This window comes from Anarhichas minor, unplaced genomic scaffold (genome assembly GCF_050575085.1).
Source record: "Anarhichas minor isolate MPS153535 unplaced genomic scaffold, ASM5057508v1 ptg000011l, whole genome shotgun sequence".
Taxonomy (NCBI): Eukaryota; Metazoa; Chordata; class Actinopteri; order Perciformes; family Anarhichadidae; genus Anarhichas; species Anarhichas minor.
Genome location: NW_027466457.1, coordinates 14,526,714 through 14,648,609, shown reverse-complemented (window position 1 = coordinate 14,648,609; position 121,896 = coordinate 14,526,714). Strand labels below are relative to the sequence as shown.

At 41.5% G+C, this 121,896-nt stretch overlaps 7 protein-coding genes across 13 annotated transcripts; 5 read left to right on the top strand and 2 right to left on the bottom strand.

Annotated features, from left to right (window-relative positions):
• Positions 1-7,509: 7,509 nt before the first annotated feature.
• Positions 7,510-14,795, top strand: cpa4 (carboxypeptidase A4). The gene is made up of 11 exons (XM_076089600.1): positions 7,510-7,666; positions 8,397-8,478; positions 9,364-9,498; positions 9,590-9,688; positions 10,203-10,304; positions 10,391-10,492; positions 11,162-11,272; positions 11,484-11,574; positions 12,412-12,611; positions 13,520-13,604; positions 14,535-14,795. Exons 1-11 carry the CDS (start codon positions 7,542-7,544, stop codon positions 14,720-14,722), a joined length of 1,320 nt encoding a protein of 439 aa, XP_075945715.1. The 5' UTR covers positions 7,510-7,541; the 3' UTR covers positions 14,723-14,795.
• A 2,076-nt stretch (positions 14,796-16,871) lies between these two features.
• Positions 16,872-29,805, top strand: smc1b (structural maintenance of chromosomes 1B). The gene is made up of 25 exons (XM_076089799.1): positions 16,872-16,980; positions 17,569-17,757; positions 18,201-18,313; positions 18,748-18,951; positions 19,401-19,639; positions 19,827-20,085; positions 21,150-21,290; positions 21,567-21,649; positions 21,806-22,013; positions 23,052-23,237; positions 23,316-23,507; positions 23,661-23,807; positions 23,999-24,136; positions 24,610-24,726; positions 25,063-25,169; positions 25,548-25,689; positions 25,909-26,054; positions 26,448-26,601; positions 26,834-26,932; positions 27,037-27,193; positions 27,385-27,539; positions 27,875-28,026; positions 28,841-28,910; positions 29,472-29,582; positions 29,677-29,805. Exons 1-25 carry the CDS (start codon positions 16,872-16,874, stop codon positions 29,803-29,805), a joined length of 3,747 nt encoding a protein of 1,248 aa, XP_075945914.1.
• Positions 29,806-30,650: 845 nt separating this feature from the next.
• On the top strand, positions 30,651-35,206 carry borcs5 (BLOC-1 related complex subunit 5). The gene is made up of 4 exons (XM_076089596.1): positions 30,651-31,116; positions 31,700-31,843; positions 32,696-32,853; positions 33,349-35,206. Exons 1-4 carry the CDS (start codon positions 31,059-31,061, stop codon positions 33,580-33,582), a joined length of 594 nt encoding a protein of 197 aa, XP_075945711.1. The 5' UTR covers positions 30,651-31,058; the 3' UTR covers positions 33,583-35,206.
• LOC142947776 (alpha-1,3-mannosyl-glycoprotein 4-beta-N-acetylglucosaminyltransferase C-like) lies at positions 33,619-80,541 on the top strand. 3 transcript variants are annotated; one of them, XM_076089595.1, is made up of 6 exons: positions 33,619-33,636; positions 42,585-42,686; positions 54,970-55,057; positions 78,392-78,525; positions 78,919-79,066; positions 79,150-80,541. In XM_076089595.1, the coding sequence occupies exons 4-6, from the start codon at positions 78,400-78,402 to the stop codon at positions 80,313-80,315; spliced, it is 1,440 nt and encodes a 479-aa protein (XP_075945710.1). In that variant the 5' UTR covers positions 33,619-33,636; positions 42,585-42,686; positions 54,970-55,057; positions 78,392-78,399; the 3' UTR covers positions 80,316-80,541. The 3 variants fall into 3 exon arrangements, with proteins under 3 accessions (XP_075945710.1, XP_075945708.1, XP_075945709.1); XM_076089594.1 differs by lacking the exons at positions 33,619-33,636; positions 42,585-42,686 and adding exons at positions 47,160-47,267; positions 52,308-52,399; XM_076089593.1 differs by lacking the exons at positions 33,619-33,636; positions 42,585-42,686 and adding an exon at positions 46,597-46,696.
• Positions 80,542-82,481: 1,940 nt separating this feature from the next.
• On the top strand, positions 82,482-88,208 carry rnf141 (ring finger protein 141). Of its 4 annotated transcripts, XR_012953421.1 has the most exons (8): positions 82,482-82,619; positions 83,919-84,125; positions 84,455-84,563; positions 84,989-85,170; positions 86,032-86,139; positions 86,235-86,559; positions 86,833-86,876; positions 87,096-88,208. XR_012953421.1 is itself a non-coding variant. In XM_076089592.1 (6 exons), the coding sequence occupies exons 2-6, from the start codon at positions 83,989-83,991 to the stop codon at positions 86,383-86,385; spliced, it is 687 nt and encodes a 228-aa protein (XP_075945707.1). In that variant the 5' UTR covers positions 82,482-82,619; positions 83,919-83,988; the 3' UTR covers positions 86,386-88,208. The 4 variants fall into 4 exon arrangements, 1 of the variants encoding a protein (XP_075945707.1); XR_012953419.1 differs by having other exon boundaries at positions 86,833-88,208; XR_012953420.1 differs by having other exon boundaries at positions 86,235-86,876.
• A 1,891-nt stretch (positions 88,209-90,099) lies between these two features.
• ampd3b (adenosine monophosphate deaminase 3b) lies at positions 90,100-110,147 on the bottom strand. Of its 2 annotated transcripts, XM_076089590.1 has the most exons (16): positions 109,960-110,147; positions 102,536-102,599; positions 98,330-98,552; positions 98,023-98,191; positions 97,619-97,784; positions 96,527-96,746; positions 96,255-96,384; positions 95,805-95,999; positions 95,285-95,416; positions 94,240-94,403; positions 93,680-93,806; positions 93,201-93,364; positions 92,847-92,967; positions 92,520-92,693; positions 91,824-91,934; positions 90,100-90,918 (listed from the first exon to the last, which is right to left on the bottom strand). In XM_076089590.1, the coding sequence occupies exons 2-16, from the start codon at positions 102,591-102,593 to the stop codon at positions 90,742-90,744; spliced, it is 2,331 nt and encodes a 776-aa protein (XP_075945705.1). In that variant the 5' UTR covers positions 102,594-102,599; positions 109,960-110,147; the 3' UTR covers positions 90,100-90,741. The 2 variants fall into 2 exon arrangements, with proteins under 2 accessions (XP_075945705.1, XP_075945706.1); XM_076089591.1 differs by lacking the exons at positions 102,536-102,599; positions 109,960-110,147 and adding an exon at positions 99,306-102,494.
• A 2,598-nt stretch (positions 110,148-112,745) lies between these two features.
• admb (adrenomedullin b) lies at positions 112,746-114,618 on the bottom strand. The gene is made up of 4 exons (XM_076089798.1): positions 114,515-114,618; positions 113,705-113,839; positions 113,155-113,390; positions 112,746-112,813 (listed from the first exon to the last, which is right to left on the bottom strand). Exons 1-4 carry the CDS (start codon positions 114,616-114,618, stop codon positions 112,746-112,748), a joined length of 543 nt encoding a protein of 180 aa, XP_075945913.1.
• Positions 114,619-121,896: the final 7,278 nt, after the last annotated feature.

The following is a 121,896-nucleotide window of genomic DNA, read 5'->3' as shown; positions in this document are numbered from 1 at the left end:
CATCAAGAGAGTGACAAAGAAAGCAGAAATAACAGAACGTCATGGGAGCGTCTGCTTTGTGGTGCAGGAAATCAAACCTCCAGAAAGATGCACGAAAGCATCACACGTGAATCTTTTATTTTGTGCGTCACATTTAATTCAATCAGTGGTTTTGCTGAACTGACCTCCCAGTCAGAGATGCAGAGGCAGTGTTGAGTGAGTGTATTAGCCTCCTGTCTTCATAGAGACACAATCCAACGGTTCTTTATGACACTTGAGGTTTTTCTTCTTTCACGCTTTCAGAACAGAAGCTTAACAATCGGCTGACGCTGTTGGGAAGTGATCTGACTTGCTAACAGCGTGGGCTGCTTTTGTAAAGAAGTGGCAGTGTGCTAATTACAGCCAGTAGACTTTTCTCTCTTCCTCGTCGTTCCAGTCCTGTCCAAGATTTTAATGAGGTCTCATTGCTATCTGCTCTGTGTGTTTAGGTGCATGTGATTTTTTAACTTCATGTTTAATTATTATATTAGTACGGTCGCCTCCCACTTGAGGCTACAATCGGAAACTTTAATTGGCACTCTAAACCGCACACACACACACCAAAAACATGGTGGGTTTATGTTTTATCAAAAAATCACAACCAAAGTCAGCATCTGTTGTATTTGCTGCTAGGGATGCTAAAATGGCTTTCTGACAATAACCAAGTTTGTTTAGCACCTTTTGATAAGAATAACACATGCAATTAAAAAATCATAGAAAATATGTGTGCTCTTCTATGTTGGTAACATAAAAAAAACAATGACAGGATATAAGCATCATTAAAACAGCTGCAAAACAAAAGAATATACGAAATAAAATGTGTATACAGTAAATACTGCTGTATAAAAACATCTAACAATAAGAGAGAAAACCTATTAGTTGTGAAGGAAAGCTATTCTATAAAATGGGTTTCAAGACGAGATTTGAAAGCAGAGGCACCTGGACGACCATGAGTCTGTACATCAAAACAATCATAGTTTTTAACTTGGACTCGGGCACAGATCAAAGTCTGGGAGGCCTGTTTGGACACGAAGGGGTCAGAAGTTAAGTTATATACTCTGGCGTCGGGCCATGTAAGGTCTTGTATGTGATTAAAAGTAGTTCAAAATGATTTTGGCAGTCAATGAAATTAAGCCAAAATTGGGTGATGTGTGAAAAAGAGTATTTCTTCAGGTCAGTGGTCTGGCAGCTGCATTTCACTGTTGTACAATTTGTTGGGGAGCTCGACTGTAAGAAAGGCATCACAGTAATCGAGGCGTGAGGGTATAAAAGCACGTCGTCCTCTCTGGTCCAAAATGACAGTATTGATCTAATTTCCTTCTAATTTACAATATTCCTCAGTTGATAAAACACGACTGGACTAATGTGTTCACGGACGATGATCAGAGCCTATGTTTTGTCAGAATTCGATTTTTAAAAATGATGGCACATCCAATCGTTTACATCATCTAAGCAGCTACGCAGTCAAGCCAACTTGCAACGGTCTGTAGGTTTGACTTGACTGGTTGGCTGAGGCGTACAGCCGCAAGGCGCTTATTCTAGTTTTACTTTGGAAGGCTCTTTCCCCTTTTGCTTTCCTGTCTTTATGCTAAGCTAAGCTAATCATCTCTTCCCTCCAGCGTGATCATTACCGGACAGATGAGAGAGTATTAGTATTGATCTTTTCATCTTATCTCTAAGCAACGAGGTGAATAAGCATATTTCCCAAAAGCCCAACTATGCCTTTAATGAGAACAGTGTGATCGATGGTAACAACCGCTGCACTTAAAACAACAGTAACACAAGCAGTGAACAGTAAAACCACAATCTATGCACTAAAACCATTACCACATAAAAGCAAATCTATAAAAGTGTCTTTATTTTGTAGAGGATACTGATTTAGCTAATCTAATCTAATCTTGTATATTTGTGGAACTAAATAAAGGCAGACATTATCCTTCTACGTAGCTTCTCATAAAACAGATCAATTAATTTTGCACAGCTCCATCAGACTCTGCAGACTCTCTTCATCTCATCTGACCACAAAAAAACAAGTATTTTTAGAATGCACCTCCCAGGGAATCACGCGTCCCAGCTTCTCTCTCTACGGTGACCGCCTGCATCGAGCACCAAGACTCTAAAGCAATAAAGCAGACGTGAACAAGCTCAGCATGATTCTAATACCACTTGAGCCGATACGGGGAGCTACTTGAGTCTCCGAGCTGCCGTTTCGCCCAGTTTTATTTCCCTCGCTCCCCCTTACGAGCTCATCAAATACGAGATGCCTGAGCACTAAAATAGGCGGAGATGAGTAATGGAATAAGGAATAGTGTGTAAAATTTTGATGACATGCACCTCAAAAATGCCCGCAGCTGGCACACAAACATACACCAACCTTTGCAGAAGGCAGCGTCTGTCCACTCGAATCAGAAAGTACAGGGATGGAAACATTCTGGCGAGTGCAAGGCAATAGTCTTAGGATGAAAATGAAAATATCTCCCCTGCTATTCTTGGCAGTGGACGGGAGCGTGTTGCTAAATATAACCGGATCGCTTTGTGCCTGCCATTCTATTTTTACACGAGCTGAGGCCTTCCTGGGCTGTTCTGGTCTTTTCTTAGACTTTTACGTCATAAATAAATCTCAAGGCATGACGCAATAATGCAGCGTCAGACCCCAAATGAATTATTCCATCATCCAGTCATGTGCTATGATGGAAAAAGAAAGAAAAAAAGGATAAGAGAGGCTGTGTTGAAGGGCTTTCTGTGAGGCAGTTTGGCTGTTTTTGCAAAAACAAGACTGATGTGTGCTGGAGTCTTGACGGGGTTTAACAGCCCAAAGGACAGTTTGTCAGCTCGCTGTTAGCGCTGATGGTTGACAAGGGAGGGAAAGGTAATGAGTTAGTCTTCGGGGAGACATGTCATCTTGAGTCTGCAGAAGTAACAATATTAAAGAGGATAAAATGTGGATTTTATTAAGAAATATCTGCCTGCACTGCTCGTTCTCATGTAGTGAGAATCAAGCCTGTCCGGTCTCTGCTTCTGTGACATCGCACAGACGTTCGGCTCCGTCAAGACTGAATTGGCAAACATGGAGAATGCAAATGTGACAGCCCCATGGAGGATTTTCTGGAGACGTGACTCTGTTTCAGAGCTTATATCATCTTCATACAGATCAGTGTAAACGCCTGAATGCATATTTTTAACAAACCCTTTTTTTCATACATTCGACAGTAGTTTTCTGATGTTTACATTTTTTAAATACATATTCACAAGGATTAAAAAATGACTGTACTGTGAAAGGAGTCACTATTAGAGTTCTGCGTGGGCCTGAAACCTTCAACTGTTGGCCTCTTTAACCTTATTGTTTTAGTGACAAGCTCATGAGAAAGTTGAACACATAAAGACAAAGTTAAAGCTTTGGTAGAGACCAAACAGAGCAGAGGGAACATTAGACTAACGTGTATGTATTTGCCTGAATCATGGCTTCAAATAGGTACGCAATGATTAATGAGTAAAGTGAAAGGCATGTAAATACTGCCAGATCAACTGAGAATTAAAAACCGAACATTTCACTTCAACACAGCTTTTAGGATGTTTTAGCCCGGACACAGACTGTACAGTTGAATCTCACTTCTCTCATCACCAACATCCCGATATAACGCCACAGACAACTGTTTGCATTAAACAACCTCATCCTCTCAACCTGTCAGAGCCACCATGGAGCCCACACTGTCACTAACTGCACTCCCTGAATATATATCAAATATTTGTGAAAACTAAAAAGCAATTTCAGAAAGAAGTAAACTGAATAGTCTACAATATGCGTTTGAAGGATATATCCAGGATGTCAAACTGATTCAGCAGTGAAAACAGGTTAAGAAGATCAAGATAGAAGCTAAAGTCTACACATCACAGTGTTAAAGTCAACCACCACATCACCTGGTGATCGAGACAGAAGACAATGAAATTAAGGAAAAACACTGTTCCTGTAAAGCCGAGTAGGTCTTTATTCACTGTTACAATCATCAGAAAGCCAATGCAGCATGTGTATACATTCAGTATACCTTCAGCAGCTAGCGTAGCATAGACATGCTCACGCTAGTTAATTATGTGCTAATGTACTCTAGCTGTTAAAGTTAGCGCCACAGGTTTTTACGTAGAAACGTAACGTTTTGAGTAACGAGTATCACTATTACACAATGTTTAGCTGTGTCGAGTTCCAAATCCAAAACCAGCCTGAAACTGGTTTTGTGGGCTCGAGGGGCGGGACTTAGCGAAACTTCAATTACGTTACCTTCCCAGCACCAAACGATGAAGAGACAAAAGACCTAAAAGTAAATATGTGGCTGGTGGAGAAGAAAACAGAGACAGGTATCAGCCTCAGGACCAACACAGAGCCAGAACTTATTTGTTATAATGTTTTAAACTCTGGTAACAATAATCTAAAACATCAACAACCCTCAGAGTCAAAGAGCATCTTTGTAGCCTCAACAGCGTCAGCCAATATTTAGTATTCAGCACAAGAGGCAGGTGACTAAATAGATGAGAAAGTTCAGCCGCACATCTCGATGCATTTTAAATCAAGTCTGACTTTCACTTTATTCACCAGCGAGAGAAAATGTCACATCCCCACTCTCACCCTGCTCTCGTTATGTCTTGTTCACACCGGCTTTTGAAAGTTATTCTCAGGACAAAGGAAAGTTGGTGCATTAAACAATGCCATAAAATGCCATAAAATGAACACACACACACACACACACACACACACACACACGCACACAAAGGTGAATCATAAGCTGATATCTAACAGTGTAATTGAATCAGAGGAGAGATCCTTACAAAGAAAGAAAGTCACACTGACTTCTCCTCGCCTCTGTCGTCTGACCACCAGACTGGACAGAATCACACGTGTGAGACATGGCAGCTCATACAAAAACTCCATCACTCACCGTCAAATCATCTTCTCTCTCTCATACGGCGTTTTAATTATGGACATAATCTACAAATTTAAAAAAGGCTTGACTGTGTTGCGGCAAATGCGTTGTAATATCAAAGCGTGTATGTGCAAAATGAGATGAACAAGTGAGCAATAAATGATTAATGGTCAATTTACTGGTGGGCCTCTGAAATATTGAGAGAGAGCTCAGCCATGAAATGCAATGTAAATGGATCTATTTATAGTGTAGCAGAGGAAGTCATGTGGAACCAGCTAGTCGGGGGTTGCCTTGTTCATATAGCTTTTAGAGGCAAATGACAGGGGGGGAGGAGGGCAAAAAGCGCTCTACAACACCCACATTTGCATGTAAAGCCACTTTTCATGGCGTTATTAAACTTTTAGACAAACACAGCAGGAATTGCAATAAATAATTTCCACGTTGAGAAAGACGGAAAGCCCCGGCTCAACTCCCACGCCCTCCTCCCCCACCCCACCCTCCCCACTTCGTCTCACGGGATTGTTTGGGAGTGAAAAGGAAGGGAAGTGACATGTTTAAAACTCCTCTTTTTATTAATTCTGAGAGAGGCGGGGGGTTTTGGCGGGGTGTCACAGCAGCTGACGGGAGCCGTGAGACTGTTGTGATGCACATTCGGGTATCAGCCGGCGGATATCAGGACGAATGACTTCACACAAAACCCCCAAAATCCTCTGCAGTCATGAAATATGGTTGTGTTTGCACCAGTCGGGGGTTGACTGTAGATCCGGTCCTCATCACTCTCCCTTTTATGACATCATCAAGGACCAGGAGTTGGTGCAAAGGTCACTTGTTTGCAAATCGGATAATACATTTAAACAAGAACCACGTGATATATTGATACATACACTACGCATATGTGGATGACTGGGTGTTCAAGTAACTCTAAATCATTTGTATTATAAAAAAAACATACTTTAGTACTGTAATTAAATTGTACCAGCAAATGTTTGATATTTGTGATTGAAACGTGACTCAAAAAGGTTTTCAATGATTTCAGCCCTAGTCTTATGATGTGTATTTCTGTAAGCGCCTCCCCACTCACTCATACTCACTGACTCTAATAAAACCTCGCTGGCTGATCAATAATTTAGGGTTCAGGGTAATTCCAGCATGCTCTCGTCTGATGTCACTCACTGTACCATAAACGGGCTGTGATATCGTCACCGCGTGGTTAAAGAAGTTTGGTGGTGCACTGCCATCTGCTGGCCACGGTGCCCACGTTCAAGTGTTTCTTGAATCTCTGGGTGATTAACTCCATAAAAACACTGTTTGTGTGAGTGTTGAACATCTCAGTTCAACATCATGGGCCTTAATCTGCTGCTGTGACGTCCTCCACTCTTCTGCTTTCAGGCTTTGCACCAGATGTTGGTACTTGGCTGCAGAGGTTTGCATCCATTGAGCCACGAGAGCATCAGTGAGATCAGCTGCAGGGGTCAGATCTGGCTCACAGGTGGATCAGGTGTTGGATGTGGTTTTAGGCCAGTCGACTATACAACTATTTCTTTAAGGACCTGGTGTTGCCGCATACAAACAGAGAAACGTCTTCCCCAAACTGTTGGCACAAAGTAGGACGTGCACTATTGTTTGAAACATCTTTGTGTCTCGTAACCAGGGATCAGCGACCTTAAGACCCGCACTACTCGGCCTCTGATTGGCTAGGAAAAAGTTAGCTGACTCCTGTTTTAAACTGAACCACTCATCTAATCTGAACCAGTGTCGGGCAAGTGTCGGGCAAGTGTAATAAGTTACTTTACTCTTTTAAAAAGTAACGGTATGACGTCACTTAGTTACGTTACTTGTTATATCACTGAACTGATATTATTGACCGACTCATATCATGACACCCAAACGGTTTCTAGTGTAGTGGAGAGTCAACCGTAGATGTATCACCCACATTAAAAGCTCTGTCAGCATTTTAAACAGGCAGAGTTTATATGTTTAAATTTTAACCATCTTCTTACTTCATTAAATCTCAAAGGAATATTTGTCTGAGAGCTTTAGTTACTTTTCAGATTACAGATTTTCATCCATTTCCTGCCCACTGAAATCTACAAGCGAAGGTGTTCCTTTATGTGCTGAGAAAATCCCCCTACTTCTTGACCTAATAAACTCTTGCTGAAACAAACACATGATCATCTTATAGAACATGATGCATTGATATAGATTAAACTAGCCAACAGGATATAAAGGAGTTCAAATTAAACATACACATTAATGCAGCAGTAATATTAATGCAGAAACATCAGATGTGGTAGTAAAACACTGACAGGGAACATTTCACAGCACAATGAGTTATTTTACTTTTACTGTTGTTAAAGACTACTTTGACAGCATGGTATTAGTGATTTTACTGAAGTATTCTTCCACCACTTGTAACTTCTTCACATAAAGTCAGGAGAGAATCAAGGGAAACCACCACTATCTGCAGCTGAGCGCCGCACAGATAAAACAAAGCTGAATCAGCAGGTTTGTCACTCAAAATAACTTGTTTTTTTCCAGACAGGGATGCTTGTGTGCTTATCGGCAGAGTGAGGCAACTCTCCTGTGTGGGAACAGACCACCTGTCAGCTGATGGTTTTTAACAGACGGGAGACGCTGAGGACAAACTCACAGTCCGGACGTTCAGACGAGATGAGAGGCCTCTGGCTGCTGCTGGTGCTCGTGGCTGCGGCCAACGCTGAGAGACTCTTTATTGGGTGAGAAGAGACGTCCGCTGTGGTTTTCATCTGTTTTCTTAGCTTTCATATTGAAATGCATATCTCTGTGTGAACTGTGACTGGCACAGAAGTCATTAAAGTTCTTCATTTATATCGACTTAATTTCTATAATATTTAAAGCCAGCCAGGGGCGTCAATACTACATATTTTCTCTTTCTTTATTGAAGGGAAAAGGGAATCTGATTGAGGTGACGGGTGTTTGTGGATTCATAAAGTACATTTTCTCACAAAAATAATGAACCTTCATACCAGAATAAAATACATTTGGACATTACATTTTCAAGCATCTACTTCTAGAGTCCATTAACTCTGTTCCGTTTATTTTATTAAGAGAATATGCAGTCTTTGTCATTTAATTTAAGTATTTAGAGACTTGATTATGTGTGTTTTTTCCTCCCTTGGGTGCTTTATAATCAGCAAGTCAAATAACTATCCAAGTTGAAAAAGTACATTTGTATTCAATGGGCAGAAAATGCCTGAGCTTTTTGTTTCGAGAAAGATTAAATCCTAATTACGGTCGTATTAAAGGGAGCGGAGTGGGAGTCACGGGTCTGGGTACTAGCTGTTCTGCACCATTAACTGCTTTTCATTTTGCTCAGCAGTGAATTTAATCTTCCTCCGCTGCTGAACTCACTCTGCACGTAGACCGCCTAAAAACCTAAAATATAAGTAATGATGCTCAGACTCTGAAATGAATTTGTCCTTCCAGAGATCAGGTCATCAGGGTCAATGTGCAGTCTGAGGAACAGCTGCAACTCCTGCAGGCTCTGGAGAATCAACAGGAGTGGGAGGTACACACACACACACACACACACACACACACTGTGCAAACACCTACGTACCTCAAGTTTTCTCAGCTGCTTGTGCCAAAGAGTTTCGCATGAACCTTCCAGAAATACAGAAGGCAAATCAAGCTCAACCTTAAATAATCCACTTGAGAGTTTTCAGTGGGTTGAAGTTTAACAGAGTCAGAAAGTCAGAAACTCTCAGAGGCCCGGCTGATGTTTTGTGCTGCACGCTTTAATACAGAAAGAAACATATCCAGAGAGGAACCTTTCCTCTTATTTGATTCTGTTTGTTAAATATTCTCTGCCCCTCCAAGTCATTCATTAATGCAGATTTAGAAACAAGCAAGTACGGTAAAAAAATGTCTTTAATAGATTTTACAACAACAGATTAGAATTTAAGATGTTTTAGTTGACTTAGATTCATACCGGGACATTTTCTTGTGATTTAATACTCTGTAATATCTCAAAATGGGTTTTGGAGATTTGAGTTCTGTGATAAAGATAATGCAATAGGATGAACAAGTTCATGTGACTGTATTTGTATTTGCACAGGTACACAGTACAAGCACTTTTCTCTCAGTCAGAAAAAACACAAAGATGGTGTGAGGAAGTAACGAGTAGCTAAAAAGAAACACAGAGGATCACATCTGGGTGTTTACAAGAAATCTGGTTGTCATCTTTATTTATACTTAGCAAGCTGACAAAGTGCATCACAATGTGCAGCAGCTTGGTACATGCAATAGCTTTATGAACAATAAACGTTTAGCTCAGTTCTAATGAAGGGCACTTAAAACTGGAGTGATGTGTTCTCTGGATCTCTTCTGAGGAGACGAGACACTGAGAAAGTATCAAAGTGCAGTCTGTGATTTCTAACCTGTCGGATCCCAGCTGGACTTCTGGCTCCACCCGGTCTCCACTGAGCTCCCCGTCGACATCCGAGTCCCTCGCTCCAGTGTGAGCTCTGTGACGGAGTACCTCACCGCCCACGGCATCCCCTACTCCGTCATCATCGACAACCTGCAGGTTCGTAATCTGAAGTCTCCCTGATTGTATTTAACTCTAAAGAAATCTGAGGACTATACTGAATCTGAGGTCTCCTGCATGTCACATTCAGGAGCTCCTGGATGAGGAGAAAGCCGAGATGGTGGAGAACCAGATGAAGGAGCGCAGCAGCAAGACCTTCAAATTCGCAGCTTATCATCGTCTGGAGGCGGTGAGGTTTTTAAGTTACTCATGACTCTACAGAGTACGAGAGAACACCTTATTACCACTGCATATCAAACACAGATGAGTTACCAGAATATTGATTGATGACAAATACGCAGTGGTGGAAGAAGATTATTTAAGTCGCAAAAGTGTGGAAATACTCTCTTACTGATGAAAAAGTACAAAAGTATAAGCCTCTAAAAATGACTACTTTACATACTGCTGGGTACGGAAGAGATTGAAGTCAGATCATCAAGGCACCAGATACAAATTAAAATTAAAATAAATCTTGGAATTTGTCAAGTCGTCGGGAAACTAAACTTGAGGATAAAAGAATTACGAATTAGACCAGAAGTATTTTCTTTTTAATAAATATTGTTATTGGGAAGTGCAGTGATGTAAATGTGAATACAGTCCTTTCTTGAACTCCTTAACTAACTGTTGATTAGTCAACCTTGTGAACACCTGAAGTATTTCTGTTTTTTATCACTCATTTGAATGATAACGTGTCTCCCGTTCAGATCTACAGCTGGATGGACACTCTGGTGGCTGAGCACCCGAAACTCGTCACCAAGCAGGAGATCGGGAGGTCGTATGAGGACAGGCCCATGTATGTGCTCAAGGTGGGACTCATACACATCCTCGCCTGTACGACTGATATATCTTTTCATCCATTCTTTTATAACGGGATGATTCTGTTGTCTTATAGTTCAGCACTGGAGGAAACAATCGTCCTGCCATCTGGATGGACACTGGTATCCACTCCAGAGAATGGGTGTCTCCGGCCACCGGAGTGTGGACAGCCAACAAGGTAACAACATGTCCACCAGATTAGAAAGATAGAGTGGAATGCGTTAGATATCTAAAATAAGATCTTAGAGGTGCATTTGAAAGAAGTTTCTCGATGATAAATAGAGCTGAAAGGACTTTTAAACCCTTAAAGGTGCTTTTCCTGCTCATATTTCATTGTAAATTAAATATCTTTGGGTTTTTAAACTGTTCGTTGGACAAAACAACGAATCTAAAAAAACTATGAATCTTTAAAAAATGAATCAGCAGGTTAATAAATAATGAAAATAATCTTTAGCGACAGCCCTGATAATATATATTCCTTATAATGATGTGTAAATTGACAAGAAATGAATATATACATTTTTTTCCCAGAAAGGGACTCAACAAATTGTGTTGCTTCTTTCTGTACATGTCAATTTTAATTAATTGAAGGAAAGCCCCTTAAGATGTAGCTTCTCATTTTCGAGGGTGTCCGATAGACACAAATACAAACACAGACTAACAAAAACAGCATCACACAACATCACATAAAGCACACAACATATACACAGCTACAGACAGCTGGCTTACCCTAAAGACAGATATTATTAACTCTGGATAGAAACTGTCACCTGCATGAGACCGTTAAGATTGCTTTCCTTTATTGAGAATGTCATTTCTACATAATTAAAGCCTTGTTCTTGCTTAGATTGCCATTAATTACGGTACCGACGCCTCCCTGACGTCCCTCCTGGACACCATGGACATTTACATGCTGCTCCTGGCCAACCCTGACGGCTACGCTTACACCCACTCCAACGTACGTCACCGTCACTCATGTTGGAGCTGCCACTTCTTTCATTTTATTTCCTGTTTTTAGTGTTGAGATTTTTTCTGTACATGTAAGGTGGATTATTTGAGAGGACGATGCGGTTGATACGAGCCAGTTTTTACAGTTTAGATCCTAAGAAAAAGATGAAAATACCTGCAGTTATGTGCTTAACTGACTGAGTCTGTGTACTGACGTGCAGGACCGGATGTGGCGTAAGACCCGCTCCAAGAACTCCGGCTCCGTGTGCCGCGGAGTCGATCCCAACAGGAACTGGGACGCAGGCTTTGGTGGTCAGTATAGAAAAAAAGAAATGGGTTTTTTCTCAGACTCTGATCCAGAAATCTCCACTTCAGTAGCTCTATTTTCAATGGCAAAAATGTATTTTCTGATTAACGGAGTGATAAATAGAAACAAATCTTTGACTCAAATATGTCAACACAATGAAAGAACGTTCTGTTTCTGTTCTGGAAATGAATGCAAATTAGCACGTATTTGATAAGATAATGCATTATTTGCAAATTTAAACATACATTTTTGGAAAACTGTATTTTCCTAATGTAGGTAAACAATTGAGGAAGTTTCATGGCGATATATATCTATTGGTTAAAATGTGTACCCTCTTCATCTGAAGTTTCTGCCCCTTAACACTTGTCTGTTTCTATGCAAGAACATGTATTGAAAATAAATATGATGAAATATCTAAGTGATTTTTAAGGTATAATTTTCAGTGATAAAAAAATTGTCTTGGGTGAAACAAAATGTTAGTTTTGACATGTCTCACACTATGTGAATATACACTGAATTGTCAATTTATTAAGTACACCTAATGCACTCTAATAGCATGTGGAGCTGTTGAATTGTAATGCCTTATACCGTGAAATGTTTCCAATATTTTGTCCACCCCTTGTTCAGAATAGAAAAGGTGGAAATATTAGAAACACCTCGACTACAATCTACAGCCTCCCGAATGACCATGAGCTCTTTCTGTCATTAAAATGCATCAGTTTCAGCTGGTTGCCCCTAATAAACTGTCAGCTGACTCACTGCACTGTAGATTTCTGTGAGCCCTCTTAAGTATTGTGTTATGATGTCCATTTTGTTCTTTTCTCTTTGTCTCCTGCCCCCAGGCCCCGGGGCCAGCAGGAACCCCTGCTCCGAGTCCTACCACGGCCCCTCGGCTCACTCTGAGATTGAGGTGAAGAACGTGGTGAACCTGATCCAGAGCCACGGCAACTTCAAGGCCTTCATCTCCGTCCACGCCTACTCCCAGCTGCTCATGTACCCCTACGGGTACACCTGCAAGAACGCCTTCCATCAGGCTGAGCTGGTAAGGAGGGAAAAACATAAAGAGTCAGTCATGAGGAAGCACAATACATCTGACAGCTGTGAACTAAAACAGAGAGGCAGCTGAATTGTATTATAACCTAATTTGAGAACTTCTGCCTCTGGTATCCTTCAATAAGTTTAATGATTATTAACAAAAAGCAATTTCACTACTTTGAAAGTCTTAGCTGTACAACTTGAGGTTACAATGCCTCGTCTAATTAAAGTTTTATTGCTGAAAATTCAAACTATTTGCTCCCAGATTGATGAATTTGCCAATTATAAACTCATCCCTACTACAGATGACAAATGAACAAATGATCTCTCTTTACTCAGACAGGAATCCTCCATAATAATAAAAATGTTTTTGTGAATATTAACATTGAGAAACTGCCTAAACAGTCCTCATATGATTGTATCAAAGCCCTCTAAGGCAAGTGCAAATTAGAGGTATCCTCCTACTTTTTAAGATAAATAAACTCTTTAAAAAGCCTCTTTGATCAGCTATGAAATGCTGTTTTTCTATGTAGAGATACGAGGTTCTCACAGGACAGCAACACTACAAACACATGATGATCTTATAGAATATGATGCAGTTAAAATGAGCTCAACCATAAACAGCTACAGCAGTGAACATTGATGCAGCAGTAATGTTAATTCAGAAACATCACATATGGAAGTAAAACACTGACAGGGAACATTTGAATGCACAATGAGTACTTTTATTTTTCATATTTTCAGTACATTTTGCTGACACATTCTTCTAAGGTTTTATATGTAGTATTTTACTTGTAGTGGAGTATTTTCACGGTGTGGCACTGCTACTTTTACTTAATTAAAGGATCCAAATACTTCTCCCACCACTGACTGTACCTCACTACAGTATTATGTTCCTTTTTGTGTTCCTAATAGGACTCTCTGGGCAGAGCCGCAGCGTATGAACTCAAGTCCTTCTATGGCACCAGCTACAAGGTTGGAAGCATCTGCAACATCATCTGTGAGTTACTTTTCTTTTTGTCTTTGCAACTTCACAGCACCTTTAATTAGGGCTGGACCATTATGGCCGAAATGATAATCACGATTATTTTCTTATTTTATAAGAAAATAAGGGTCGTCTTCACCTGAATTCAGTGTCTCCTTGTTTTGGAAACAGGTTATAAACAGTAAACTACTCCAAAACATCTGGATCGCGCCCCGCTGGATGGCTGTTAGTTCTGAAAGCGCTTCATTTGATATACAGAACACGCATTTTAATCATCAATATCTCAGTCAATTATGTTCATTGAATTGCGGAAAGCCAAAATCATGATTACTAATAATATTTGATTAAATGTGCCGCCCTACCTCAAATTCAAAAGGCAAAGTTACACAGCTGCAATTATGACAAATAATAATAAACAAATACAGCTACAAGTGGGCACGATAAATAAATATACTTTAAAGAGAAATTATAAATTGCAATTCCTCTAAAATACCAGTAATATTAGATTAGATTATAGATTAGATTAGATTAGAAAACTTTATTAATCCCCAGTGGGGAATCATACAGCAACGGTTCCTGATTCTAGCCACTCGTACCGATACATAAGACATATTGGTTTATTATTGCAGATAAATAAACACATGGGCCAATAAGTAACAAGAAATCAGAGGACAGATGTACCAAAGACATGTTTTAGATCATTTACATACACCAGAGAGCACTGACGAGTTCATTTTCCAACTATAAAAGTCCCGTTTAGTATATTTGTGATCATAATTCTTTGACAAATTCAAGGAGTCATTTTCATTTGATGTGTTAATGCAAATCTTTGAATATCAGTTGATATATTATCCGATTTTTAAAACTCAAATGTTGACAAAAAGCCGTGGTTAGTAGATCTGCTAGCATCACGTCTTCACCTCTTCCTCCTCCTCTTCCTCTCAGATCAAGCCAGCGGCGGCAGCATCGACTGGTCCTACGACAACGGCATCAAGTACTCCTTCGCCTTCGAGCTGAGGGACACCGGCCGCTTTGGTTTCCTCCTGCCAGCCAATCAGATCGTCCCCACCGCCTCTGAGACGTGGCTGGCTCTGAAGCACATCATGGTGTACGTCCGTGACCATCCTTACTGATCGCTGTGACCTGTGGAAAGAGGCTGAACTTTGAACTGACACAGAACAACTTTCTCATCTTTCTGTGCTGATGTTTGACACGTGACTTCAATATTGACCAATAAAGTCGTGAATGTTTCGTGTGTCCGTGTTTCAGCGCTTCTTTTTATTCTTTCTGAATTCAATTGACTTGATACATGTAGTGAATCATTGTATTCAGTGTGGCTGTGGCGCAACAAAGCATTCTTTTTTATATGTTTAGCTACGACTGCTGGATAAAACCAGCCTGAAGTGTGACTCGTTTGTCACTCAGTAGACTTCCTGTGAAGATGGAGGTTTATTTTGAAAAGAATCTGAATCAGCTTTATTGGCCATGTATGCGTACACATACAAGGAATTTGACCCGTTTTTTACGTTGCTCTCAATGTAAATACATAGAATATACAAATTAACAAAAAAATATTTTAAAAAGACACTATAAAGTCACATTTTCTTACTTCCTTTGTTCTCCATTTCCCTACAACTCCTGCTTTTCTGTCCTCCGCTACCTTGAGGTCTTCCAGCTGACTCTCTTTGTCTCTGTTTATGTTGTGTGTCTCTCCCCTCCCTGTTCTGTTGCTGTCTCTCTCTCTCTCTCTGCTTCTCAGCATTATCAATAGTTGTTGGTTTTAAAGTGTTTGAAGTCAGTCAGTAATAGATTAAAACAGAGAGGTGTACAGCACAAAAAGTTATCGAACTGTAGAGTCAGATCTGCTCAGTTTAGCTCTCCAGTGCATCCACAGTGCTCTGTGTGTGTGTGTGTGTGTCTGCTTTTGCCTAAAACACATGTTTGTAAAAAGAAAAATAGTAGAAAAACACACTACATTTTTGATTATTTTTTTTAATTTATTTTGCTATTTTCACCATCAGTTCATAAAAACTCACCTGTAATCACCTCAGGCTGTGATTACAGAGGGAGATATCATCAAATGTTTGCTTTTAAACATAGAAAAGAGTTGCAAATCAATTTGAAGTGCAAAGAAATTATATAAAAACTGAAATATAGATTATATTATATGTGTTTCTATGGGGCAATAGCTGCTCTCAAGTTCAAGGCTGTCCAACACAAATACCAGATTCAATCCAACAGTATGAATCTCAAACACAGAAATTATAGAAGCGATATCTCAAATCAACCTCAATGATACATCTTACTACTGGTAATATTGGTGTATATATATATATATATTGCAACGTCTTCAGGCAGTAGCAGCCACACTGTCAAAATTTCTTGCGAACTTTTCCAGCCAAATACTTAATGTTGGTTGTAATTACTTGGAACTTTTTTGATTTCTAACTAATTACTCCATTACATTATGCTAAAGCTAACAATATAATTGGCTGTTATTAAAGGAGTACTCAGATCTTTTACTTTTACAAGTACCAAAAGTAAAAGTACTCATTATGCAAAATGGCTCATTTCAGAATAATATATATTATATCACAGTGAGTAAAAATCAATAATCCAAATCTGCAAAGTAACTAATGTTGTCAAGTTATTGTAGTTGTGTAAAATGTATAGTGGCATAAAATTAAAAATTAAAAACTCAAGTAAAGTACAAGTACCTCAAAATTGTACCTAAATACAGCACTTGAGTAAATGTGCTTAGTTACTCCACAACTTTTCAGAGGGAAATATTGTACTTTTTACTGCACATTTAATTTAACTTTGTAGATCAAAATGATTAATACAAAGTATAATCAAATCTAGATTTAGAGTTCTTATTATGGATGAAAGTACAAACATATTAGACCATGAATTATTATAATTCACTACTATCATGTATGTTATTCTGAAATGAGCCATTCTGCATCATGAGTATTTTTTACTTTTAGTACTTGAAGTATATTTTGATGCTAATACTTTTACTTAAGTAAATGTTTTACTTGTAACTGAGTACTCCTATACAGTGGTATTCCTTAATTACAACACCATCAAAATTAGAGTAAGGATTACATTATGTTAGCTGTTTTATGTTTGGCCATGGATAAATATATTAATGTTACATTGACTGATCTGGAATATGCTAAAAAAACAACTGAAAAGTAGTTCTTCCCGCCTCTCACTGTCCTCCCTACTTTGACTAACATTAGTTAGCTGCTTGATTTGCTGCAGCAAAGTGGGATTACAATGGGGTTTCTAAAACAAATTGATATTGAAAACTTCAAGTCATGGCGAGGGAAAACCGTCATCGGTCCGTTCATGCGATTCAATTGTATAATTGGCACGAACGGCTCTGGTAAGTGAACTCTTTACAGTCAATGTAGCTGTTAGCTCTCTGGCTAGCTAACGTTAGCTGGCGATGCTACAATGGTACTTAACGAACTTGGCCTATTCTCTAAAGTTTGGAATATGACTATTTTTAGGATGACATAAATCAGTGAATATAATGTTGGAGTTAATTAATACAACTAGAGCATAATGTGTCTACATGTATTTGTGTTAACACGAATGCTTCTTAAATAAAGGCTAGCGTAGCAAACGTAGCTAGCTAACGTTAGCTGTCGATGCTACTAGCATGTTAGCCTAGCTGAATTAATATTAAAGTTGTTAGCTAGCTAAAGTACAATGGTACTTAGCGAACTTGGCCTATTCTCTAAAGTTTGGAATATTACTCTTTTTAGGATAACATAAATCAGTGAATATAATGTTGGAGTTAATAAAAAAAAATAGCTAGCCTTAATGAATACCTCTTACATTAAGGCTAAATTAAGCAAACGTAGCTAGCTAGCTTTAATGGTAGCTTAACCATTAAAGTCAACGACTAAAACCATTAGCTTTACGTTATTCAGAGATATGCTAATGATTTTTAAAAATCACACTATAGGCAAGTCCAACGTGATGGACGCTCTTAGCTTCGCCATGGCGGAGCGGGTCGCCTCTCTCCGGGTGAAGCACCTCAGGGACCTGATCCACGGAGCCCATGTGGGCCGGCCGGTCCTCGAGCCTGCCCGTGTGGCCTTGCGGTACTGTGACGACGAGGACCAGGAGACCGTCTTCTGCCGGAGCATCTCAGGTCAGTTTAATGAGTTTAGCTTAGCGAGTATTTACATATTATTTGTAGTTTTGTATTCTGCCTCGTGCATAACAGGTTCACTATCGAGGAAGCTTCTAGTGTTTGAATGGAGAGCAGGCTAAAGGCAATACAGTTGTCTAGAAAAGCGACCTATATGTAATATACTCATATTTAGCGTTAAATGACACAAGCACACGTGTGTATAAAGTTACTCAATATATGTATTGTTTTTCGGCTATGTTTGGTAGATTACTACCTAACATGCTGCACAATTGCTTTTATTTTAATTCTACTTCGCATTAAACAGATCTTACACAGATCTTACAGTTGCAAAAGAATGAAAAGCATATTTTCCCAATTGTATCAAGTAGAGATAAGGACAGTAGTTTTACTGCCAAAGTTTTGATCTATGTTATAACTGCCTGTTATTGTGTGTTTTTTAGGTGACTCCTCTGAGTATCGCATCAATGGTATTCATGTCACACTGGCCAAATACATTGAGGAGTTGGAGAAGATCGGCATTGTGACCAAAGCCCGAAACTGTCTGGTGTTCCAGGTAAATACTGTTATAAACATTGGTGTACATACACTTGAAAACATGCTGTTGTGTACTCACTAATACAATATACTCATTATATTCATGCTTCTCTGCCCAGACAAGTTTCATTCATTGTGGGTACTGTAGCTGAATGACTGTAAAGGGATGTGAATACTTGATATGGGCACTAAAACACACAAATACATTATTGAAAGATAACGAGACAGAATACAAGACAGCACAATACATAGTACATTACTATATTTTGGAGAATATATACAGTATTGTCCCTATTTAAAGTTAAATGATGTAACTTATTAACCCTGTAGGGTCGATCCCAAACACTCATTTCTGTTACAGAGTTATGTAGGGGCTTACCGTCGAGCCATTATAATGGCCGGTAGTAATAATGCCTTACAAACAAGTCTGTTACTCATTATTCTTCTCACCAGGGGGCAGTGGAGTCCATAGCTCTGAAGGACCCAAAGGAGAGGACCAAGATGTTTGAGTGCATCAGTCAGTCGAGAGAGTTTGCTGCAGAGTATGACATGAAGAAAAAGGCCCTGCTGAAGGCTAAAGAGGACACACAGTTTCACTTCAACAAGAAGAAATCTGCTACTGTCGAGAGGAAGCAGGTGTCCCAGGAGAAGATAGAGGTAAAGTCACACACCCAAATCCCCAAAGTCAACACACACTTGCAGTTATTTTAACAGCCAGCTACATTGATAAGCACTCACAGACAAATGAAGAGTGTGGCTGAGAGCCGGTAGCTTTTATTAATTTTTCAATCTGGAGGACACAGTGCTATTTAATGCTTTAACTTTCTCCCTGAAAACAACAAAAAGGGCATCAACAAACATCAAAACTCCTCATGGAATGACTTGTTTTCAGTTCACTAGAGGTACTCACAAAACACGCTAGTTCGTCCGAGCATGAATCAAGGCAAAAGAGTCTGTAGCTGTTTTGACATACTAAGGTGGGGTGACAAACCTGCTCTCATATCGGGGGATGATCATTCCTCAAAGGCTTTCATCGTGTTGGACTCGCTTCTACATACAAAAGGTGACACCATGACCTAACCCTAACCCACCCCCCACTTTTCCAGGCCCAGAAGTACCAGGAGCTGGTGGACAACCTTCACCAAAACCGCCTGCAGCTGAGCCTGTCTGAGCTCTACTGGAATGAGAAGGGCATCAATGTTCTCAGCGACACCCTGGGGGAGAAACAGCTGGCTGCAGCTGCTAAGAACAACATACTGGTGAAGGAAGAGCAGACATTCAAAACCGACAAGAAGGAACATGGACGTCTCACCAGAGAGCAGCAGCACATAGAGAAGGAGATCCGGTACGTGTGTGTGGATTTGAAAATTATTAACCAGTATATCAGAAAATATCCTAAAGTAAGTTGAAGGATACATTTAATTTGACCCTCACCAGCTGTTTTGTTTCCACATGTAGGGATGTATTAAAGACAAGCTGTCAATGTTTAACTTAATAAATTAACTTAGGTCCTCTCTCACTCTGTCGGTCAGCGCCCAGGAGCATGTCCTGTCTCAGTCTCGATCCCAGTACATCAAAGCCAAAGTTAACACCTCCCATCACATGAAGAAGGCGGAGGAGGTCCATGAAGCACTGAGGAAGAGTCAGAAGCTGATTGCTATTAAAGAGCAGGAGCTAGCAGAGGAAAGGCAGGAGATCTCTGAGCTGGAGAGGACCTGGAGGATCTATGAGAAGCAGCAGAAGAAGAAGGGCGCCTCCATGGAGAGAGACATCGTGCTGGATGACGATCAGGTGAGTCTGTGTCAGAAAACTCCTTTCCTGTCCGTTAACATGATGTTGAATATCAGAGGATAAAGGTCAGGGTTGTAAATGTTTTGTTTTGTGCAGCATATATTCTCAAAATAATAATAAACTCAGTGGACTGTAGGTGCAAATATTCAATGCGTTACTTATATACACTGTCTACAGTACAGAGGAGACTTACACATAATGAGTTTGGATAACATCATTCAACTCCATGGCAGAGATGCACTGATAGGTCACATTTTAAGGCCACACTTTAGTTCAGATTATATATATTATAATATTATATATACATCAGACATTTGGGGGTTTTGTTCTGATTAGTTTATCTTGAATAGAATGTTGAATATCCACAACATATATATGATTTAATCTAATCTAACCACCAATGCTTATCTTGCAAATGAATGCATATTAAACAGCCATGAATCAGAAATTGTAAATCAGTGTTTTTTTCCTATGTTTTGGTTAATAACAATTAACCAATACTGTTAGATCCCAATGACAGTGTCATAACTGCCTCACTGTATTTTAGCATAGATGTCTGCTAGAGATGTCTCATTACCAAGTCAGTTCTGAAAAGGAACCGTAGCTACAGAGGATCAGGGCTCAAGACTAATGGCGTCCCATCGGCCTGGGGACGATAGCTACTGTTCCTGATAATGCTACATTGTGAACAACAGATCCGTGTTGAAATCAGCAGGAGGTGAGCTAGTGAAGTACTGCTTGGCTAAATACAGGAGCTAACAGTTAACGTAGGGGGTTTGCATCGTGTTACTTGATGCTTTCAAGTGCTATTCAGTAAAAATGAGTATTGGGCACTGGTAAATTATAATGTTATTATTGTGTTTAAATGTAATCTTGTAAAATTCTGTTTTTGGCAAGAAACGTCAGGCATATCATCAGGGATTATTAATAAGTTCCCAAAAACAGTATGCAAGCGGTAATAAAGGAGTGCATGTTGAAGAACATTCATTGTTTTGTTTCGTACAAGAATTGTGGAAATTCACAAATCTCAAGAATCGTGACTTTCTCTTTATTTTCTGCGACAGCTCGAGCGATACAAAGAGCTGAAGGAGCTGACCCAAAAGCAGGGGGCTGTCCTCAGCCAGCAGGCAGATAAACTTTACTGGGAGGTGAGAGCGGACAACGAGAAGATGGCTTTCGACCAGCGCCGTAAGAAGGAAGTGGAGGTACTGTCAGTGCCACATGTTAATGACCTGGGATTAAACAGCTGTAAATCCAATAATCACTCTCTTTTAGCTCTGTTTTTGGTCTCCTCGGGGAAATATCTGGCTTTTTTTGCTACTAAATTCTCCACTATGTTCCCCAGCTAGTTTTGCTAACTTTGTCTGTCTACCGTTTGGTGCAGAGCAGGTTGTTACACAGCACAAGAGCAGTGAGAGTGAATCAAAACATTAAAATAATTACAGTTGCTTTAATTTCTCTTTGAACGTCATCTGTTGTAGGTCGCCATCAGGAACAACCAGACTCAGCTGGAAGATTTGTTACGCAGAGCAGAGACGCTGGAGGAGTACACCAAGTCCTGCAAGTACGACATGTGCTCGCCTTAATAATGACTGTCAGGGTGCTGTTGATTGAACTGCATGGTTATTTATCAATGACAAATTATATATTTCCTGAAATGACGATGTAACAATCGCAGATGGAATCCCGGCAAACTTCATAGAATATCTGCATGTTTCAGGTCGTCCCTTGAAAAGTGCCGTGAGCTGGAGGAGAGCCTCAGTGCGGAGCTGCAGCGAGGCCGCCAGCGCAGCGAGGAGCTGAAGCAGGAGCTGGGCGAGGTCCTGGAGGAGCTGGGGAATGCACATCTGGACAGCCAGGAGAGCCGATCCCAGCAGCGGCGCAAAGAGCTGCTGGAGAAGCTCCACAGACTCTTCCCTGAAACAGTGGTAAGAGACGGACGAGCACAACGAGCAGAGCTAAGAGAGTACGGGTCTGCAGTGAGAGGCAGGAGACTGAAGATGCATTAAAGGAATTATTTGTCATGGAAAAATAAAAAGCACGAAACCAAAAACGTCTATCTAACTAAATTCACTTGGCAACCGTCCAACTTATGGCGCTAAAAACAATAAAGAGAACTTTTGTTTGGTATATGCACTCATGAAAAACTAAAACACTGAAAGTGATATACAACATCCACTAGATGGCAGGAGGGTATTTTACAACAAGAGCTTGAGTTTATCAGAGTCTACGAGGTACACCTGAATGCACCATGAAGCAGAAAGTCCCTGCTTTACTTTACAAAGCAGTGAATAGCAGTTTGTTCAGCGCTGTTTTGTTTGCTACTGGAGGGCGGCTCCACTGCTGCTGCCTCTAAATCTTCTCCAGCTGACAAACTAGTTTTTTTCTGTCAATGAAGCGCTCGTTGTTCACGTAACTCACCAGGAAGGCGAAATGTTGCCTCTCAGTTACGGTGAGTTATTGGCTGGAAGTTCCTGCTCCCAGCAGCAGGATCAGCACCTTGGAGAGCGCTGCAGTGCACAGCGCTGACAGTAAGATCGGTCAACTCCTTGATCTCAAACACCCCTCATGTCCAATTCACTTTCCTGGAAGATGATGATGAAACCCTCCATATTATCCCTATGAATCAAAAGACATTTTTCCTTCAAGCATCTTTAAAATATATAGTAGCGATAAACCACTTTAGTGGGAGGTCATTCGTCATTTAGAATTTAATCATTTCAAGTCCCTCGTCTGTCTTCATACTCACTGTGGGCTTTTTTTATGTGCCACTCATAATGTCTGGTTGCTTCTTTAGAGAGGGATATATATACAGATATATATATATATATATACATATTTAAACCTTGTGAACCAGATAATTATTTATAAATATCAGTCATTACTCGCTATTTTTGAGGTTCACAAACCCTTTTCTGAAACCATTTATTTCGTCATATTTTCTATACTTCTCATTCCTGTCCCAGTTTGGTCGTCTGTCTGACTTGTGCAGCCCGATCCATAAGAAGTACCAGCTGGCTATCATCAAGGTGTTTGGCCGCTTCATGAACGCCATCGTCGTGTCCTCAGAGAAAGTGGCCCGTGACTGTATCAGTTTCATCAAGGAGGAGGGAGCCGAACGCGAGACCTTCCTGCCCATCGACTACTTGGATGTGAGTACTTTTTGGATGGTTGAAGATCAGAGTAGCACACAAACATATGTGATAACCATCTCCACCGTGTGTTCCCAGGTGAGTCCTCTGAATGAGCGGCTGAGGGAGATCTCCGGTGCCAAGATGGTGGTCGATGTTGTGCAGGTTAACAATAACACAGGTGCCGGCCAGCTTAGGAAAGTGGTGCAGTTTGTCTGCGGCAACGCTCTGGTGTGTGAGACCATCAAGGAAGCCAGGAGTGTGGCCTTTGACGGACCAGTGCGCATTAAGGTAAGGGTTGAGGACATAGAGTTGTTTACTTTTATATAACAATCCACACATGCTCCTCTAATATTACCACCTGCAGCCCTGAACCTGCTCACTTGCTTACTGCCTGAAATGTGTGGCTGCCAGCAGACGTGTGATCAGATGTGTTCCCTGTAGACAGTGGCTCTGGACGGGACGCTGTTTACGAAGGCAGGCGTGATCTCTGGAGGCTCCAGCTACCTGCGGATCAAAGCTCAATGCTGGGACGAGAAGGATATGATGCGGCTGAAGACACGCAAGGACAAGCTGACAGCAGAGATGCGCGTGAGTCAAACACACAGAATATCAGGACGGGGGAGGAGGAGGGAGAGCTGTGACGTGCTGCAAATTATCCCAAGGCTGGAATCGAACCCGGGACTTTTGTGGTTATACGACATGCGCTGTGACCACAAATGCCACATATTTTTGAAAATCGTACCATGTAAACTTCACTGTGTGTTTTGGCCCTCTGACAGGATTTGATGAAGCTGAAGCGGAAGGACTCGGACCTGAAACAGACAGTTGCTCAGGCTCAGGGCACTCAGACCCGCCTCAAATACTCCAAAGCAGAACTGGAAAACATTCAGAAGAAAAACATCCCAAAATGCCAAGCGGTAAGGGCCACAGAGCTGTGACTTAATCAAATGTTAGCATGATTGAGACAGTGTTCTTTATAGTGGTGTAACGGACGGGTTTAACGTTAACCATCACAGTGTGAAATAAAGTTTTACTGATGATCGTTATCCGCCAATATTCAGGAAAATATGTGATCAGGACATCGGTATAAATGCATTTCTAGTCGCAACAACATAAATAGATATTAGGGGTGAATTATTTGGTCCCTTTTTTCTTTTGTGCTCATCAGTGACTCTGATCCGTGATACGATCCGAACCGCGAGTTTTATGATCCATCGCACCACCAGTTCTTTATCATGGCTTGACTGCATGTGTACACGTAATCAGAGCCCCTGGTGTTTCTTCATCACTCTTCCAATCCCAAATCATGTGAGATGTTCATGGATTTATTGTGTGGTGGCGACACAGGAAGCGGAGGTGAGTTGACAGTAAATCTGCTGATTTCTTTCAGGAGATTTCTCGTATGGAGAGCGAAGTAGCAAACCTGGACTCTCAGATTCAGATGCAGCAGGAGAGCGTGGAGGTAAAGGAAGCAGAGATGAAGAAGATCAGAGACCAGATCGAACAGGTACTGCATCATTCTCAGTCACGTATTGCATATCATAAGGTGGCGTTTTGTTTTGTTTTGGGTCTTGACCACGGGATAACAACAGAATGCTATAATACCAAATAGGGTTTTCACTGACATCTCATACTGTAATTTGACGATGTTGGTTTATTCTGTGCACACGGCATCCATTGCTCATCCGTTCGTCCAGAGAGAGGAATCCCTCCTCTGGTGTTTTGCTCTGTTTCTTCCATTCCTTTTCCCTGTTGAAAGTTTTTGGGGGTTTAAGAACAGAGGGTGTCTTATGCTGTTCAGATTGCGAGGCCCCTTTTGTGATTCGTGATATTGGGCATTCAGATGGAGGACATGGTGTTTTCTGACTTCTGTGCTGAGATCGATGTGGACAACATCAGAGATTACGAACAGGAGAACCTGAAACAGCAGACAGAGCTCGACAGGAAGCGGTAGGACAAACCACACAGATATAGTACTATATACTGTATATATTATACTGTATGTGCTGAGCTTTAAGAGCCAAATCCCCGATGAACATGATAAACCTGGAATAAAAAATAATTGTTTTCCATTATTATGATTTTGTGTAAGACAATCCGTGATTTTTGATCACCAAGAAATGGCTTTTTTTATACAATCACACGGTAGAGGCTTTGATGCGTTCAGGTCAGCCTTAATATTCTACTTACTACTAATACTGTAATGTAACTTCAGGTTCAAAATACACTGGTTGTGTTTACTTACATGATTTGTGCTTGTATTACATTGATTGGTTTTTATAATTAGAGTTTTACAACATGAACACTTGGACATGTCTCTCCTCTCAGGCTGGAGTTTGAGAGTCAGTGCACCCGCTTGAATGCTCGGCTGGAGTACGAACAAGACCAACTGGAGCAGCAGGAAAAAAAGCTCCAGAAAATGGAGGAAACCATCCACAAGGACGAGAGAACCATGGCCGAGCAGAGGGAGGTAGAGACTCAGGCATTCATTCTGGTTTCTCATCGTCAAACTGTTAAATGGGTGAAATGTGTCCAGAATGACAGGTTGAATTAATCCTCCTGGATTATCCATTTCCTCTAAATGAGATTTAAGAAGTCTTGAGTTTAGGGATGTTTCAGTGGCTGGTGTGAAATAAAACAGCTCAGCAGACTTTTCCAGCCTGATGTTTCCACCCCTCACCCTCTCAAGGAGGAGAAGAAGCTGCTGGCGGCGGTGGAGGACGGTCAGAACAAACAGCTGGAGCTGAACAACCAGCTGCTGTCTCAGAGGAGCCAGGTGGCCGCTGCCAAAGCTGAGCTGGACCAGAAAACCCAGAGCCTCAAAGAGATCAACAAGTAACACTAATGCATACGTTCTGTGCTGTAGGGCGGCCACTAACGTCTCCTTTTCTATCCGTTAATCTATATATTCTGACAAACTGTATATCATTGCATAATGCAGAACTCAACTGGAGGTTTAAATTGTAAAAATAAATAAAAACAGGCTTATTTTTTAAGTCAGTAGTTCAGTTCTAAAATAAATCAAATGTTCTATTTAAGCCTTTAACAAAGTAGAAAAGTAAGTTCTGCATGAACAAAGTGAAACATGTTTAGACTGTAAGATGGTCTCCAGCTAAAAGTCATGTTACATCACAAAAACGTCTGTTGGACTCGTCTGTTGTAAAGCGGCCAGATAATATTCCAATCCACTTTGACTTTTGAGTTTCTTCTTCCCAACCTTTGTCACAGTGAGCTGGTGAAGCTTCAGCGGGAGGTGATGTGTGCAGAGACGGCCTTGGAGCAGAAACGCTTGGCCAGACACAACATGCTGCTGGCCTGCAAGATCCAGAGTCTGCCCATCACGCTGCTGTCGGGGAGCCTGGACGAAATCAGTGAGGTGCAGGTAAGACGGAGAGAATGAACCCTTCTTTGTCTCTTTTCAATAACCGTTACGACATCCGCACAGTTATGGAAAAGTACTGGATGTTCATTTTTAAAAAAGGGGAATGTAATAATAGAAGCTGTAGAATCCTCCTCACATTAAAGTAATACATCTATGAAACCCTGCTGGCTTTTGAGAAACTAAAAAAGTAATAAAACGACGTCTTACCTGATGTCTGACTTCCTCTCTACAGCTGGACACCGAATCTGAAAGCACTTCAACCACCTTGAACATCTATGAGAGAGAGGCACAACTAGTCATCGACTACTCCGGCCTGGACGCAGAACTCAGGGTCGAGACATCGAGCCTCATCTTTGTCCCAATCTTCTCTCAGTGCTGTTTATTCCTACGACCAGAAACGCACCTATAACATGCGTTGAATTTGTGTGCGTACAGATTCTGCAGACAGAGGAGGAGGTGGAGGCCTTCATGGAGAGGCTGAAAGAGTCGGTCTCCTCCGTAGAGGGAGTGCTGCATCGCACCACGACCCCGAACCTGAAAGCTCTGGCCAAGATGAGGGAGGTTAGGGACAAGTTACAGGAAGTGACGGACGGTATGTTGTTCAATGCATATTCAAATGTAAAGTCTTGATATTAGTGAATGTTTATATGTTAAACATCTCATCCACAAGATTTGTATTCATGTTCTGTTACTAATAACTGTGTAAGACTAGGCGGTTGTCGTACGATAACTGAAGTACCTGGACTGCCGAGTCGACTTTGTTTTCCCCGTCCCCTCGCTCAGCGTTTCAGGCCAGCACCAAAGCGGCCAGAAAATGCAGTCAGGAGTTCGAGCGAGTCAAAGCCCAACGCATGAACCACTTCAGCCGGTGCTTCGAACACGTGTGTGTCGTAATTGATCAGATCTACAAGCGAATATGCAGGAACAGCAGCGCCCAGGTGACGCACCAAAACCTCAACCACAGAAACACGCTCTCAAGTTTCTCTGTTTTTATTGTGTTCATCTGCATCCCTCCCTCACATTCATGTTTGTAAAAAACACTCTTAACTTGAGCTTTACTTGAATATACTCCGTCATCACCAACCAGTAGGGTTTGTGTGCACTTTAGATGTGATGTACTCGACAATATAGTGTCAAAAGTGGGGGTATATACACATCTACACTTAAGAGTTCCTCACCTGACACTTTTCAAGTGTAAACTACACATAATTCTCATCAACACTGGGCTTTGCAGAAGGTGTTAAATGACAAGTTCCTGCCATTTGTGCTGCAGGCCATCCTGAGTGCAGAGAATCCAGACGAGCCGTATCTCGGAGGCATCAACTACAACTGCATAGCGCCGGGGAAACGCTTCATGTCCATGGACAATCTGTCTGGTGGAGAGAAGGCCATCGCTGCCCTCGCCCTGGTGTTTGCCATCCACAGGTAACACTCCAACACATCACACAGACCAGATAACAATATATTAAACAAGAGATTATGTCTTTCCTTTTCCGATCCAAGGGTCCAAGAACAGAGGATGTTGTGTGATGTACAGATTGTAAAGCCCTCTGAGGCTTATTTATGATTTGTTGTGTTGGGCGACAAGAATACATTGAATTTAAATTAAATTATAATAGAGGAAACTGGAAAATTGTGGTTAGTGTAAAAGCATCAACTCAAGATACAAAGATTGCACAAAAAAGCACAAAATAACAAGTTGAATAAACAGATTAATAAATCTGTAATGACAGATTGATTTACCAACATCCTATTTCCCCAAAATCATTTAACATAATCTGTGTGAGTTGGACAGCTGCTTAATTACTCCCCACAGCTATAAAAACAAAGCAAAATAAAGGAATAAACACAGCTGTTGACACACCACGAAACATCTTTCAGAAACTTTTTGGGGGAAAGCCAGTCGACTTTGGGTACTTTACTTGTAATGACTCAGAGTTTTTAAACTGATGAATGGACTATTAAAGTGAAGGCTCTGTCATTTGGAGAGCCTGTTGATCCTCTCCTCTTTCACACCATTAACTCTCTTCTAGAGAGACACTTGACATCTCCCTGCTGCTACTTCTGTTCTTTTGTACTAAAAACCTTCTTAAATTCAAGACTTTACCACCTCTTTTGAAGCACTTGTTCCATCTTATCTAATACTCGGTATATCAGTTTTTAATGGCTGCTGATCAAACATTTGAACCACGTCGCTGGTTCACTGACTGTTTGACTCTGTTTGTGTTTTGTCCTTCAGCTTCCGTCCTGCTCCCTTCTTCATCTTGGACGAGGTGGATGCAGCGCTGGACAACACCAACGTAGGCAAGGTACGATCCCAGCTGCGTCCAGGGTTCACAGTTAATATCCACAGTAGTGCTGAAACAATGAATCAAACAAGCTATTTACTATTTAAGTGATCTATCATTAAGACATTTGAAAAGGCTTTGATTCCCTGCTCTCCAATGTGAGGATTTGCTTTGTCTATTTGACTGAATATCTTTGAATGTGGACCGTTTGACGGATAATACAGAACATTTTAAGGTTGAGTTGAGAAAAATACAGCTCTCCCCTCTCTGTCCTAAGCTCCTCCCACCAGACGAGCTCGAGCATATGTAAGCGCTTCATACAGTAACTTGTACGAGTACTAGTCAGAATGAACCAGAATGAACTTACCCGCAGACAGAAGACTTGAAAATTAGTTGAAAAGAGTTTTTCTATCAACTTTAGCTTGTGCTGCACACAGCATTAAGAACATATAAAACAACCAGAGTAATGTCATACATCACGTGTTACATCGTGTAATCATGACGTTTGACTGTGTTCAACTGTGCTCTTTTACCTTATTTTTATGAATTATATCCGTGCACACCTTGTGTGTTTGTGTCCAGGTGACCAGTTTCATCAGAGAGGAGTCCAGAGAGAACATGCAGATCATTGTCATCTCCCTGAAGGAGGAATTTTTCTCCAGGGCCGACGCTTTGCTGGGAGTCTACTCAGATGTAACAAACCTTTCATAACAAGAAGAAGAAGAAGAACTCATTCATTTCTGCGTGGTGTGACAATACAGTGACTACGGTATTCTCTTCTTTACAGTTTGAAGAATGCATGTTCAGCCGCATTCTGACCCTGGACCTGCGACCCTACCCTCTGGTTGAAGAGGACATCGGGAGTCAGGCGGACCCGAGAAGACCGGACTCATGTAGCCTGGACTCGCCTGCATGAAGCCCCTTGTATGTATGGCTCTTTCACTTTCCTTCTTCGACCATACCAACGCTTCTGTGTTCTCAGTCAAAGTAGTTATCTTATTATTAGATGGATAGTTATGTTCAATTTCAGGCTGTGTTACTAAATAGATTTTTGTACGTTTATGAGCCTGTTTTGTGTTTATATCTGTTGTCAATAACGAGACACAAAGACATAAATGCAGCAGTTTTACTCCTACAGGTTACCACATTCAAATGGTTTGATTCCCAATACAACAGCGTTAAAAAAACTCTGTTCATGTTCCTAAAATGTTGTTTGTGTCTAAGTTTATTCCACAGTGATACATGTTGGTGTATTACTTGTTTTTCTACTTGTTAATGTTACTTGAAGTGTTTTGTGTTCCAGTTGTGCTTTTAAGCACGACTTTTGTCCTGTTCATTAAATCCACAGAGTTAAAGATGTCTTTGTTTTATTATGTGGAGGTCTGAACACTGGCGCACAATTACACTAAAACGTGTTGATTAAATATTACGGTCTTTTACTTCAGTAAAAAATGTACATAAACTGTATATTTTCATACATATGCACACACATACATTTAGTATACATTTTATTTTCTCCATTGTGTAAATATTGTAAACTATAACACGCCACTAACAATACCCTCAACAAGTATTTATCTCGCTTTGCACACCGAAGCTCTTAGATACATTTTGGTAAAATTAAAAGATGCGAATACTTCCTCCACCTCTGACAATAATTTGGAACATTATAGGTTGTCTTGTTTATTTTGGGCCTCACCAGCAGCAGTCGGGGTGGTAACATTTTATGGACACGCGCAGCAGGAAGACCACGTGATCAATATTTACGGAAGTAGTGCCTCGTATTCAACCGTCATTTCTGTCGCGTCGTGTCACGTAAACATTGGTAAAAATATATATCGGTATCACTCACCGACAAGATAGAAGGCCGCTTCTCTCTCACTTAGCTTCAAATGAAGGACTGCTAACATGTTAGCTAGTACATGTTAGCATGAGCAGCTGACGTTAGCTAACATAGCTAGCTAGCCTGAAACCTCCGAGCTAACAACAACAACCCTGTCATTCAGTTGCCCCTCCTGTGGGATATGGTCGTCTCGTTGTGAGTCCGGAGGTCCTGTGAAGTCTTTACAGATACGTTTAATTAAATAAACGTTATCGCGTTTCTGGAAACGTTGACTACTGAACACAGCATTAAACTAACCGCTAGCTTGCTAGCCAAACGCTAGCATCATGGGAGCCGAACAGAGTGGAGACGCGGAGCACAAGCACTCCGATTACAGCTCCTCGGGTAAGATAACTTCTGTGACATTAAAGAGAACATATGATTTAGTCATTTGCATATGTTTTTACAGAAGTGAACTAAGGTAGAGCAGTTTAATAGCTTGATGGAAAGTAATATAAATTAATTAATGTGACTAAATTCACTTAAGTAATCCCATTTTATGGTTTATACTTTTATTCCACATCTCGTAGTGATTATTAGTATTTCTTCCTGCACTTTTTACTTGACAACTACCCATAACAGTTGGGTTAGGGCCACACATCCTTTATGAGTACTTTCACTTTTGATACCTTTGCATGATTTGCTGATGTTACTATAAGTCAAATAATGGATATAGTTCTTTTAATGGTGTATTTTTACATTGTGATATTACTTATGTTACACCAGGAAAGGATATGAGTACGTCTTTGTCCACTGTCCAAAATGACAAAGCAAATATTTGTTTGAAATCTACTTATATGGATCAATGTAGTACCTTTCTACTAAAAACATTCTCATATTTACTAACTAGTGATCTGACTGCAACACGATGGGGTGATGTGAAGTAACTACTGCCTGTCGCTGTTAACAGGATTTTTTGTCATTGCAGTGGTTCCCTCCCCAGCAAAGCAAAAAGCCAAGATGGATGATATCGTTGTGGTGGCTCAGGGGACCCAGTCAATGCGAAATATCCACAACGACCCAGATGTCATCAAACTCCAGGAGATACCCACCTTTCAGCCACTTTTAAAAGGTACGGATCCCATTTTCTCTGACAGATATTCTATGACTTTTGAGAATTTATGAAGAAATGCATATTTATAAAGCATGAAACCTAATTTGGTGCATGAGACACTATAAGTAATGGTAAATGGCAAATGGGCTCGTTCTTGTATTGCGCCCTTCTAGTCTCCACTCAAAGTGCTTTAACACTCATTCAATCATTCACACACTGATGGCTGGAGGCTACCATGCAAGGTGCCACCTGCCCATCAGGACTAACTAACACACTCACGCAACATTAACACACCGTAGGCACAGCTTACAGGAGCAATTTGGGGTAAAACGACTTGCGGAGCGGGAACCGCCGATCTTGTGATTGAAGGACGACCTGCTCTGTCTCTGAGCCACAGTCGTGCCACTGAGTACCATCAGACAAGCTTTAGTGCACAAATATAAATGAACTAAAATCACTTTTACAGGTGCTAAATTCTAAAACAAGTTGCACTGATAGCGTCTAATAAATTCAGTATAATTTCACAATGTTTTGAATAGTGTTGATGTCTGTCAAACATTATCTTTATAATGAAATGTTGCTCTGTGAAATGACTTATATTTGGAGCTGTCAGTAGATTGTGCAGATCTTTTTTTCTGACTTCTACCATTTGAGGGTTTCATGTTATTTTCAACAAGTTCCCACCAGCTCATTCTGAACGCTAATAGCTGCTGCAGCCCATTAGCACTGTGTTAGAAGGTGTATAATGAGCCTGTGTGGGCACACTGCGGGTACATTCTGTAGCTAAATTACAATAATTGAGTGTCACGCTGTTTGTCTAGTGTTCCAACGTGTCTGTGTAAGTCCTTTTGCTTTTTTTGCTCTCCACAGGAGTGCTGAGTGGCCAGACGTCGCCCAGCAGTGTGTGTCTGGAAAGGCTGGAGGCTGCTCAGGTTCTGCAGCTCTGCATCCGCTACCAGGACCACCTGCACCAGTGTGCCGAGGCCGTGGCCTTCGACCAGAACGCCCTGGTCAAGAGGATCAAAGAGGTGAGGCTGCAAACTATTTTATTGATTTTCAAAGGGTTTTATACAACAAGAGTGAAAGATTTAACATGTTCTTTTGACTTCAATTCTCCTACTCATCCCCCGCATACAAAGAAAAAAGATTATTATATATATATATATATATATATATATATATATATATATATATATATATATATATATATATATATATAAATAAAACAAGCAAATGTGAAATATCTCACACAGTCTGAAGTTACAGTGACTAACAATTTATTATATGTGAATTTCAAGGAAATGTTATTTTGAAACTACACATTTATCAGACGCCTGGTATCGTTAGGATTTCACCTCTTAACACGTCTTATTCTTTAAATTTAAGTTATACTACTGAGAGATGCTTGCACTGTGTGTTTTCGTATTACATTAATCATATTCATGCATTCGGTGTTGCTGATGTAGAAGTTGTTTTTAAGATGATTCGTCAAGTCTCTCTCTCTCCTGACTGTTTCCTTCCAGATGGACTTGTCGGTGGAAACCTTGTTCAGCATAATGCAGGAGCGCCAGAAGCGCTATGCCAAGTACGCCGAGCAGATCCAGAAGGTCAACGAGATGTCCATGATCCTGAGACGCATCCAGATGGGCATCGACCAGACGGTGCCGCTGATGGAGCGCCTCAACAACATGCTGCCCGAGAGCGAGCGCCTGGAATCCTTCAGCATGAGGCCCGACGGGGACTCTGCCAACAAGTAGCCTCCTTAAAGCCGACACAGCTGCATCCGGTCCTCCGGCCAGGAGGAAGTGCAGGTGTGTCCAGCTGTAGGGAAAACCTTGTGATGTTCTTTGTTTGCATACTAGAGGTACAGCTACGGTGTCAATGTGTCCGGCTGCTCTCGTCATTTCTTTTGCTTAGTTTTGCTGAACACACACACACACACACACACACACACACACACACACGCGTTCATAGCCAACACAACCCTCTGCTACTGGCCGCTGAGCAGTTGCCAACTTATGAAGTGCTGCAAATCAAATGTGCCCCTCACTGCAGAGGGCGTGGAGATTATTACCTCTCCTCCTCCCTGCAGGGACTCAAACTGGCGATCTTCCAGGCACACACACTTTCCTCACACACTTTTGATTGAGTCAGAATGAACTCCATATGCTCGAAAACGTGTCCTGCAGACGCCTTCCAGGTTTTTGAGACTGAAATGGGTGTGTGAGCGGTGTAAAAGCAATTTTTTTCCTGCTGCTTTGGAGAGAGATTATGTGGAACATCAGAGCCGCTCCCCTCTGTAAGTGCAGTGGATTGATTTTGGATCTTCACATTACAAATATTAGTGTTTTTGTGATCCTGATGCTCATCTCGCTCCCTCGCCGTATGTTTGGAGATCCCTTCCATGAACTGCCTGCATGCAGATCGACTTCTTTTACTTTTTCTGAACAATATCGTTGCATCATTTTTGGAATATTATGACGAAGAGACTTTCGGGGAGAACCGAGACGGATTATTGCCGTTGGATTACACGAGGAGCCTGGATGTACAGAAGGACAGTTTCAATATTCTTATGAACTTGTGTTTTGTGCTGAGAGAACTTGACTGTTAATTTATTGGGATACTTTTGCTATTTGCATGTAAAACGAAGATGGATACCGATGTGGAGAGAAACCGTTCTACAGTAACAAGTTCCGCAGCGTAAACTGTGTGTTCGTTAGCTTTGTCATCACACATGCCAAAGATTCACAATAATAAATGGTCCAGTCGGTCTTCATCTGCTGAACATTTGTTTCTGTATCGTGAGTTAAAGGGTCAGTTCATCCAAATAGAGCCCGAGAGGTTTCCGTCTGTCCATGCAGATAGTTTTGGTTTTATTCATCCACGATTCTGACTGAAATCTTATCACACAGAAATAAATAATTACATGAATCAACCGAAACATCTTTGGAGAAATAAATCACCGTGACAAAACACACTATCCAGACAAATAACATGTACCGTTATTCTACCGAGTTCTGACTTTAAGAAACAAAACATCCGTGTTTGTACACGTACACTTGTGCATAAGAGGAGTCATCAACATTTGTAATGTAGACTTTTTCTTTGGTAGAAGAGTAACTCGGACATTGTTTCTTAAAGACGTGCTGGGAGCACCACACACTTCACAAACTTAATTTAATTCTCCGTTGTTGTATTTGGCGACAGCAGAAATCTGTAAACCAGATAAACTTAAACTATTTGCGTGATTAAACCCCTCTGACTACATGAGAACAGGCCTTTGCTTTACTAATTTGGGTGAACACACTTAAACTACCCAATCATTGGTCAGTTAGCAATGTGTCAATACAAAATAAAAAAAGGAGACATTTGATTTATGAATGCAGAAGTGTTTTGAGTATGTTTGTGTAAAACCACCAGGTGGTGTCAGAGAGAACTCGACACTCTGTGGCTTCTTGAAACATATTTTAAGTTTTAAGTTTGCCATGCCATTTTGGGAATGACTCCTTTATCAAACTGAGTTTCTCTGTGAATACCGGTCTGCGTTTCTTGTGATTTGTGACAGGCAACCACGTGTACGTCTCCTCTGAAGGATCACAGGATGTATGAATCAAACAAACCCTAAACACCAAATCACTGTGAGGCATGAAGGGGTTCTGACTGCTAATGACTGGCGGCTCCTCTCTGGAGTCAGCGGAGGACTGATTAGAATTGTTGTGAACGCTGAACTCGGTCACACCTACAGAAGGATCCTCCTCCTCCTCCGGCTCGCTCTGAGGAACAGAATGAGCTCAGTTCGTTGATGTAAGGGACGTAAAACAGAAACAAGTTTTCTTCTGAAGCAGAAACTCCTTTGATACGTTATCGTCTTTCATGTGTAAATTAAAACGGGGAGAAAAAGCGTCTTAAGCGGCCTTGGGGGTATTGTTTGAACATCGGAACAGAAATGGAAATCATGGTTGCGTTGTGCGGCGAGGAGGTGTAGAGAAGTTCCTCTTTGTAATGAAGAAACGCTCCCGATGCTCCGAGCTGGATATTAACGCCAGCAGATGATACAATGCGATCTGCCGCCAGGAAATTCATTCTCTGAAATGAAAGAGAAATCCAATTTCCCCCTGTATACTTCTCATTTGAATATATATCAAAAGCTGGTTTGCTTTCCTTCCTGTTTTTTGCCCACTCAAAATTGGAAACATGAAAGTAACCCTGAGCCGCTTATCCTCGTCATCTTTTAGGGTGAAACTCAAACCTACGCTGGTTGTTTTGCTGCGATAAGAGTCACATTCTGAGTTTCCAGACAACACATCACTGAGATGTGAAAAGCAATGTAATTACTTCTTAGTCGCATGATTCAGAGGTTTGAATTGTACTTCTCACCCCGTCTGAGGTCATTTATGAGAGACAATAAGGGACATCAAACATGTCGTAGCTCCAGCTTCTCTTTTGTGGTGATTTATTTTATCTTATGTGATTTTAATTTTAATCAACAGCAATATAATAATCGATTTATCAATTCTTTAATATTGAAGCTAAAACAGTCCATCTTCTCCAAAGTGAGGATTGGCCCTTTTTTTATACGATAGTAAACTGAATATCTGAGTTTTTTTTAAAGAAATAGTTTGACATTTTGGGGGAATTTGTTTTCCTTCTGAGACTTCAGCGAGACGGCTGTTGCCTCTTTCATGTTTGTACGCTAAATGCAGAGCTACAGCCGGTTTAGCTTAGCTTAGCATAGAGAATATAATAGAACCAAACCAAACCGACAGACGGGCGGGACTCAGAGTATAAGTCTCAATTATAAATCTGTCTGCTACTTCAGCACCACGGACAGCGCCATGGATTCATCAACACAGTTGGGCTGGTGATGTTTCAGAGCTGTGGGCGGGGCTGTAGAGTCTAGCTCTGTCATTTACAAACCTCAGTCACATTAAGGATCAATGAGACTCCTCCCCTCTCAAATGGCCTGCTGGTTATATCGAGTTTGTTTAATCTGTAAAAGAATACTAGAGGTGTGTGTTTGCAGGAAGCAGCAGAGACTCCAAGAAGTTCCTCAAACAGAAGCTATCAGACTGGTTCAGGTCCCGGATTGATGTCTTCTAAGTGGGTTGACTTTGAAGCCCAAATAAATAGTCTGCCTCTTTAAAAAAAGTACTTTTAAATGTGTTTTAAATTCACTTAACTAACAAAGAATGTTTAAATCATACAGAACATAACTGTTTTCCAGCACAGAAATAGATAAAATGTCGTATATATAGATATTTTAAAATGCCATCCCTCTTCCTTCTAAGCGTCTGTCCCAGGACGGCTGTGAATACAGTAGCAGTGAGCGTCCCTTAGATGATTGCCTGTATCGACTTTCATCCTGTAAAATTACCCAGCACTGCTTTTTTTATTTGACACCCAGTCACCTCCAGTGATGAATACCCGGTGGACCCCCCCACCACCACCACCACACACTTGAGCTGCAGCCAAACATCATCCCTTTCACTGGAGACATGAATTCTACCTCACAGCAGAGATCTATCAGGGGACGTCTAACAACGCACTTTGTTGCTTCAGTGCACCGTCGTGCCTACAAGGACACGGGGCTAGTAGTGTTCATGGGGGGGGGGCGGCATCAGTATATCAGCTGCCTGCTAGAACATCTGTAACAAACAAATTCAGCCGGATGCTGTCACGTGTGTACAGTGTGATGAGAGATACTTAAGATGTAGGATTTCACCAGGAGGACCAGCTGTCTGTAACCTTGGCTGAAATGTCTCTTATTGTTGAGTTTGGTTTTTCTTTAAAGAATCCGGTCGGGCAGCAAACATCTTAATAAAGGGCAGACAGGTCTGTTAGCTAGTCTCAGTATTAAATGCTTTTAAAGGGACAAGTATACTTTAAAGTATACAGCTTGTCATGGTTGGATCAGCTTCAGAAAGCTTCTCCCTTCACACCTTTCCGTCCTCAGATTTGGGACGCTGTGTCTGACCATTTTCTGTAACTTTCCTAAACTGACACTTCACACTGAATGCCCAGATGTGTGGAGATGAGTGTTTGAACTTCTCATTTTAGCCGTCTTTTTTTCATCCGGCTTCACTCTCATCTAATTCATGTGAACAACCGTGTGCAACACTATGAATGTCCTCCAGGAGAGACCGAGATGCCGTTATCTCCATATTTGGAGTCCCTCTGTCTGTCTGTGACGGACATTTTTCCACCCCGCCTTCGAGTGTGGCCTTCGGATCAGATATAAACATTTGATTTCCAACATGTTTGAACAACACGTTGTTTGCTTGTATCTAAAGCTATACTCTCCGTACCTCCAATGTGTCCTCGTGACCACAGTCTGCATGTGTGGAACGCGTCCTCTACGTGTCCGTGGTGTCCGCAGCGCACCGTGAACACGTCCGTTTGGGATTGTAACGGACGCTTAAATCCTCAGGAGAGACGGATAGGAACAAGTCAGCATGCCGTGACCTAAACGCTGATTAAAAGAACACACAATTGTTGTTTATTTGCCAAATAAAGAAGGTTGTAAGAGGATCTTTGAACTTCTCTGTACTCGGTAACAGGAAAAGACACGGAAGCTGCTCTTGAGACATAAATATACTCAGTTACTCAATGTAAACAATCATTGAAGCGCATCTAAGCTGTAAGAGACCAGCCTCACCTTTCAGATGGACTAGTTGAGCTGTTTACCACTCAGGTGTACTGAGGTACGGTGCTCTGTCCTCACCAATTGGAGCCGAGCTGTGTGGGCGGCAGAGAGTACATCTGAAATACCGGATGTCACAACAAAGAAGCTTTTTGCCAGAACACAAAAAAACAAACAGGAGGTAGTCGTGTTGTTCCAGGGAAGAGTTGTTTGCTGGTATTTTTACTGGTTGCAACCCTAAACGTGGCTCTTTTAGCACATTAAACTCTCAGTTAACTGAAGCGCTGCAGGCAATCTGGAGTGTCAAAAGCTATTAAAAACATGTGTGCCCTTGAGCATGGCACTTTGCCCCCCCCCCCCCCCCCCCAAACCACCCAGCAAAGTGGCCAGCAGCACATAATCATTGCAGATGCAGCTATTGCAATATGAATAATGTGCAACACATCCTCCCCCACAGGAGCCGTCTGTGTAAATACGAAGATGTTCTGGATAAATAAAGGTTTAACAGCAGTAAATATAAAGAAGAAGAAGAAGAAATAAAGCCGCGCGTGCGTTGCCATACATTGTTGAATGTCTCTTTACGTCTCAGTGGTCACAGAGTCAAACCAAGGGTACTTGAACTTTGGATGCACTTTGCTTTTTGAGTGTCGGATGAAGTCTTCCTCTTGTGAGAAGCAGTCTGTGTGTTTAGAGATGATGGAGACTCGCTAACAGTCTCCAAGAAGCCGCTCTTCAAACCATCGCAGCGGCCGAGTGCTGTGTTATTTCTCCACCATCTGTCCTTCTGTTTCATTGAGCCAGAGGATGAACCCCTTGAGAGGCACCGTCCTGTTTTCAAAGGGGATTCTCAGGCAGTGGAACATTTAAGCACAAATAATAATAACGCGAGTAATTTAAACAATTCAACAGCACAAAATAATCGCTGACACACACACGTGGTCTTTAAAATAGTTCTTTATTGATTTTCTGACAAGCGAGTCATCGGCTGACTGTAACAATGAGCTCAGGTGTTTTATTATGTTCTTCACAGCAGTCGATGTCATCGCTGAAATAGATCTGATATTTATATCTGACATCAATATTTTAGGATTCTGTAAAACCTGTTTTTTTCACAGCTAATGGCAACATTTAAAAGATATTTTCTTTCTTCAGTATCTGCGCATGTCGACTACCTTTTGGTTAACGTTCAGGAATCATTGTGATCACAGCTATGAGATGGTTAGGGTTAGGCAGAGACCGTGGGTCCGGTTGATGATGGTGAACATGGCTCTCACTTCAGGACAGTCTGGTGTTGAAGGCTTTCATGGTTGTAGACACTAAAGTAAAGTAAAGAGACCTCTTTCACTGATTAACATGTAAAAACAAAGGTGAGCAGGTTGCAGGCTCCTGGTATTGTGTCATTGCTCTCTGGGACACTTGTTGGAACGGAGATAAAGTTAACTTCGGTTTTATTTTACTAACGCGTCAAAAATGTCTGCCGTGTAAAAAGGGTTGAGATCCCGTCTCCTCCCTCCCCCCCCAAACACACGACGGTTAGATGTTTTTCAGATTCACTTCTTCCGATTCCACTGTTTGAAAGTTGGTTTGAGACATTTACACTACGGTGATGTGTTTAAAAAGACAAAGTTTTTCTCTGAACAACCTTTTTTCTTTTGGGTGAAGACTAAATATTTCATCCATAATTCATAAAGGAGTACGTGGAGGGATCCCGGTGAGACGGGAGCGACGTCCATCACTGCTCTGTTATGTTTCACTCGCTCAGATGAGTCAGACAAGCCGCTGGGAGTCGCTCTCGCTCTCTCTGCAACAGCTCCTTGATGTAGCACAATGGTGATGCCTCTCAAGACAATGAGATGCCTCTCAAGACCTCTCTCTCTCTCTCTCTCTCTCTCTCTCTCTCTCTCTGCAACAGCTCCTTGATGTAGCACAATGGTGATGCCTCTCAAGACAATAGACACTTTTCATTGTGGCTTCAATCAAGAGGGAACACGTGTTCCGCTTCACTTCAAACAATAACAACTGGGAGGAATTCATTATGCGCTGTTATTCATATGCAAATCCAAACTTATCCTCTACAAGAACACCCTCCACTTTGTGTGCGCGCTCGAGTCTATGGGAGGAACATCATGACATCCTATATCAATTATGTGGAGTGGTCTCTTCACATTGATTAGCAGATAAGAGGTTGAGCCAAATGCTTTGTTCCAGAGACACACAGTGGGCTGATGAGTCGGTGGAAAAGGTTTTGGAGGACCCTCGAGGTTTGATGAGAACAGAACTCTGTGAGCGTTGGCCCGAAGTGGAACCTCCTCGTGTTTCCTAAACTACACCACGTTATCTGTAGCTTCTGGTTTTTCTGTTGCAGCTGTTTTACGCCAAACTTCACCGGACAGCGTTGTGACTTCTGCTCCTCGTTTGAACGAGGATCAGAGAGAGTTTGTCCGTCCGGGACGCTTTCAGTGTGTGTTTTTCCACATTGTAGCGTAGTTACAATGGAGGATATGTCTGGCAGGCAGGGGACGATTTATCATGATTATCCTGTCACGATATTATCCAGATAATCATTAAAGATGTAATTGCACTACATGGAATCTGCACTACATATCTTACATTTAACAAACGCATATTTTCGTAAATAAACATACAAACATGAATCATAAGGTCCCGCCCGCATAAATACAAGACAGTGACAGTCTTACCCTTTAAACTATTATAATAATGAATGATTTCTGTGTTTATTCTGATGACTCAGGTGTGTAATCGGCAGTTCATTTGCGTTTCCTTTTACATTTTTCCTGTCATTTACTGGAAATATGTTTTGAGTCGTGAAGACGTGTAGAAAGTCAGTTTGAACCAAAGCTCAAGAAAAAAAAAAATGAAAATGTAAATGTACGTCTGTGGAACAAATCAAAATCTTCCTTTTCAGACATTTCCAAATGAAAACCTTGAGTGAAGGAACAGTTAACATCACGACGACACTGTTAAATACTCTCCCGATGTATGGTGCAGTAATGATGGTGGACGTTTAGGCTGGTTAGAAAGTCTGTGCTGTATTATTCATTATTATTAGAAGTTCACAGTGATGGCTGCTGGAAAGAAGGGAACCGATTTAAAAATGAGAGACTTGTAGTAAAAGGGATAAAACATACAAAGAAGTGGGAAGAACAATGTATAATCATCAATAATGCATCAAATTAAGCTGTGATGTGCCGGTGAAGGCATGTTGAGTGTGAATTCATCAGCAGCCAGTTTCACTTTGTCGTCTTCAAACACACGAGTCAGTCGACGGAGACGGAGCCCAGACGTTTCTGTTTGATTCCGGTCATTGCTCTGAAGTATGACTGGACTGTCGGAGGCTCCATGAGCATTTCTGAATCATCTTTAAAGCTTTCATGCAGCTGTGCAAGGTTACAGACTGATGGATACTTCAAGGGCACTTTTTAAAGTCACATGACTGTGGTTTAGACAGAAGTCTGTTATTTTAGGTTTGGTTGTTTTAGAAGAAGCTCACACTGATGGGAATTCATGTGTTCAGAGCTGAGATTAAAATGTATATGTTAACTTTATTTCATTCAAACGTTTAAACATTTCACACTATGGAAGTACTCCGTTACAAGTAACAGTCACAGATTCAAAACTTAAGTACTCATTGGGCGGTTAAATGTTTTACTATTATATATGATGTTTATTTATTCACCAGGGATGGTGCACGTTAATTAACATCCGTTTCCACCTCAATGTGAATGTGCCACCTGTGGTCAATAAAACACAGCTGTCTCATTACTCCATCTTCATTTAATAGATATACAAACGTCAATTAGAAGGTGACCTGCACGAGAAATACAGAAAAACTATTTGGTTACAGTAATCATCCGTTCATAGTGATCAGCGTGACCTGGACCGACTTCATCACTATAAAAGGTTGTTTTTGTTCTCCGCTGTACATCTGTGATCTGTGTGGAAGTGTTTTAAATGAAGCCAATAAATCAACCTTCTTCCAACCTGTCCTCGTATGAAGTGCACCTTGAGGTCCCTCGATGGTATAATGTTGACCACTGCTATTAACATCAGCTAAAGATGTTTTAAATTCATTACTGAACATTATTTATGTCTTTTCAGACCGATCTGACCCTGAGAACCGTCACAGAGGGAGAGGGGAGTCCTGGCCCGGAGCCTCCAGGTGGAGAGGAGCCTTTCATCCCGTTCCACCGGGTTAAACATGTGAGTTACAGTTCACTGAATCTTTAGTCCCGCTGGGAGCTCCTGCGACCCTTAAAATGATCCGTAATGAAATATTCAGACCTCATCTCCGAGGGAACGGAGCAGGAGCGCAGCGGGAGCGCAGCGGGAGCGCAGCGGGAGCTCCGACAGCTGATTGGGTGACGGGAGTTTCTCTTCAGCTCGTGTTATAACTCTGCATTCACCTTTTTACGCTGACACGGCGGACATTAATGGCTACCCTTCCCGCCTTTCAAGCATGTAATTACTGGGCAGGCGGTTAGAAACTGTGCGTTATTACAGTTATTACCTGGGATAAAAATAACAGTGAAAGAATTGGGAGCTTGACATCGCGGTCTTATTCTGAGCTTTTCAATCAAAATGGACTTATTCACAATGTTTATGATTATCTTATCTGTTTTGAAAAGCAACTTTCTGGGTTTGAGTATTTAAAAAACACAAATAAAGTAAACAGAGTCACAGTTATGCGAGCTGGTACGCACATCTTAGATGCTCAACATTTCATATCTGCCTCCTACGCAGAAAAACCTTCCAAGTCCAGGCTTTGGTGATCTGTAATGAAACATGCAAACAGCAGTTTAATCGACCAAATTCTTTGAAATGTTCTTAATTCAATTTAGCCCCCAGGAACAAAACTACCTTAAAAATACCTTCAGTACCAACACACAATCCTGAACAGCCCTGAAACTGTGGTGTGATTTTCACATTGAGTTAGACTCTCTGCACCAACCTCAGATCATACGTTTGAGAGGGGAAAATATTTCAAAGTCAAAGTCGACGCTTCCCAAAACTTTGGCCCTGTTTTTGTAACCCGTCATCGCCGGAACGCATTGTTCTCGGTCATCCATTGATCAGTCAAGGACTCACAGGGAGTTTGTTAGGATACCTGCAGCGGCATTGTCTGCAGACATCATTCATCCAGGATCATTCACTCCTCTTCCTCCTCCTCCTCCTCTGCGGTGCTGCTGAACTGCGTCGCCCACTTCACCTCCGTGACATCGTCCTTGTTTGCTTTTGTGCCAGTCTCTCTCCCTCTCAGATCGCACCACTGTTTCACACTCTTAGCGTGAGATATTAAAGCTCATCGTCCTCTATTTGCTGCCACTCGTAGCCCCCCCCCCCCCATATGACATAATCCATCGTAGTGAACATGTAACTGCAGTGTCTGGTTTAGGTATTTTCTGAGTGTCACACCAATAACACCAAACACATTGTGAATCAGTTTTGGGGGAAATGGAAAACACACTCACTTAATCACAGATGTGTCACTTAATCACACAGATGTGTCACTTAATCACACACCTTTGTCTGAATTCTAATTCTGCTCCCAAAAAAAAAATCTAACCGAACACGAAAGCACGGACTCCGTCGTCACAGCGATAAATAATCGGGACAGATGAATAATTACGGCGAGGGGAATCAATTCCAATTCAAAAGTTTGTGACAGGTTAATGGATCGGAGCTCGGGCTGGGCCGTCGTGGCGCTGATGTAAAGAGCCGCCGGCCGCCGGAGATGAAGGCAAAATCTCAACTGCTGCCATGATCCACGACGTTCCCTCTGTGATTGGAAATCTGGTGATGTATGGAGGAGATGAGGGAAAGTATTGACTTCTTTTTTCTTTTTACCGAGCACAATCACTGCTCTCATCGCATGCCTCAAGGTCTCGTATTAATCATTCATCGCCTCGGGAATTAATGATATTTTCAGAGGTGGAAGCGGTACTCGAGTCCTTTACTTCACAAAGTAAAAATACTCCATTACAAGTAAAGGTCTACGTCAGCACTTTAGTAGTATCTTAAAAGTGAAGATACTCACTCTGCAAAACAAACGGCCCTAGTAAGTGATCTATTACTTTATATTGCATGAGTAGAGTGTTAATACTGATGCAACAATGTGTAAGCAGCACATTTACTGTTGTAGCTGGTCAACTGTTGAGCTAGTTTCAACCTTTTCATAATTAAGTCGGTGGTTTCCCAACATCGGGGTCCAAAGATCACAAGATTATTCTGTTTTCATTCTCTTTACCTCTTCGGGGCCTCAAATAGTTCTTTAAATTATAACCTCTGAGGCATCTAGATGTTACATGCTGCTGCTGCTGCATGTAACATCTCAGACTGTAGCAGACACAGCCTGATACCTCGTTTAATCTTTAACAATGTGTTTCATACGGTTAACAGAAACGTAACCAGTAACTTTACTAAGTGGAGTAAAAAGTATAAAGTAGCATTAAAAGGAAATACCAGAACAGTAGTTGAATAAATGCACTCAGTTATATAAAGGAAAAAAAGGTTTAAAAACACAAAATCAATGAAAACATTAGATTGTGGCTGTTGCACCAAGTTATAGTCACAGTCCTAACTTTGTTTGGCAGTTAAATATGATGAGGATCTTCCTTCTAATGCGCTCCAGATGGAGGAAATAGTCATTTGCATCCGTTATCAGCGGGATAAAACTCAATCTCTCCCCATCTCCCCCTCCTCACCCGTCTCCTGTATCCACGATGGTCTAAAGTGTCGTCTGTCGACCTCAAATTGCTCCCGGAGCAACTTGAACTTTTAAAACAGTTAATTAAGACTTGTTCTGACACTTCAACGCCGATTTCTCAGGCAGGAAATCCATATTCATATCTCAGAGAAGAAGGTCATGCAGCGCAACGCCGAGAGACCAGTCACCCGTGGATGTCTTTGAGCAGGACTTTGCGTCGCCTCATCAATTTTTAAATTGATTTATTCATCTATTCATGAATTAGCTTAGCTTGTCTCTAAAGCACACACGGGTATCTAAAGTACACAGCAGCCCCCTGATGTATTATTGCGTTCCCTCGGTGGCTCGATAGTCAGCTGACTGTCACTCATCATCATGGCGGCTGATGGTTCCGGGCGATGTGCCGCGAGGAGGAGCTGACGGGTGAACTTTTGCCTTTAATGAAGTCGTTCCCAAAAGAAGATTGTTAAAAATTGGAATCAACAGCTGAGTTCCCGAGACAAAATGCAGTAAACGATGGCTTTAATCAGGCGTGTGGAGAGTATCGAGGCGGCGATGCGTCTGCTGAAGCCTGTTTTCTGTTTGACTGGACTGAACATTGACAGTTGCTTGAGGCGCCTGATATAATCACCGTGTTAACTCCTGCTGCATCATTTCCCCCACAGCGGTGTTAGTGCTTAACACCGAGCAGCGCTGCCTGAATGAAAGGGATTATTTCACCTGCATCCGTGGCTGTCGCAGGACTGTAATGAGAGAAACCTGACTACCTGCATGCACTCTGACCGTGCACCCTCACTGTGCACCCTCACTGTGTACTCTGACTGTGCACCCTCACCGTCTTCCACAAGCTGCTGGCTCATGTGAACACTAACAGTTGCCACGTTCAGTGTGTCCTTAATTGCGTCACCGAGGGCAGGTTAACTAAAACTGAGTCGTGAAACTGAGTACTGGAAATTAATAGAAACAACAAGTGGCTGCTTAGAAGGTAGGAACTATTCTAACATGTAAAAACACGATTGTGTGACGTCCAACTTTAATTAAAAATGTAATGAAAACAAAAACATGATAAAATTGCTCACAAGGTTCATAGATAACATCGGATCACAGTTTAATAATGTGTTTAAGGGCCATAAAGTGGTTTTGCACATTAACTACAGATTGCGTTCACGTTACATTGCTGCTGGCATCTTTCCATACCGAACCTTTGCTCATTGATGGTTTTACCACTGCACAGGTTTCAGCTGAAACAAGTGAACAAGATTCAGATGTTGACAAATGTGCTTTAGATACATAATCCATCTCATCATCCATCTTTTCTGATATTTAAGTTGATTCTTTCATGTGGTAAACGTCAGAATGTACACTGATTTTCACAGCATCTACAATCTCTAATTATTTCTCTTCAAGGTTTTTGATTTGGTAACGCTGCAGCCGATGAATGCAGGTGACTCAAATGTCAGCTGGCAGCGTGTCCTTGAATGCATCACCAAGGACAGTTCAACTAAAAGTGAGTCTGAAAAACTGGAAATTAATAAAAAACAAGAAGTGGCTGCTTGGATGGTAGGAAATAAATCTAACAACAGGGTGTTCTATGGAAGGAAAAAACATGATGAATGTGATCGTTAAAATGTGCAACAGCACCTCCGCCATCTTTGTTCAATTTGCCCAACGACCTCATTCATCACCGGAACTATGTGCTTTTAGGAAGATGAAAATATATGAATCTTCTGCTAGAAGTCAATAATAATTGCACAATAATGGTTTTTATTACAACATCTACAAAGGACCAGCTTCCTCTGAGACTGAAAATGTTTGTTTGATATCTGATATCTTTCCTCCATGAATAAATGCATCTCATGACTAAATAAATACAGATAATTTAATGCTACGAATTCCAGCTCTAACTCTTGATCTCCACCGGGGAAATCTTGGCACCAAATCTCAACCGGGTTTAATTGTGTTTTCTTGAGGCTGATGAACAGACGAGCAGACAGAGCGTCGTATAAAACCCCACAAATAACAGCTAACGAGGCGGACGACAAGACGGCTCCTGATTACCACACGCACTCCAGCTCCCAGTAAGAGCAGAACACATGTTCCGGCGTTCCTCTCTGATTTCCTGTTAATTTCCAAAGCTGCTGCACTTGAATTAAGCCAACGCTTTGCAGGAGTATAGTCACAGCGGGGACTCTGTGTCGGTGTGCCATGTTACACGGTGTGATCTGAATGATTTAGGGGACACTTGCATTTGAAAACAGCTGCAGCACATTTTCAAACATGACAACACCGAGAGCACTTCAAGCCTCCCGACTCCTGCACATCTCTGTTTTTCATGCCGAATTAGAACAAACATCACATGAGCACACGGCAGCATGGATAATATATGTAATCTACATTTTAAGGGGCTTGAAGGCTAATTATAATTGCAAATTGGCAGCTTGACTCCTGGCCCTCTCTCGGCCCAGTCCCAGTTTGAACTGATCATTTCAGGCTACATCCTCTCAGTGAGGGCAGCTTGGTGTTCTACTCTATCTTTTATTTTGATTCTGCATCTCACACGGCGCTGTGCGATTTCACAGCTTTACATCATCTACTTTAAAAAGATAAATAAATGTCTTTAATTATAGATGCACAACAAGCAGTTTTATTTTGTTATGGAGATATTAGACAAAAACATGTTGAAAGGGTGCAGACCTTTAGAATCCGTATTCTGTTTGAGATGTGAGCGCCGGTCCGGTTTTAAACACCTAATTCAATTTACTTAATGGCTGCCACTGGTGGGATTTGTAACAAGTCATTGAATTTCCCTCAGAAATGAAGAGCTCCTCTAAAGCACATTTTAGGATTAAATCTTCCTTCTAACGACGAGGCCATTGTGCCTGCTTCCAGAGTTAAGGACGGTGTATAATTGAAACAAACTATAACGAGTCTTCCGATCACGTCCGAAGATGAAATTGGCCACAAGAAAAGCCGCTGTCATAGAGAAGGGCTAGGACATAAAAAGTGTACAAAGAGCATGTTAGCACACACATCAAAGTTCTGGTGTTACACTCGGCTGTGCAGAAGAAGAAGTTCAAATCCCGCCTACTCTCTACACCTTAGCAATCGCAGCGTAAAGTCACAATACGTTTCTGTTGCAGGCGTCCCAAAACTGACATCTAAGCACACTGATCCCTTAAACCGGAGGTTTTCACACTCCAGAGTGGGTGAATCTGAAAAAAAGTTTGGCTCGGGGAAACTGAACTTTGGGGAAAATAATGACATGTGCATGCTCATATACACAGTTGGGAGCAACTTTCTCTTGCCTTTAACCTGGTCACGCATAGGTGATTGCTGTGTCAGCGCTAAAGAAAGGTCTGCCTTTAAATCAATCACAATCTTCTTGGGCGGTGCTAAGCAGTGATGGTAACCTTTGCAAAATAAGAAAGCACAGACAGCGAAAGGAGAGGAGAACACCAGCTGGAATAGACGGCCGATGTTTGGCTTCCACCCACAGTCTACATCCGGGGAGTCGATGTTGTGATCATGAAATATGAATCGGTACTCTTATCCTGTGTCACGGTCGTGTCTAGATGGTAACCCCCGATGATTGAGGAGAGGCCTTGACCTCGAGTGGTTGAAGATATAAAATGCAACCAAATGCAACCATTTCCATGTGGGGGTGTTCTCATTCCCAGGTCAAACACGGCACCTTCCCACGGGTTTGTGAGGAGGTGTGGTTATGTTTATTTGTGCTTTAGAATATAAACGCTGTGAATCGATCAGAAAATAACATTTATAACGCCGGCTGCTCTCTCTCTCTCTCTCTCTCTCTCTCTCTCTCTCTCTCTCTCTCTCTCTCTGTCTCTCTCTCTCGCTCACTCTCTCTCTTTCTCTCTCTCTCTCTCTCTCGTCTCTCGTTCACTCGATGAACAGGGGAGGAGAGGAGAATGTAAGGTGAGGTGTTGCCTAAAATGGTTAAATTTAGGAAAGGTCGTCTCACGAGAGTTTTCGCACGTTTTCTAAAATCTAGGTAACTATCTGGACACAACCCTGTTTCACAAGAGTACATTATATAGAAGTTCTGCTTACACACAGATGTTGGAACCGTTTCCCAAATGATAATCACTTGTAAATTTGCATCCTCATGTATCAGTTGCAGATATGACGTTGGTTATCCAGATGTTTGCTGGGACTGGTAGAGGGAAGAACAGATTGAGCCATTTTCCTTTTTGTTTAGGAGTTTTAGTGCAGACAGAGCTTTACGATATAGGACCTGAAAACACGGTTTATGTGTTGCCGGTTTTTAAAAATCTAGTGTGGATGAGTTGTGCAGCTGTGGCGTGATGCATTGCCTCTTTAAACCAAATAGAGGAGAGAGAGAGAGAGAGAGAGAGAGAGAGAGAGGTGGTGAGGAGGGGAGTGTTGGAGAAGAAAGAAGTGAGAGCCAATAAGAGGCAGTGGGTGCAGACACACTCTGTTTGTGACACCTTGTGGTGGAGAGTGAGGGGGTGGCAGAGATGGAGAGAGAGGGGGGCACCACTGGATAGAGAGAGAGAGAGAGAGAGAGATCAAAGCATAGGAAGAGACCGAGGAGGAGGAACGAGGATGAGAGATAGCAGCGCTGCAGCGAGCGCCCTGCCTGCCTTCTTTGTGCGACGAGTGTTGACTCCACTTTTCCTGAGAGCCGGTTATCTTCCCTCTGCGTGAGTCCTGGGAGTGATTTTAGTGAGCGGAGCGGCAGCAACAGAAGAAGAAAAGCCACAGACCCGTTGGTGCGTCTGCGCCGTGGGCAGGTGAGCTCTCTCTCTCTCGCTCTCTCTCTCTGGGTGTACATTTCACAGTTTTTATCTGCTTTTTCTCTCCCGTCTTCTGCGAAGAGGAGCGAAGAACTTCTGCAGAGTTTGGGTCTTGTTGAGACCCAATACACCCCTTTAATACTCTTCTATTTGCTGGTAGTCTGTGCTCATGCAGGCTGTGCAGCAGGGTCTGGGTAAAGTGTGAACGTGGTGCTGCAGCTTCTCCCTGACAGTCTGAGCAGCGTTCAGCGTCTCAGTATTGACAGTTGGGCTCAGAGGGGCTGAGAGTCGGAGGATGAGGAAGGGAGATGAGTCAAATCTCTGCTTGAGGGACCAGGAGGGTAACAGCATCAGCTGATGATGATCCGGATCTGTACGAGAGCAGAGATAAGAAGAAAAATATAATAATCCTGCACAAATAAGCCTTGGCTGCTTGTCAGATTTCACACTGCGTTATTTATTATTCAGTTTGGTTTCATAACACAGCAGAGGTAAAAACGTGGGCACCTGGAATACCGACATTAGCATAAAGAGCTGGATCTTTTCCCCCTGGGCGTCCCTTCACGTCCACGCTGAGTTTTTTTTTGGGAGGTTTAGAAGGCAGGTGATGAGAGCTGTGTGGCTCAGCCCTCCTGAGTGACGGCTGAGCTCTATCACAGCTTTCATCGTGACTCAAGCTGGTAAACTGCAGCTCAGCTTGTGACACAAATCCCCGTCCCCCTCGGCGATGTGGGAATAAACCCGCCTTCATCTCACGCCTGGATTAGAGTGATTTACTGCCGCTCCCCGTCAGCCCGAGTGTGTTTGCGTGGGGTTTGACCTATAATGGCACCTAATGGCATCATACGTTATTTTTCAAGAGGACACTGTCTAAGCGGGGCGCTGTTGCTGGCCACATCCAGTCGTAATAAGGCGGTTGTTATTAATGCTAGCTCTCCTCCTGACCCCCCATCAAAACTACTCCTGGCAGAGGTGCTGGACAAGAATTAATGGACCCTTTGAAATTAGAAATTACATTTATTGTGGGCTGGATTTACCGCCAGCGAGCACCTCCATCACTCTCTCTCTCTCTCTCTCTCTCTCTCTCTCTCTCTCTCCGTAAAGGACAACTCCAGAGGATATTTGTGTCTTTGTTGGCTGGCCCACAAAATAGTCCCCAACACAGGCCTCGATTGAATGTAGAATATATTCGGTTTATCTCTCTCGTGTAGATCTTCAGCCCCTCCTTCTCCACATCCCTGTTAGAAATCCTTGTCATTGATTTGTCGGCTTCTCTTTACCTGCATCCCCTCTGCTGTGATTGGTATGGACTTGATGCAGGGAATCAATAAAGGAGACTGGCTGTTACCTAGATTGACCTCAGAGAGAGATGTTTTTTAGATGTTTTTTTCTTGCTGCCTTGGCCTCAGAAACCTTAATCACCTTCCTTTAAATTGGAGAGATCATATTAAAGTTTCAGTGCTGCAGCTGGGGGAAATATCTCACACTGGAGGATCGATAAACAAGCAGAAACAATGTGAGGAGGGAAAACGACACAGCTAGTAAACACATTTAACAACTTGTGCAGCAGCGGGTCGGCTGGCGAATCAGTGTCGTTTTGTTAATGTCGAAACTATCGAGCAAGCACAAATTAAATTGGAAAAATAAAGATTTCACTGCATGAAGGGACAAAAACACTCTCTCAGTGTTTTCGCCACAGACCACGAAACTTATATGATTGTGAGGAAAAGAAGCCAGATTACTCAAAATCTGCTTTGTGAACGGGAATTTAAAGATTTGTTTTGTGTTTCTAGATCTTTTCCCCGTGTGTTGGCACCGTATCCACAACGTGACCAATCCACATTTAATAAAGCTTCTGTCATTATGCAATTATGTTTCTGCTATCAGTTACAGAAATTCAGTCACAACTCGTTTTATAGCACCACGCATATCTCCGCCCTCATGTTACCTAAAATATAACACACAGGGAGGTGTACAGACTTGAGGTCTACTAATACCATGATTTTAGGTATTATTATCAGTATAGGGAGAGAAAAAACTGCATCATTACATTTTTATATAGAAGTAATTTGCAACGGCGGAAACATTTTGAGAGACATTCAGTGTCGTCTTTATCAACATCATAAGAAAAGCTTTTTAATGAACAAGTAGTCACTAAACATACCTGAATAATGACATTGTACTATTTATTTTCCTATCAAATTGTACAACTAAAGTACTATTAACATTTGTATGTGGTATTAATACATTCTAATACATTTCTTAGTGAGAAACAACATTAAAACAGGTTTCGCGGTCGGCACTACGTCGCCCCGTTAACAGTTTTGTGGTCATGTTTAGGGACTCACACAGCGGTGATGTCACGTGTACTGAGACACCCTGGAGTACACTTCTACATCAGTGCAGCAAGCTGAGGAGTTAAACCACTGGAGGTCAGCAAAAACAATATTTTCAGTCGATGTTAAAGGGGAATTACGCCCACTTTCAAAACTCGTACATGTTACTCCTACAGTAAAAATATTAGTAAACAGATTGGATTTGCGAAAGCAGCCAAAAGCTGTTATAGGTGACACTTAGAGCACCCAGGTGAATGTTCTGAGTATCCAGATACATGTTCTGTTAATGAACTGAGAACGCTACAATAGATAATACAATAAAGCTCATTTGGGTGTAAAAAAGACAAAAAACATTCTGTGGATCAGTCTCCCTTTCATTGTCTGTGGATCAGCTCCAGGCTTTATACTCGATGACGTCACAAGTTTGAGACTTACTGGGAATCCCCACTGGAAGCGAGACGGGAGCGGTGGGTAAGCGTCCTCTCATCCGACTCCGTCTTCAGTAAACGTCTCTGCACGTCTGCCGTCACCCGGCTGACTGACGGCAGACATTTTCTGAACCAAAATAGTTTTCGTGTCGGCTCCGGGGAAGAAATCCACCGTGGTTTTAGGCCTGTGATTCAAACAGTTGTCTGTGCAGATTACGCTTCACTAAAAGCGACGTGACTTGAAGCGTAACCAAAACGCAGGGGGGGCTCTCTGTCAGAGGCGTCGGTGTGCAATGATACGTTTAATAAAATGGAAGCGTATCTTTTCCGTGAGACGTCGAAAAGGCTTCTCAAAAAACGCTTTGGCTGTTACTCCTCCGGTTTCTGAATAACTCAGGTTCACAAATATTGATTCAACTTTTCTCGGCCATAAAAACATCATGACACAGATTCTTACTTTAGGTGGTGTTCCCCTTTAAGTGGCTCTTTAAAGTGAAAACTGAACTTGGAGCACGAGGCAGGACGAGTTATATACTATATACATTTAACCACTATCACAATCTTTTCCAAACCTAACCGTCCTCAACAAAAGTGTTGTTGTTGCCTAAAGCTGACCACAGACTAGACTCAGGACCTGAACCCAGCATCCACCTCGACTACAGCTCTCTACAGCTTCTGTTCTGTAAAATGTTGCACAAACATCACCAGTAAACAAACCTCGGGCCGCAGTTATGCTTCTTTAGCAAAAACAAATGAGCTATATATGTTGTTATTTTCAAGGAGAGCAGAGTTGCACATTCAGAGCTGTTCAATGTTGTTAGTAAACCTCCAGACAAATCATGCTCTCGGAGATTCAGGTCTCAGTCATTTCGGTACCGACACACTTACCTTCCATCTGGCAAAAACAAAATTGATGTTTCTCATCACTAACAAAACACACAGAAAAACATTGAAAGGTCGTTTTCAATTTGGCATTTTGGAACAATGGAGAGTGTGTCTTCCTATTTTTTCGGCCTTGAGAAGTCTGTCTCCCTTTCAGCTTTTCCCTCATAAAGTGTGAGATATTCGGAAAGTGGGTGGACTGCCTACTTTTAAACAAGCGAGCAAAGTCTACGCGGCCATCTGCTCGCTCCAGAATATATATTTTTTTAATCAAGGCTGCAGCCTCGAAACAACCAGACTCTCTCTCACTCCTGCAATTAAGCGTCTCATACCGAGAGCGACCGGCACACACAGCATAACATGTTAGTTACATCTAATCTGACCTGAAAACCAAAGCAGATGCTGCTTCCAACAAATTAGTTTGAGATTTGCCACTAGTCGCTCGGGGGTTGACGCCTCCTGAGCGACTCGTTATTTCCTCTTTTATTTTGCGAATTTCTCCAACTTGGTTAGAAAAAGGAGAATTCGACACACTTTGCGGGGCGGCCTTATTGAACCACTGCTCTCCTTGTCAGTCACGTGTTTAAGTGAATTACCCGTGTGTGTGTGCTCACTTTACTGTGCAGCTGTTTTTCCTATGCACTGCAGTGAAAGAGAGATCATATAGTGCTATTTATGTTAAAAAAATTAAAACTTTGTCCTCAAAATGACGTATATTACAGTATGACTAAAGGACAATGCTTTACGGAGCCAAACTAAATTATATTATTTATCAAATGCAATTAGTAAATGCAGGGTAGCATAGATTTGAGACTAACAAGGCTAGTAATCAAATAAATATTACTATAAATATGAATAATAGAAATAATACTCTTTCTAATTAGAGTTAGAAAAATATATAAATATATAAATGTATAAAGATGAAAAGATATGAGTATTGGTATCATATACAGTATGTAACCCTGGTGTTTAGGTACATTTCTCTGTATGTAATGTAAAATGTATTTATGCTATTGTCATAAGGAACACTATAGTAAAACATGTTGTGCACGCTGGAGTGCAGATGCAGAGATGTGCATGTTTGTCTTCAGATGATGGAAAGTAGCTCAGATTTGCAATAAACAAGACAACACTTTTCTTCAGAGATGGACGATAATGATGCCGTTTTCCTTCTGTCTGAACACAGATGTAGTGTTTGTGAGAGTCTGACTGAACATGCAGTCCTCTGTCTCCAATGACCAGACAGTTCATTAGAGGATGTGTGGGTGAAAAGGCATTACAGTCTTTTGAGTTACACAACAAAATGCGTCACCGTAAAGTGTTTTGTCTTTCTGTTTTTTCTTCCTTTCTTTCCAGGCTCATTTTGTCGTTACGGATCTATTCCAGTCCTCCGACCGAGCAGAAGAAACCCGGACAGCAACCTCACCACTTCATCAGCAAACGGGTACGAGTTCAAGGCTGTCATGGTCTCTTTTCCGGGACTGTTTTTACAATAGAAGCGCCGCTTATCAGTCTGCGTCATCATTTCATCCAAATGTGTCATTTCTCGGTTTCAGTCCACAATCACACTTTGTGTTGAAATGGTGATTTAGGTATGACAGCGGCATACATTAATTTATTCATTCGACTGATTCATAGAAGCTCTGTTGTACTTTCTTTTACTTTTGATATGATTCTGATCAAACTGAAGTAAAAGGAGTAAACGTTTTTTTTAGATAGAAAAACCTTTTGCTTATTTATCAGTTCCCAAAAGGAAAGTTACAGAGAACTCAGTGGAAATAACATCTTACGGTGAGACGGCTCAGATGAATATAAAGAATTAACGAATAGATATCGCCTTGAAACTCACCCAGTGTGTTACTTACATCAAGACAATTATTTTTTGTTTTAAAAGTTTTCTGAAAATGTATGTTTAGATATGCAAATGAGGCATTATCTTATTGATTATGTGTAAATTTGTATACATTTCCAGAGCAGAAATCTGAACATTGGATAAAGCCAGTAAAGCCAAGAGTCAAAGGTTTTTGAAGAGGGGGTTTTGGAAATCTGTTTTTATTACGACATGAATCACAAAATATTATCAACAACCATTAAAAAAATAAAATAAAATTCACCATATTTTAGGAATTAAATGTTCTGTAAATCAGGCCATGCATAATATATGAACAAACTGTAAAAACCTTCAGAATATACGTAGATAGGAAGGATGTAAGAGCTACTGAAGTAGAGATTTCTGGCTCAGAGTCTGAGAAAAAACACATTTTGAGAAAACTTCTACTACATACGAAAATGCACAACAAAAACAACAACTATATTATAGGTTGGAGGATGAGTCTCACAGCCTGAGGAAACAAACAACTTCCTCTGTTGATTACTTACATAAGCAAAAGACAGTTTTCAACAATGCAACAATTTAGCAATTATCAAAATAGTTTTTGATACATTTTCTGCAATTGAGTAATGAATGAATTGACCAATAAATGGTCACTTAGGTACTAAACTCAATTTCTTAAATGTATTTCAGCATCAAACTCTAATGTGGTTCCTTTTAGTTGCACATTTGTAAACTTGTTTCCCTGCGTTTGAGTGGACTCTCATCTCGAAGTGCAAGATGAGTCAAAGGAAAAACATCTCCAACAATACGTCTATTGTCTCTGCTAGATTAGCGTTTCGAAGGCGTTTGATCTGCCTCCCTCCAACTTTTGACAACTTAGAAGAGGAAAGCCTACAACAGTCCCTCAAGGCTTAATTATCCCTCAGACTAGATAACAACCCGGTGAGAGGGGAGGGCTGGAAGACAACGGCAACCAAGAGGAGATGGAGCTGCTGGTATTAATGGAGATAGTCTGATATTACCTGGCTTCTCATCAAAAGACTGTGTTGGCAGGCGGAGCACATAATCCCTTCCACTTCTCGTGTCGGTGCCAAAAAAACTGCTTGTGCCGTGTAGCTCAATGGGCAGAGCAAGACATCACTGACCGGCCTGTTACCGACGGGAGCACTCATTATCCTGCAAATACACATATCTGAGTGCATGACTCGCATTAAAGCTTTCATCAAATGCCACCGGTCAGGGTGATAAACTCACAGGTCTGCAGCAGTGTTGTCTTATTTTAAAGCTTTTTGTTGCGTTTTAATAACCACGTCCGTCTTTACATCTTGCTCAGTTTTAGTCGTATTCTCTGCGGATGTTTTACGTCCATAGAGACGCATCTTCTGCTTTTATCAGAATCTTATTTTTCTCCTCTGAAGTGCATCGCGGCTGCAATAAGCCTCCTCAAAGTCTGCAGAATTGTTATTAGGATTTTTGCTCAAGGACATTTTAACAATTTGTGTCAAAGGGAGAGATAAGAGCGAGGTGCTCCGAAGACAAAGCTGGGCCAGAGATTACAGAGATTCTGTGAGCGTATTAAGATTTCTTTCATGTCATTTTGTCATTATTGAGGCTTTTTTTCCTTTGAAAGAAAAAACTTGTTTATTGTAGTAAAACATCACATGATTTCTTAGGGTACGAAATGAATTGTTGTTTGATCTGATCAGTGTTTATCTCAGCAAGGTTGCTCACTTGTAGTTCGATGATTGTTTTGAGAGAAAAGCAAAAAGTAAAACAACATAAAAACAGTAGAAAATCACACAAAAGAGACAGCAGACTGCAGTGAATTCATTCATTCAATTCATCTTGATTTAGTGCTAAAATGACCCTTAATCATTATGATATAATCTAGTTTAAAATGTCTCTGCAGCTCACAACAAGGTGAGGGTCCAATGATGTTAAAAGTGCTTTCACCAAAAAAGGCACGGCTTCAACAACAGACGTACACAATGTGTCCGCGTGATCGGAGGTTACAGCTGCTGATAGTTTAAGACGTCGGTGGAGAACATAGATAAGGAGGCGGTTCATATAATGTGACCTTGTATCAATGTACTAATCATTAATTCTATGGTTGTACAAGAAAACACTTCTCCTATAAACTGCAATGATGTGAGACAAATCACAATGCAGCAGGATACCCTTCAAACAGGATGAACCTGCATGCATGTATAAAACATCACCGTGATGAATTGCTGATAAAGCATTGCTTGAATTGCTTGCAGCAAAATAAAACTTCACTTCAAATGAATTTGTAAGACACTCGATGTGATTGTGTCCTGGCAGAGAAACCCAGGTGTTCATATGTTTATTTGTTTCCTCGTGTCACCAGAAGGGATGAATAGAAAAGAGACGGCGGTGAATAGAAAAGAGATGGCGGTGTTAAAGGCGTTTGTATCTGCAGAGAGGAACAGGTCAGTGTCTCTAAGTGGAAACTGGAAGAGGGAACTCTTTCAGTTTTCATTTAGAGGACACTCAAACCTTGTGAAAGCGTGGAGCTAAAATCACTGTGCTGCAGCTCCTCGCTCTAATAAAAACAGTTGAATGGAGCAAATCAAAAGCAACGCCTTCAAAGCTCACAATAAATCCTGCTCTTAAAAAATGGAAACCTCACCGTGCAATCGGACATGTCTTTATGTCCTCTATCGGGGAAAAAAGATCACAAACTCTGCTCGCTATCATCTCTTATTCAGTGTTTTTATTTATTATTTTTTGCAGAATTGTCTGGCGCTGGCAGAGATGTAGCCAAGAATAGTCAAGTCAATAAAATCAGATCGAAGCTGTGGTTTGAAACCCTCTTCTTATGGGTAGAAGCTATATATTTAGGGAGCTTCCAGCTTCCTGTAAAACAACATTTATCCTCTTTTTTTTTTAGGACCTAAAAGACATTTGACTGTTTAAACCCAGTGAGGAGCTACAGCAGAGTGACTTCAGCTTTGTGCAGATTTATGAACCGGCAAAAAAAACACATCATTTCTACAAAACAGCAACTTCATCCTTCAACAGAGATGTCATAATGCTAAGCTGCTTAACATTCAGATTTGGGCTTGCACTTGAAGGCACTAATCTGGTCCCAAAAATAAATCTACTTATAATTGTGGGATATTATGAAAAAAGAAGATAATCTTCAGTTCATTAGTGTCATAATTGATATTCCTGAATGTTTGGACAAATGTTGAATGGGTTCATCTCCTCCTCCACAGTGAAGGTTAAACTTTTATGGACAATATCAAACGATGATATACGATCGCATCAGATATGAGGAGAAGTGAGCGTTCGTGTCTAATCATTCAAATCTCCGCTCTCACCTCTGTTGGCGAAAAGTAATTATGACAAAGTCATGTGTGTCTGCAAGAGGACGGGAAGTACCGACGTCAGAGAACTTAGTGAATAGAAGACGATCAGAGGCCCAAACTCAAGTCCCCGTTGTGTTCAGACACTAGAGGAGATTGTCTTTATTGCTAGTCTTTTATTTGCTTATTTTATTTTATTAGTGATGTTCAAAGTCAGATTGAAATGGTGTTTTAGAGCTTCCAGACGGTTGAAACAGGATGTCGGGCTTTAATAGCTTAAACTAGAGGGATGTTTGTAAATTAGGGGAAAGCTGTTTAATGAGCAGAGAGGATTGTTCAATATTCTGCAACGTTTTATTGAATATTCGTTCATTATTGTCCCGCATTCTTCTTGGTGTATCGCAGTTGGAAAGATTAGAGTCCCAGTATCACTTCAACATAACTGGCAACCCACTAATACCACAGTATCACTTCAACATAACTGGCAACCCACTAATACCACAGTATCACTTCAACATAACTGGCAACCCACTAATACCACAGTATCACTTCAACATAACTGGCAACCCACTAATACCACAGTATCACTTCAACATAACTGGCAACCCACTGATACCACAGTATCACTTCAACATAACTGGCAACCCACTGATACCACAGTATCACTTCAACATAACTGGCAACCTACTGATACCACAGTATCACTTCAACATAACTGGCAACCCACTGATACCACAGTATCACTTCAACATAACTGGCAACCCACTGATACCACAGTATCACTTCAACATAACTGGCAACCCACTGATACCACAGTATCACTTCAACATAACTGGCAACCCACTGATACCACAGTATCACTTCAACATAACTGGCAACCCACTGATACCACAGTATCACTTCAACATAACTGGCAACCCACTGATACCACAGTATCACTTCAACATAACTGGCAACCCACTGATACCACAGTATCACTTCAACATAACTGGCAACCCACTGATACCACAGTATCACTTCAACATAACTGGCAACCCACTAATACCACAGTATCACTTCAACATAACTGGCAACCCACTGATACCACAGTATCACTTCAACATAACTGGCAACCCACTGATACCACAGTATCACTTCAACATAACTGGCAACCCACTGATACCACAGTATCACTTCAACATAACTGGCAACCCACTGATACCACAGTATCACTTCAACATAACTGGCAACCCACTAATACCACAGTATCACTTCAACATAACTGGCAACCCACTGATACCACAGTATCACTTCAACATAACTGGCAACCCACTGATACCACAGTATCACTTCAACATAACTGGCAACCCACTGATACCACAGTATCACTTCAACATAACTGGCAACCCACTAATACCACAGTATCACTTCAACATAACTGGCAACCCACTGATACCACAGTATCACTTCAACATAACTGGCAACCCACTAATACCACAGTATCACTTCAACATAACTGGCAACCCACTAATACCACAGTATCACTTCAACATAACTGGCAACCCACTAATACCACAGTATCACTTCAACATAACTGGCAACCCACTAATACCACAGTATCACTTCAACATAACTGGCAACCCACTGATACCACAGTATCACTTCAACATAACTGGCAACCCACTGATACCACAGTATCACTTCAACATAACTGGCAACCTACTGATACCACAGTATCACTTCAACATAACTGGCAACCCACTGATACCACAGTATCACTTCAACATAACTGGCAACCCACTGATACCACAGTATCACTTCAACATAACTGGCAACCCACTGATACCACAGTATCACTTCAACATAACTGGCAACCCACTGATACCACAGTATCACTTCAACATAACTGGCAACCCACTGATACCACAGTATCACTTCAACATAACTGGCAACCCACTGATACCACAGTATCACTTCAACATAACTGGCAACCCACTGATACCACAGTATCACTTCAACATAACTGGCAACCCACTAATACCACAGTATCACTTCAACATAACTGGCAACCCACTGATACCACAGTATCACTTCAACATAACTGGCAACCCACTGATACCACAGTATCACTTCAACATAACTGGCAACCCACTGATACCACAGTATCACTTTAACATAACTGGCAACCCACTGATACCACAGTATCACTTCAACATAACTGGCAACCCACTGATACCACAGTATCACTTCAACATAACTGGCAACCCACTGATACCACAGTATCACTTCAACATAACTGGCAACCCACTAATACCACAGTATCACTTCAACATAACTGGCAACCCACTGATACCACAGTATCACTTCAACATAACTGGCAACCCACTGATACCACAGTATCACGTCACTATAACTGGCAACCCACTGATACCACAGTATCACTTCAACATAACTGGCAACCCACTAATACCACAGTATCACTTCAACATAACTGGCAACCCACTGATACCACAGCAACACTGTTAGTCAGCGGGAGAAGAAATATTCAGCGTTTTATTTAAAACCTTTTACCACCCACTGTCCTTCTGCGGACGCTTGCACTTTGTAAAACTTTCATGGAATGCTGGTTGAAAATGACAAGTGACATGAAATGTGTATCAGTACTCATGCTCATTTTCAAAAATAAGTTAATAAAAGTAATTTGGGGACAATGCACAGCAGAGAATGGATGAGCATTGCATTCAACAAAAGAAAGAAGAATAATTGGACACCTTATCTCAGAATTCTGACTTCATTCAGACTTTAAACGATAATGAGGTACAGAAGTCCTGATTTCATGATACGGTTTTGAACATTTGTGGAATGAAAAAGCAGAGTGTGAAATGGAAACTTTAAAGATATTGTCTCTCTCTACCTTTGCAGCTAAACTTGGAAGTCCAACAATGAAATAAATCTTTGCCAGAGGAGGTTGAGAAGAGTTTCTTTATTCTCATTTATTCAGCTGACAAAGGGGTTACGTTGCAATATCACAAAGTAAAAGCACCGTATTTATTAATCCTGTATTAATGTAGCTACTAATAGTCCCTGTCAGTTGTATATAATAAATTCTGGATAAATATAAATTGTTGCATTACTGTGTGAGCAGCATCTTAATGTTGGTTGGTCAACATGAAGCTACTACTTAACATACTGTTCGGTGATTAAATCAATAACAATGCATTATATTTCATCAGATGATTACGTTATGTATGTAAAATCTTAATCTGTAATATAATTAGTAAGTACAGATGCAGTAGTAACTGTCGTACAAAGTACAATATTTTCCTCTGAAATGTAGTGAAGTAGAGGTATAAAGTACTAGAAAATGTAAGTACTGAAGTAACATAATGAAGTACATAACTTAAGTAAAGTACTTGGGTTGCACCACTGCTGCTGCTAATCATTTTAACATTAATACTACAACTACCAATAGCAACACAACTAATATTCATCATCGTCTTAATATCATTCAAGAAGACGTACAAAGAATCCCCACAGAACAATGCAACAGTCAAACCCCACCAACACAGATTCATCTAAATATAAACACTCAGCAGTGACACTAACCAATGAGCAAGAACCAAATCAGCCACTTAACAGTTCAGTAATCACTGAGCCTGTCATCAATTTGGAGCCAGAAGGACAATCAGATGGGAGCTTATCAATCCTGCTCATTTATATCAGCAACCTGGTGAACTGTGAAGAGCGCACAAATTAAATTCCCAGCACATGCGATTCAGATCAGGGATTATTTCACTAATTAGGGGGAATATGCTCCTCTTCTTTGACACAAACTGAAGCCCGTCACTGATTGGACCAGATAAGCATTTGACATTCAACGCTCGCTCTTTCCTTGTTTTTTTTTTGCGAATCCCAGAGAGGATTTCGTCACGGACTTCCTGCCCGCCGAAAGTTGAGTTGAGCTCTCGACTTCAGTTTTCTTCTTTTCTACGTCTCTCCCCCTGCAGTTGTGCTGCGCTGGGTTGTGGTACAGTGTCGTCATCCTTTTTGTTTTTGCACTGGAATACTAAGTAGATACTCGTGGCTTGCTCGTAATAATGTGAGCAGCTGTAGGTAGCTGGTGTGAGAGACCTCCAACCGTCTACGAAGCCAGAGTTGCTCGTCCACGTGAAAACAGATGGCCGTGGCCGGGCGAGCTAACTTGGTAGCCAGCCCTGTTGGCCACTCGTATCCAAACGCACATCTCCTCCTGTCTCTCCGTATCGCTCTGTTGGCTACTACAATCCACAAAAGGTGAAGTGCGGTTTACATGACAGGTGTGCATAGCTTGTAGCCAATAGTATTTGAGTGCAGTATGAAATATTTTAAAAAGTGTTTTGCAGGAAGAGAAAAGACAGCGATTTGATGAAGATATTGATCCAGATTTTTTGACATATATTCGGCATATAACAGATAAATGACCAATGAACACAGTGACAAAGGATTAAAACTGGGAAAATGTATTGCTCATTTAACAGTTGTCCATCCTGTGTTGCTTCAGGGCCACTTCCTGCTTATAGATTTAGAAATGTCTGACGTTACACGTGTATGAAGAGCGCCTGAATGCACCTTCAGTTTAGCTGTCTTTGAGGCCGTTTCATGTGGCCTTCAGGTTCCACGAAGGAAAAATACCTTCTGAGGATTTAGTCTCAGCTGTAGCCTTCAGTAAACTGCACACAGCATCAACCACGTTCATACAGCCAGTGTGTGTTTTTACCAGAGAGAGAGAGAAAAGGGTCAAAGGGTGAAACTTTCTCTGGATTGAGTGCTCACTCTTTGGAGATAATTTGCTTTTCACTTTGCAGTTTCAAGCAGATGTAGGAGTCAATATCCCGTCAGTGACTTTACCTGACTCCATGATTTCATTCGGGCAAACTACTGTGTGAGTAGGAGGGACAATCTGCATTAATTCAGATCCACTTTGTGATTCAGACACTTAACAGACAGCAGCTGAACTCAACAAAACTGTACAAAACAGGTAAAAATCGGTTTCAAACCGACATATTACAGCAGCAGACAGTTTTCCTCTGTCGGCTTTGTCAGGAATGCATAACTTAAAGTAGATTTCGTATTAAATTGACAGGACTGTAGGTTAGGTAATGTGTTTGGTAATGTTTTGTTCAACATCTGTTTGAGTTTCCGTGCATTAGATGAAGTGCAGCATTGAGCATTGAAAGGGTGCCAGCAGGCAGCTACATACAGTGCAGCTCCTCAAGTCTTAATAAGCTGAGCTCGTCTCCTCTGAAGGTGGCAGGCTTGCCAGTCGTCCGCACCTTCGGAGGACCCAGTTTCTCAGTTTCCTGACGGAAAACTTTTGATCATCGCGGATGGCGGCGACAAAAAGCATCAGTATTTTTTTTCTAGCAGCACAGAGTCTCTCCGGCTCACCTCGTTCTTGGAACAACTTGAATGTGAAAGAATTGAAACTCACAACAGACTTTAAGGAGATAACGATGAGTATTATACTTTAAAACTCTTCTTCTTCTGTCTGTTGGAGGAGATCCAGTTGTCTGTAAGTCAAGGTCCCCGAGGAACGGAACAAAGAAAATGTTTACATGTAACAATCCAAACAATGTTTTAACACCAAAACCAGATAAAAGATAGTAAATATTATGGTTAAAAAAAATACTTTACAACAAACAAAACAACCCTTATTTCTGAATTATGTTTGTGAATGTGTTTAAGAAGTATTTACTCTGACGTAATAATATCCCATTGTACTTCAACTGGTATTTGTTTCTTTAGTGTTGACTCGAAATTCAGTATCTCAGTTACTCAGGAAGTCTAATCAGTAACTTTGTACTTATTTCCTGAAAAAAGTAATACTATTACAATATATTACTTTGTATCAAGTGTAATTTGTAATTGAATTAAATACAACCCACAATTGGCAACACTAATGGGCACTAATGTAGCGTCTTCATTACGGTGTTGGTCGTCCTCCACGTCTCTGATTTGTGGAGTAGTACAGGCTTAATGTTGGTGCTGAGGAGTCTGAACTTTGTCCGCCGGCTTATTTCTTTGGCGCTCTAAATGTTCTTCAGCTGGGTGAGTGATATGAGTCAGCCTCTCCTTATTCTTCCAGGCAAGCACACGATCCTCAGATTGGAAACGAGAGTGACTTCAGACGGCTTAAACGTCTCAACTGATGCCGCTGAGGTCGGTGTGGAAGTCCTTCACCTTCCTCCCGTTCTCTTCTGAACAAAACAGCTTCTCAGTAAATAAAAACAGTCGTGGAGAGAACTGCTGCTGCGTTCAGCCAAGAGAGAAATTCAACAAACGGAACAAAAAACATTTTCTTTCAGCACATCCACAACTCCACTTTATAGGCTGAGCACCGTCCTCAGCTAATCTTTTTTTAACAACACACAAAAAAAAACTAAAATCCCATCCAGAAAAAAAGCCCTTCTTTAATGCCATACATGACATTAGTTTTCTGGAGCGTGGAGGCTTACAGCAGCTAATAATGTATTAACTCAAAGATAATGGAATAAGTTAAAATGTTCCTCTTAATAGGTCGGTGCAGTGTTAATACAGTACGTTCCAGATAATTAAATACCACCTCAGTATTGATACGGTATCAATTAATTGCTGATCTTTTACATTTTACAGATATTAAATTCTAAGTTTCTACAGCCAGACTGGTGGCTCTGTTAAGACGCACCGAAGCACAGCGGCGCTTTGAGCTAAATGCTAACACAAATAATGCTACAATGCTAATGTTAAGCAGGAAAAATGTTTAGCTTGATCACCATCTTAGTTCAGTGTGTTAGCATGCTAACTTTGTCACTTTGTTGTTTTGGTCTTTTTGTAGTTATTATTTTAGCTGTGATTGTTTTACCCCTTTTGTAGTTGTTTTTGCGTCTCTTTGTAGTCATTTTTTTATCTTCTTGTTGTTTCTTTGTGGTCATTGTGAGTTACTTCCTGGTTGGTATGGGCCTCTTTGTTTGACATTTTTTAGGTGAAGGCCATAGACACTTCTGGCCGCTGTGGCTGTTCCCTGAAGACCCGTTCAGTAATCTATCCATTCTAAAGCCACGCTGCTCGTGTGGCCCAAAACTGCATGAAAGTCACCCACTAAAGACGAACAACAACAACAGCACTGAAACCTCTCGGGCACAACAACACCAAACAGGATGAGACGGGAGCAAACAGACAGTGACAAGTTGGAGGCAAGAAGTGATGCCAGTCTGAGCAACAGTGAAGCGGTAAAAGATTGCGGCATTACTCATCAAATGACGGTTATTCACATCAAACTGAGACATTAGAGACAAACACCGGTGTGGGTTGTACACGAGGCGAAGCTGTGCTGAAACACAACGCCATCCAAGAGCAACACAGCTTCCCGCTCGTCTGATTGATGAGCATTCTGGGAAACATCATTCTGAACTCCCGCTGATCTCCAGAGGATTTATTAGCATCCTATTATGTTCATCTTATAGTAGCAGCTTCTCGGGTACACTGTTGGCAGCCACCTGAGTAATGATGATTTTGTTGCTCTGCACTCTCAGGTTGCATTCACAACATGGGCTTTCGGGCTCGGCTCCAAATCTCTTGACTCCTTGTCTGATTTTTTTTGGATCCCTGTTCACGTCTCTGCTTGGCTGTAATAAATATCTGATATCAATATGAGCCGACAGCGATGTCAGGCAGCGCTCAGAGGGCAAGAAAAGCCTCCGCGCCTCCACTGCCGCCAAATTTACACCGAAGCTGGTGATAAGCAGAAGGATGAATAACGGAGTGAAATGGACATGAACTCTGGACTGCAGACTGCAATATTTTGGGCAAATTACATGAAAATTGTGTTCTTCCAGCAGGAAAGGCTGGTTCCAATCACCTATAGCTTTAAAGTGTTATCAAACACCAAAATATAATAATGCACAGGTGTTTCTGTCAAAGGCCGGAGGTCTAGTCGTTTGTTAACCACGCGTTCGTGTCTTGATAATTACCGAAGACATTAAAAAACAACACTCCAATATGGATACGTGAGGCAGCGTCGTGTCAACGTGTGGTTGAAAGCAAGTTTTTTTTCTGGCCAACAATGTGCAATAGAGGATTATATAGTAATACATTTAATACATTTTGTGTGTTCACTTTGTTTTACCATCAGATAAAGTAGTTTAGATAATAAAGCTGAACCGTTGGCTCTTTTACAACCTTTGTGTTTTCTGTCTCTTACTTCTTGTAACAATGTCAATCAGTCAATGTTGGTTTCTTTTAACGTTGATCTTTCCCAAACCGTAACACCTAGTACGTTATATTAGGGATGCAGAACAAGTACTTACTTTTGAGTACTTAATAAATACCATTACAGAAAACATGTTTTATTTTCATCACATGTTGCTCACTTTGTGACTGTAACAAATTAAATATTACTTAATTTTCTTTCTGCATATTGAGCACATACGTCAAGAGAGAATCATTTTCTTTTGACCAAACTTGTACATTCTGTTTTCCTCATTTGAACGCGTGGACGACATCCTCTATCGTCATGCCGTTCACAAGTTGTCTCAATCCCTCCCCCTCTCTAACACCCTCACAAGTGGAGGAAGGAAGATGTGAATTGGGACACGGCTCAGCTGTGGTGTGAATCCAGCTCCACGTTCCTTAATTAGCATATCTCTGCATCACCGACTCATGGAGAGAAAAAAAATAAAAAATCGTGAGGATGTTAGCGACCGAGTGAGCTTCAGAGACTCTCTCTCTCTCTCTCTCTCTCTCTCTCTGTCTGTCTCACTCTCACTCTCTCTCTCTGTCTCTGTCTATGTCTCTCTCTCTCCGTCTGTCTCTGTCTGTCTCTCAATTCAATTCAAGGTGGCTTTATTGGCATGAAAGTTTAAAAACAGTTTTGCCAAAGCATCAAAAAATAAACATACAATAACATAAACACTTAACATTAATACACAATAACATTTATATATAACGTCAAGATTGATTATTCATTTTATATATATATATACAGTATATCGTGTGTGTATGTCTCTCTCGCTCATCTCTCTCTCTCTCTCCTTCTGTCGCTCTCTGTGTCTCTCACTCGCTCTCTCTCTCTCTCTGTCAATTCAATTCAATTTGCTTTATTGGCATGAAAGTTTAGAAACAGTATTGCCAAAGCATCTCTCTCTTTCTCTCTCTCGCTCCCTCTCTCTCTCTCTCTCTCTCTCTCTCTCTCTGAGCTGTAAGATGATTTTTTTACAGCGAGTGTTATCGTTTCATAGTCACAAAGATTCTGGGCGTCTCAAAGCCGACTAATGTTTCCATTAAACACTTGTCGCCATGGAGACCAGCATCCTCTTCCCTCATATTCCGTTGCGTCTCTCCATCTGATCTGTTTCACACGCATGCACCTCTCCTCCTGTTCCTGCAGAGCTGAGAGGAAGTGATGGGCTTTGAGAATGCTTAATGACGTCTGTATTTCCCTCTCAGGCAGTTTCATTTCAGATGTGAAGCATCTGCCCCCCCCCCCCCGCACATATTTTTGCATTTATCTAACACACATTGCATCCAGAGTGACAAATGGCACGCGTCTCACCTTGGGGCATTGTTGACTCCTCACAGGAGGGCTGTTTGTTATTGAAAATGTGGCTCAGACCGGGTTGACACCCCCCCCCCCCCCCCCCCGGTGCTCTCTCGCTGATGGAATTTTATTATTGGCAAGTCCTGGGTGATATCACATCCCTTTCGCCCTATTGCCCCACAGCAAGTGAGAGGCAATAACAGGAGAATAGATTATATGTGCGGACCACAGAGCAGCACTCACAGAATGTGTTTACTGTAGTCTCGCTGATGTCTAAACGCCGAGAATCGTCTCTCAGCAGACGCTCCTCTGCCCGATGAATGATTAATGAGTCAGAGTGCTTCCATCGCCGGCCTCACAAACTAATTTCCTCCCAGGTAGATCCGCAGCGTGTCAATCCTTTGGCGGGGCAAAGGGAAATGCAGGAACTTGTGTTGACAGGATTAGGTCTGAAAAAGCAGGAAGGTTGCTGGTTTAAAGCTCTGTGATTGGGTGATTTGATAACCGCTGAGCTTTACAGTTGTACTACCAGGCCACGACATACCTGCTGCCTTCCCCTACCTTTGATAATGCCACATTGCCACCATTAAGGTTTGACGTGTGAAATGATGAAGTAGGGATGTTAACGGTTAACTACAGAGAGTATTTTTGAACCGTTACACATGCCGGCCTGAAGGTTAATTTGCAGTCTGCAGGTTAATTAAACATGTGCGCTGAAAGGAGGTTTCGGCACACATGTTAACCAATTAGGCTGCTGAGACAAGACGAACCGTGACGAGCTCCTCATTACCAGCCCGGTGCTCTCAGAGGCAACTTAAATAGCAGGAAAATCATTAACAAAGCGTTTTTAATTCAGAATCAATGCGTCATCTGATAACCTCGTCTGATCGGCCTTTATAGAGACGACCAATCAAACTATTTAGAAACTCATAACTCTTAAAACTCATAAAAGGCCGAACTGCTCAAACTTCAGACGTCTTGTCTCGTCAGAATGCAGGTTATTTTTAACGAGACTCCCGTCTGGATGAGCAGCCGCGTTTACCCGCTCACACTCTCACTACATGTTTAAACAGATTCTGTTCTTAAAGGTATCTGAGTATTTAAGGAGGCTTTTACTTCATTACATTCACTCCACCACTGTATCTGATTGCTGTGTCTAATAGTTTGATTTAACATGAGAGAAGCTTAAATAGTCCCTAAAATATTAATTATGTTTCTTCCATATGTTCTGTACTGACTCATTTCCTTCATCTTTCCAGTTTTTTTCCTTATTTATTTCCTGTTTTTATTTTAAACATTTCTCCCTCTCATGCCTCCCTATCTCCAGTTATTGATGTTTTTTGTATTTTATTGCACCATCAACATATTAATGCGACAATGATCCACCACTCTGACGGGACACTTCACTATCATTCATTCATTATCCAAACCGCTTATCCTGTTGAGGGTCGCTGGAGCCGATTCCAGCTGACACCACCGGTGACAGTGCTAGCCACTACACCACCGTGCAGCCCAACACTTCACTATCAGTACGTTTATTTTTGACGTTGGCACACAGAAACAGGACTTCTGATAAGTAAAGGATTTGAGTTCTTCTTCCTCTCACATGCAGTGTGTCTCCAATGAATAAACAACCTTTTACTGTCTGTCAGAGTGAAGCCGAGTGAAGCCGACGCCAGTAAAACTTAATGGAGCTCAAACCTGTGAGTGAAGCAGCAGAGAGAAATGTGACAAAATGAAACACAGAAACTAATATTTTACCTTTTATCTTTGGCAGCGTTGTAATGTTCTCACGTGCCTTTGAGCAAAGCGCCTTTAGTTGCTTTAGCTCCCAGAATATGTTTGCCTGGATAAACTAACACAAGAAGAAGATATTATCCAAGTTATCGACGTCTATAATCGTCTCCAAAGTGACCATGTTTCCTAAAATGACCCTCTTTACTGAACACACCACCACCCACCTCCTGTCCACCGCCTTTCCCCCAAATCTGTCATTCTTACACCATTCAGTTTCGGCTTTGACGTCACAGAAAGCTGAAAAAACAGCTGCGTTAGTCATCGCGGCCCATCGCCGATCCTCAACACTACATGATCATCAGACGAGCTGTTTGCCTCGAATAGACGGAGTGATTCATGAAGTCAGAACCTGTGACAATCAAACCACTTCCTGTTCAGCACCGTACACGCACAGAAACATACCAGGAGTCACGGTAGTGAACGTGAAGTTTCTGTTGCTCTTCACTTTAATTTGAATTGATTCAATACTTTTAATCTCTACTACAGTAAACGGTCTTCTGCATATATATTATGTGTAAAGAAGTAAAGTTAAAACAGGTAGAAATGACCAAATATTGGATTCTGTTCATGGGCTAAAGTATCAGAATCAAGAGTCAGAAATGGTTCATTGTGTGTTATACAAACAAGGAACAATATACAAAATTAAGAGTAAGTTTAAAACAAGTATCTTAAAAGATCACGATGCAAATGTAAATTATTTCACTAAATTCAGCCTAGTCTGTATCTAATTAAACAGGGAAGTGCGATGTACGCGCTGTGCAATTTATTGGAAATATGCTTAAACTATATTCTAGATTGTTTAATTAAAAATCACCTGTAGTTTGGCCACCGCAGCTTTAACTTATAACCTCAAGCGCTGTACTTAAGTGCAGTTTGAGGTACTTCTTCCTTCTCGCCTGTGCAAAACGAATGAGAACAGTTCATGCACATTATTTGCAGTAAATTGGCCAAAACATGGAAAACCACTTCTTTGTGAAGAACCGTTTGGCAACGAAGACGAAATGCTGCATCAACTTAAAAATAAAAAAAAACCTTCTCTGCTGAGAGCGTTGCATCAGCTCTGCATGCTGACAACCAAAACATGCAGCGAGGGCGCATGAATATTTGGCAAAGCTCTTGCAGCCGCGCCTGTTTCCAATGCATTTTTAATGGGGGTCTGCCCCTCTTGTCCAACAGCAGGAAGAGGGTAACTGCTGGAGCCCAGAGTCTCGCTGGTCCCCCTCCACCTTGATGAATAAGTAAACACATCGAGCCGAGCAGAGAGCCGCTCGCTGAAGCTCCCCAGCTGGAAGCAGAGGAGGATTTGCTTTCTTCTGGAAGAAACGCTGTTTACTCACTGATGATTCCACCGCCCCGCTCTCTCTGAACTCCATTAACATTTCTTCTCTGACTCTGACTCCGTGCATCAACTTTAATTCTGGCCAGGAAATTGCATTTCAGTGCCTCAATCAAACCCGCAGCGACCCTTATTAAAGTCCACAGAATGTTGCTCCGGCCTCGATATCTGGCTGTAAAGTTGTCACTTTAATAGTTTAACAAGGTGCCCTTTTATCTAGAATCATATGTTTACATTAAATATATCACACTTGGAAAAACATAAGATGTGTTATGCGTTTTCATTCGTGTTGATATGGACGGAGATTATTTCTGAAACGGTGTAAAAGAGAGAGATGTTAGTGTGGATGTAGCCTCACATGTCGGAGGCTTAAAGGACGGTGAATATTGGGCTTAAATCCGTCAGGTTGCCAGAACCACGACTCCAAATGAATGATATAGTGTCGCTCTGTAACTGCTGTCTCACGTCAGCAGTTTTCTTCGTCTTTTGTTCTGCTCTTCAGTATTGAGTGACGTCTACATTTGGGTTAGTCGTTTCCAGTCAACATGGAAGCTGCAAGAGCAACTGCTAGGAACAAAAAATATTGCTTTGAAGAGTCCACACTAGAATTTGGAAGAAGGAAAAGCACCACTGCATTGGTCTCTATCGGGTGAAAAGTATAAGTCTGTTGTACTTGTGACAACATACCAGCTGAGATCTGGTTTAGTACTTTAGTGAGACGGTACATCGGGGGGGGGGTAAACCTTATTTGCTCTCTGTCATCCTCTGTCCTCCGCATAAGAAAAAACTACTCAAACAAAAACTGCTTTAACAAATATTTGTTATGTTCTGTTCAGCAAAATTAAATAATGTGTTAAAAAGCTCATTCAAATAAAATCAGTGAACATTTAAAGCAACAGCAGCAACACGATCTCATCAGAGACACTCTCCTGCTGCCTGTTTTCCTGCATCACACACACACACACAGACACACACACACACACTCACACACACACACACACACTCAGCAGGGTCCGTGTGGCTTCATACACTTCCTGACAACAGAGAAATGAACAATGGTGTTTACCAAATGGCTTTTTTGTTCAACACACATTAAAATGGCATCTCATTAGAGGCCCCGAGGAGCCATTTTATACGAGATTAATTGTATTTTTTGAAAGCATTTCCTCTTCATTAATATTCTGCTTATGGATTCACTGAAACAGCCCTCCATATTCATACCGCTTATTACAGGAAGCTTAGAAACGCGGACTTTAAAACTTGAGCTTTTCTCCTCTGAGATGTAAAAACAGTGTTTATTGTCTATTCTGTAGCTTCTGATCACAGCTCCATATGAATTCATATAATGAGGAACGATATGCATCTTCAGTCAGCGTTGAACCTGAAAAAAATGCATAATTTTGCGTCATGTGAAAATTTAATAAAATGTAATCGTGGTTGTGAAATGCAGCCACTCTCCAGTTGCGTTGAGCTAAATGTCAGAATCCTCGGTGAGAATGCTAACAGGCTGATTGAAGCAGATTCTGCATCTTTACCATCTTTGACATCTCAGTTTAGCGTCACAGCACGCTAATATTTGATAATGAGTTCTGAGACGTTTCACAGATGAATAATTCACACAAAAAGTTGTTTAAGCGCTTCGGTGAACAGAAATCTATGAAATAGCGACGAGTCGCCTTAAAGATTCAACATTCAAGACACTTTATTGTCATTATTAAAGATAAGATAAGACAAGATATAACTTTATATATAACATATATTTGGCATTTCTGTTATTGTAGTTAATCAGCGGACATAAGCACAAAACTCAAACTTGAACTCAGATCTGTTGCAACATACGAGTGCTGCATGAAACCTGTTTTTTTAGATCGTTTAAAGTAATCGGATCTCTGTAATCAGTGATCACGGTCGCCTGCAAAGCGGCAGCTGCACAGTCCTCGAGGTTAAAGGAGTCTTCAGCAGACGCGGCTCTCTGCTTCTGCAGCGTGGCGATGGCGTGCTGCAGCAGGCCTGCAGTTCATGTAAATTGCATCTGGAGTGTATTTACCTTTCAGGTCAAAGACGAACATGAAAGGCTTCTTCGGTCCCAGCGGTGGGGACCGTAATGAGGATGGGCTCTCCTCTCAGCAGTCAGCGCTTTGACCCACATTAGCTCTCTGCCCGAGGCCCGCTGAGGCAGGATGGAGATGGAGAATAATAGCTGGATATAGTGTCTAAGACGCGCATTGTGTATTAAATTATATTCACAGAGTTCCACAAGGCTCTGTGAAGTTCATAAACTAGAAGGGATTTAAAAAAAGAAAGCCATTAAGAGCCCTCGGCACGGATTCCAGAGCACATCGCAGCGCCTCGATGATCTACTCCTCAACATCTTAGTGCAGAGGCATTATCTTTATTACTGCTCAGGTTGCAGATGGCGCTAAACTTTCGAGACACTTTGAAGGGAAATCACTCAGTCTGCTTTTATTTATACAAGGTTCTGCACTGAAATGCAGTTTACAGAGCGTTCAAAGACACAAACAGCAGCAAGAATCGTAGAAAGATGAATGAAGTGTTTCTAAAAACAACATAAAAAACAGAGTCGATGAAAACGAAAATAAAGTAATATGTTTTCTTTAAAATGTTAAAAGATACTTATTACTTGTTATTGATCTCCAGGTGTTTTACATTAACTAGATATAAAACAACAACAAACCACAGGTAGCTCAGATATAATAGGATAGAATTAATCCCCAGATGCCACCACAAACACAAATATACACAATACGGCGACAAAGACATCGACGCAATGTAAAAATATACACAACACGTCATGAATAGGTAACACCAGGCAGGGTCATTGAAGGGAAAGACACAGTAATCTGGGTTATTTTATCATCAGTGTGACTTCTTTTTTCAGTTGGGCTATCAAAACTTCGTCAACATTTTAATGCCTCAAACAACTACAGATGATAACAACACAGTAAAGGAACAACATTTAGATTTTAAGGCGGTTTACATTCACTTCGGGACAGTTGAAGTTGTTTTTCGAGACGCTGGTGAACAAAGTTAGTCTGGAGCCCCAAAATACTCACGAGAGCACGAATTATGTATTAATCCACAACTGACAATTGAAGGAGACTTGAAACTAGAGATTGAGACCATAAACTCATGTTTACAATGTTTACTGAGGTAATAAATCAAGAGAGAAGTAGGATTATTGTCTCATAGACTTCTATACAACCAGAGGAGTCGCCCCCTGGTGGACATTAGAGAGAATGCAAGTTAATACAAATTGGGATGAGCAAAGGTTGTAGCAAGTACTTAAGTATTGGATGTCACACTTTGACCCGATGATGGCACTAAATAAAAAGTCAGAGAGTTTTATATTTATACTTTTGTACTGATAGTTGTTGAGATATTTCAATTTGGACCAGAGAGCTCCTCCAGAATCATAAAGGGCCTAATTTAACTGAGTGGTACTACTTGTGATGAGTAAACTGATCTTCATGCATCAGTGGAGGACCTTGGACGTAATCCGGCGTTTTGTAGGATCATCCGATCTCAACGTTTTCAGCCCATTAGGACAGAAAAAAGCCGTCACAAAGACAGAAAGCACAGCCGAAAGCACAGCCGAAAACAAGTAGAACAACCTCAGCTGGGATAGAAAATGCCTTTATGTTGGTGCGATTCTGCACATTTTATGGATTTTTTTGCACGTCCCCTGTCAGTTCGCATCACAAACAGATCCTCAAATGAAGATTAACAACCCGAAAAAAGTCTGATTTGAGCAGTAATTTGTAAAATTGTCGGCCTGCAGCCTGAATGAACGTTAAAGGAGACGAGTTTGTTGCTGGAGGGTTTCAGAGTCAATAACTAGAACCAGCTGTGAAAGCCTGATTGTGGAGAATAAATGAGTGACGCCTTAAATTCAACAACTTCCATCAAGGTGCTCTTCAGCAAGGCACTTCATCCCAATTTGCTTCGGTAGCGGCAGCAAAGCCCGCACCAGTAAAAAGGGCTGTGGTGATCGTACTGGGAGGCTCCCGAGTGTGTCTCTGTGTGAAACAGAGTCTGCTTTCTCAGCAAAAAAAAAGACAACCTTCCCTGAATAATAATAAAAGATGGATGAGATACTTGTTGCTGCAGCGCCACAAGACTCCACAGTGATGCATCTACATGACAGCTGGTTCACATTATGGACTCCATGAGCACACGGGATCCTCAGCAGTCAGTGTGTTTATTTCTGTTCTTTCACGCTTCTTCTGGTGTGAGCTCTGTAAAGAAGGCCATCAGAATTAAAGTACACTTAAGTCCTGTACAAACAGTACATTGCATGATGGGTAATCTGAGCGCAAGAGGCTTTAAATACTAGCAATGGTGGGACTTCACGGGGCAACATCGGGAAGTGGTTATATCCTCTTTCTTTGGTTGTGCAGCCTTTTGTTTCACCTCTCTTTGTTCCTCATTGTGTGGTTTTACAGTGTGGAAGATAACCACCATCATCTACTTAAACGTCTCTGCAAACCTAACTCTGGTGAAGGCAATACTAAAGTGACTTAAACTTGCATTCTCTCTAGTGTCCACCAGGGGGCGACTCCTCTGGTTGTATAGAAGTCTATGAGAAAATGACTCTACTTCTCTCTTGATTTATTACCTCAGTAAACATGGTAAACATGAGTTTATGGTCTCAATCTCTAGTTTCAAGTCTTCTTCAGTACAGCATGATGTTCATTTAGTACATTATGGTCCATTTAGAGTCAAACACACCATAAAGCAGGGTATGCTTTAGGGGCGGGGCTACCTTGTGATTGACAGGTCGCTACCACGGTGTTGTCCGGTCTAAGAGTTGTCCGTGTTTCCGTCTTACAACTTTAACTCTTTCACAGTGTGTTTTCAGTTCATGAAGTTAATTGTAACATTTTTGGTCGCCTAAAAATGTTTCACCTACTTGAAGCTCCGCCCTCTCGTGTCACTTTTGGTTGCACAAAACAAGATGGCGACGGCCAAAATGCTGAACTGAAGGCTTCAGAACTTCAGTCCACAAACCAACGGGTGACATCAAAGTGAGTCTATGGTAATAAACTACAGTTAAGATGTGGTTGGGGCTATGAAGACTGGGTTCATTCCATTTTAAGTTGAAAGACACGTGACTGTTCAGACTGATCAGCAACATCACATTTACGTCGGAAGGGAGGAGAAAAGAAGAAATCCTTTCTGCTGCCGTATAAACAGAGAGCGCGACTGCCGGCCGCCTTCATGTGCAATTTAAGAGAGTAGTACCCACTAATTTAATAAAAACCTGCTGCAGTGCTCCCAAGTCTGAGGACAAGTTAGTCTGTTCCTTTCATCATAATTTGCTGTTGTTGAAGCAGCGTCGATGGAAATCCGGGGAAACGTCTGAATCGCTCAGCTTCATTCTTACTTTAGTTTTTTCATCCAGAAGATTTACCTGTAAACCAAAAGAGACTTGTACTAATATTAAAAACTGCTTCCTTCTTTCATTCATAAAACAAAAGACAAGTGGAGGAATGTCCTCTGGTTCTGTGCTCTGGAGAGAGTTGAAGAGGAACCCTCCTGTAGGACTCATTGGTATTCCTCTCTACCTGTTATCCTTTCACTGGCTCTAATCTAAAATGACTTCAGTCGTAGAAATGAGCTCACGCGGGCGAACACGCCGATAATTTGCTGAAGAAAAAATCACAAAAGAAAAGAAAAACAACTTGGCAGAGCAGCGTTTCTTAAACTAAAGCAAACAGACCCAACAAATGGTGCTTATTTATTCATAGACAAACCCTCATTTCCATATAAATGTACGTGACCTATGGGAGGCTTGTTTGTTGTTTAGATTCACTCGGAGAAAGCAAACAAAAATCTAATTTATTTGCGGTATTTCTTTCTGCATGTGGCCCTTATTTCGCCTTGTTAGATATTCTTTCGTCGCCTCAATATCTGATTTTGCAGGATGTGTGTGTGTGTGTGTGTGTGTGTGTGTGTGTGTGTGTGTGTGTGTGTGTGTGTGTGGAGGGCTCTCATAATATTGACTCACAGCTGTCATTGTGTTTTTCCCTCTTACTCTTGCCGCTCCAAGGTGGAGCTCTTTTTTTTTTCGTGGCAGAAACACAAAATGGCTTACTTCTCTGGCAGATGGCAGATGATAACACAAGTTGTTTATTGAGTTATTTGGCTCAGCGGCGAGCCGAGCAGGCCTTTGCCATAATTGTCCCCGTCACCGAGGGGGGGGGGGGTAGAAGCTCACGGTTCCTCTCATGGAAAGGCGTCGTTCTTGTGTTACGCAACATCAGAATTAGGGAGGGTGTCGTGGGATCGGTAGTTTCTTAGATGAGGTGCCAAATAGGACGGAGAGAGATTCTTCTTTACTTAAAAGACTGTCAACACTAGGAGTAAACATCACACTGAAACGGGAGGCATTTGTTTCTTCGGTGCTTGTTAGGTTGTGAAACACATGACTGTTTCACGTCGTGAGCGGTTAGATTAACGACAGAAATGATCCTTTATTAGCAAACAATCAAATGATACAGCTTTGAAAATCGGCTTTCTTCGGTATCTCCGTGTCAGCGCTGAGCGCCACATCTGTCGGGAGGAGCACCTCATCACAGCCCCAATTAAAGATGAATATCCATCCCGCTTCAGGGTCTAATGAGTCTTTTCATTACAGCTGCACTAATCGATATTTGTACACGAACAATGGATCGAAGGAGCGTGTGAAATGTGAAAGCAGTGTCTTGTTTTACGGCCCACAGCTGTATTGTTTTGGTTCAGTCCTTCGGCTCTCATCAGCCCAGTAAATAAAGGTGCTACCTGCTCTTCATCAACAGACTGCAACATATACTGTATATATATGTATATATACTGTATATATACTGTATATATGTAGCGTTGTGTACATTCTCTCATCTTTATTTAAGTTTTGATGAGCATCTTTCTGTTTCATCTCTGATTTCTCGCAGTGATCTTTATGCTCATGTGGAAGTTCGTGGAGAAGATGAGGTGTTTCAGGAAACGCTCCATGTTCCCCTTCCTCGGCTTCCTCATAGCCTTCCTCCTCTTCTTCAACCTTTACATGGACGATGGATTTGTGCTGGTAAGATGTCTCCCCTTCCACAGGTTTATACTGATGAGTTTAATGTACCAGTTCTGCTGTTACCAGTGGTGGAATATAACTAAATACATGTATGCAAGTACTGCTCTTAAGTACACATTTTAGGTACTTGTACTTTAGTTATTTTCTCCATCATGCCACTTTATACTTCTACATTTCAGGGGGAATATTGTACTTTTTTCTTTACTATATTTATTTGACAGCTTTAGTTACTTTACAAATTCAGGTTTCTGCACACAAAGCATGAAAAGTGGAAATGAAAATGATTAAAAGTCGTTTAATCGATTGAGAGAAAATGAATTGTCATTAGTCATCTGAATACTTCCTCCACCACCGGCCTTGACTCAGCGTGTGCTTGTCATTTGTTATTCTTAGGAAGCTGAGAAGAGGCAGCTGGGAGAGACGCAGATGCATCCTTCAACCTCTGAGCGATACGTCCACACGTTCACAGATCTGTCCAATTTCTCCGGGACTATTAACGTGACGTATCGCTACCTCGCGGGAATTCCTTTGCCGCGAAAAAGTATGTATTTCCACCAAGGCGACGCTGCCGTGATGTCGGTTTTTGTTGCATAATGAAGTGACTCAGATGATTTCTGTTCACAGAGTATCTCACCATTGGTTTGTCTTCTGTCAAGAGGAAAAAGGGGAACTACCTCCTGGAGACGATCAAGTCCATCTTTGATCAGTCCAGTTACGAGGAGCTCAAAGAGATCGTGGTCGTGGTCCACCTGGCAGACTTTGACCTGGCCTGGTGTGAGAACCTGGTGCAGGAAATCACCAGGAAGTTTGCCCACCACATCATAGCCGGACGCCTCCTGGTGATCCAGGCCCCAGAGGAGTACTATCCGTCTCTGGACGGGCTGAAAAGGAACTACAACGACCCGGAGGACCGGGTCCGTTTCCGCTCCAAGCAGAACGTGGACTACGCTTTCCTCCTCAACTTCTGCACAAACCTCTCTCACTTCTACATGATGCTAGAGGATGACGTGCGCTGCTCCAGGAACTTCCTGACGGCGCTGAAGAAGGTGATCACCTCCAGGGAAGGTTCCTACTGGGTGATGCTGGAGTTCTCCAAGCTGGGCTACATCGGGAAGCTGTACCACTCCAGTGACCTGCCACGTCTGGCTCATTTCCTCCTCATGTTCTACCAGGAAATGCCCTGCGACTGGCTCCTCATCCACTTCAGGGGTCTGCTGGCCCAGAAGGACGTGATCCGCTTCAAGCCCTCGCTGTTCCAGCACATGGGCTACTACTCCTCTTACAAAGGAGCCGAGAACAAGCTGAAGGACGACGACTTCGAGGAAGACTCCATAGACATTCCTGACAACCCTCCCGCCAGCATGTACACAAACATCAACGTCTTTGAAAACTACGACGCCACCAAGGCGTACAGCACCGTCGATGAGTATTTCTGGGGGAAGCCTCCGTGCACGGGAGACTTCTTTCTCATCATCTTCAACAAATCGACGAAAATCAGCAGAATTAAAATTGTGACGGGCACGGAGGACAGACAGAACGACGTCCTTCACCACGGGGCTCTGGAGGTGGGACAGAAGGCCGTGGACACTAAACAGGGAAGACAGTGCGCTTCCTACATCACGTTAGGGGAGTTTAAAGGCGGCGGCATCGAGGTCGACAGCGTGGACCACAAGATCGCCTTCGACATCGAGTGTGTGCGAGTAGTCGTCACCGCCGGCCAGAAAGAATGGCTCATCATCAGAACTATCAGTTTATGGACCACGCAGCCCGTGAGCCAGTTTAAGAAGTAACAGAGCGGGTTTTTATATCGCCCGTCTGTCTGTACAGTGTTATTTTTGGACGCTAGTTCATTCTGGACTACTTCTGGGAAGTTTGTGTTCATGGGATTCAAAGCAATCCATATTTTCTTGGGTTGTTTTCAATGTGAATGTGTATTAAAATGACAGATTCTGTACAGTATGGAGCCTTTATACCGTTGTTCTTTTTCCTAAATCTCTGTATAAAATTGTTCCTACATGACTGCTTCCTTGTCTTTTGTTTGTTTGTCATAGCACCTTAAAAGGACATTGCGTCTGTTTTCTTACATTTTTATAACCTGGTTACAAACGTGTAGAATCACGATTTATCCATCACTGATAGAAATTGTGTATGAAGTGAAACAAGATATTTTCGGGACTTTCTTTTTAGGAAGTTATGCACCCAAAGTAAGAGAGCGAGGATGTGTTCAGTGCTGCACTGTTTCCTACTTCTAAAACTAAAAACAATCTAAAAGAGATATGAAATGGAGAAAAGAACCTGAGGTTTAAACGGCTCATTAGACTTTCTTTAATTCTGTCAGCTCAGCTGACAGAATTACTTCTGCCAGGTGGACCACGACCACGATCTCTTTGAGCTCCTCGTAACTGGACTGATCAAAGATGGACTTGATCGTCTCCAGGAGGTAGTTCCCCTTTTTCCTCTTGACAGAAGACAAACCAATGGTGAGTGTTACGTCACCAAACAGCTGATCCGTCTGACGTCATCAATGACTTCACATCATTTGTTAAAATAATTATATTCTGTATTGTATACATGATTAGTCTGACCACTTTTATAAGAAGGTATCTCTTTAGTTTCTTTGTCCTTTGCTTCCATCTGCTGGTAGAATCAAAGACACATAAACACATTATTATTAATCAGCAACCGAACCAGAAAACTAACAATTACTCTGCAAATGTAATAAAATGTCTCAAATCTTGGTTTGAAAGTTTAAAAACAAAACCTCATAAAAACTGTTACAAATTAAATAAAAATAGAATCACACTATTTCAATATTAATAATCTCATCCTCTTTATATCTGTCCCGATGTGATCTGTTCTGCTCCCCTGCCTCCCGAATCAAATGCATCTTCTCTCGTCCTATTTCTCTTCATATCCTCTTGTTTCACCACCTGCTGCCTCCTTCACCTCCTCCACCTCCTGCAGCCACAAGTCATCTGAGTCAATCTCCATCATCTTACCCCCGTCAGTTAAAAAAAGAAAAGAAAAGATAGTCAAGTTATGTCCAGTCAGACTAAACAAACATCAAACATTTGATTTGTGTTCTTATTCTTCTTATATAATGTGAATCTATTTTAAACACTTAGTACGCTGTGATGGTGTTTTCTATCTCAGAGATTAAGCAACAGAGCAGAGATTATTAGAGAGAGCGTACTAGAAATGTGGAGGATAAGTGTGGAAACGTCTGGAGTGGAATGGGGACCTGACATTCCTGACTTTGAGAGAAGTGAGAACATGGCCAGTGTGTGCAGGAGAAATGTCTTTGATGGACACAGCTGCTTGTAAACTGCTGGATGAATCTGAGGGGAGACGGAGATGGTCATCCAACAAAAGAGAGTGCTGAAAGCCAGCTGGGAAACACACTAATTAAGTCTTAGCTGGACAGGAGACGTGGCAGCAAGAGACTTGAGTGCACGAAAAGGAGTTTTGTCCAACTGCAATGTGGCCTATTACACCTGTGTGGCTTCTAGAAACGTTAGTGGTCGGTTTGAAACTACTGAAACAATTAAAAGTTCAGTTGGTGAGTGAGTTTTATGGGCACGAGGAATTCATAGTAAGATGGATTAATATAAAAGAGGTCATGACCGAGTTTAATAAATAGGACAGTAATCTGAACATCATAGTGAAGCATCCAACCGGTGTTTGTGTATCAGGTACCAGACACTGTATTTGCTTGTTAGTTGCTGGAAATGTGTTTCAGAGAGAAAGGACATGACGGGAGACATTAGAAAGAGTTGAGCTAAGAGGAGCAAGAGTAAAGTCAAAGTGGACAAGATAGAAGATGATTAGTCAGAACACCAAACAACAAACTAATGAGGTTTTAAAAAACGGCCATGCTGGACGATGTAGGAGTTAATTAACTCCAGGAGATGGCAGTAGTGCAACATCAAGGATGCAAACTGCCGTTAAACCCCAAAGAAAAACAAGAAGAAGAAGACGCTTTACTGCGACGTCATCAAACGGCGACCGTGTTGTGTCAACACAAACCGAAGCTAACAGCGAAGAGTGAAGTTTGGACTCCCACTCCTCTCGCCTTTAACGTTGTCAAGTGTTTGGTAAGAAAATAAGCTTCTTTTTTCCCTCCTGATGTCACAACAGAGGATCATATTTTTAATTTATCATCTTTCATGGCTTTATTTATTGGTTATTTACGTTAAAAATGATGCTAGTTGTCGTTAGCAAACTGCTGTTGAGAAGTATTAACCGACTAAGATTAGCAAATCGTGTTTGAACTGAGGTTGGTGGATTATATCTAAAATGAAATGTGTTTTTAACTTTAAGAATTAGTCTACCATTCACCACAGTGACATGAACAATATTTAACGTTTGTTCAGTTAGCTTAACAGCTAACGTTACTGGTCAGTAGGACGTCATTATGCTAATTTAGCTAATACAGGTGAGATCCTGCAACTACGTTATTGTGGATTTGGTTGTTTATCTGAGTTCCTAATGACAAAGTTGAGATGTTGTCAACTGTTAATTAGATGTGTTAAGTTAGTGTTAACGTTACTCTAATGAGCTCATTAGACAGGATGTGTTTGTTCTTGATTGAATCAAAGAGGTGCTCATTAGTTAATGCCTGACTAGCTGGCTTAGTGCTGAAAATATTAGTCGATGAATTGATTAGTTGATCACAGAATAAAGAAGATTGGCAACTATTTTGACCATTCTTTACTTGTGTCAGTCATTTGTCAGCAGATGTAGTGAAACATTTAGGAAACATTTAGAAATATCTCTGATTCCAGCCTCTCAAGTGAGAAGATGGCCTGATTTTCTTTCTCATGTATTATTGTAATCTAGATGTTTTTGGGTATCTGGCATAAAAGAGGACATTTTAAGATGTCGGGTTTGGCTCGTTGAAGTTGTTATTGCTGTTTTATAATTTTTTTATAGGCTAAGTGATTCTGGATTCATTGAAAACAACATGGACTTTGAAAACTAGTAGGTTCAGTTTAAGTGAATACACAACTAGTGTGGCTGTATACTCATAAATATGTGGACACTCACAGAAATGTCCTTTTGGTCTGGGGCTGGTTGTCAAAGGTTGAGTTAGGCCCCTTAGCTCCAAATCTTAACGCTCTACAATGTCAAAACAAGTCAATCTTTACTTATACTTATATATCACAATATCACAAATCTGCCTCAAGGGGCTTTACAATCTGTACGCCATACGACACCCGCTGTCCTGAGACCCTCGTCCTTTAATCACAACATTGGCTCCTACTGTCCACATGTCAAAGTCCTTCACACTGAACCCTCATGTGATAAACTGAAACAAAGACTTGGAGCCAAGTCTTATCACCCAACATTGCCGTTTTCATCTCATTAGTGCTTAACTGTTAATTTGCCAACAGGCTCTGCAGAACTGAATGAGAAGCAGCTTTCTGCCAGTGCTGTTTTATACGTGCTGCTGCTGCTGCCAGGATGGGCCAGCAGCTCTCAGGTCAGTCGGTGATGACCCGTCTGCCTGAGAAGCTGGTGAAACACGCCGGACTGGTGCGTGACAGCGGCTACCTGACCTACGAGGAGTTTCTGGCGAGGGTGTCCGAACTCAACGACGTGTAAGTCGCAGTCTGTCCCGGACGTTGATGTTCGATTGTGCAAACATACAGCGGGTTTCCAGTCGCTTTAATGTTGTGGAGGGACCGTGGAATTGAGAGTTCCCAGCAGAGCATGTTTAGCGAGTGAGCAGTACCTAAACTGCAGAGTGCACACAATAAACAACACACAGCAGTTTTGGCCAGAAACACAATTTAAATTTAGGGATAAATGTAGCAATGTTTCCGAACATTGGGCATAACTTTGTGTGTGTTTGCATGTGTGTGTTTGCAGAATGGTTTCTTGAGTTTAACATACCCTCTTTTCTTCTACTCTGCTGGATCTCTCTCAGAACGGCCAAGCTCGCTACTGGACAGCAGAAGCACCTGCTGTTTGAGGTGCAGCCAGGATCCGATGCCACGGCCTTGTGGAAGGTGGCTGTGAGGGTCCTCTGCACCAAGGTGAGACCTAACAACCTGTCCACACACATCACGAGCCAACAAGAGCATCTGTGCACACCTTTAATCTTGTGTAGGAGAGAAGAGGACAGCTGCAGGTGTGGTCAAGGATAATATTGGGTTCACGTGTGTCTCCTTGTTGTGGTTATCCTTCTAACCAGAGTCTTCAGGGCATCAAACGTTAAGCAGCCTTATCTAATACTTTCACTCTGTATCCGAGACTTGTGAATCAGTGTTTTTCATCGTGGAGCACAAGGAGGGGTTTGAGGTTATTGCACGCAGAAATATTACATGTTTCCCCCAGTATTCCAGCTGTGCTCATGTACTGTGGTTGAGTTCTTTAATTACATTTAGAGGGAACACACTGTTGAGTTTGTGCATCACTAGAGTGATAATGCACTCATGTGATCGCCTTTGTCTCACCCTAGATCAACAAAGAGAGCGGTACGATGGAAGCGTCGCGCATCATGAACCTGTACCAGTTCATCCAGCTGTACCGTGACATCACCAGCCAGGCCGCCGAGGTGCTGTCTGCAGAGGGCGCCACCGAGGGCCCGTCGGCCCAGCTGTCCTCCACCGACTCCTGCCAGGCCAGCATGTGGATGGGCAGGTAGGTGCACAGGAAGTGGGCCCACAAACAGTCAAAGAAACCTCCTTTTTTACATTGAAAGTAGAGTTTTTATTGGAAATTAACTGTTTCATTTACGTCCATATTACATATAACATCTACAACTCTCTCTCCTGGTGTTGGGGTTCACACTACTACTCCTAAAAGGGAAAGAGGACGATGTCATGACCACTCTGTTCAACCCTGAACTGAACCTGGACTTATCAGTATTTTTATTGATTAGATGACCGTGTGATTAAAGGCTGCCATATTTCTGCCAGGAGACGGTGGAGACTAAAAACAGAGCTAAAAGTAGAATTTAATATTTCCTAACGTTCATCAGGTGACCAGAAACACAGTTCCAAATGAATGCTAATGTTGCTCAGACACATTCTCTGTAACAACTTCATAGACGTGATAATATATGAATGTTGTGTTTTAGAAAATAAATTAATTAATGCCGTTTTAAAGCTTTTATTTATTTTTACTAACTAGATGTCAGTGCTGCTGGACAACAGAAACGTGTTTTTTAAATGTCCCAGGGGAACTGAAATGATGGATTTAAGAAGTTATTTAGCAGCAGAATGACTGTTTAGCCCTCTGGATGAATTCCCGTCCATAGTAGGAGCTGGAGGAGGCTGAAGGGGATCAGTTTTGCATTTCCATGCATTTTTAGTACATCGAAATATATTTTTCTCAGGCAAATCCTTTTAAAGTAAGCCATTAAGATTCATCCAACACGAGGCATTTCATTCCAAAATAAGATTTTTTTGGGCGGGGGAAAGTAATACCTTCTTTTTTTTTTTTTTTTTTTTTTAGATAATGAAAACTTTGTATTTGTTCTCTGTTCGTGTGGCCGTTCAGAGTGAAGCAGCTGACGGATGAGGAGGAGTGCTGCATCTGTATGGACGGAAAGGCCGACCTCATTCTGCCCTGTGCACACAGCTTCTGCCAGAAGTGCATTGATAAATGGTGAGATGAAGGATTAAAGCTTGAATTCATTATTGTATTGCTGTGCTAATTATGTAAAGGTGTCTGTATGTAAAACTCTCTCCTGTTGTCTGCAGGAGCGGGCGGAGCCGAAACTGTCCCATATGTCGCCTGCAAGTGACCGCTGCCAATGAATCGTGGGTAATGTCTGATTTCCCCACAGAGGACGACATAGCCGGCTACATCCTCAACTTGGCGGATGAGGCGGGTCACCCGCACAGGCCTTAACACGCAGCACACTGAGCCAATGAGGTGACAGGAGGAGTCAACTCGCACCAAGTACACACGGACATGTTGCAACACAAAATGTCCCTTTCACCGAGGAGGAGATTTGTCTCAATAAAAGCTAACGACGCAGACGAAACCAGCAGGGTTTCCTCCTCCTTTTGTTCCTCGCGACAGGTTTGGAAAATTAAACCTTTGTCTCTTTTAAGTCCTTACAAAAAATATTCCAGGATGCTCTTTGTAACCCACGTATTGTAGATGTGGTGCTTTATGGGAAATGTGTGTGATAATACGTAAAAAATCCTGTATTTGTGGTATGTTATAATAAATTATAATCTATTAAGTTAACACACATTAACCAAAAGTACAGGTCTTACAGTATTTTTTGGGTTTAATCAACATGGGTGAGGAAGACTTTATGATATGAACCCTTTCATGTTGATGTGACAGAAGCTGAGACAAAGGAGGTCGGCCCGCAGACTCACAGAGGGCTGGTGAGTCTGACTCTGATATTCATAGTTGTGAAATTCAAATAAATAGTAAAAAAATGAGCTTATTCACTTTCTTTTGGATCGTTAGATGAGAAGATTGTTGTGAGAGGCATCGATCGTCTCATCTCGCTCTCCGGCAGAAAGTGAATTTGTTCCCCAAAATGTTCTAACGCACTCTTGAGTTTCTGGTCAGACTGTAAAACCAACTTTGTTTCCCACCAGTGAAGCTGTTCTGTGGTCTGTGCGACGTAACCCTGCATGTTTATACCCCACATGACACACCTTACGTTACGTGAACCTGTGATGAACGGACGCTCTGATCCCGTTCAGGACATACGACTCATTCTTCTGAGTGTACAGAACTAAAGAGTTTGATATGATTTTAAACTACTTTGCTTGCTGTGGTGTCTTTTTCGCTGTCGGAAATAACCACGATTTTGTCACCTATGCTTTTCTCATCTTTTTACTTTGTATATATTTGTATTAAGGTTTATTTTAATCTGATTGCTGTAGAAGTACTGTAGTTTACATAACCTGGTCTTTTGTCATGCATGTGGTTGAAGATAACTGATTTATTGAGATGAGGAGCTTTCCAGTTACAAATGAACTCTTGTATAATTAAAGTTATGTTGAATTTAAGAAGTTTTATTTTGAATAAGTATTTCACATAAATCATCCGCAGCACCTTTCAGTTGAGAGACCGCTGGTTGTGGTTTATGAGAACTGAAATATAAGACGTCATTTAAAGTTGTAAAAGTATAGAAGGCTAATTCAGCATTTTCTTGTGTGACATTCAGCGAGTTCATCAGTTTCATATTTAGCTAATTTTAACAGATTCTTCCAAATATGAGACGATGACCTCAGTTCTTCAACACTAACGTGATGAAAGCTGTTTCACTTTGCAGAGTAGACGTTTCCTTAATAGATGTGTGGTTCCTCTTCATTTATAACAGACCATAAACATGTGAACTTTAAGTTGACCAGAAGTAACTTTTGGTTGTCGAAGCTGAAAAATTGCACTTTGAAACCTCACTGTAGCTTTCTCTCTCTCTCTCTCTCTCTGTGTTTGTGCTGCAACAACGGAGGATGAGATATGATCTGACATTGTAATCCTTTTACAGCAGCACAACAACAAATATGCAGCAGCAGGAGACGTTCAAAACGTATAAACTAAGTTGTAAGAATGAGATGAACTTCCAGAGTAGATTAAAAACATTTGATCCCACAGACGTACGTTGTATGTGAATCTGCTGAATGGAAGGTGTATTCAGATTGAATTGATTCGTACTGTATTGTATTATCCTTAATAAAGAGATACTCACTTTTTGCACTTTATGACTTTGTTACGTTGGATTGAAAAAAGGATGAATTATCTCTTTAATTTGTTTGCATCTAATTAAAAAAACATGCAAAGGAAATATTGTATTAGATATATTAATTTGTCCTCATTTAATACATCATGTGAGCTCACTCCTGTGAAATATTATTTTGCCCCACATCACTGAATAATCACGTTTTTCCATGTTTCTGTTGTAATAATATTTTTGGTATTGATTTAGAAGATATTGGAAATTTATTTTTAATAATTTTCCATTAAAATATTTTTACAAAAATGAACAGTAAAAGTCCAATATAAAGAGGTATGTTGTATTAATCCAGTGTGTTCATATTTTTTGGTATTATTTTTTAATCACTGGATCACATTAAAAACTGCCTTTATTTTCCATCAAAAATATTTTTGCCAAATAAACAAATTTAAAATGAGCGATCAAAAGAGGTGATACATGAGACGAATATATATATATATATATATATATATATAAAAATTTAAATAAATAAATATATTTCATTTTATTTTAAATATATTTATTTATTTTAAATATATATATTTTACTAATACAGGTAAGTCAGCATGGAGATATTTGGGGGGGGAAACATCAGTATTGTGTCAGTATTTTATTCTTTTATTATCCCGACCCTCCAGCAGTTTATCGCGAGCATAGACAGGTGAGCTAACCGGTCTCGTGATGTCAACACGGGGCTAGTCTGAGGACGCCGCACGGTCCAACGGTAAGTCCACGTTGTTCCGGTAAGTTTGTACGTTTGTCGAACAAAGACACACAGTGGCGATTATCAAAGACTTTCAGTTTATGATCATTAAAATTGTGAAATAGGTGATTTTTACGTCACCGAGCGCCATGTAGCAGCATCAGGGCTAAGCTAACTTCCGGTTAGCACCTGTGGAAGAGTGACGTCATCGTGTTGGGATAGCTTCTTAGCTACTGAGCTAGCTAACTTCCTGCACAACACGTGTGTGAAAGCTGTTTACTACAAGGGATACAAGCTAACGCTACACGTTTTTAGTGTTAACAATAAGCCGTATCTGCAACATATCAGTTTTGTAATTATATATATATATATATATATATATATATAATTATAATAATATATATATATATAATATAATATATATTATTTATAATTAATAATATTTATTATTACATAATTATAATTATAATAAATAATTGTAATTCAATAGATAGTTAACGTTAACTATAACTTAATTGTAAAGCCCTCTCTTTATACTAACGTATTATTTACATATATCCATATTTAATAGCCTATACACGATTGCATTGCTAGACAACTTCCTATCAGCTTATGTCATTCACATGCATTAAGACAGGAATTAAACAGGGGTCTTAAATGTTAACTGTAACTGAAATGGTCTACACACAATACTGAATTTAAATATTTCTTAGCTGGAGCAGTAATGAGTTTTCTCTCTCTGGGCCATGAGGGACATATTTATCTTCCACTGTAGAAGTGTCCTTCATACATTAGTTACAGGTGGTTAATGGCCATGAAGTGTATTTGTTTTATGAGTCATTCATTAGTATGAGCAGTGCACTCCAGTTTTTAGACAAAAGACTCACCGTCGTAAAGTAACGACATACTTTAGGTGATATTTATTTATTATAGGAGTTTTAATACCAACTAGGATGCAATTTAAAAAAGAGATGATGGTTGTTTTAAGATGCAGGAATAAAGGGCTTGTATTTAAACTAATGACTCTGAATTTGTGGATGGAGTCTAAATGTCTCTTATTATAAGTTGGCAGCAGATGTCTGCTCTTAGTCTTTAAGAAGATCCGCTCACTTTCAGTCTCATTCTATATGTAACCTCATGGAGATGCACAAGTGAAAAAAGAAGCTATGCGGCAACATTGTCGACTGTTTTGCAGCCTTTATTTACATATCAAAATCTATAAGAAATGACAATAGTAGAAAAGAAAAATTATTACAAGGTAGTCTTTTTTTACAGTTGTGAGTACAACAGGGTTTTGTGCTGCTGATTTCACCACAGCGTTCTCACAAAACTAGTTTGAAAGCTCGCTCACACTTGCACTTATCTTTCATTTCATACCTATAGTCCAGATAAAGGTCTTTCTAACATGCATAAATACAAGTGACAAAAAAAACATTCACCAATCACTGCCGACTCTGCAGTTATAAGAACTATTTTTCATTTTATATTCAGCTTCTGAATCACTGTGTTGTTCTAAATCTTTCATATATCCAAATCCACAAGTGCACTTCACAGCTGTCAAAAGAAGAAATAAACTTCTTTCCCAATTATTTGAGGGCAAAGGTCACAGATGCAGCATTCAATACGGTCTAACAATCAAGTAACACGACACATTTCTGCACCGACATAAAATAAAACGAAGCCGATTTTTCAAATCTGGGTCAGAAAGTTTAATAAGAATGTGTAAAAAAAAAATGGACGTGTCATCTAACATTCGATATATATATTTTTTTATCCCTGAGGATATATCCAGGCACAGTTTGTGCTCGCGTAGGGTAAATCACTCAGGTAGGTTTGTGCCAACATCCGTCTTCACTGCGTCCACCAGAAAGCTGAGCTCGTTGCACAGTGTCTCGTGGCGGTAGGCCATGCGGATTTGTGCCACGTTCGTCCGCTGAATGTCGTTGCCCTGCGGTCCGTCCTGTCGGTAGTTTGGACCAATGAAGTGTTTCTTCTCCTGCAGGGTGAAAAGGTAAAGAAATAGAAAGATATACAGTAGATGGAGAGCAGATATAACGCATACTTGTGACCTCAACATGGGATATTTGGTTGAATTGTGAGCAAGCTTAATAAAGGATTTAATAAAGGAGTATCTTATCTTATCTTATCTTATGTTACAGCGTGACTGAATGATATTCCTCTGTATTAGGACACAGTAGCATTATGAGCTCCAGGACAAGGTTTCATTTAGGATCGTTCCAAAAGCAGTTAGATTTATTACAGTGACGTAGCAGGACCTTTATGGACCTTTGAAGAACTGAGACAGGGATTGTACAAAAGAGGAAGCACTCCTCATTATAGCGCAGGTGGGGCTAATATAATGTAATGTTTGACCAATAATTTGCTCATTAGGGGAACGTTTTTGAGAGAGCCCAACTGTAAAATTTGAATAGGCCAATATTAGCTTATCAAAGATACTGTATATCTGTATGGACAAAGGGAAGAAACCGTAGTGATTTCAGAAATATCTTTGAGGCCGTTTAGAAACAGTGTCATCATTGTTTGTCCACCAGAGAGCACTGACAAGTTTATTTTAAACTGTAGAATGTCTCTCAGCTGTTTAAATTCTCATATGTATTGGAACCGTCTTTGCTCGCTCACTGAGGGACATAGAGTTCAGAAGAATCGCTTTGTTAAACAGCCAAAAGGGTCAAATTCTTCAAGCGACGTGAGATTTAAAACTTAGGTCAATCCCCCAATTTGAACCTTATTTTGTTGAGGATTGGACTATTTTATTGGCAGCCTGCAAAGTTTGATGAAGCTCAGGCTGTAGACTGTGATGGAAGTAAGCAGGAGGGTGATGGAGAAATACGTAGTAAAGTCCTAAAAGCCAGGAATGAAACTGATCGAGATCGACTTTACCTGATGTGAGAGTCCGCTCTGCAACACACTGTTTCTGGCTATCTCACACAAGTCACAGGTGCTCAGCTTCCACAGCTGGGCTGCGATGGCGTACTCCTCCATCAGGGCCTCCTGAAAGGGTTAAAAGGAACATTTTATTCATTTATTCGTACTCATTTTGGCTTATTCCTATGAGAGTAATTTGATTATGTGTGTCCTACTAGTACAGCTAATATGGTTCGTCGTTGGACAGAAAAATGATATCAATTATTTTGATTATTGATTTTTTGTTTGTCATTTATTTATTTAATTTTATTTAACAAGAATACTGAAACGGTTTCTTCAGTGTCTGAGGTTCCAGCTGCTCAAGTGAGAGGATTTGCTGCTTCTCTTTGTCATAGTAAACTAAATATCTTTGGGTTTTGGACTTTTGGTCAGTCTGTGAAGTTTTGATTGGCAAAAAAAACGATAAACAGATGCATCGAAGAAAGAATCGGTACAATTATTGATGAAAAATACCAGTTAGTTGCAGCCCTTCCCACTACGTATTAGTTTAAGTTTCATCAAGTGAAGTCCCGGGGTTCCTGCACCACACACAGTATTGTACATTATACTGATGCTGATAATAGTGTCACCAAGACAGTCCGCCGTAAAGTGATCCTGACTGTGAGGAACTTAAATAGTCATGTGATCCCTTCTGGTCCTGGTGGTTCTGACCTTGGTGTAGTGGAACTGCATGGGATCGTCAGTGGACAGCGACACACACAGGCCTTTCTGGAGGAACTCTCGTAGCGGGTTCTTGGAGTACTCCAAGAACAGGCTGTTGTTACTCAGTGGGGACATGGCTATCGGGACCTGGGCCAGGTAGTACAGGTACTGCAACACTGGACTCTGTGGGGGGTAGACGGCAAAGCAATGTGAGTAATACTACCGGAGTTACTCCAGGAACTTTACAAAAGCTGTTGTGCTACATTTTTAGGGTTTCTGTAGCAGCAAATTGTTTGACTTTGAGTATCAAACCGTAGCATGGATTCAGGACTGCACCTTCTTGAGGTTGAGTCCGTGGGAGATGTTGTCAGACGTGAGGAAGGCAGAGACCAGGTGGGTGATGGAGCCGGCCTCGCCACAGTGGGGACGAAACTGGAAGGTGTTCAGTCCTCGCTCCCTGAGGAGCGGACAAATAATGAGGGACAAATAATGAGCCAAAAACCATCATATTTCTGGTGTTTACATCCTGGCTTTATTACGGATGCAATATACCTGCAGATCAGACTGGAAACTATGAATTTTTACTAAGGAATCAGTGTGAACATGGCAAGTAACACGAGGTGTTAATTGCATTGGCCTTCGATGTCATAAAACGACTCAGGAATCTTTGCACAGTCATGCAGGACGTACTTGCGCAGGTTGTTGAGCACCATGATGTTGGCGTACATGTAGAACAGGTAGTAGGTGTAGGGAGGGTTGTCGTCGGTGGTCCACGCCTCAGGCTTTGGGCTTTTGTAAGAGAACATGTGGTCGCTGTGTTTGGACTCGTCATCCACGCTGTCAAATCCTGTCACCTAGAGGACAATGACGACGATGTCAGCGGCACATTTGTGAAAGAAAAACTACACAATCATGCATGTTTGTTCATCAGCACCGCTCAAACGCTGGTAAAGTATGCAAGCGGCTCGTAGATTTGCTTCACTCACCAGCCAAAGAAAACAATGACAATCTCTAATGAGTTGCTGGTAAAGTTTGCTCAGTCTGTTTCCAAAGAAGTGTCACTAAAAATCAGAGAATACTCCGGGCAAAACAAACAGATATTGGCTGCTACAGTAATTCACTTTAAAAGGTTTCTTGTCACAGATTCCACCGATCACTGGTGTACTTACGTATTTCAAGAACACATGAGTTGCTTTGTGCTTCTGGGGATTCACTGTTGCCTCAAAGAGGGGGAGGAAAATGTTCTGCAGCATCTTGGCGTAGTTTGGTACTAATTTCTTTGACTTGAAAATGTCACTGCAAGACAAAAGGAATCAAATGAACTCCTCTTCCCGTTCAAAAAACAGATTTTTAGCATTTGTTTGCTTATTCAGAACAATTAAACTCTGACATTAAGAATTATCTTCTCAGGATTTCTTCAGCCTGATGTTGCCGCACACATAAAGGAATGATTCAAATCTCTTCCACACAGTGAGGGATGCATCGTTTTAATGGTATCGGATCGGTACTCCGTATCGGCCGATATAGCCCAGGTATCAATACTGGAACTGAAAAAAGTCATGTTGGTGCGTCCCTAATGGTCATCCTAAATAAACTACATCAGTCATTATTTAAAGGAGGAATTGTGAAGATGAGGAACCTTTCATATGGCTTATTGTCACATTTAAATGGACGCAGACCGCTTTGCGTTAAAAGAAGCATGTATTATTATTTTACTGTCAGCACTCACTAGATCCTGGGAATTTGGATCATCCACCTCATGTTGGGTGAGTGGACCTTATGCTGGATGAACCAGGTTGCGAGGCTCTCCCACTCGCTGGCAGAGCGGCCGTAAATGGAGAGACGGGGCTCGGCGTGCTGGTACTTGCTGTCCTCCAGCTCTTTGGCCACTTCCTGAAACAAGACGCCAAACCACAGGACGCTGGTGATGTTTCTCAATAAAGCAGAAGTGACCGTTTGTTAATTCTTTACCCAACAGATAACAAGTTGATTTCTAAATACCCATAGAACAAGGGTACTTTAAGATACTTCATGTACTCTAGTATCAGTTGTCCTCCAGCAGTGGGTGCAAGGCCTTTACAACCATAGCAATTATCACCGATGGTTCAAGTCTTTGGAATACAATTACACACAAAATACACAAAATACACTGAATATAAACCACATTTACTCAAAGATACACATATAATTTAAGGATGAGAAAAATAATTTATACTTTAAATAAAACGCAAAAAGGCAAATAAAGGCAAATAAAGGCAAAGGCCTAAACACCGTTGCTGTGAAAGATGGTCTATTATTATTATTATTATTATTATCAGTTTTATAATGCACCCATGCACTTTTGATTATTCTAATACCTTGAGGAATTAGTTAAATAGTTAAACAACAATTGAATTCGGTTGAACTTCAAGCAGTTTTATTGTTTATTTTTTTTAATACTGTTTTTAAAGTAAGTATTGTGTTTATTAGGCCTTTGTCAGTGAGCCGGCATGCACAAGACCCTGAAACTGAACCAGCTAAATGGAACTCAGCCATTATTAGTTTCATTATTTACTCGTGAGCTTTTCCCACTCATGTAGAAATGTCTTCAGTTACTCTTTTATAGACTCCTTCTTCGATATCTCGCTGACCCTCGTTATCATGGAGTTTGTTGACTTTTCATAATTCCAGTTTAGCTTCATCTAACTTCAACCTGAGCAGAAATCTAATTAAATGCATGAAAACACAGTTTTTAGGACCTCGAAGTGATATTAGTACTTAAACTCATACTACACCTTGATGAGACGTGCAAAGTATTCTCCTTTGATGTAGTTGTCTGTCTTCAAGTATATCTCTCGCAGCTCGCTGGCTCCCACTGGGTTGTATTTGGAGTTGAACTTGTCAAAGCGATGAAATGTTTGTCTTCCCTAAGAGAGTGATTCGTGAGAGAAGGGGAATCTTGTGATCACGTTCTCCATCCAACAAAGTGACTGTTGATTATTGTCAGGTTACACATTAAGAGGACCTCGCATGGAACATAAAAATGATTGCATAACACCACGTGAAACGCATGAACACCCATAATTGCATCCTTGTGTCAGTAAGCACATGTTAGTGAAAACTTCTGTCGCTATTTGAACACGACAAATTAAACCTCGGCATGCACATGGAGTTATTACGTGATTACCTGATTTATTTGCCTCAAGGACGTTTTTTCTTTTTAGATAAATCATCCAAAGCGAGCCGGATGTTTGACTGTATGGCAGAAATGTAGCTGGAATTGATTGAGTTTGACGGTTATGAATTTGTTCTTACAGCGTGCACGTCCAGAGAGTCCACGGTGAGGTCGTAGGGGTCCTTGTTGAGTTTCTGGAAGACTTCCTTCAGCGTGAACTTCTGACCGGCCATCTCCAAGACCACGCGATCGGCCTCCGTCTGGTATGTGGTCTTTATGAATTTCAGCAGATGCTTCTGGTTCATGCAGGCAGCAGCGTGTATATGCGTGTCCACCTGTGTTGGACACGAAGCAGACGATGTGCATGACTTCATCTGACAGGTTACAGCGGATCCATAAACTTCGGTTTATTTAGACTCAGGGCACTTTAGTTAGAAATAACTTCTGCTGTAGCGAGACGGCCCTTCAGAGTAAAAGCTCAGATTGAAGCAATGTCGGCCACATGAATCTTATTACATCTTTTTTTAATATAGAAGTTCTATATCGTGATTATTTGCATGCGGAGCTAGATGTAAAAAATACCAACCGACCTTTCTGACGTTGTAGAAGTCTCTGTGTGGAACACATTTCAGCTCTTTTAGCTCGGCCATTTCATTCATCATTTCATGGAGGTAGAATTTAGAGGCCAAGAAGTTCAACCGTCTGTGACAGTAGGTTTTTCTGTGAGGCATGGAGGCAAATGTAAGATATGTCACTAATCTTTTCCTCAGGCATACTGCTCCACAGTTCAGGAAGGCTTTTTTGTGAAATATGAGTTAAAATCTCCATTTAATAGAATATTTAAAAACGTTTGTGCACTCACGTCGGGCCGTCGGCTATCATTGCGAGGACGTGGCTCAGGTCTATGGCAAAGGTCTCGAGGTCGGGGTACGGGAGGTTGTGGGGCCGCTGTTGTTCCAGGGCCTCGGCGTTGTCGTAAACATTAACTATGCCGTCCTTCATCTGCAGCTCGTAGTTCAGGTCCTCAGGAATACCCTCCATGGAGTACGGGTCCTCCCCTTCATGAGGGAAAGGCCAGATGTCTGCAGACGATGGGAGGAAATAAACAAAAAGGGCCAAAGAGTAGCACTTAGTTTATGAATCTGAACTCTAAAAATAATGTTTTTGTAAACTGTTTATCTGAACCCTTTGAGATTATGAACCTTCTATATTTAGCTCCCACGTTCTCTTTGCCCTAATCCAAGTCTGGTGTAGTACAGTACAGTTGATGGACCGGTTACAGTACACCTTGGTCATATCCATATATGTATCAGTGTAGGATAGCTATTCCTATCTGTAGTCATGAATGGTTCGACTGACTTTGGCTCACACTCTCTTCACACTAACACAGAGAAGTCGTAAAAATAGACATTTTGTTCATCATTACCATGCAAAACACAACTAAACGTAAACCGCACAGAACCGCTGACATCAAATTAATGTTGCTCTCGTTGTTCCAACTTGCTGTTCTCTCAAGGACACCCATTGCATTGAATCGACTGTGGGAAATAGCCGGTGTTATATCTGTCTCTTGACTTATCTCTGCTTCTTTCTGCTCTCAGTCTGAGTTGTTTTGCTAACCTTGGATGTGAGAGTGCTGCAGTCGAGGCTCACTGACAGCAACAACAAGATATGTCACCTGTTTCATCACGGTTTTACACTTGTCTACAGTGTTGTGTTGGTTGGTTGAGCTGGACAAACGGCTTTACTTGCACAGGTCTAGCATGAAGGTACATAGAGTTGGAGGGTCGCTGTTTGGTTGTTCAGCTGTTTTTTTTTCATGAATGGATCCAAGAGCTCTCAAAATAGCTCCTCCCACATCGCAACTCCATTGAGTGTACAAGAGTTAAGACAGGAGTATTAACTTAAAACGTTTATCCAATGAGTAAAAGAGGAGGTTCTCTGATGGCCCTACCTGGCATGATCTCATCCTCCTCCCGCCACTTCTCATTTTCGGCGCTGCGGAGGAACCGGGCGGTGGTCCTGGGGAAGGTGTGGTAGGCCAGTCTGGAGTACTTCTCTCTGATGAACAGAGCCCCAAGCAGACTTTTGGCTGCCTGCTCATAATACTCAACTGTGATCTGGAAACGTCATGAAAAAAGTTATTGCTTCACCAAGAAATGGGTAAAAACATGGCCACACTTTGGCCAAACTTTGAAATGACCACTGCAGCCTCACCGAGTTTCTCTTCTAAGTCTTGTGTCGATCTTTGCGCACAGCCACTTCTTTTAATGAAGATGCTCATTTGTTTAGTGCAGGGAGATGTGATGAGCATGAAGCCACAGTTTCAAGTTCATGTTATGTGTTGACCCTGCTTACCCCTGCACAGTAATCTCCACTGATGGTCACTCTCTGGAAGTCTGGAGAGTCCTCTCTGGGCAAAGCTTCTGGTGTGGTTGAGTCCAGCGTTGGGGAGCGGGCCCAGTTACCATCGCCGGGTATCTGCGACGACACCGTCTGCGAACGCTTCAACTTGAAACTCTTCTTCCTAGTGACGCACGCGAGAGAGAGGACGGGCATTACTCGCTCACATCTTTTCACCTCACACACACACACATGGAGATTTGAGATGCAAAAGGGCTGCTGCACATGAAGAGAGGCAGATTTGATCAAACACATTTCCTACTTCTTAGCAGACTCCTGAGACTGCTGCGCTGCCAGCTCCTTCTGCAGCACCCTCTCCCTGTCCTCCTGCAGGCCGATGGGACAGTCCTCCGGCACGCTGAACAGCGACAGAGCGTCATTGGTGTCCTCCTCTTTCAGGGCCGAGGCGTACACCTTCTCCGCCTGCAGGCGTACCTTCTCATCCATCTCGTTCATCGACAGTCTTTTGAAGAGCTGCGGCATTTCTGAGGGAGTCAAGAAAGATTTGAGTTTCAGTGAATGTTTTTTGTTTTGCTTAAAATGGCATATCCGACAAAAGTGTTTATTACAATTAATAAAGATGTAAATGATGGAGTGGTTCTGGGCAGAGAGCTGTTGCTTATGTAGGCCTACAGTGGACGCAGGCTTATGCCAACTGACATCGTGTGGGCGGCTGTGGCTAAGTGGAGAGCTCCTTCAATCAGAAGATCGGCGGTTCAATCCCCGGCTAGTCGCATGTCGGTGTCCTTGAGCAAGACACTTAACCCCAAAATTGCTCCCGTAGCTGTGCCTGCGGTTGTATGAATGTGGATGGCACATAAGGTGGCACTTAGCCCCTGCCATCAGTGTGTGAATGGGTGAATGATGACAAGTAGTGTGAAAGCGCTTTGAGTGGTTGGAAAAGACTAGAAAAGCGCTTCATGTTTGGTGGGCAAGAAGAAAAACCACAAACTCTGTTTCACTGGTGTTGGAAAAAGATAAAATTACAGAAATGACATGCTTACGGGGCGACCTAATAGCCAAGTTTTTAAAGCGCATGTCAGTCCCCTACTCTCTGTTCACCGCACTGAAGTAGTTACAGTCTGTGAGGGAGAACTAACATCATGTTAGCGGTGGCAGTGAAAACAAATACCAGCAAGATAAACATGAGACCTCCGAATATGAGTTGGAGGTGAGGGGGTGGCGGGGGTGAGGAGATTCACTTGGTATGTTTTGCAATGCCTCATCGTAACTCTCACCAGTCTTGAGTGGCTGCATGTCCTGCCAACGCGTCGGACAAGTTACAGTAAACACAGTTAATCAGGGTCCTGGCTGTCCTAGACCGGGACTACGGGTCAGCCTCTCTGTGATTACGCAGCACTGGGAAGGATATGCAACACAAACTGAAAACAAAACAACGAACTGAAAACAGTCTGTATTATTTGTCTGCTGATGCATCGTTGTGTTTATTTCTTTGAATCCAATAGCGTGACATTATCGTGCAGTTTAGGTCTGATCTGCATTAATGACTAGCGGTGGAAGATGAGTATGTTAACGAGGCAGTGACGGATCATAATCTAAAAAAAACAACTGTGCATGCAGGCTGAAATTCTAGCGTGGTGTTGTTGAACACGTCAGGAGATGCAGTGATTAAACCAAGTGAGAGTAGAAGAGCTGTGAGACAGGAAAAGTCAGCTAGCGGCTATAGGCTAATTCCTGCAGTGTAAAAGCATACAGAGATGTATGTTTATGTGCAGAGGTGGCTCACACAGATGCTGAAAATAATCAGCTTTTGTGTTAAAGACTGTCGTCGTCTGATTTTTAAAAGCACTTTCTAAACAAAAGGGGAGTTCATCTGACTGCTTGTGTTAATGGTTAAATAAGTAGCCATGTGCAGTAATATAGAAGATTGTGTATGCAATACATCAAGATGCATCGAGAATGGTTATGTGTTTGAATCGTTGAGGATTCACACCTCTGTGAATCACTGTAAGTGTGGTTGACAACTGTTCCTCGTGCTTTTCATCGTTTGTTGCATTTCGCCATTTTAAGTCAGTCAAACGTATCGTCCTTGTTAGCGTATTTGTAGAAACTTTAAAACCAATAAAAAAGTATCCTGATAATTCAGCTTTTTACTGTAAATGGAAAAGGAATGTCTGCCTCTTTGTTGTTAGAAGGGCAGTTATTAGCATGCCATCATTGTTGTCCTCTTGACCCTTTGGTTGGGAAAACAGTCATGTTTATTTGTATTGACCTGATTCTCTTCCATACCCACAGCACGAGGAGCCAGGCTCTTATTTTGAAACTTGAGACCCTGTGAATTCATATTTTGAGTCGCACAGCAGAGTTGTGTTTTTAAATAAAGCTTTGGCAGCCAACTGAATCCCACTGGTGTGAGATCTATTGTTGCTATTCAACACCCGTCAGTAGTGATTAGTGGACCATTACACCGTTTAACGTTAACCATCACAGTGTGAAATAAAGTTTTACTGACGATCGTTATCCGAAAATATTCAGGAAAATATGCGATCACGACAATCGGTATTAACGCTTTTCTGTTCGCAGATCTAATAAGTTTACATTGTAAACAAACTGTTACTATTAATATTAAAGTTGCAGCCAGTGTAGGTCACTGTTCCATCATCAATCGTCCTGTTGGTATGTGAATCAACAAGTGCAAGACAGGAAATGCAGCGCCGTCATATCACGTAGCAAACATCTCTTCATGCAACTCTATCCGTCTGAAAACTCATCTTGGCGCCGTCACACATGACATTGGCACAATTTTTCAACTTGCATATTTGGGAAGCCGGCATTTCTGACGAGCCTCTCGACTTGTGTACGTTCTCTCTGCCGGAACAGCTGAGCCGCCTCTCGGATGACCTTGACCTACTTCCTTCATTATAGAAACCTGACGCACTAACAGCAGTCGGTCGGGAGGGTCTGTTAACATACGTAACAACATTTCTAAAGATATGCATTTGTGTTTTGGAAAAATAGAAAAATATCATTAAAAAAATGCTTATTAAATTGCTTCAGTAATTATAAATACTCTGGAGTACTTACCTACATAAAGTGAAAACTCAAACCACAGACATTGAGTGACTGAAGGAGCTCTATGTGTCTCTTACCTTCCTTTGTGATGTTGGCCATGTTTGGTTCTCGTGAGTCAAGTATTTCAGCTGTCATGCGTCGGCTCCGGTCTCTTCTAAGACTATAAAGCTCTGAGCTGTCTTTGTCTCAGAGACCACTTCTAAATGACTCCTCAGGTCTGGTGCCCGCAGCTCTCTCGGCTCTACGACGCTTCCTCTCCTGGCTTTTCCCTCCTACTGCCTCGGTCAAGCCTTGCTCCTCTGTTTATGTGGTCCGGGTGACACAGTGTGTATTATGCAGCTGCTATTTGTTGTTGTCTTGAGTGTCTCTCTCTACCTCCTATTTTAGGGTGCTGAAAGCGTCATGGCAACAGGGGCTGCTAATCAAAGCTGGTACGTCGCAACTGGCTGCTAACGTGTGAGCGGCTATCTGTGAGACGGTGGGGCGACGAGGAGGGGGTGGGATATAATTTAAAGACCAAAAGCAAACAGTCCCAGCTATTGTCCATGGTGGAGCTAGCATGTAAGGGTTCACGCTGCTACAGTCAATGTTTTAAACTGCAGAAAGTCATGTAAACAAATGTATTTAACAAGAAATATTACTTCTTTAATGTGGTAACGGTTTAAGAGAAACACAGTTAATGCCATGTACAGTAAATGCTTTACTGTGATCTCATGTGGATGGTTCACACTGTAAAGAGATTATCACTCTGAATACAGTGCAGAGGGATGAAAGGTAAAGTCAGTACTCATAACTGTGTATCCTTGTATTCAAAATAACTCAATCCAAGATCTGACTGAAACAAAGTGAAAGCAAAACATGTCTAAAGGAGGAGTGTCCGTCTTCTCACTGAGAAATGGGGGTCGTAAAACTTTTACCCGATGTCCCAAAATGATGCGTTCACAAAGCCATTGGTCCGGGCTTTTTCTTACAGTTCTGTGTTATTATTTGATGAAAACTCTACACGGTCATTGTAGCTCTTCATGTTGCCGAAACGGAAACGGTTTCCTGCTCAGTATTTAGTACTGTGATAATACAAGAATGTTAAGTGGGTTGGTTCTGTTTAGTCCTTGTCCAGCACCGACGATGGAGGGACACTCCGATTTAGCAACACTGTCAACAGATGCATGGTGAACGGTGGTATACGTGAGACTATTGGTACTTTATTATTATGAATGTGTAGACGATGTTCATACTACACTGGACTGGACAGGAGTGTCTCTGGGTTCCGTCGGGGTTGAGGGTCTAAAGTTTTTGACTTAAAACTATACTATTTCACTATTTCACAATTTTTGTAGCTCTCTTAAAAGCGATGAAGTTGGCAGCAACTCTCAAGGGACAATTGTAGCCCGAGGCGTATAATGGAAGGTAAAACCCTGCAGGAGTATGTTCTCACCTTTCCCCAAGCATGGTGAAGACTGCTGCTTGTGAAGGGGCGTATCCCTTCTCTTCATCTTGATCTGTATTGAGAGAAACAAAGCTTTAATGAGCAGTGGACTAATTCAGAGTTTAGTGGTGTCAGATGTGACTTCTGAGTGAGCTGGGGGAGTTTTCAGAGTCTTCAGAACCAAATTAAAGTAGTAAATAGTTAGTACAATATGTTGACTTGACATTTCAAGAGTGTGTATGGGGGGTCAAAAGTCCTGCACCTCTTCAGGGTAAACTTCCATTTTGTTAGCTTTTGTTTGTCAATGTATTTTGCCAGAGAGGAGTCCTTTCATCTCTTTATCTTTAAAGATAAAACATGATATTAGAACCTCATCGGTAAGATACTTATATTTGTTAGCATTAGCCACTACTGCTGCTCCATTGAGGTTTTGATGGTCTGCAAATGGACAAGACTGATGTTCGCTGTAGTTGTTGAATGCTAATAAACATTACTTGTTAGATGTTGGCTACAAATGTATGAGGTTTTCAGTTTTGTATTATATATTTTCATTAATATCACAGTTTCGTCATCATCACATCATTATATTGCCTTGTGCAGTAGTAGATAAACACTGAACTTTGAATATTTACAGAAAAGTGGAGTAGCATGTTCTGGCCTCTCAGAAAGTACACTAAAATAAACCATCAATGGAACGAGACATTGTCTCTCTGATGGTGCAGGAACAGACTTTAGATCAGCCTCAAAGAGGTGTCACAGTAACAGTACTCCGCTCCATATTGAGGTCAAGCTTGGCCGGTGCTGATGTTGTGAGAAGATTCACATTGAGAAAAAATGAAACTATAAAACCGGAGCAGAACGCAGCCAAGTGTTGTAAGAATAACACATTGATTCCGTGCAGGTGGAAAAGTGCAAGTGAGAAATGCTTGGTGTTGCCAAAATACCAACTTAACTGCCACGATTCTGAGTCTTTACACAGCACTTGCCCATGCAACATGTGTTTGCAATGATAGAGCTGCTGGGGGGGGTCAGTGGAGTTAACGGAGATTAAAGTGCAATTCTGGTCTCCACACGACAGCCTTCTCAGTCCACACCAGGAGCAGGAGTTCATTTTCACTGCATCGATTACTCACACAGAAATATCGTCTTTTCATTTAATTTATCCAAATTATTATTAATCCTTTAGTTTGCACATTTCGATTCATAATGGAGCTTTGAATTGATTGAATTATTCTTATGCAATGAGAATAACAGCTTTTATTTCACTTGAAATGGGAATTTAAGTCTTGGCCAAATCGGTAAGAAAATAAAAAGATTTAAACTATTTTATTTTAGGACACAAGGTGGACATAAAGGACCAAAACTGCTATCAATGCACCTCTTGTCAATTGTATAAATTGTGAATATTTTCAGTCCTCTACACTGTAAAAGACTAAAAGAATAACAATTTATGAAGTTAATTTAGAAATGATGACTTTAATATTACTTACTTTTGGTGTCTGACTTGATAAACTTAGACTTTAAAAAAAAAAACTTGAATGTTTGAACCACCTGCAGTATTTACTCATATAGACTCAAAGCCTTTATAGCCCATTTCTAATAAGACCCTGAGGACTGACATACACGCGAAAGTTTGAATGTCTCCTTTTCAGACTTTTAAAAAACCTTTCAAAGATTTAGTTTGAGGGAATTACTTACAACCCCCTCCATTACTTTAACTTCGAAATGTTGAAAAACTGGAATAACAGAAGAAGAGCTGATAAGGCGATCGGTACATAGCAGGGAGCAGCTGGTTCTTTATTCTATAAAGGCATGATTGTGTTGTTTTTGTGGCTGTTATTCAGAAAGTGAGTAATAAACAGTTTGGTTTGCGACTCTTTTATGAATTCACAGTGACAGGTGTTGGTTGTCTGATCGAGTGTACAACTTTGAGAGAAACCGTGGTCGGCAGTCGGTTGAGAACAGTTCACTTGAGATGCTCTGTTGGTTTTGGAATTTCCTGTTTTTCTTTTTGTTCAGTCAGAGGGCTTATGTACACAAGGCCAAACATTGCAGCATTAACACTGGAGTCACACCATTGCATCTGTGAAGGCTCTGCAGTAACACTGTACTTACACCAGCTTTGTGTCAAATTGTCCGTACATTTATGTAAATGGCTAGAATGAGCTGCTACCCCCTTCATGTGGAGAATAGATCTGCATGTTTAAGCCTTGATATTAGTCATTTCTGATGGGAAACATGAAGGTAAGGGCAACAAAGCATTGACTAGTTTCTGTGAAGACTTCTCCGCCCAGTGAGGCAGACTCCTGCATCCTTCTCAAGTGTACAACTGAACTTTGAAAGGCATGTTGAGGCGTGTTGCGTTTCTTGGGGACTAAAAAGGTTCGGCCCTGGATAATGCAATGCACAGTGTTTGCTGCTGGGTGGCATTTTGAACATGCACAGTATAAAGTATGACAAATATAACCAAACATTTATATGGAAACTTAAAATCATAGCTGAGTGTATTTGTGTCTGTTAACAATTGTACTGTATATTTGTATTGATGTGAGTTGAACTGTTCAGCTCAGTAGATGTTCTCACTGAGATAAGGGACATGGCTGTTTTCAGATGCTTCCTGGTTTTTGTGTGTTTAATTGTGACGCACTAAGGATGGATGACTGTGCATTTTTAGAAAGTGTTAAAAGTCAAAAGGAGGCCACTGTTTAAACATGATCATTACCATAGAAAATACATTTTATTTCCCAGGTAATCTACACTTTAGCTTTTAGTTAGAAATGTATTGAATTTGCCATTGATAATGTGTTTTTTAGTTTAATTTGAATTAAACTAAAAACCTCACCTCTAGAACCTCTTGAATTTGAATAAGGCTTAAATGTTGCTCAGTTTACATTTTATTATCCTCTGTTGAATTTACACATCTTAGCCGTGCTGTCAATAACTATGAAATGATTTGCCTTGCGGAAAGTAGAAAAGCTGGTTCACCATAAAGGTCAGCCCACCTTCAGTGAGCCTGAGCCGGAGTTGTTGCTAACTTCAGTGCTAACCTCCTTCACTTTAATCAGCAGGTTGCAGGTGGTTGGCGAGCAAGACACAGGAACTTGAGTCTTGAGGAGTTCGAGCATTTATGTAACCACAGCACACCCTGCATGCAAAGCACTAATCCCTAGATTACCTTGAAATTTGGTTCAGACATTCACGGTGCCCAGAGGATGACTCATAATATCTTTGGTGATCTCCAGACTTTTCCTATAGTACCACCCTGAGGTTTGCATTTGTGGTTTTGAGTATAAATGCCTCAACAACTATTAGCATGCCTTTATATCACCATTTTGAATGTATCCAATAATCTGATTTATGACCCGATGTGATGACCCCCCCCCCATCATCCTCATCCGTGTTTAGTGCTAAAGCTATCATGCTAAACTAAGATGGTGAATTTATTTAACATTATACCTGCTTAACTTGGCATGTTAGCATTGTCATTGTCAGCATGTTAGCATGCTGACAATGACATTGCCACACCGTAAAAGGACTCAACATGACCTCAACTCTACAGTTGCTCGTGGTGCAGGACAAATGATAAGTGGTCATGGACTTGTACATTTTAGCCAATGAGACAACAGAAATTAGTCGACTGGTTGATTCACAAATCAACTGATTGTTGAAACATGTTTCAACTGGAATAACTGGAATAACTGGAATAACTGGAATCGGTTTGTCAACAGCACTGAATTGAAAGAGTTTCATTCTGCGATCTGACTGTGCTCCGCACCTTAAACAAACACAAGCGCATTATACTCAAATGATCAGTCTTTCTCTCTCAGTGTTTCAGTGTCACTATGTTAGGGCTAACTGAGTGATTGTACAAACAATCTAAGGATATTTTCCCAATGTTGCAGTTAAGGAGAGTTCCAACTCTCTAGTATAGATGCTAGTGGCTACATGTCTGTATTAAACTGTTCAGACATGCAAGGAGGAACGTTGATGTGACGTTTTCATTTTTTATATCACGTCTTATCCGGCTTTACAGGGCAAGGAGGCATGGGACAACATGAACATTTCATGTCACTATTATGCTGGACGAAATGAATGCGATTCATAATATTATCCAAATATTCATTAAAATATGCTTAAAACTCTTAAAATGGCACTAAAACATACTGGAGTCACTTTACCTTTCATTTGTTCAGCTGCTTTGGCCAAAGACGCACTGTATTCATATATTGTATTCATTCAATGTCACATTACAGCAGTGGATGTTGCAGACATACCTTGCGGTGATCTGCACTCTACTGGGTGTGTTTTTATCTACTGGGTGTTTTTTATCGCTATCTCTAGTGCCAAGTGGAGTCAACCACACACGTCTTTGCTTTTAATTGAGGCTGTCCATCCATCCATCCATTTTCCTCCGCTTATCCGGGGTCGGGTCGCGGTGGCAACAGGCCAAGCAGGCTGACCCAGACTTCCCTCTCACCGGCAACATGTTCCAGCTCATTCTGGGGGATCCCGAGGCGTTCCCAGGCCAGCTGGGAGATGTAATCCCTCCAGCGTGTTCTGGGTCTTCCCCGGGGTCTCTTCCCAGTTGGACGTGCCTGGAAAACCTCCAGTGGGAGGCGTCCAGGAGGCATCCTAATTAGATGCCCGAACCACCTCAGCTGACTCCTTTCAACGCAAAGGAGTAGCGGCTTGACTCCAAGCTCCCTCCTGATGACCGAGCTCCTTACCCTATCTCTAAGGCTAAGCCCGGCCACCCTACTGAGGAAGCTCATTTCGGCCGCTTGTAGCCGCGACCTTGTCCTTTCGGTCACGACCCAGAGTTCGTGACCATAGGTGAGGGTAGCAACGTAGACCGAGTGGTAAATTGAGAGCTTTGCCTTCCGGCTCAGCTCCCTCTTCACCAAGACGGTCCGGTGCAGCGCCTACTTTACTGCTGCAGCTGCACCGATCCGTCTGTCGATCTCCCGCTCCATCTTACCCTCACTCGTGAACAAGACCCCGAGATACTTGAACTCCTTCGCTTGAGGTAGGCACTCCGTCCCCACCTGGAGGGAGCAATCCACCGGTTTCCGGCAGAGCACCATGGCCTCAGATTTGGAGGTGCTAACTCTCATCCCCGCCGCTTCACACTCGGCTGCAAACCGCCCCAGTGAATGCTGGAGGTCACGATCTGAGGAGGCTAACAGGACCACATCATCTGCAAACAGCAGAGAGGTGATCCCGAGACCCCCGAACCTGACGTTCTCCACCCCCCGGCTGCGCCTAGATATCCTGTCCATGAAAGTCACGAACAGGACCGAGACAAAGGGCAGCCCTGGCGGAGGCCAACACCCACCGGGAACGTGTCTGACTTATTGCCGAGAATGCGGACACAGCTCCTACTGCAGTCGTACAGAGACCGGATCGCCCGTTGTAATGGGTCCGGCACCCCATACTCCCGCAGCACCCCCCACAAGAACCCCCGAGGGACCCGGTCGAAAGCCTTCTCCAAGTCCACAAAGCACATGTAGACTGGTTGGGCAAACTCCCAGAACCCCTCCAGTAGTCTTGCGAGGGTAAAGAGCTGGTCCACTGTTCCACGGCCGGGACGGAATCCGCATTGCTCCTCTTGAATCTGAGGTTCGACAAACGGTCGGAGCCTCCTTTCCAGCACCCTGGCATAAGCCTTCCCCGGGAGGCTGAGTAGTGTGATACCCCGGTAATTCGAGCACACTCTCCGGTCCCCCTTTTTGAAAATGGGAACCACCACCCCGGTCTGCCAGTCCATGGGCACTGATCCCGACCCCCATGCGACATTGAAGAGGCGTGTCAGCCAGGACAGCCCAAATATGTCCAGCGCTTTCAGCATCTCAGGGCGGATCTCATCCACCCCTGGCGCCTTGCCACCGAGGAGCTTTTTGACTACCTCAGCGGCCTCTGCCAGGGATATGGGTGAGCCGCCCCCTAGATCTTCAGGCGCTGCCTCCTCTGCAGAGGACATGTTGGTCGGGTTTAGGAGTTCCTCAAAGTGCTCTTTCCACCGCCCGACGATGTCCCCTGTCCGGGTCAGCAGTTCCCCCCCCCTGCTGAGAACAGCCTGGGGTAAGCCCTGCTTTCCCTTCCTGAGCCGTCGGATGGTTTGCCAGAACCTCCTTGAGGCCAACCGAAAGTCCTTCTCCATGGCCTCCCCGAACATCCTCCCATGCCCGAGTTTTAGCATTCGCGACCACCGCAGCTGCAGCCCTTCTGGCCGTGAGCTGAATTGAGGCTGTGACTTTGCCAATTAAAGAAGAATTTGCTTTGCCAGCGGAAGCAAATGTCCCCGTTCACTTGCATTGACTGGCAGTGAACGGGAAGCGAATATATATATATATACGTCAATGTTAATTTCGCGCATATGATTGTTTCATTAAAGGGATGGTCCGGGTGTTTTTAAAGTGCGGTTGTAGCAGCAAAAATGTATTTTAGCCTCCTAAAAGAAAGACCGACTTTAACAAAATGAATATCTGTTTAAGCGTACGCTATATTTAGAATATCTTCACACCTTTTCTTGACATCAGAAAGCTGTTTTCGGCATGGAAAGTGAAAATTATCTTCGCTCTCTTCAAAGCCACAGGACTCCTTTGACAAAAATAGATGAGTTTCACTCTCTGTTCAGTTCCATGGCAGTAAAATATTCTAAATATAACGTATGGTCTGTTTGTCCAAGCCGGGGGCGTGCCGACCATCATTTACATTAGGTAATACACCGACGGTGTTATAAAACACCCAAACTATCCCGTTCAGTGAATATATGAGTATATGCATTTGGCTTTAATGCTCATGCGAGGACAGCTACTGTAAATCTGAAGTACTTGTTTTACAATAACTTAACTGTTTCTCTAACTGCTGTGTTGCTGCGTGTAAGATGGCTGCTCATCACAGCTGTTAGACGATCACATTCATACCTGTGGGAAATGTATAATCTCAAATCTACCTGACTGGCTCGTCTTTGCACTGTGTGGGAACAAGAGTTTAATATTACACCTGCAGACACATGAGTAGAGTGTTTTGTACAAACTCCACAGAGAAAGAGCTGAGGCTGAGAAACATCAAATAAAAAGCTTTCCTGTCACTCTTCCTGAAATTAAACAACTTATTCTATTTCCTCTATTCTTAAACATTCTAGATGCTTGCTGATCTGAAAAAATTATTAATATAGAACTGAAAATCATCTACCACTTCAGAAATGTGCATATTTACTTTAGAATATTATCCTCCGGGGCAAAAGTACAGCCACGGTATTTCAGTCACCAGATACCACCGTACAAAGAAGCGCAAGTGCTGGAAAGAATGCAAGAGTGCTGGAAACGATAAGATGTGACTATTGATACAAGGCCTAAAGAAGAGAAGTTAAAAACTCCGGTGCAAAGAATCGTAGTTAATAATAACAGATGTGACAGCGGTGTACTTACTGTTTGAAGGGTCGTGCACAATGCCGGCTCTAGAGACCCTTATTAGGCTTCACGGGACAGAAGACAAGTCTTTTCAGAGCAGCCTCCTCTAGCATACAGACACACAACCGGTCGACTCTCTCGCTGCAGGTCTGGACAAGTGTAACGGGTGCAGAGTTTTAAACGCTTTAAAAGTTCCACCACTCGGAATGAGGAAGTGATCTGTATCAGTTGTTTGTCAGTGCAGTAGAGGAAGTGCTGGAGGAAGCTTGTAGTTGGAAACAGGAAACTATTTATAGATCCCACTCATGTCCGTTTATTTAGGCTGTAGGCCAAGGTGCAGTTCATTGTGAAGGCAACATCTTAAATTGCATAAAAACGTGCATAAAGGACCTGTATCGGATACTATTTCTTTACATATAAATAATACGTTTTATCTCAATTTAAGGTCGAGCTAATGATCGGGGTGTACCCTAACCGCTGAAAGAGAGAAGTACGCTTTGACAATTACAGGAAGTTAAATTCCTTAAAGTTGTGACACAGGTCAGGGCTCGATTCACCCTCACTGGGTCGACTGGTCTGATGTTGAAAGATCTCAAGGTCTCAATTACCTTTTTATAGTAAAGGTAATTGAGTAGTGCTTCTCATTTAGAGACATGCAGGAGGGGAAAGGGATCACTATTAAAAGAGAATAAAAAGGTGTTTATAATAGCTTTAAGTGTAACACTGAGTGTCAGTGGTACACATTCGTTTGTGGAAAATACAGGATACGGTATCTGGTGTAAACTGGGGCTGATGGATTCAGAGTGGTGGAGTAAAGCTTACGACACCGTCCTCTGGACGGTAGAGGACAATCTTCTGTTAGTGAAGTCCCTCTCATTGCCCCTGGACGGCTGCATCACAATTCATATTCTCTGTACTACCGCCTTAACTTCTGTTAAACTATAGTATTTTACATCACAGTGTTTCTTGTTGCTGTCCAATAAATGCATACAAATATGACCTTTAAATGAAACTGTTATTAGTGTAAGACTTCGTTTCTCTTCCCCCGGAGGCTATATTTACAGTTTTCACAGTAATAGAGCCACTTTAAAATCACAGCAGGGATTTCTCTGGCTTCAGTCCATCATGATAAGCAGACAACTGGAGGAGAAAAAAACTATAATTATGAGTAGAGCCCACCTGATCTTTAAGGCAAATACTGATATTGATGTTTGAGAGTTAAAAGAAGAATAAATTACTAGCGGCACATAAATCATTAACTCATACTCAGCAGAACATTTTGCAGTTAAATATAACAAACCTGTCAGCGCTCTCTGGTGGACAAATAATTTATTGGCGTCAGTTTCTAAAATACTTCAAACCCAGTCTTTGTTTCCTGCTATGTAACGTCTTGTTACGTATCTTTATATCTACTGATTATACGTCGTAATGGCAGATTTATTAGCCGACTTCTAATTATGAGTGGTGGATATCTGGGATTCCTAAGAGTTGAAATATCTCCCACTTGGCAGAAAGAACTAAGAAAGAGTTGAGATGTATTGTATTACATGGACAAACAATAATTGGCAACATATTATTAATTCTCTTTTGAAGAAATGAGAAAGTCATTGATGTAAAGCATTACACTTATATAATCTCGTCGTTCCAATAAGGACCTTTTGATAATTAATCTGTTTGGTAATTCATCTGTTGAAATGCCGTGATTACACAATTCGAGGAGCATGTTGACACAAGACTAATTTAGTTTCAGTACATGTGTTTCTTTGAGTTCGTGCAGCTGATGAATCATGTGTTATTTTTAGAATGGAATGTACACCATTGAGGATTTGATCGTATTTTACTACACGTACCATCATAACAGGACGAGGCACATGAACTATTTTGCCTCCTGACATTGTCACACGTAAAGCACTTAAGCAGAATATTCGGACATTAGGTCACCACATAACATAGAAGTTGCTTGAAGTTCTGTTCATTGTTGCATTCATTCATTCATTTATTTCAAAAACAAGGACGTTGCATCCAGCTGAAAACCATTACAGTTCCTGCCACGTTCCACCGCATCAAGACCATAAATCATGTTACCTAACAGCATGTCAAGTCATTTCAGCGGAGTAAACTAGGATTTATGAAGATACAATGCAAAGCTACGGCTTTTAAAAGCAGAATATTTAGCGTAACCACAGGAAGTGCTTTGTTGAAGCTGCGTTGGCCCGCGTGTGTTCCATGTATCCTGCTGTAAAGCTAGATGGCAGCACAGCACTTTTATTATTTATCAGCCCTACTTCAGGCTCTCCATGGCATCCAAAGTCCGGCCAAAAACTAGAATACCACTTTGCAGTTGTTCTTAAGCTGCTATGTGAGACTTGCACCCTCCAAACAAAAGTCTTTAAAACATCTCTAGTATGATTAATAAACAATGTTACAAAAAAACAACAGATAACTCAATGAAAAGGTACTAAATTCACGTAATTATTTGCACAGTTGAGATACATACTTCATTGAAGTTAAAAATATAAAAAGACATGTTTAATATGTATTTTGGCTGTATAAAAATATAGTTGTATTGTGTGCTTAAATATAAGGTAGCTTTATATTTCCTTATTATATACAAGCTGGTAATTATATATATTTGACATAGTACACATTGTTTGAATTGCACTTCACAAGCAGTTCACGCCATCCAGTTCACTGGTGAAAGGATCCTCCTGCTTGTGGCAGTTTGGGGTCCAGTAATGTCAGTTTCTTGATGGAAAACAAAACAAAAACATCCTCCCCTGCCGCGGCCGCGGTTCCTCTTCAGTTCACGGGTATTTCAGAGAAGATCTGCAGGAATTGTCTTGTATCTCAGCTGCCAAGCTCACATTGGAAGCTGAAGAAGAGACAGACATTCTTGTCAAGTCGCGCAGGTCTGACTTGAGTTCATCCATAAATCACACTCTTAATTCAGACACACTGAAACCTGCGCTTAAGCATGCACAAATCTATAATCGCAATCTCGCTTTCATCCAGAGGGACCTGAGCAAAGTTTCCTGTGAGGTTGCAAACCGTTCGTTTTGCATATCTAGTTGTAAATCTGTGGAATAATACCTTTTGAGGGGACTTATCTTGATCTGCTGTGAGCAAATAACCCCAACAAGGATTCTCCTTTGCCTCTCCATGCCTGTCTTTAGGCCACTGTGCGTGTGCTATTGTGTCTGCGGACTCGCTGACCAGCTTCAGTGCTCCGTCTTTGTCTTACTGTCCGGAGGGCGAGCTGAGCGGCGTCCAGGAGAGAGCGGCGGCGGCGGCCGTAGCCTTTTGAGCCCATCTTGTTCCCAGGGGCACAAGACTTCAGCTCGTTGATCTGGTGCAGCCGGTGGAGCAGGTCGTGGTACACGCATGTGACAAACTTGCAGCCGGATGATTTGTTCGACGTTGACCTCCTGGATCTGACATGTTGTCCAAAGCTGGAAAAACAAAACAAAAATGTATGCTCTATTTTCAGACTGCTTTCCAGGGTGGTTAAATCTCAACAGTCAACACATGACATGTTGACAGGGTTTAAACTTAAATTTAAATTCATGTAAACGTATGGGTGCAATAGAGGATAAATCATCCACCTTCTTCAGTTATCTTAGACATATCTCTTTTCTCACATTTCATTTTGAATTCCTGTAATGTTAGACTGCATCTGGGGGGGCCTTCAGATACTTAATACATGCAAAACTTCAGCCATCAAATGAGAGCAAATATACCATCAAAATGCAGCTGTTCTTGTTACCTTGGTGGAGGCGAGACACCTTTTGCATCTTCATCCTGCTGCGGTCCAACGGTGACGTCAGAGTGCTGCTCGTTGGCTGTCACTAAGCTGCTGCAGAGGTCTCTTTTCACGCGGCTCTGCAGCCATACTTTAAACCTGCCACGGAGAGCGGAAGAGGTCGTGATGGCACAAACTAACTAACACAGACTCTAAGGTACAGACACAAAGTGATAACATCAGTACGACACAGCAGCACACGTCCAAAATATAAGATGATTTGACTCGATGCCAATGTAGCATTTTCCTTTATCACGAACACGTGGAAAAATTGCACGACCGATAAATCTGCCAGGGTGACGTATTGGCCGATGTTTAACTAAACACAGATATATCTGTATCGGCATCTACCTCTACTGGGAAACAAGACATTGCAGAACAGAATGGCAAAATGTTTGAGGTAGTTTGTAGACAACTTCAATGTTTGTCCACTGGGGCACGGCTTATTTTTCAATTGTGAAAATGCCTTTTACGACATATCTTGATCACTATTTTGTCGTAAGCAACTCGGGGATCCTTATCAAACATGGTTTCTATCTGTTCTGACCGATATAGTTCAAAAATCTCAATATCAGCCTCAAACATCCAGTGTCTGTCGAGCTATGGCAACACTGAAATACTCAGACTTTTACTGTGATGTTTTCTGCCCTTTTTCTAACAAACATTACTTGATATAAATATCTCTGGTGTTATTAAGGGCGAGCACCTGATTTAAATGTTAAAGGACCAAATTAACACAATGTTCTCTCAGTGCTCGTCGATCGGGCAGCTCACCTTTTCTTCAGGCTGGTGTTGAGCTCCCCCGCGGTGCCTTTCAGCAGTGGCAGGAGGGTGGTGAGCACACAGCAGCAGATGACCGTTTGCAGAGCTAATCTCATTTTGGCTGGGAGCTGTCAGAGGTGAAGATCAAGAGATTATGTTGAGGAGGTTATAGCTGTAAACTGCTGCCACACATGGTGATTGGTCAATCTGAGACAGGATTGGCTCTGTAGCTGCACAACAGAGTTGGTTAAGAGTCATAGTCTGTTTGTCAATCACAAATCAATATTAATGTATTTTTGCAGGTTATTTTAGAAACATCTGTTTATCAGTACACCCAAAACCACTGACTAATAACTCCCTGTCCTTTAAAGTCATATCCCAAATTTCAATTCAGTCAATTTACATTATTAAACACCTGAAGAACTCTTGAGCAGTCTCTTGAAAATAATCATAAACTTTGATTAAAATTGTGGAAAAAGTCACTTACCTCTGGCTTGGCCTTGTAACTTAATGTAGAGACTTTATGATGCACATCCACGTGTGCTGTGTAACTTCTTTTTTTTTTTAAAAGTTGTTTTGTTTTCTACGGTTGTAAAGAGTTTACCATGAGTTGTAGTCTGAAGTTTACGCTGCTAACATGAGAGGCTTTATAGGAGGAGGGAGGGAGCTGTACCTGAATGCCAGAGCCAGTGGGAGGGACTGTGGGACAGTTCATGTCAACCCCATCCACCCCACATGTAGACACTCAAACCAAAAACATGCAGGGATTATAATCGAGTCAGCAAACCCTAATGCTTACGAGTTTGTGAGCCTTGATTCTGATTCAGTGCACCGCTTCTCTGGGAGAAAGTGTTATTAAAAGAATTGGTTTTGTGCATTTCAGGGTTTTGTAAATTGACCAAATATAAAAAATATTTCCTCTCAGTTTATTTCTTGCTATGCAAATGGCATTATGTGCACCAAGGCCATTTGCATATTCTTTTGTCTTTTCTTTTAATATTTGTCTCGCAACTGGTTATTTTTGGAGTCATTTGTGTGCGTTCATCGGCCGTTCGTGCTTTAAGGCAGTTCAGTTGGGTGTAATTGTTGTTAATGGCTGAATCAATGCTAAAGGAGAAGTGTTGTTTGATGGCTCTATTTCAGTCTGAGTTAGCCATCTGTGATTTGTAAATGGCTACAAAATGTTAAGTGTGTTTAAATTAGCAGTGTGGTCGTGGCAACTACATGCACAGTGAGAGCTCATGAAGGGAACATGTGCTTTTTACTGAACTTGTGCACCTCAAAATGAGCAGTTAAATCAATCTGAGTGCCACTCAGCCAGCGGTAGTTACTTCCAAGCATTATAAACAAGTGTGTTCAGTGTACAGATTAACACGCATTAATCCTTAACGTCTTCCTCGTTAGCTACAAGGATACGAGGAATTAAGAGGCATCAAAAGGGCTAAACGCTCCATATTTTATATTAATTATTTTCATGTAAAGTTTAAAGATTACCCTACAAGACTGAAATCACATTGTGCCCAACGTACCTCCAAACCTTTAATGATTTTAAAAATACATTTTTTAATCGATCCTTCATTTGGCCTTGACTCAACCGAGTTAACAGATTTACTGATGAAACACGAAGACAGTCGGCAAAACTGTCCAATCAATGAATCACCTCTCGGCCTGCATGACTCGATGAGCACAGCTCTTGGTTCATTGAACATAAACAGGAATTGAATTTAAAGACAATAATACATCTTAATTCCTCTTGGTACAAAGGAATTGAACTACAGGTGTGACCCAATTTAAGAAATTGTTTGAACATTGCACAATTAGCATCCTGGTCTGTTAGAAGATTCAAAGCACTGGTAGTCCTTCACAGTTTGTTATAAATCTTGTGTTGACCTGCATTCAGCTGATGTAATCCGAGCCCACGTTACACTGACTACCAGCCTCACAATCATCCTCCTCACCATGTCCGGAGGCTTCATTTCTACAAGCAGTTGTGCCGACGTCAGGTCTGTTTTGATATGACTTTATAAAACACAGTGGCACACAAAGCTTTGATGGCTCCATAGAAACACATGAGTAATGCATTTGGATGCTTTGAATAGATAAACACAGTACCGTCATGGCAACACCACGGCCGAAAAGATGATTCAGTGATGTGTGTTTTAACATGATCCTTTCCCCTTCTTCAATTAGACGCAACGTGCTGCAGAGTTTCATTATTCCAAAACAGATGATCCAAATCTATCAAGCCATAGGTGGTCACTATGTGTCCATATCAGTAAGCCAAGATCTTTTTTATTTTTTCTGCCTTTTGACTTGTTGCTTCATGAATAGCTCTTGTATTACATATAGAAGCAATGAAGACAGTATGGTGTTTGGTTAGAGGACGGACGAAGCTGCGATTGATTTCCACAGTCGGGTCAGTGGAACACGATGTGAGCTCAACGTTGGCAGGCTCCCATCATGTGATAATATTAGATATTCACGGTCTATTTATAGCTGCGTATTTCATCCTGTGTTTTCATTACTACCGAGATGGAAACGCAGGAATTATAGCGATTTTATTAACTCTGCTCTTCATGGGTCTGAAAGAGAACTCTCCCTGGAAACGCAACGTGTGATATGCACCACTCTAAATGTGAGGCCCAAACATTCCTCTTACCTCCTTCCCAAACAACGGAAAATCACAGTATGTGGGGGGGTTTTTCCCTGGAAAAATACAGGATGAGATATTTACCAATTACAGGTGGAAAATCTGTATTTGCCCAAGGAGATGGCAATGTTCCACTTATTCATGACCGATGTGTTCAGAGAGAAATAATAGAACGATCTGAACTAGTTTATGTTTACACACAATTTGCACTTTTAGCTGTATGAATGGTGCAATACAAATAAAGTATATTATTATTATTTCATACACATGTAGCACATGCCGAGACTATACAAGCCTACAGATGACATTGGAGTGTCAACTAGATTAAAATTCTCCAATTAAATATAAGAAAAAATCAAACATCGACTTTAAAGGGTGAAGTGGGTGTAACAAGCATACATGGCAGCTCTGATTGGCTCAGTTTGAAAATCTAGCCAGCAACATGACATAATTAACTGCGACATAATCTTCTACATTACATATTTAGTATTTTACAATCTTGGAACCCATCGTTTATCAGTTTGATGCCACTGGTGACATGGGCCAATATTTCTGGGGTGCCGACGTAGCCGGCGGATTCCCTGGTGACGGATAACCGGGAGGTCCTAACATTCACATGTATTGAGAAACGTGAATGGATTTGGAGTTGAGAGACGACGTCTGGTTCGTGGACTGCCGTTTAAAGGCCTCGAGTTTCGTGTTTTGACTGTTGCCATTTTGGATTACGGCCGTCGCCATCTTGGCTTTTTGCAACCAGTGACCATGGAACAAGGAAGTGACCATATTTGGATTTGCAGAGGAGTGACTTAGAGATGCTGCATACAGCGCTGGTAGCAATCTGTCAATCCCAACGTAGCCCCGCCCTAAAGCATACCCTGCTTTATGGTCTGTTTGACTCTAAATGGACCATAGTTTACTAAATGAACATCATGCTGTATTGAAGAAGACTTGAAACTAGAGATTGAGACCATAAACTCATGTTTACAATGTTTACTGAGGTAATGAATCAAGAGAGAAGTAGAGTAATTTTCTCATAGACTTCTATACAATCAGAGGAGTCGCCCCCTGATGGTCAGCAGAGAGAATGCAAGTTTAAGACACTTCCGCATTGGCTTCATTTTTCAGAACGGGAGGTCGCCGCCTGGTTGATAGTCAATATGGTTGTCAATAGACATAAGTCCTGGAAACAACTTCAAGTTTACAAAATGATGAGGCTGTAACGTCGTCCGTCTGATGCATAAGGAAAAGTATCTTTGTACCAAAACTAGTACTGGCGTAAGAGCCAAAATACAGTGCCCCATTTTCTATAACTTTAATCAAAAATAGCTTTGAATAGGTAATCGATTCTGAACCGAATCACGACACCAAGAATTGAGATAGAATCGTGTGATTAACAAGGATTCAAACCCCAGATCAAACAGTTGATCATCTCGTTTTCCTCAAGATCTCATCTAAATATTGCTTTTCCTGCCCATTGAGAGCACAGCTTATGATTGTGAGTTTCAGATTTACACCGTGTGGGACCGGACGGTCCTGAGAAGTTTGCCATGGGAATTCCAGCACATAAACTCAGAGTGCGATCCCTGAGAGACTAGTCCATCAGAGCCTGATGAGGCTGGGCAGAACCTTTTGTCAGAATACAAACTAAATCTTGTCTAAAGTTATGTAGAGTACAGGTTTCTCTTCCAGCATTGTTGAACAGATCACGGTCTCGATGATTCCATCCATGACCCTACAGAACATGTGTGCGTTGGTTTTTATAATGTGGCAGATGATACTGACTTGATCTACTGTTAAAGTGATGAATTTGGGGATTTTTTAAATTGGCGTGTGTGTGTTTTGGGTTCTGGGTTGTTCTTAATTGCTTGGCATTGACAGTTACTTTCTGCCATTTGGCCACTTAATGCCAGGTGTATGTGTCCTGTGGTACCTGGTGTGTCAGATCTCACAGCCTTTCATAGGTGAATCTCCACAAGACGACGTACAGTGTGCACATTTTGATGCTGTGTGAGAGCTGGCAGTTTTGAATTTGTGATCACTAAGTTCATTCAAGGCTAAAATGATTTGCTAGCAGCTCCATCGTAGCACGGTTTTCCATTATCAGGCAGTTAAAAATGTGAGTATCGTGTCAGAATATCAGTGGAGGTGGGGGGAGACATTTTGTTCCAAAACAATACAGATAGTTACTCGTGAAGGCCAGAAATCTGAACACACATTTAAGCCACAGATGTTGATCTCGTGTTTTGACCTTTTTGTAGCAGGCTTTAATACGTCTCACTTAAAAGCACTGTCAATATTTCCTAAAAAAATGGCGTCAATGTGTTGCAATGGTGCTCCTCCTACGTGATTCATGAATGACACGGAAGTCAACACAGATGAGAAATGGTTCTGATTTCAGTGCTTTATACTGTAGCGGCAGTTTCATACCTTTTTACTTAATCATACACCAGATGTTCAGATTGACGGATTAGAAATTCGTTTTACATTTCATCTTAAAAACTCAGCAGTTTCACCATTGTTGTTGTTGTTGTTGTTGTTGTTGTTGTTGCTGTTGCTGTTTTTAAAGAGTCACTGTAGCCAATGTCATGGCAATCCATCAAATATTTGTTGAGGTATTTTGGTAAAAGACAAAATTGTCGGTCCCATGGTGGTGCTAGAGTAAAGGTCAGAGAAACGCCAAAGTCTCCTCTGGAGACTATGATGTTCAAGGCAATCCATCCAAAAGTCGCTATTTATTGAGCCTTGTTGCTAATACAGCTAAAACAATAATTAGCATTTGTTTTATCATTTCCTCGTGTTTCAGTGTTCTCAGCTCCACCTATCTGCTCATCACCCAATTATACGTATTGATATAGCTTGTCTTGTTCGACCAACACTTCAAGAATTAAGAAAGATCAGCATCTATAATCTATAATCTAAAACACCCACTAACACGGGTACTGATCCCTTTGATTGCTGATGTAGTCAGTGTTGTGTATTCTTCTAGGTTTGATAGGTGTAAGACGGTGTCATTAGATGGAGCTTTACCAACAACCCAATGACACAATATCACATTTTCATAATGGAGTTACCTTAAAAATGACTAACAGTGTACAGACTCTGGGTTAATATCCAGTCAGGGATGGGCGCTAATATTCTTAAGCACTGGTCCTACGGGCCACCAAGCCCCTGAATTTGGTAACCTAAGTACATTTTGGTTGTAAATGTAAATTGATGTAAAAACAATAGAGTAAAAAAGAGTTTAACGCAACGTAACACAACCTTCATTAACTGTGAAACGTCATGTAAGCAAAGTGTGTACACGCTCAAGATCAGACTGGAGACATAACCACCTAAAAGATGGAGGATACTTGTTATCTTCCAATGTTTGTGCTTTTTAAACAGGAAACTCATTTTATATGGTGCTATTTAGTGGAAATGACAATACAACAGCTAGTAGTTTATTAGCGATGGTCATTTTCCTTGATAAGGCTACTCGCACTGTTTGTTTTTAACGTGACAGTCACCACATCTCAATCCAATATGGCACCTTTGGGATGTGAAGCAACGGGAGATTTACATCACGAATCTTCAGCCGACGAATCTGCAGCGAGCTGCGTGAGGCTTTCATGTCAATCTGGACCAAAACGCCTGAAGAATGTTTCCAGCACCTTGTTGAATTTATGCCACAAATAATTAAGACCAAATGTACTTTTTGACCCGCAGCTGACACATATTTGTGTTTTTTTATAGCTGTGGTATCTGGCGATTTTGATTTCTCACTTGGTTTTTATTGTTGCACTGAAATTGCAAATATGTCAGGGATCGACTTGGAGAGTCTTGAAATTCCAGTGGGCGGGGTGCAGGATGGGAAATGAGTTTAGAAAGCCAAAGATCTCAGCACCTGGCAGAGCCATCGATAACTGTCCCACAGATACATAGTTCATTTTGTACTGTTGGTCTATAAATATCTTCCTGATTATGAAAAATTTATAGAAATATCCTGCTACAATCCTGCTGCTTACCAGCAAATTCACCCTGTTTGACAGATTCGCAGCTATTAGCTGCCCAGTAAAACCAGTACTCTGATAATGACCAATGAGCAGCAGCTTCATATTTGGTGTGTCAGCATTAATTCATTTTCTCTACCTTCCATTTTTTCTTCTCGTGTGGGAAGTTTAACTTGCAACGTTCTTGCCACATATACCTTGTTACTATTCTTAGTTTAAACTTGTTTCTAGCTGTGTGTGTGTATATGAGCATCTTAGATGTCTTGTCCCTAGCCAATTAAACCCAACAATAGTCACGGACACAAACATTAGAACTGGAAGGATACGTTGGTCGCTGTCTACAAATGTTTCTCCTTTTTATTTTTGTACTAAGGCAACAAGCGGAGCAAATGTAGATCACATTTTCAAGATGTTTTTGGGCTTAATTCCACATTGTCTTCTCCAATTTCCAGCAGATGGATGTCCCACAAGTGGCTCATAAACGTGTTTCGAAAATAGCATGTTTACTATAGTTATCCCCGTGACGTTAACAGTGTAATTGCAAGCGATGTTTCCTGCTCCATCGCATTCTGCTGCCGTGAGTCATCATCACATGCCGAAGGTCCGCAGTCTTCGCCCACTGCCGCCCGTCGAGGGATTCAGACCCTTTGAAATGTGACGTCGGCCCTCTTGTGAGCTCAGTGATTATACGACACCTCGTTACAATCGGGGAGTTTATCGCCACTTCTTTTTGAGCCAAAGGAATTACTGTCACA

Excerpts from the sequence above, each read along its gene's own strand:
- cpa4 (XM_076089600.1), top strand. The coding sequence starts at position 7,542 with ATGGTTTTTAACAGACGGGAGACGCTGAGGACAAACTCACAGTCCGGA. Across the intron at positions 11,273-11,483 it reads ACGCTTACACCCACTCCAAC|GACCGGATGTGGCGTAAGAC; the intron begins GTACGTCACCGT and ends ACTGACGTGCAG. Across the intron at positions 12,612-13,519 it reads CCTTCCATCAGGCTGAGCTG|GACTCTCTGGGCAGAGCCGC; the intron begins GTAAGGAGGGAA and ends TGTTCCTAATAG.
- smc1b (XM_076089799.1), top strand. The coding sequence starts at position 16,872 with ATGGGGTTTCTAAAACAAATTGATATTGAAAACTTCAAGTCATGGCGA. Across the intron at positions 25,170-25,547 it reads ACAGAGCTCGACAGGAAGCG|GCTGGAGTTTGAGAGTCAGT; the intron begins GTAGGACAAACC and ends CTCTCCTCTCAG. Across the intron at positions 27,540-27,874 it reads GCAGGAACAGCAGCGCCCAG|GCCATCCTGAGTGCAGAGAA; the intron begins GTGACGCACCAA and ends TTTGTGCTGCAG.
- borcs5 (XM_076089596.1), top strand. The coding sequence starts at position 31,059 with ATGGGAGCCGAACAGAGTGGAGACGCGGAGCACAAGCACTCCGATTAC. Across the intron at positions 31,117-31,699 it reads CTCCGATTACAGCTCCTCGG|TGGTTCCCTCCCCAGCAAAG; the intron begins GTAAGATAACTT and ends TTGTCATTGCAG. Across the intron at positions 31,844-32,695 it reads CTTTCAGCCACTTTTAAAAG|GAGTGCTGAGTGGCCAGACG; the intron begins GTACGGATCCCA and ends TGCTCTCCACAG.
- LOC142947776 (XM_076089593.1), top strand. The coding sequence starts at position 46,628 with ATGCAGGTGACTCAAATGTCAGCTGGCAGCGTGTCCTTGAATGCATCA. Across the intron at positions 55,058-78,391 it reads ACCACTTCATCAGCAAACGG|TGATCTTTATGCTCATGTGG; the intron begins GTACGAGTTCAA and ends GATTTCTCGCAG. Across the intron at positions 79,067-79,149 it reads AATTCCTTTGCCGCGAAAAA|AGTATCTCACCATTGGTTTG; the intron begins GTATGTATTTCC and ends TTCTGTTCACAG.
- rnf141 (XM_076089592.1), top strand. The coding sequence starts at position 83,989 with ATGGGCCAGCAGCTCTCAGGTCAGTCGGTGATGACCCGTCTGCCTGAG. Across the intron at positions 85,171-86,031 it reads GCCAGCATGTGGATGGGCAG|AGTGAAGCAGCTGACGGATG; the intron begins GTAGGTGCACAG and ends GTGGCCGTTCAG. Across the intron at positions 86,140-86,234 it reads CAGAAGTGCATTGATAAATG|GAGCGGGCGGAGCCGAAACT; the intron begins GTGAGATGAAGG and ends TGTTGTCTGCAG.
- ampd3b (XM_076089590.1), bottom strand. The coding sequence starts at position 102,593 with ATGAAGAGAAGGGATACGCCCCTTCACAAGCAGCAGTCTTCACCATGC. Across the intron at positions 95,417-95,804 it reads ACTCTCTGGACGTGCACGCT|GGAAGACAAACATTTCATCG; the intron begins GTAAGAACAAAT and ends TCACTCTCTTAG. Across the intron at positions 92,968-93,200 it reads GTGCTCAACAACCTGCGCAA|GGAGCGAGGACTGAACACCT; the intron begins GTACGTCCTGCA and ends TCCGCTCCTCAG.
- admb (XM_076089798.1), bottom strand. The coding sequence starts at position 114,618 with ATGAGATTAGCTCTGCAAACGGTCATCTGCTGCTGTGTGCTCACCACC. Across the intron at positions 113,840-114,514 it reads AACACCAGCCTGAAGAAAAG|GTTTAAAGTATGGCTGCAGA; the intron begins GTGAGCTGCCCG and ends TCTCCGTGGCAG. Across the intron at positions 112,814-113,154 it reads AAGACGGAGCACTGAAGCTG|CTTCCAATGTGAGCTTGGCA; the intron begins GTCAGCGAGTCC and ends TCTCTTCTTCAG.